This window comes from Dromiciops gliroides, chromosome 3, assembly GCF_019393635.1.
Source record: "Dromiciops gliroides isolate mDroGli1 chromosome 3, mDroGli1.pri, whole genome shotgun sequence".
NCBI classification, from domain to species: Eukaryota; Metazoa; Chordata; class Mammalia; order Microbiotheria; family Microbiotheriidae; genus Dromiciops; species Dromiciops gliroides.
Genome location: NC_057863.1, coordinates 591320712 through 591464890, shown reverse-complemented (window position 1 = coordinate 591464890; position 144179 = coordinate 591320712). Strand labels below are relative to the sequence as shown.

At 42.6% G+C, this 144179-nt stretch overlaps 1 long non-coding RNA gene and 1 other non-coding gene across 2 annotated transcripts; one reads left to right on the top strand and one right to left on the bottom strand.

Moving 5' to 3' along the window:
- The first annotated feature begins 27209 nt into the window (after window positions 1-27209).
- On the top strand, window positions 27210-91112 carry LOC122745449. Its single transcript, XR_006355463.1, has 3 exons — window positions 27210-27339; window positions 62862-63332; window positions 90940-91112. It is a non-coding gene; the product is annotated as an uncharacterized LOC122745449 (long non-coding RNA).
- On the bottom strand, window positions 89019-89164 carry LOC122752403. Its single transcript, XR_006356149.1, has one exon. It is a non-coding gene; the product is annotated as a small nucleolar RNA SNORA79 (small nucleolar RNA).
- Window positions 91113-144179: the final 53067 nt, after the last annotated feature.

Genomic DNA, 144179 nt, shown 5'->3' with positions numbered 1-144179 from the left:
TTCCTTCCTTCCTTCCTTCCTTCCTTCCTTCCTTCCTTCCTTCCTTCCTTCCTTCCTTCCTTCCTTCCTTCTTTCCTTCCTTCCTTCCTTCCTTCCTTCCTTCCTTCCTTCCTTCCTTCCTTCCTTCCTTCCTTCCTTCCTTCCTTCCTTCTTCTCTTTCTTCTGTCCTTCCTTCCTTCCTTTCTTTCCTTCTTCCTCCCTTTTTTCTTTCTTCTTTCTTCCTTCTTCCCTTCCACCTTTCCTCCCTCCCTTCCTCCTTCCCTCCCTCCCTTCCTTCCTTCCTTCCTTCCTTCCTTCCTTCCTTCCTTTCTCTCTCTCTTTCTTTTGTCCTTCCTTCCTTCCTTCCTTTCCTTCTTCCTTCCTTCCTTTTCTCTTTCTTCTTTCTTCCTTCCTCCCTTCCTTCCTTCCTTCCTTCCCCCTCCCTCCCTCCCTCCTTCCTCTGTTTCTGTTTCTCTACACATACATATGTATATATCTATACTTATCCTTCTACACATATGTCTCTCTCTACAAAACATGTAGATATGTGTATATATGCACACAGAGAATATATACAAAATCAAAACAAATTCATTTGGAAGGCACTAGGATCTGGGGTGGGGGTGGGGTAGAGTGCATGAGGAAAGGTTTCATGTAGGAGCTGCTGTTTGAACTGAGTTTTGAGAGACACCTAAGAGGTAGAAGTGAGAAGTGAAAGAATTCCAGGCATGGGGCACATCCTGGGCAAAGGGATGAGAGATAAAATGATATGTGTGAGGAACAGTTAGTAAGCCCATGTGGCTGTACATGGAAGGGAGTCAAATGTAAGAAAGCATGAAAAGAAAGAGCCAGGCTGTGAAGAGCTTTCAATGCCAAATTGGGGACTTTATGTTTGATCCTGAAGATAATCCATTCCTTTCTTTCTTCCTTCATTCAATCAATCACTCATTCACTCAATAAACTGTTATTAAGTAATAATGACAGATTTTTAAATGGTACATTAATGTTTGCAAAGCGCTTTAAAAATATGATCTCATTTGTTCCCATAACAACCACAGGGGGTAAGTGTTATTATTACACCCATTTTACAGGTGGGAAAACTAAGCAGACAGAGGTTAAGTGACTCATTCAGGATCACATAACTAATAAGTGTCTGAGGCTGTATTAGAACTCAGCCCTGTCTGACTCCAGGTCCAGCCTCCTAGTCATTGCAACTCCTAATTGCCTTTATTAAGTGACTGGGCTGAGCAAGGCACTGGCTGTGCTTGGTGACAGAGATAATGAAGATAAAAAATGAAGCAGGCCCTGTCCTTAAGGAGTTTACATTCTTCTTAGGGTGGGAGGTGGAGGAGAGAAGACAGTCAAGAATAATAGGAAGTGGGGCATGTTGGGGGTGGGGACTGGGGGATCCAGACTAATGGCTGTAGTACTTGGAGGAGGAAACACTTTCAGCCCTGGGGATGAAGGGAGGCTCCTTAGGAGAATGCTGAAAGGCAGAGATTAGGAGGGGGTGTACTGGGACAGAGGAGTAGGTAGGAAAGGGCATGGGGGAGTGTTTGGGGAAGCTAGCAAGCCAGTTTGGCTCACTATGTATAACCAATTTCTATTCTGATTTCTTTCAAGGCCAGTTCCGAAAATACCTGATCACAGCTGCTCAAGAAGCAACAAGAAATAATAGACTCAAAGCTCTTCTCCTCCTTATTCTTGTCCAAACCCACAGAGCTGCTGGGAGTTAAAGCCCTTGGCAAACATTGAAGCACTCTTGAGAAAGAGGAGGATGATAAAAGATGATGAAGGATATTGTTGGGATCTGCACAAAGGACAGTACAGTGAGAAGGATGCTGCACTTGGAGGAAGAAGACCTGGGTTTGAATCTTGGCTCCAATATTTACTAGCTATGTGACCTTGGGCAAATCACTCGACATTCTGAGTTTCATTTTCCTCATCTATAAAAAAAGTGTGTGTGTGTGTGTGTGTGTGTGTGTGTGTGTAGAATAATCCATGTATAGCCTACTTCACAGACCTGTAAACCTTGATGTGCTATAGAAATGACAATTATTTTTACTATGTTACTTAGGTCATAGAGCCCCAGAGCTAAAACACCATAAATATTCTTGAGTATGACCATCTTATCTTACAGGTGGAGAAATTGAGGCTCAGAGAGGAAAGAAGCAAGCATTTTTTTTTTGGCAGGGCAATGAGGGTTAAGTGACTTGCCCAGGGTCACACAGCTAGTTAAGTGTCAAGTGTCTGAGGCCAGATTTGAACTCAGGGAGTCCTGAATCCAGGGCCAGTGCTTTATCCACTGAGCCACCTATCTGCCCCCCTGAAGCAAGCATTTTTAAAAGGCTTAACTGTATGCCAGGCACTGTGCTAAGTACTTTATAAATATTATCTCACTGGATCCTTACAACATCTCTGGGAGGTACTATTATTATTCTGCTTAATAGAGGAGGAAACTGAGGCAGAAAGACATTAAGTGACTTACCAGGAAGTGACATAAATACTAAATGTCTGATGCTGGATTTGAACTCAGGTTTTTCTCATTCCAGGCCCAGTGCTATGCCCCCCTAGCTGCCTTTGTCCACTAGAGAGTAGAAATGACTTGCTTAAGGTCACACAATGAGATATTGACAGAACAGTGATTAGTTTCTTGACTCCTTGAACAGGTTTTTTCCACCTGTGTGCTTCACAGCTGTTTTCCCCTGGTTCTGTGTGGACTTCGTATGAGTCCCATCTAAATGATAACTTAATATTCCACAGCATATCTAGCTCTCCTCGCACTGGGTATTTGGGTAATTTCCAATGTTTGCCATTATATAGAGAAAGCAGAGCTGTCAATATCTATGTGCAAATTATTCAGTTTTTGCTTTTGAATTCTTTCTTTGGGATGTATCATCAGGAGTGGGATCACCAGGTCAGAGTGTGTGGTCAGTTTTATGATTCTTGTTTCCCACAGTCAACTTCTCTCCAGGAATATCATGTCAATGGGCACTGCTCTGGCCTGGGGTGAGCGTCCCTATTTCTCTGCAACTGAACCAGCATTGGTTCTGGTCATTTTCATGGTGTTTTGTTTTGATTTTGCTGATTTGGTGAGCATGTAGTGGTATCTCATAGTTGTGCTAATTTTCATTGCTTTGGTTATTAGTGAAGCTAATAACTCCACATACATAAAATGAAGAGATAAAATTAGATAATTTCTAAGGGCTCATACAGTTTTAAAATGATTTGTTCCACAGTCTAAAGTCCCTTCCAGCACTGATGCTTTATGTTAGGTCCTTATGACTTTAATAATATTCTATGTTTTAAAGTCCCTTCTAGCTCTGAGATTTTGTGTTCTAATGTCCTTCCCAGGCTTGGGTGTGTGAGTTAATGTTTAATAACCAGCTGGGGAGGGGGAGTTGTATGTAGGACACACTTTAAAGTTTAATCTACATTATAAACATTTTCTTCATCACTTTCTTAAATCTAGACCATCAACAAAACAATCAATCAAGCTCAGATTTGTAGCCTTTGCCAATATCTGAGGTTTAAGTGTTTACCCTGGAAATTTAACAACCAGCTTTCACTGGAGCTAAATCCAGCATACCTCAAGATAAGCTCTGACTTTCTTTGTTATACAGCTCCACCCCTAATGCTGACATTTTGGGTTCTTACACCACTCCCAGCTATTCAGATATTCAGTTCTCAGATATTCAGTCTTCTAGGCCCCTCCCATTTCAGCCATTCTATGTTTTTTTTGGGGGGGGGCAATGAGGGTTAAGTGACTTGCCCAAGGTCACACAGCTAGTATGTGTCAAGTGTCTGAGGTCAAATTTGAACTCAGGTCCTCCTGAATCCAGGGCCAGTGCTTTATCCACTGTGCCACCCAGTTGCCCCCATTCTATGTTTTTTCCAAAGTATTTCTTCATATTGCGTATTGCCTTTTAAAAAAAAAGCCAAATTATTAAGTGACAAGTGGACATTTATGATATCCCCAAACCTAGAGAAAGCCATGTTATTCAAAAAGAAAAAATTTCTTTCTCTTTTCTATCAAACTAGCCCAAAATGGATGGAATCCTTCAAGTATTTAGCTTCCAGGATATATTCTTTTTGAACCAGCCTATGCCTTCTGATTCTAGTTTCTGGGCTGATAGTTTATATTTAACAATACTCCTCCTGCAAATAGCTAGCCTGTATATAGCACTTTAAAGTTTGCAAAGCATTTTATAGGTGTTATCTCATTTGATCAGTTGAAGAGCTCTGGGGCAAACTTTGTTTAAAGTTCTGCTTTCCTTCCCTTCTCTTCTGCTCCCCCTTCTCATAGAAAGGTTTTCTTCCTCTGGTGACCATTTAACTACCTTAATAATTTTTCACAGTGTAGTGAATCCACAGTAAATAGGCTAACCCAATCTCTTGTGTGTGTTTCTCCCCTCTTTTAGCAGAATCAGCAAACAACTGATTAAAATCTATTTTAAAAATGGATTCCAGTCCCTCAGAAGGCTTGCATGGAGAGGGGACAGCATGTCTTTTCATGACCACAGGGGGAATCCCTTGGCAGTAAGGCAGGTTGTGTGTGTGTGTGTGTGTGTGTGTGTGTGTGTGCGCGCGTGTGCGTGTGCTTTTCAGGTATTAGACTTAGGGATTTTTGTAATGAAGGAGAAAAAAAAATTCTCATTAAAAATCTCTTGAGCATCCTCCCAAGTCTCTTCCTTTAGAGTGACTTCTGGGGAGATTCTCTGGTTTAGAAATTTGATAAACTTAAAAAAATAATTTTTTTGCATTAAAAATAATTTTATAAAGGCTTTCAAAAATGGGAACTGGACTCCTTCCTTCACCCCAGAAATGGAGGTCAGTCAAGCTTAGAAACATAGAAACTCCAAGCTGGAAAGGACCTAAGATCATAGAATGACAGAGTGGGAGGGGCCTTAGGGCATGGAGGTGTTGTTCATCCTTTGTTTTCAAAGAGGACCAATGACATAAGGAGTGATATCTTGACTTGCACACGAATTGGATTTAAGTGGAGGACCACTCCAGTATCTTTGCCATGAAAACCCCAAATGGGGTCATGAAGAGTCAGACATGACTAATTGACTAAACAACAACAGGAGTCGAGTAAAGTTGTCATCCTCCCTCTCTCTGAGAGTCATCAAAGTCCAATGGCATCACAAAAGTCAAGATGACTGGAGATGGCCCAGGATGCTGTGGATGACCTTGGAATATTCAATGCTTGACCCAACTCTAGGCGCTGCAAAGCATCTGTTTTAGCCTCCTTCATGGCCATGAGAACAAATTGTTCTCATCTGCTTATTCCACCAGAGGGAGGTCTTCCCATGCTTGGGGTAGACACCCCCCTGACTCACTGATGGGTTTGAGGCCTTCAACCTGGTTTAGCTCATCTGTTGAGATGGTTTTACAGGGTGTGGCTGCTGTGTATGTTTCAGCAGAGCATTCTGATACGTAGCTGGAAAGGGTCTTAAGACTTAGAACCTAAGCTAGTAACAAACATTTATATCGTACTTTAAGTTCTACAAAGTGATTTCTTTACAACCACCTATGAAGCTTTAAGTGATTAAGTCATTTGCAGGACCACACACTCTTTTTTTTTTTTTTAGTGAGGCAATTGGGGTTAAGCGACTTGCCCAGGGTCACACAGCTAGTACGTGTTAAGTGTCTGAGGCCGGATTTGAACTCAGGTCCTCCTGACTCCAGGGCCGGTGCTCTATCCACTGCACCACCTAGCTGCCCCAAGGACCACACACTCTTTTTTTTTTTTAATGTATAAGGTATTTTATTTTTTCCGTTACATGTAAAGATAGTTTTCAACTTTTGTTTATACAAGCTTTACAATTTCAGATTTTTCTCCCTCCCTCCCCTCCCTCCCCCCTCCCCTAGACAGCAGGTAATCTGATATAGGTTATATCTATATATCTCTATACATATAGATATAGATATAGATATATACACACACACATATATATATATATATATATACCCATAATAACATTAATCCTATTTCTGCATTAATCCTGTTACAAGAGAAAAAATCAGAGCAGTGATGCAAAACCTCAAAATAGAAAAAAAAACAACAGCACCCAAAACAAAAGAAATAATATGGTTCAATCAGCATCTATACTCCACAATTCTTTCTTTCTTTTTTTTCTTGGATTTGGAGATCCTCTTCTATCATGAGTTCCCTGGAACTCTTCTGTACCATTGCATTGGTGAGAAGAATATAGTCCATCCCAGTAGGTCAACACTCAATGTTGATGATACTGTGTACAATGTTCTTCTGGTTCTGCTCATCTCACTCATCATCAGCTCACGTAAGACCCTCCAGGTTTCTCTGAACTCCTCCTGCTCATCATTTCTTATAGCACAATAGTATTCCATTGTATTCATATACCACAACTTGTCCAGCCATTCCCCAATTGATGGGCATCCCCCCTCAACTTCCAATTCCTTGCTACCACGTAAAGAGCAGCTATAAATATTTTTGTACATGTGGGTCCCTTTCCCCCTTCCATGATTTCTTTGGGCAAAAGACCTAAAAGTGGACCACACACTCTTAATTATTTGAGGTAACATTTAACCCCAGGTCTCTTGGTCCCTCATCTATTACTCTATTTACCAGGGGGCAGTTAGGTGCTATAGTGGATAGAGCACTGGTCCTGAACTTGGGAAGATCTGAGATCAAATTTACCTCAGATACTTTCTAGCCATGTGACCCAGGGTAAGTCAGGGACATCTCCAGTCCTGAGATATATCTTGCCAGTGGACCCAGATGGCTTTGGAGGAGAGGGTGAGGTTGGTGACCTTGCACAGCCCTCTCTCACTTAAATCCAATTCACTGCAAGTCATGACACCACCCTGATATTATGGTCCTCTTTGAGATCAAAAGACAAATAATGACAACAACAACATTCTTTTAGCAAGGTACCAATCAGATGTCTATGGTAGGAAAATTCTAAGACTATGCAGTCTTAGGATTTGGAACTTGGAAGAGTCCTTAGGGATTATCATCAATCCTATAATTTCATAAATGAAGAAGCTGAGACTCCACGAGGTTAAGATACTTGCTCAAGGTCACACAGGCATAGTAGTGGTTAACAGTAGAGCCAGATCTATTTTTTTTTGTGGGACAATGAGGGTTAAGTGACTTGCCGAGGGTCACACAGCTAGTAAATGTCAAGTGTCTGAGACCGGATTTGAACTCAGGTCCTCCTGAATCCAGGGCTGGTGCCCTATCCATTGCACCACCTAGCTGCCCCAAGCCAGATCTATTTGTAATAATCACTGTGTCCATTGTAACATTGACTTAAGCCTTACAGTGTGCTTTCCTTTCCACAACCCTGTGACATAGGTAGTGCAAATATAATTTCCCCCAATTTCAAAGTCAATCAAGTCAACAAGCATTCATTAAGCACTTACCATGTGCCAAGAATTGTGCTAAGCTTTGGGATTACAAAGAAAGGCAAATGACAGTTCTTGCCTTCAAGGAGCTCACAGTCTAATGGCAGAGACAACAAGCAAACAAAATATACACTGGATAAATTGGGGATCATCAAAAGAGGGGAATCCCTGGCATGAAGGGAAAGGTCCAGGCAATCAACAAAATGATAAATCAAGCCCAGATTTGTAGTGTTTGCCATCTGTCTGAAGTGGAAATGCTTACATTGAATATTTAACAATTGGCTTTCCTTAGCCAGTTTGCACTGGTTGCAACACAGCCCTGAGCAGGAGGCTACTGAGAGTGTTAGGAGAGGGAGGGTTATGGGAAGGGGCATGTGAACTAGTCTGCTTCTCCCTTTCTTCTCCTACCTCTAGTTTTTCCTCTTACACTCTTCTTTATCTGTGCAAAGGTCTGTGCTCAAAGTTGGGGAAGGTACAAAGACAAAGAATGGGTCCCTGTCCTCTTGGAGTATGGGAGGTTGGTTATATATAGGCCCAGGTGAAAAATTCTAGAATATTACAAACACATAAGAACAATACAAATTCAGTTTCTATAAGGGAAAAAGGGCCACTTCCTTTTCTCTGGTCACCTCCTTCACAATTTCCTTAACAGATACTTTGGGGCTCTGTTCTCTTGTTTGTTTGTTTGTTTGTTTTTGGTGAGGCAACTGGGGTTAAGTGACTTGCTTAGAGTCACACAGCTAGTAAGTGTTAAGTGTCTGAGGCCGGATTTGAACTCAGGTCCTCCTGACTCCAGGGCCGGTGCTCTATCCACTGTGCCACCTAGCTGCCCCGGGCTCTGTTCTCTTGACTGATGAATATCTTTCATGCAATGTTATTTCTGGAAAGATCCAGCCATGCTTCACTTCACTACCTTCTCCATAGCCTCTTTGTCAACCCCCTCATGCTTACAAAGAGTGTACTCTTTCCCTTTCCCCCATATCTGGAACCCTGAACCATGCATGATCAAATACATTCTGCTATTGTTCCTGGATGGAGTATGTCATTTTACTCCCATGGGTCCTCTTCACTTATACCAAAAGTGTTCTTCCATGGCCATCTGTTCCCAATTATATGTTGTTTTCCTCATTACAATGTAAGCTCCTTGAGGGCAGGAATGGTTTTTGCTTTTGTGTTTCTATCTTTGAAGCACAACACTATGCTTGCCACATAGTAAATGCTTTTTCATTCACTCATTTGTTCATTCATTCATACAAAGCAAGTATACTCTAGTTTTCCTTACTCTCTCCTCAAGGTTCCGAAGAGAGAAACCCTGAGGAATTGGGGTAACTTGTCTAATGCCATCTGCTCAAAACCCAACTGATTATATTTCCCTTCATTGTTAGGTGCCAGTTGCTAACCCTTAGTTCCATTTAACCACTTACATTAATTAGTTTTTTCAAAGAGATATTTACTTCAAAGATACAGCAAGCATGAAAATACAAATGTTTTTCCATAATGCCTGAGAGGCATACTCTCCCCTATAGCACTTCCTTCTCTGTGAAGAGTAGGTTCAGCTCAGCTTAGTTCCTACATAGCCTTAGTCCCACCAAGCTCATGTCTACATGCATCATGAATGCTAGATGGGTCCTTGGTTCAGCTACTGCTACCTTGAAGGCACTGGTGCTGTGTTGACCACAGAGAGAAGTTGCGTTCTCTTCATACACTGATGCTGGGATGACCACAAATGTAAACTCTGGAACACCCAAATGCCATAATGCCCTCTGGATCTTTCCAACTCCCAGGATTGTAAGCCCCATTCCCTTACTTGTCACTATGACCAAAGGAATCACTAAGTTTTCCTAAGAGTACTGAGGTTAGTGGCTGAAGCTGATAGATGTTTTTGACTACTTCCCCAGCCAATAAGAGAGCCTCCTCTTTACCATGTGGCCAGTTCACCAGAGCCAGTTATAGAATGTCCATATGTACTTGCCAGTCTCTCCAGGGCATTTCCGTTCCCACAACTCTACTGGAAGTAGGAAGCAGGTTTTCCAGTAACTCCACATGGGGAGGTGCCATTGGAGGTATTCTGTGATGCACTAGATCTCCATTGCACACCCATTCATTCATATTGGTTTGGGACATCAAGGAAGATGGAGGAGATGACTTTCAGTCAGGCCTTGAGAGATGGTAGGATTTTAGCAGCAGAAATGACAGAAGCACATTTTTGAGTGAGAAAAGGCTTAGAGGTGATACATATTTGACAGTCTGTGAGTAGTCTAGTTTGGCTTTATATTTATGTGAAGGGCAATAGTGTGATATAAGGGTAGGTAGGCAGGTTGAAATCTCTCCCTCATGGTATTCTTGGTACTTGGCTAGAGCAGCGTGGTGCAGTGGAAAGAGTGCTGACTTTGGAGTCAGAGAACCTGTGTTCAAATCCTGAGTGCTAATTACTATGTATGTGACCTTGGGCAGGTCGCTTTAATCCCTCTAGGCCTCGGTTTCCTCAAATGTAAAATGAAGAAGTTTCTAGGAGCTCCCTACACACATTAAATCATAGGTTCAATGAAAAAACAAACAAAGCAACCACTGTGTATGGGTCTCTATTACTAGATTATATTCTTTGTGAGGGCAGGCTCTATATCTTCTTTGTCTTTGTATCTCCCTCAGCACTTTGTAGAGGATTCTATATGTTGTCGTTGTTCGGTTGTTTCAGTTGTGTCCAACTCTCTGTGACCCTGTTTGGGGTTTTCTTGGCAAAGATACTGGAGTCATTTCCTTTTCCAGCTCATTTTACAGATGAGGAAACTAAGGCAAACAGGATAAAGTGACTTGTCCAGGGTCACAGAGCTGGTAAATTTCTGAGACCAGATTTGAACTCAGATCTCCATTTCAGGCCTGGTGCTTTAGCCACTGTGCCACCTAGCCACCACAATCAGTCAGCTAGCATTTGTTAAATACCCACTCTGCGTCAGGCAGTGTGCTAAGTGCTTGGACTTACTAGATGTGTGACCCTGAGAAAATTGCTTAACCCCTCTGACCTTCAGTTTCTTCCTCAAAGAGTTGAGATGCAAGCATTGCACCATCTGCTTCTGAGTGTTGTGAGGGAAAAGCTTTGTAAATGGCGACATGCTGTAGGAGATGCAGGATTCTTGTTAGGTGAATGGCTGAGCCCACTTCTCGACTAGACTCTGCGGGCTTTCTGATATTCTGCGTCTTGCTGAAGGCAGGCTTTTGTCACATGCTGCTTCTTAGAGGGACTGTGCTTTCTTTTCTTCAGAGCATTTCAAAGAGCTATTGAACAGGATAGAATGATTGTCAAACTGATAGGGGAGGGGTTATCCTCACATCTTCCAGCCCATCTTCTTTGTGTCTCTCAAGATCCTGATGGTGAACTCAAGATAGGCCCCCACCAAAGGTGCTCCTCCACCTTTGTTTGCTGGTGATGATGGGTTGGTAATGATAATGTCATAGCTCTCATTTCCAAAGCGCTCTACAGCTCACAGAAGGTTTTCCTTACAGCAGCTCTGGGAAGTAGGGAGCGTGCACTGTGAGAAAAAATGAAAAATAATAACAATAAATATCAGCAGTCTCTGGAATGGTTTATAAAGGATTTTACATTTTTCATAAACAAGTGTGGAAAGCTTACTCTAATCACTATCTGGATGGGTACAACACTGGGCAAGCTGTTTTAATCATTCTGGTCCTCAGTTTCCTATTCTGTAAAATGAAAGGCTTCAATAAGTGATCTCTAGAGTTTCCTTCTGGCACTGATATTCTCTATTCTGATCACATGAGATGACACGTGCAAAATGCTTCGCAAACTTTAAAGCACTGTCTGAATGCTATTGTGATTGTTATTGTCATGATGATGATGTTAATGATGCTGTTCTAAGGTTCTTTATAGCTTTAAAATTCTACGTTCTCAGAGCCTAACATGTCCTTTCCAACCTTGCTTTTCCATGTTCCACTGTCACTGTCGAGTCATTTCAGGTATGCCTGACTTTTGGTAGCCCTATTTGGGATTTCCTTGGCAGAGATACTGGAGTGGTTTGCCATTTCCTTCTCCAACTCATTTTACAGATGAAGGAACTGAGGCAAACAGGGTGAAGTGACTTGCCCAGGGTCACACAGTGAGGTATATGAGGCCAGATTTGAACTCAGGAAGATGGATCTCCATGACATCACCTGAACCACCTAACTGCCCAAGGTCACTTAGTCAATAAACATTTATTAAGCATCTATTATGGGCCAGGCACTGTGCTAAACAGTGGGGTTACAAAGAAAAGCAAAAAACAGTCTTTGCTCTCAAGAACCCTACAGTCTAATGGGAGTGACATGAAAACAATTATGTACAAACAAGATAGACAGGATACCTTGGAGCTAATCAATAGAAAAAAGGCTCTAGAATAAAGGGAGACTGGGAAAAGTTTCTTGTAGAAGGTGGGAGTATAGCTGGCACTTGAAGGAAGCCAGGAAAGGCAGAAGGACATGAGGAGGGAGAGCATTCCTGGCATGGGGACAGGCAGAGAAAATGCCCAGAGACAAAAGACAGAGTGTCTTGTTTAAGGAAAATCCAGGAGGTCACTGTCACTGGATCAAAGCTTATGTGGGGTTGAGTAAAGTGCAAGGTGTAAGTGTAAGGTGTAAGAAGACTAGACTGACGTGGCAGAAGGAGAAGCAAGTCACCCCTTTCTACCGACTTTCATCGTCCTCTTCCCTCAAGGGACAGGTGCAGCAGTAGAAGGAAGGCTGATGGTCAAAGAGAAGGTTGCTCCTCTTTGCACTGGATTGTCTGCCCACCTCTGATGGGAGATCAGGAGGCAGCAGGAAGTAGAAGGAGACTTAGCCTGGGGAAGATGGAGGTCATGGCACCCAGTAGGCTTCCCTTAAGGGACATATGCAACAGGAGATGGAAGGAAAAGATTAGAGAATGGTTTCTCTCCTCTTCTCACCCAAGGCCAGAGATTAGATGGTCAAAGCAGAAAGTAGAAATTGAAAGCAGGGGAAAGTCAAGGTGAGCCTGGACCCTTGTTACCTTCCCCTTGAGGGACATGTACAGCAGTACAAAGTTAATCTCATTAAGAAGACTTCAAGGTCAGAGGAAGGCCTCAGTTCTCTTTGAGCTTTTGGAAGAAAGAAAACAAGTTCAGTTTTGGACAAATTGTATGTAAGATGTCTGTGAGACATCCATTTTGAGATGTCTAATGGGTAGTTAGAGATTCAAGACTGGAAATCAGGAAAGAAGTTTGGGCTGGGTAAACAGATTTGAGAATAATGGGTATAGGGATGAGAGCTGAAACAATGGGAGCTGATGAAATCACCAACTCAAATGGTGTAGTGGGAGAAAAGATGAGGGCCCAGGACAGACATTAAGAGGACACCTGCAGTTAGCTTGTGTATCCTGGAAGACGATCCAGGAAAGAAGCCTTTAAACTCTGTTTTCTGTTCTAAGTTTCCTTCCAGCCCTGTCTTTCCATACTCCAAGAGATTTATAAGCTTTAACATTCTATCTTCCAAGGTCTTTCTTGGCTTCAACATTTTGGATTCTAAGGCCCCTCCAATCTTTGAAATTCTGTATTTTAAGATCCTTCCCAGCTCTCATCTCTCTGTTTTAAAGTTTCTGTTAATCTCATCTTGCGAATCTAATGGTAATTTTGATCAAGAAACCAGAAAGCAATCTGCTCCCATTTCCTCCTTAAAGCAGAACAATTTAAGTGAAATCAATAGCAAGGAGAATATAAAACGGTTCACTCTCCTGTGGGAAGGATTAGAAGTATTTCTCCCAAAGGAATGAGCTTTCCAGCTCTAAATATATGGTCCTGTGAAATAACTTGTTTAGGGGGCAGTTAGGTAGTGCAGTGGATAAAGCAATGGCCCTGGATTCAGGAGGACCTGAGTTCAAATCCAGCTTCAGACACTTGACACTTACTAGCTGTGTGACCCTGGGCAAGTCACTTAACCCTCATTGCCCCACAAAAAAGAAAGAAATAACTTGTTTATGGTTACACAGTAAATGTCTGAGGTGGGATTTGAACCCAAGTATTGGGGATAGAAGACTGGCCTCTTCAACAGCAAAATGTGGGTTCATGTCCTATCTTTGATTCACAGTGGCTATATGACCCTGGACAAGTCACTTAATTTCTCAGTGCCTCGAGCAACTCTTTAAAATTCTATTTAGAGGATCAAAGAATTAAAGCTGAAAAGGACCTTAGAGGCCACTGAATCCAATCATTTTATTTTATTTTATTTTGGGTGGGACAATGGGGATTAAATGGCTTGCCCAGGGTCACACAGCTAGTAAGCAATCATTTTATTTTAAAGAGGAGTAAAATGAGACCCAGTGAGATTAGGAGACAGCTGATGGGCACAGTGGATAGAACGCTGGGTTTGAAATCAAGAAATTGCTGTTCAGCCATTTTTCAGTCATGTCCAGCCCTTTGTGATCCTTTGTGACCCATATGACCCTTTGTGAGAGGTTTTTGTTATTGTTTGTTTTGTCTTGGCAGATATTGGAGCATTTTGCCAGTGAATCCAGTGCATTCATTTTGTTAGGCAGTCAGAGGTAAGTGCCTTGCCCAGGGTCACACAGCTAGGAAGTATTTACAACTAGATTGGAACTCAGATTTTCCTGACTCCAGGCAAAGTACTTTATTCATTGAGCCACCAGTTGCCTCTGTAATCAAGAAGATATAAGGTTTTTTTTGTTGTTGTTGGTTTTTTTTTTTTTTTTGCAGGCAATGGGGGTTAAGTGTCTTGCCCAGGGTCACACAGCTAGTAAGTGTCAAGTGTCTGAGGTCGGATTTGAACTCAGGTACTCCTGAATCCAGGGCCGGTGCTTTAACCACTGTGCCATCTAGCTGCCCCAAGAAGATATAAGTTTTAAATCCTGTCTCAGGAACTTACTAGCTGCATGACCCTACCCTGTGCAAGTCACTTTAATTCTTTGTGCTTAGTCTTCTTATTTATAAAAGGAGGGGGTTTGGACTTGACAGCTTCTAAGGTCCTTTCTAGCTCTAAATCTATGATCCCATGCAGTGACTTGCCTAGGGACTCACAGTAAATGTCTGAGGTGGGATTTGAACCCAAGTACTTCAGTGGAAGCTCTATCTACTATCTATACCACACTATCTATCTACTATACTATGCTGCCTAGTTGCAAATGAATTTCCAGTTTGCATTAATGAATGGGATTTCCATGTTAGGAGGTCCCCATACACATAACAGCATGGGCATAGCACCTCCACCATCACCCTGCCCCCTAAAATGAGAAAGTCAAATGCCCTACATCAGAAAGCTATTCTATCTTTAACACTATGTGAGGTTGTGCATCTCTAAGTGAAGGCTGTGAAAACGAGCATAGAGCACAGAATATCAGAACTAGAAGGGATCGTAGGCTAGAGAATGTCAGAATAGAAGGGGCCTTAGAACAGAGAACATCAGAGAAGGAAGGAACTTTAGAATAGAAAATATCAGAGCTGGAGGGGAACTTGTATAGCACATTATCAGAGATAGACGGGGCCTTGAGACATCATATACAATCAGGTCATTTTGGTTTGGTTTTTTGGGGGGTTTGGGCAATGAGGGTTAAGTGACTTGCCCAGGGTCACACAGCTAGTAAGTGTCAAGTGTCTGAGGTCAGATTTGAACTCAGGTCCTCCTGAATCCAGAGCCAGTGCTTCATCCACTGCACCACCTAGCTGCCCCACAACCAGATCATTTTACAGAAGGGAAAACTGAGGGCTAGATTGGGGAAAGGATTTGCCTGGTTGAGGTCATGGAATCAGCTGCCACTAGAACCCAGATCTCCTGACTCCCAAGCCTGATGTGACCTCCTAGATACGCTGCATCCCTTTGGTACCTAGCACTTCCCAGTGAGAGAAGCCTGGAGCCTTTAAGGCCATTGCCTGATAAATCAAAGTCTCCATTGTGACCAAGCAAAGCTTGCATTAAAAAAAATAGCACATCACGAAGGCATCCAAAGAGTGAATAATTGTGTTTGTTGTACGGTTCTTGGTGACAGGCACCACATGCTTGTTTTGAAGTGAGCTGAGAAATGAAAGTGAGAGAAGTTAAAAGGGGACACAGCAAAGAACAGAATGTTCTCCAGCAAGAAATCCTTTCAAGGAGCTCTCTCTCCTCAGGATCTGACTAAATCCCTGAACCGGGACCTTGGAGCTTTGACAAGCTTTTAGGATGTCCTTCTCCACTCTGTTCTTCCACAGCTCGCATCCGAAAGGTTCCAGAGGTCTCGAGCACCTTCTCTCACCTCCTAAGTGAGGGCATGTACCAGAGAGGTCAGATCCCTGGCTGTGGAGGCAAGAGACTTGGCTTTGTTGCCTTCTAGCTCTGGGACTGTGCCCAAGACATGTGACATCTCTGAGCCTCACTTTTCCTCACTTGTAAAGTGGGGTTAATTTTCCCTGCCCCACCTGCCTCACGGCACTTTAAAGAACTGTAGAAAGGTGGCTGTTATTATTTGGAGGCAGAAGACATCCATCATTAAGCATTTATTTTTTAAACAATTTTGTTTTTTCCAGTGAATAAAAATCCATCTCTCTCCTTCCCACTACCTCCCTAATCAGCACCCTGAATCCATCCCCATTCTGTCAGGAGACAGACAGCAGGATCCCACCATCAGCCTTATGCAATCCAGGTTGGTCACTGTGTTGTTAAGACTTTCCAAATTGTTTATCCTTACAATGTTGTTGTTAATTGTATACATTTGTTCTCCTGATTCTCCTCACTTCACTTTCCATTAGTACATACAAGTCTTCCCAGATTCCTTTAAAAGTGCCTCTTTCATCATTTCTTACAGCACATTTTGTTGTTGAATCATTTCAGTCGTGTCCAACTCTTCCTGACCCCATTTGGGGTTTTCTTTGCAAAGATATCAGCGTGGTTTGCCATTTCCTTCTCTGGCTCATAATTTCTTTTGTTCTTCCCTAATTGTCTAGAACCCCCTTAATTTCTAGGTCTTTGATGCTACACAAAGAGCTGTTATAAATATTGTCATAGACCTGGATCTCTTTCTTCTTTCTTCAATCTCTTTGGGGTATAGGTCTAGTGGTGGTATTGCTGGGAAGGAGGGTGTGCAGTTTAGTAGATTTGTGGCATGGTTCCAAAATCATTAAACACTTTAAAAACACCTATTGTGTGCTAGGGACTGTGCTAGGAGTCAAGAACCAATGATAAAAATGACAAGAGTCCATCTGCATGAAACCCAGATTCTATTGAAGGAAGCAACATGTATACATGTAACTATATATAAGAGCTATAAAAATGGAATGATTTTGGTGGGGAGGCCCTAGCAGCTGCAGAAATCAGGAAAGTCTTCATGTTTTTGGAAACTAGAGATTCTATGAGGTAGAGGTGAGGAAGGGGGGAACACAGGAAGTCCAGGCATGGGAACATCCTCTGCAGAAACATGGAGCCTGGAGATGGAATGTTGTGGGTGGACTGAGGAATGTGTCAAGGAAAGTAGTACCTAATAAGCCCAGAAAGGTAGGCTTGAGCCAGGTGGGGAAGGGTTTTAAATAATAATTGGAGGGGTTTGTCTTTGATCCTAAGAGTAATAGAGAGCCACTGTAGTTTATTGAGTAGGGGAATGACATGGTCATATTTGTGCTTTAAAAATATCACTTCATCACTTGTGTGGAGGATGGATTGGAGAGGGAAGAGACTCTGATTCTCTGTATGACCTAAGGCAACTCATCCAGTTTCTCTGAGCCTCTGTGTCCTCATCTGTAAAATGGGGATAATAATTCCCAAGTCACCTACCTATTGTAAGGAAAATGCCCTGTTAGCTGTGAGGAACTGTCAGTTATTAGCATGATCATTTTTGCATTCATGTTTTCTTCAGGCCAGTGTTGCCATTGTATACTTGGGCAGGAGGTGTTGACGGAGAACCTGCCCTGAATGTCTGATTCAAGTAAAAAGACAACTGTTTGACCAGTTGTGTATAGGGGTAGAGTTAAGAGTCTTGGAGTAGTAGTAGTAGTAGTAGTAGTAGTAGTAGTAGTAGTAGTAGTAGTAGTAGTAATAGTAGAAGTAAGGTACTTTAAGGTCTACAAAGTGCTTTTATACATAACAGCTCATTTTATTTTCACAACAGTCCTTGGAGGTAAGGGACTATTATTAACCCCCATTTTACAGATGAGGAAACTGAGGCTGAGAAGAATTAAGGGACTTGCCCCAAATCATCCAGTGAATAAGTGTCTGAGGAAGGATAAATGTAGGTCTTCCTAATTCCAAGACCAAAGCTCTCTCCTAGCTGTCTCATTGTCTTCTTGACCCTGGCACGTCACTTACTTTTCCTATCTGGCTCTCCTCACTTCACATTATCCACAGGTTAGCTCAGCATGCCTTCCCTGCCTTCAACAACATTGCTGATAGAAATGTTGAGCAGGATGTTTTCATCAATGACTTGGATGAAGACAGGCTGGGCCAGCTCATTGACCTTAATTTGGTCACTTTTCTGCTTCTCCTTGTGACAATTGGAGGAGCAAGGCTCTTCTGCTGAGACATGCATATTTAACAGTATTATCAAATGTCAGAGAGCAAATATTTCCAAAGCGCTGGGAGGCAGCAGGCAAACACCTCCACCCCCTCTAGTCACTCCTTGCCTGAAGCAGATAATGAATTTCTCCTCTCCCAATCAATGTTCCAGGGATTTGAGGACATGTTACTTGGATCAAACAGAAATGGAGTAAGATCCATGCCAAAGGACTGCCAAGTAGAACTGGAGTACACAAAGGTGACAAGCCCTAATGTAAAGATGCCTGTATAATAGGTCAGAGAAGAAGTCCCAGGGTTCTTTGCAAAGAGCTTTTGCATTTCATTTTCAAATAAGTGAAGTGAGAGGCAGTTTGGCAGAGAGGAAAGAAAAATGGTTTTGAGTGAGACAACTGGGGTTCGAATCCTGAATTTGTCACTTATTTCCTATGTAACCTCAGACTTTGGCTCTTTGGGTCTTAGCTTCCTCATTTGTAAAACATTTGGGTTGGACTAGATGACCTGTCTCTAAGGTCCCTTCCAGCTCTAAATTATCCATATTTATTTTGTTACCAAAGAGGATGAAACTTGGCCTCAGCTTCTCTGCAGGTATCACAAAATAATCTTTCTCTGGATTAGATTCTGGTGCTAGTTATCTGCCAGCCCCCAGGTCAGTTTCCCCAAATCAATCAGTTGACTGATAAGCCTTTATTCGTGCCCACCAGGTGCTAGGCATAGTGGGTACAGAGAGAAATAGAAAGCAGTCATGGGCATAAAGGAATTTATTTTATTGAGGGAGATAACATTTACATTGGTGAGTTCCTCGGGGCTGTCATTTTGGGGAGTGGCCTGGGTTGGCCAACCTGGATTTGCTTCTGACTTTCAGGACTGCAATATTGTGCCCTTGCAAGGGTACCTTCCCTCTTCCTCCCATCATTCACACTTTTCAGCTACCTTTTGGGTGTTGTTTTCCCCCATTAGAAGATAAGCTTCATGAGGACAGGGACTGTCTCTCTTTTTGCTTATATTTGTATCTTCAGCACTTAGCACAGCATCTGGTACATAGTAAGCACTTGATGAATGCTTGTTGCTTTGCCTACAAGTTTATGCTAAATAAATACAAGACAATGTGGAGCTAGGGCTGGAGGAGGTAATTTTGTCAGGGAGGAAGATCACTGATTTTTTTCTCTACCTTATATCAAGGAACGTCAATGTATACTCTAGCTTGTTTCTTCAAAATTTCCCCTGCTCCCAATTCACCTGCACCTCTGACTCCCATGTCCTCATTTATAATCACTCCAGCCATGAATAGGGACAGTTCCACCTTCAATCTTACTGCCACCCACAAGTGTTCCAGTTCTATGACCAAGAATTCTGAAATTCTCCTATTTGACCATAACCTCTGTTAAGGGGTAAAATTCTAGCTAGTCTGTCTAAAATATCTAATGAGTGGTCGCCAATAAATTATAAACTTTAGCAAGAGTTAGACTTTTAAGCATTTATTAAGGAGAATAAGAATTTGATAAAGAGAGAGAGAAAGGCCTAGATTCCTATCTATTAAAGGGAGAGCACATTTTTAGCTCCCTTCTCCGCCAGAGTCCAGAGGAAAGAGCGCCAGACTGAGCGCCAGTCTCTTCCTTCCTCCTCCCACCAGCCCGCGTCACTTCCTGACTCCTGGTCTTGCCCTCAAAGACCTTCCCTTCATGGGCAGAACTCTTCTACAGTAAGTATCCAGCAGGTGGCGTCATTCCAATCGTTACACCTCCAATCATTCCATCTCTCCCTGTGCCTCAATCCTCCTAAACCAACTTTTCATTCTCAGTGACTTCCAGTCCCTCCATCTCTCAGCACTCTCCTAGACCATCACTGCTGTTCCATTTTTATGCTCTTCTCTTCTTGATCTTGACTCTCTAGCTTGTCAGTTCAAAGTTACAGGTTCCTCCATTCTTGAATCCTTTGCCCCTTTGGTCCGATTTTAGTTCATACCTTGTCAAAGGGTATTACTCCCGTCATCCACTTCCTTTATCCTTACATGATGCTGAATGGCACTGGAGAAAGTCATGCAACTCTGTCAAATTATATGTTATTCAATCTGAAATGGACTGTCATAAGACCACCCCTTTTCTCTTCCCCCATTGGCTCTATCAAATTCCACCAAAATCCCAAATCTCATTTCTCTTCAAACTTCCAGCATCATCCGTTCCTATTCTCCCTCAGGGGAGGACCTTGAGTCATGTTTTAGTGAGAAAATAGAGGCCATAGGCCACGAGCCTTTCCCCTCTCCTCTATGTCTCAAAACCTCTTGACCTCATCCCTCATTTTCTATATTTCAGCCTCTGATGCAGAGGTGACCTTTCTCCTCCTCAAGGCCAACTTATATAGTTGATTTTATCCTTCCCTGTCTCCTCCAGCCAGTTGCCACTGCAATCATTCCTCTTTCTCTAATCTTAAATCTCTTCCTATCTACTGGTTCCTTTCTTGTTTGATACAAACATGCCCAAGTCTCCCTATCCTTAGAGAAACCTTTACTCAGCCCTGCCATTCCCTCGAGCTATGGTCATATATCTCTTCCTCCCTTTCAAAGGCAAACTTTTAGAAAAAAACACTGCACTACTCTCTTCTTCCCCTCCTCTCTCTCCCTCCTTAACCTCTTGCAATCTGGCTTCCAGTGACATTGCTCAGCTAAAATTGCTCTCTCCAAAGTAACTAATCATCTTTTAATTGCTAAAAACCAGTGGCTGTTTTTTAGTCCTTATACTTCCTGAACTCTCTGCAGTATTTGATGTTGATAGCTCTCTCCTGGAAATTCTTGTCTCTGGATTTTCCTTATACTGTTCTTTCATTTGCCTTCTCCCTGTCTGGGGGCTTCTTTTCAATCTTGTAACGATTGGAATGATGCCACCTGCTGGAGAGGTACTATAGGAAAGCTCCGCCATGAGGAGAAGGAGTCTGAAGGCAAGCCATGCGGTCAGGTCCTTGGCGTCAGGAAGTGACATTTGCTCATGGGTACTGTCGATCAAAGCTATCAGCCAATTAGCTTGGAGCTGTGTGTGTGTGGGGGGACAGGACATTTCCAGTTTTCACAGGAGGCTTGTAAGAATTGAGCAAGGGGTGGTTCACGCTCATTCGTGAGGACTCTTGTGATGAGTGAAGCTAAAATGCACTCTCCCTTTGATAGATAGATGAATCTAGGCCTTTTTCTCTCTCTTCACCAAATTCTTATTCTCTTTAATAAATGCTTAACAGTCTAACTCTTGCTAAATCTTATAATTTATTGGCTGGCGACCACTCATTAGATATTTTAGACAGACTAGCTAGAATTTTAGTCCCTTACAATCTCCTTTGATGGATCACTGTCCATGTTCTGTCCATTAATTGTGAGTGGACCCCAAGTTTGTGTTAAGAACCTTATTTTCTTTCTTGGTAATTTCATCAACTCTTGTGCATTCAACTATCATCTCCATGTAGATGAATCCTAGATCTTGAATTTAGCATAGGTGTCTCTCCTAAGATCTAACTTTGTATCTGTTGTAGTTCAGTCATTTTTCAGTTGTGTCCAACTCTTCTGTGACCCCATTTGTGGTTTTCTTGTCAGAGATACTGGAATAGTGTGTCATTTCCTTCTCCAGCTCATTTTCCATATGAAGAAACTAATACAAATGAGGTTAAGTGACTTTCCCAGGGTCACCTAGCTAGTAAGTGTCTGAGTCTGAATTTGAACTTAGAAGGAGGAGTCTTTCTGACTCCAGGCCCAGTCTCTATATACTGCATCACTTACTTGCCTAAGTTTACATCACTAATTGCCTATTGGACATTTCCAAATGGAAATGTTCCATAAACACCTCAAACCTAAAATATCTAAAAGAGAATGTATTATTTTTGACTTGCCTCTCTTCAGAACTTTCCAATTATTGTTTAGGGCAGGTACTCACATTCACAATCTTGGAGTTGTGTTGGATTCCTCATTTCCCCCCTTCTTCCATATCTGATCAGTTACCAAGTCTTTTTGATTTGCTTCCACACTATCTCATCCATGCCTAATTGCTATTCACACAGTCACAGTGCTAGGTTAGTTGAGTAATCTTTCCTCTGAACTAATGTAATCACCTCCTAATTGATCTTCCTGCCTCTGGTCTCTCCCTACTCGAATTCAGACTCCACTCAGCTGCCAAAGTGACATACCAACAGCACAAATCTGAGTATTATCACTATTCTGCTCCCAATTCTAGTGCCTCTCTAGCATAAAATACATATTCCCCTAATGGGCATTTAAAGCCCTCTATAATTTGTCTCTGGTGTATTTGTCCAGACTTACTGCCTATTTGTGGGCAGCAGAGCCTGGAGTCAGGAAGACTCCTCTTTGTGAGTTCAAATCTGTCCTTGGACACTTACTAGCTGTGTGACCCTGGACAAGTCACTTAGTCCTATTTGCTTCACTTTTTTCAACTATAAAATGAGCTGGAGAAGGAAATGACAAACCATTCAAATATCTTTGCTGAGAAAACCTCAAATAGGGTCATGGAGATTTGGATGTGACTGAAAAATGACTGAACAACATTGCCTAACTCATCTTAATGCTATCCTACTTGTTTCTTACTCATGACATGTCACATTTCATCTTCAAGCATTTGCTGAAGGTGTGCCCCCTGCCTAGAATGTGCTCCTTGCTCATCAATGGCTCTTAGAATTCCTAGTTTCCTTCAAAACTTAGCTCAAGTGCTACTTCCCATGTGAGGTATTTTCTCTTTCTGTCTTTCTTTCTTTCTTTTCTTTTTGCAGGGCAATGAGGGTTAAGTGAATTGCCCAGGGTCATACAGCTAATAATTGCCAAATGTCTGAGGCTGGATTTGAACTCAGGTGCTCTGGAATTCAGGGCTGGTGCTTTATCCACTGTACCACCTAGCTGTCCCCTCCCATGTGAGGTATTTTCTTTATCTTTCTCCCCAGCTGTCATTGTCTCCCTCCTGAAATGACCTTTTATTTATTTTATACATATTTTATTTGCATACATGTAACTATATTTATACATGCATCATATCTATTCATATATACATATTGTTTCCACAAATAGAATGTAACCACCTTGATGGTAGGGACTGTTTTGTCTTTGTATCCTCACTGCCTAGCACAGCACCTGACATAGTATGCATTTAATTGATTGATTCAATAGATTTTGCTTATTTTACCCCATTGAGAAATCTCTGAACTAGAATGTTAAGTTTCAGTAGCTTAAAAACAGTTTCCATTATGTGTGAACTATTACATATAAAAGTACAGAATGAGAGGGTAATATAGCTAGACATGTTCATGTGAAGTAGCAGGGGATCCTAGTGGACCGCAAGCTCAATGAGTTGACAGTATATTTTGGCAGCCAAAGAGCCAACCTTTAATATTGTCACTGTGAGTACTGCCTTCCACTGACAGAAAATGAATCCTGGGACAAGTTGTCATCTGAGAAATACTTTGCCTCTCACACCAGCCTGGTGATGAGGCTTTAGGAATAGCAGTAGTAGAAGGAACCAAGTAGACAATAGCAGTAATTACTATTTATTAGTAGTAAGTAATTATTTTTTTGGGATGGGGCAATGAGGGTTAAGTGACTTGCCCAAGGTCACACAGCTAGTAAGTGTCAAGTGTCTGAGACTGGATTTGAACTCAGGTCCTCCTGAATCCAGGGCCATGCTTTATCCACTGTGCCACCTAGCTGCCCCTAGTAGTAGGAAATTAACACAGAGCTTGAAGGTATACAAAGTATTTTACAAAAATTATCTCATTTGCTGAATGATCAACCCTGAGATGGGCAGAGGGAGAGCAGAGAAGTGATCAGCCCAGGGTCACATGACTCATAAGTGTCAGAGGTGGGATAGAAATATGATGTCTAGAATCTTTGAGGTGAGGGCCCTGCTGGACTTGGTCATAGCTCGGTCTCATTTGGAAGATTTTGCTCAGTTCTGGATACCATGGTTTAGGAAGAACATTGACAAACTGGTGTAGGTCCAGAGGAAGAGAACCAGGGTGTGATAGGTCTGGAAACCATGCCATGATGAAGCTGAAGGAATTGGGAATATTCAGCCTGGAGGAGAGAAGGCTGGCTGGGTGGGTAGGGTATGTGGTCAGTAAAGGCTTTTATTAAAAAGAAGGAACTCCAGGGATAACAATGAGTGTAAAAGCCCTCTATTTGGATCCAGAAGACTGAGAGAAACATAAAGTGGAAAGAGCACTGGGCTGGGGTTTAGGAAACTTACCCTCGGACCAGTCATTCACTACCTTTTTCTGTTCAAGTTCGCCATTCTCTATCTCTGGGCCTCAGTTTCCCCAGACATAAACTGAGGGGATTTGGCTAGAATAGTTGCAAGGCCCCTCCCATCTGTGATGATAGTATAATTATTATCATATTATTTGTTCTAAGGCAGAGGTGTCTAATAGATACACAGAGGGCTGCAACCCTCCTGAGTGTGGCCTGAACCAGATTAAAATGTAATTCAGAAATATTTAACAAAATAAATAAAAATGCAATAAGACATAGATAATAATAAGATGTTACATTTGAAAATCAAGTCAATATGAGGCCCTGAGGGATCTTTTGATTTGAGTTTGACATGAGTGTTCTAAGGGACACATCAACACATACAATGACACACTGGCACATATAGATACACAATGACACACTAATGTTCACACAAGCAGACAAACACCAATACATTGTGACATGTAAGGACATACAGTGACACTGTAGGTGCTTTACAAAGGACTGTTAAATGTTTTGGGGCAGCTAGGTGAAGCAGTGTCTAGAACACAGGGCCTGGAGTCGGGGAGACCTCAGTACAAATCTGGCCTCAGACACTAGCTGTGTGGTTCTGGGCAAGTCATTTAACCCTGTTTGCCTCAGTTTCCTCATCTGTCAAATGAGCTGGGGAAGGAAATGGCAAACCACTTCAGTCTCTTTGCCAAGAAAATTCTAAATGGGGTCACAAAGAGTTGGACACAATTGAAAAATGACTGAACAACATTAATTTTTTTTTGCAGGGCAATGAGGACCAAGTAACTTGCCCAGGGTCACACAGCCAGTAAGTGCCAAGTGTTCAAGGCCAGATTTGAACTCAGGTACTCCTGAATCCAAGGCCAGTGCCTTATCCACTGCACCACCAAGCTGCCCCCGACATTAAATGTTTTACTCCAGAAGGGAAGGTATAGGAAAGATGAAAACTTATTTTTCTAGAAGTGCTGCCTCGTCCCAGGTAGTTTTTCTTTTGTCCCTCAAGCAGAGTATCCTAGGATCACGGTTTTAAAGCTAGAAGGGCCCTCAGAGATCCTCTGGTACAAGTCCCTCATTCTGGGACAGTGAGGTGACGCAGTGAATAGAATGATGGTCTTGGAGGCAAGAAGAGCTAAGAGAGAGGAGAAAGGAGAGAGGAGAGAGGAGAGACTCTTATTAGCTTTATGACCCCAGGTACATTTATCATTTATCAAATGGGCATCATAATAGTACCTACCTCAAGGATTATTGTAAAGATCAAATGAAATAATAGATGTAAAATGCTTTGCAAATTGTAAAGTGCTATATAAATGCTCGTTATTAATATGGAGGAAACTGAGACATAGAGTGTCTAAATTTCTTGCTCAGAGTCACACAGATAGAGAGTGGTGAGCCAGGATTTGAATCTATCTCTTCTTATGCCTCACTCCCTTCCCCCTTGAATACTCTGTTCTAGTGACACTGAACTTCTTGATGTCCCTTGTAAGAGACAACCCATTTCCCAAATCCATGCATTTTCCACTGGTTGTCTCCCAAGTCTAGAATACTCTCTCCCCTCATCGCTACCTACTGGCTTCTTTCAAGTCCCAGCTAAAATCCCACTTTCTGCAAAAAGCTTTTCTTGATTCCCCTCGATGCTAATGCCTTCCTTCTATTGATCATATCCAATTTATCCTGTGGATAGCTTGTCTATACATAGCTGTTTGCATGTTGTTTCCCCTATTAGATTGTGAGCTCCTTGAGGACAGGGCCTGCTTTTGTCTTTCTTTGTATCTCAGTGCTTAGCACAGTGCCTGCCTGCTGTTTCAGTGCTTGTTGAGTTGATTAGAAACCATAAAGAAACCCAAAGTTTGAGGTTCCTATGAGTGTGGAGTTAGTCTTGCTGCTCTTATCACCAGACTGAAGTCTGATCTGAAGGGAGAACAGGAAGACTGGGATATGGGGTGGCCAGCAGGGGCTTGAGCATGTTCAAACCCAGACTGTCTCCACCTCTGCTCCCAAGATTTGGTAGAGCTGAGAGTGAGAAGCTAGAAAGCTAGAAAGCTAGAAGCTAGAAAAGGTTTCCTGGAAAAGTTGTCTGGTTTGAAGTCAAAGGGATTTAAGTCAAACAGGGGTTGAATAAATATACACACAAGCACAGGCACATGTATACCTACTGATGCCTACACACACACACACACACACACACACACACACACACACACACAAGCACAGATACACGTGTACATACCGATACACACGGATATACATTCAGAGTTGCATATGTATACAGATAGGAAAACATGCACACATCCACTGATTTGTTGTTGTAGTATATCTTCACACATAAAACAGTCATATACACATACACACATATACATACATATATATATATATATATATACACACACACACACTCTTATACACAGCCACACATGGATACACACAAACATAATGACATACACATTGCTACACAGTGACACATGCAGGTATAGGGACATAGACTCATAACTAGAGACACAGTGACATGTTGACACGCAATCAATACCCGCTGATACACAAATACACATGGACACACAAACACATTGATCCTTAATGACACCAAGCAAACACAGCAGTGCACAGAGATGAATGATATACATTGACATATAAAGTCCACATATGTAACACATTGGCACATTGATAGACATCCTGATGCACACAGACACACCCAGGCATACACGGAGACACATGGATACATATGCAGCCCTATACACTGGCAGACTGGTTCACTGAGACACAAAGTGACATACACGATCACACTGCTCTCCACACAGACACCGATACACGTGCATACACACTGACACAAACAGTGAGAGGCTCTTGGATCCCCAGAGAGCCACACCAACACCCAGAGTCACCCTGATCCCCACACTGAGCCCCTCCCCCCACTCACACACAGGCACATGTATTTATATTGACAAAACCTCTCCCTCCCTCGCTGACAGACTGACAGAGCCTCTTTCTTCCCTTGAATGAATGTTTCCTTTAAAAGCCTCTTCGGTTGGTAACAGATTGGAGGCCAATAGGCATTTGTCAGAGAAAAGTGTACCCAGTCATGCTGGAAATGGGCTTTGGGATGAGTGTGGGAGCTTGAACCTGCCATAAAGGGGAGAGGCCTGGCACTGAGCAGGCTTTGTGATTGCTGCAGCGCTGCTGGCTGGCCTCGCGCTGTTATCGGAGGTGGCAGGCGTCTCTCGCCCGGAAAGGAGCACATTACTGTAAGTAATAGCTTAGTTGCAGCCAGTTTGTAACAGGGGTGACCTCCCCGAGTCCCCCGCTGGCCTACCCTCATGGATCGATGGCACCTCTCGGTGCCCTGACTAACAGTGCTCCATTCCTCTCTCTTCAAGAGCAATATACAGAATAGGGTAACTCAACAAGGAGGGGGAGATCTATTTGGGCTTTGAAGAGAAGGGCAGAGGAGGCTATCTTTACTATAGGATATTGGAGCATTTAGGAAGCTCAGAGCTCATTGTTAGAGTTGTTTCAACCCACTTCCTTGTTTTCTACGCTCTGCTTCCGGGCAGCACAATAGTCAAGTGTGTTGGCTGAGGAGGAGGTGAGAGATCTGCTCTGCTTCATGTGGCCCGTTTGTCGGAGGTGCTAGAGTGAGTGGGAATTCTTTTTTCAACTAGGGCTTGAGTGAGGTGGTCCCTGAGGTCTCTTACAGTTCTGAGATTCTGTGAATTTGGGACAGCCCATTGCTGACAGTGCAACATCAGGCAGCTGTGGGAAGAAGATCCCCAAATATTGAACCTTCAGTAGGACAAAAAGCCCGTTCTAGTGGGAGAAGTTGGGTGGGGGAGGATTTCTTCATTTAGCCTATAGTGTGTTCAACTCCAAGATCTTCTGATGCTGAGCCACAGTCCTGTTAAAACACCTCAGGACATGTATCTGACACCCAGAAGTATTGCTAAAAATGGAGTCAAATGAAACACTCCACCCTTTCCCTAGACAACCTGTCTTGGCAGTGATCAGCCTTCGATTCTTCTCTGTGAATTGCACTCTGGCTCTCTTTGGCTCCAGTTTCCCTTTGGCATATCCTCTTGGAATCAGGTTACTGCTGTCCTAGCTTGGACTCTCAGATCATCTGGCTACCCTTGGTGCTTATATCTGACTTTCTAATTTCAGTCAATGGAACCCTCTTACTTCCAGACTAAATCTCAATGCTGTATTTGACTTTTCCCTCCCCCTCTGCCCCTCACATTCAGTAAATCACTGAGTCCTGTCAATTCTATCTCCATAATATTGCTTCGATTTTTAGGATCTCTAGGTGATGCTCTATGCATAAGAAGCATGAAACACCATCTCAGGAGAACCACATATGCAAGCGATTCAAAGGGTGATGGAGAGATGCCCATGGCAGCATTTTGATGATGGTGGTGGTGGTGGTGATGATGATATGCTTGCAGAAAGTCCCCAGGATGCTGATTTTGGTGTTAGAGGACCCAGATTCAAATGCAGGTTCAATGGTGTGATCTTGGGCAAGTTACTCACCTTTTCTGAGCCTCACTTTCCTCATCTCTTTGATGAAAGAGGTTTGAAGAGGTGAGGACTCAATAATTTTTCGCTTTTTTGGGGGGTGCGTGTGAGGCAATTGGGGTTAAGTGACTTGCCCAGGGTCACACAACTAGTAAGTGTTAAGTGTCTGAGGTCAAATTTGAACTCAGGTCCTCCTGACTCCAGGGCCAGTGCTCAATCCACTGTGCCACCTAGCTGCCCCAGTACTCAATAATTTTTAAGGTTTCAAACAATTCTAAATCTGGGTTCACAAAATCATAAATTACAATAATGATGATATGAAGAATATGCTGTATGTATTATTAGAAAAGGAGGTACTCTGGTCATGACTGAGAGTGAGGCATAGAACAGATGGATAAACTGAATGCTGCAATGGTATTCATAGAATGGAACCAGAGGAGGGCCTCCTTTGTATTGGTCTGATATTTGATGGAAGATTCTTGGAAAAACTTGGACAAGAATTGAATAGGATGGGAAAGGATGGAGGGGTTATAGTCTTCATGGGTAGAGGCACCACCCACCTGGATGAGGGTATTGGAGAAAGTACCTTCTCTTTCATTTTTCCTGTCAGCCCCTTTGTTCAGAATCTCATTATATTTCATCAGAATAGTCTCCAAATTGGTCATCCTGCCTCTATCCCCTCTTCTTCCAGCCCATCTTTTACATAATGTCCCAGGACCCCTAATTCAGTGCTTTAGCTACATCTATCTCCCCACTCCCCATCGAAGACATTCAGGATGTTTCCTGTTGGAATGAAATCTGAACTCTTTAGCCTGATAGGCAAGGCCATCCACAAACTGCTCTGACCCACTCCTGCCCCCCAACCCTGTCTCCTAATATCTCCCTCACATGCTTTATGCTCCATCCAAACAGGTTGCTCATGACCTAACACTTTTCTTATTCTGCCACCTTTTGTTTGCTGCTTTCCTTGTGTCTGGAGTGTCTTCCCTAATTCCCATCTGCCAAAATGCTATGCATCCTTTAAGGCATAGCTCAAAGCTCACTTCCTGCAGAAAACCTTCATTGATTTACAATCTAACACAAATTGGAAGGGATATCTGCTTTCTCTGATCTCAGAGAACTTTTTTGCATAGTGGTTAGAGCATTTGTCTTGGAGTCAAAGGTCTAAGTTCAAATCCTAACTCAGGCACTAACTAGTTGTATGATCCTGGGTAGGTCATTGAATTTCTTTTAGCCTCAGTTTCCTTATCTATAAGATGATAATAGTGTTAATTTTACAGGGTTGTTATGGGGATCAAATGAGATGGAATATTTTAAAGTGCTCGGCAAACTTTAAAGCATAGAAATATTGCCTATTACTCTTATACTTTACACTAGAGTGTTATGTTCATTTCTGGGTACACATATTTTAGGAAGGTTGTGGATAAACCCCACCCAAGAGAGGTGGAAGTGACTTGAAGGCATATTCTACAAGGAATGGCTGAAGGACCTAGAGATGAACCTCAAACAGAGAAGGAGAGGGATGACATCTTTGTCGAAGTTTTTACTTATTTATTTATTTATTTATTTTTAGTGAGGCAATTGGGGTTAAGTGACTTGCCCAGGGTCACACAGCTAGTAAGTGTTAAGTGTCTGAGACCGGATTTGAACTCAGGTACTCCTGACTTCAGGGTCGGTGCTCTATCCACTGCACCACCTAGCTGCCCCTTTGTCAAAGTTTTTAAAGGGCTAACCTATGGAAGGATTCATTCAACAGATATTGGTATGGTACCTGTTACAGAGAAGGGGACTTAATAAATGGTTATTGATTGTTTAGGCCCCTTTTGTACTCAGAGCACTGTCCTAGGCTCTGAGGGGCATGTGATACAAAGTTTAGGCAAGATACAGTCTCTCCCCACATGGAATTTACAACCTACTTGAGGTGAGAGAGAAATGGAGCTAAATATAGTGCATGACATCATTACATGATAGGGACATTCAAAAATTCAAAATAAAGAGTAATGAACTAGGGCAAGGTCATTACTGACAAATGAGGTCATAGAAAGCTTATTATCATAGAGGTGGCATTTGATTTGGGCTATAAAGGATAGGTAGAGTTCAACAGGAAAGGAGAGGAGAGGAAGAGATTCCTGGTATAGCAAATAGCAAGCAAAAGTGCTAAGGCTGAAGAATTTAGGAGATTTTCAGGACCAGAGAGCTGCCCAGTTTGTCTGGGTTTCAGAGTATGTGGAGGGGAGTAGGATGAGGAGGGTGAAATAATAAATTGGTACCAGATTCTGGAGGGCCTTGAATGATGGGCCAAATGATTTGAACTTCACTTAGGGGCAATAGGGAGCCATGGAAGATTTTTAAATGAAGAGGCAACACAAGCAGATTCATGGTTAACAAAGACTTTTTTGTCATCAAAATGAAGAAGAGAATCAAGGGGGTGTTTGGGTGAGGAGACACTGGAGAATGGAAGGCCTAGTAGGAGGCTGTTTCAGTAGGTCAGGTGGATGGTAGTAAGGGCCATGAGCAATAGACTGGGATTAGCAGAGTAGGGAAAAGAGATGGAATACACAGGACTTAATAGCCAATTGAATGTAACTGTTAAAGGAGAAAAGGAAGAGGGAAGAACAAAAGATTATTCATTCGACATTTATTTATTTTAGGGTTGGCAGGGACTTTCTTTAGGTTGTACATATTCAATCATGCAAAACATATGACTGTAACAGTCATGTTGTGAAAGAAGACACAGACACAAAGGGAAAAACACACACAAAAAATACAGAAAATGAAAAATTATCCACTCTCACCAGTTCTTTCTTTGGAGGTGGAAAGCATTTTCTACCATAAGTCCTGTGGAATTCATTGTATTGATGGGAAGAGCTAAGTCATTCATAGTTGATCATCATACAATATTGCTATTACTGTGTACAAAGTTCTCCTGGACCTCCTCACTTCACTTTGCATCAGTTGATATAAGACTTTCCAGGTTTTTCTGAGAGCATCCTGCTCATGATTTCTTATAGCATTACAATCACATACTACAACTTGTTCAGTCATTCCTCAATTGAGGCATCCTCTCAATTTGCAATTCTTTGCCACTACAAAAAGAGGTTCTATAAATATTTTTATACAAATAGGTCCTTTTTCTCTCACTCCTTTAAAAAAATCTCTTTGGGAAACAGACTTAGTAGTGGTGTTGCTGGATCAAAGGGCAAGCAGTTTTATAGCCCTTTGGGTTTAGTTCCAAATTGCTCTCTAGAATAGTTAGATCAATTTACAACTCCACCAAGAATGCATTAGTGTCCCAGTTTTCCCCCATCCCCTCCAACATCCAACATTTTCCTTTTTTTTTTTTTTTTTTCGGGCAATGGGGGTTAAGTGACTTGCCTGGGATCACACAGTTAGTAAGTGTCAAGTGTCTGAGGCCAGATTTGAACTCAGGTACTCCTGAATTCAGGACTGGTGCTTTATCCACTGCACCACCTAGCCGCCCCCCCAATATTTTCATTTTGTTGTCATATTAGCCAATCTAATAGGTGTGAGGTGGTACCTCAGAATTATTTTAATTAGCCTTTTCCCTAATCAATAATGATTTAGAGCATGTTTTTCATGTGAGTATAGATAGCTTTGATTTTTTTCATGTGAAAAGTGCCTGTTCATATCCTTTGACCATTTATTAAATGGGGGCAACAAACATTTATTAAACACCTCCTATATGCCAGGCACTATGGCAGGGATAGGGGATAACAAGCCCAAAATAATATAGCCCTTGGGTAAAGAATTAATCATGATTTAGAAGCCCCAGCATGTGTTCTAGTTGGGGCTCAGGTGCCACACCTCTGAGCTGGCACAGTGGTCCACCCACCTCAAGCCAAAGCCTAGTGGGCCTGGCCAAATTATAATGATGGGAAGCCAGGTGAGGGCAGTCAGGTGACCTTTGGTGTTCGGAAGCTGGGAGGCTGGCCATTCTACAAGCATCTGTTAATTCTATCAGTCAGGGCTGCCAGCCAATTAGCTTCCGGCTGTGTGTCTATCCACCCTATTTCCTGGGAGCCTGGGGCTTGCTGGTAAGGAGAAGGGAGGAAATTTGCCATTCTGGCTTTGGAGCTGGAAAAAGACTGGATGCAGCTGGCAGTGGTGTGATTCAGGTCATATTATTCTCCTTCCCCCATTCATTTTTTTCTTTCCCTTAATTCTACTAATCTTGCTTGTGTTTTTAAGTTTATTCTTGTTAACAAACCCTGTTCCGTTTTTGAAAGAGGCTGTTAATCTCCTTCCTTGTCCCAATATTGTGGTGAGCCACCTAACTAACACTTCCCAATTAAAATTTGGCCCCTACACTTGCTTTAAAGGAACTTACATTCAGTTGCTGGGAAAACAATTTGAACACAGAAAAACAAATACATATATACAAAGCAGACACAAAGTAATTTGTGGGAGTGAGGGCACTGGCCATGAGCAGATGAGGATTGTTTTTTTTTTTTTTTTGTAGTAGATGAAAGTTAGATATTATAAGAGACATCAGTGTGGAAGAGTGAATTCTAGACATGGGGGCAGCCTGGACAAAAACAAAAGGATGGAATGTCTTGTCCAGGGAACAGTAATTAGGCCAGTTTGGGTGGACTGTAGAATGAGCGAAGTGATAGCCAGTAAGCTTAGCAAAGTAGGATGGAGTCAGACTCCGAAGGACTTTTAAAGCCAAGCAGAGCAGTTTGCATTTTATCCTGGAGGCAATGTGGGAAGCCACTGTGGCTTTTTGAGCAGCAGAGTGGCATACTTAGATGTGTATTTGACCTATGTTGAAGATATAAAAGGGAGGGGAAAGACTGGAAGCAGGAAGATGAATTAGGAGGCCATTACATAGTGCAGCTAGATAGGTGGCTGCATGAGTGGTGACAAAGGCATGGAGGTGATCCAGTGGGGAAGTAGAATTGACAAGATTGGGCATGAGGGCTTGAATTGGGGCAGTGACCCTGTGCGTGGAGAGAAGGGGATGGATTAGAAAGATACTGCAGAGCTAGAACAACAAGATTTAGCAAAGGAGTGATGAAGGATGCGGGAGAGAGAAGAGTCAAGTTCCCCCAGGGTTGCAAACACCTGGAGAGAGGGTGAATTGTGGTCCCATAGACAGAAACAAGTAAAGTCAGGAGAAACATGCTTAGAGGAAAAGACAGTGGTTTAGTTCTGGGCATCTGGAGAGACATTTGGATAGGGATGTCCTTTGTGCAGGCAGAGATGTATATGTGGATTTCTCTGTAGCTTAGAAGACAGGCCAAGACTGGACTTATAAACCTGGGAGTCATCTGCATAGAAGTGATAACTTTAAGTGCGAGAATCAAAGAAATTGCTCCTGGAGAGTGTACCTAGACAGAAGAGGACTGGAGGCACATCCTGTGGCAACATTTACAGTAAGGGGTGGGGAAGAGGGGGAGGAGCCAGTGAAGGAGACACTAAGATGGTACAATTAGAGAGGTGCAAGGGCTTGGACTTATTCTTCTGCCCTCCAGATGGCAAAACAATAGGGGAAAATTACAGGTAACATTATATGTAACAATATGCAATTGATTAAATGATATCCTCACAACTAACATTTAGATAATGTGTTGTGTTTTATTTTGGTGGGGGCGGGGCAATGAGGGTTAAGTGACTTGCCCAGAGTCACACAGCTAGTAAGTGTCAAGTGTCTTTGGCTGGATTTGAACTCAGGTCCTCCTGAATCCAGGGCCAGTGCTTTATCCACTGCACCACCTAGCTGCCCCTGGATAGTGTTTTAAAGTCTGAAAAAACACTTTCCCTATATGATCTCATTTGGGCTTCACAGTATCCTTGTGAGATATGTGCTATTGTGGGACCCCATTTTTTTTTGGGGGGGGCAATGAGAGGTAAGTGACTTGACTAGGGTCACACAGCTAGTAAGTGCCAAATGTCTGAGGCTGGATTTGAACTCAGGTCCTCCTGAATCCAGGTCCAGTGCTTTATCCACTGCACCACCTAGCTGCCCTTGAGACCCCATTTTACAAAGGAGGAAACTAAGGATTGGAAGGATTAAATGACTTTGTCCAACATCATACAACTATTAGAGATGTCAGAGGGTGGAATTCAAACCCAAGTCTTCTTGACCTTGAGTCCAGTCTGCTATTTACCATATCTCATTGACAGGAAAAATACCAGGGAAAAGTTCCTTATAACTCGTACTGTTAGAAATATAATGGGCAGGGGCAGCTAGGTGGCCCAGTGGATAGAACACCTGCCCTGGATTCAGGAGGACCTGAGTTCAAATCCAGCCTCAGACACTTGACACTTACTAGCTGTGTGACCCTGGACAAGTCACTTAACCCTCATTGCCCCCTCCCCCAATACAATGGGCTGCCTTTTGATGTAGTGGGTTCCCCATCAAAAGGAGTTTTTATCCAGTTGTTGGATTACCAGTTTTTAGGGAGATCATAAAGGGGAGTGCACTGAGGTATTTTTTTCCAGCAAAGAGTCTGTGAATTGATTTACTCTTTGTTGATGTCGATGCAATACATTCTGTTTTTCTAAATACATTCTGTTTTTGACAGAAGGGTCTCCATATATTTGACAGACAAACTATTCAGTGAGTATATTGTCCTTTAGATCTAGAAGCTTATCATATCAGATGTAGAAGTGGGAGGGACCTCAGAGAGCATATGGTCCAATCTCCTTATTTTACAGACTAGGAAGTGACAACAGAGAAGTGAAGAGACTTGCCCAAGGTTGCACAGGTAGGTTGTGGAGCTCAGATTCAAATCCATGTCTTTTGACTCCAAGCCCTGCACACTTGCCATTGTTCTGGCCTGCTCATGGGCATTTATGGCCAGTTGCTGTATTTGAATAAAAATGTTGGCTCACATTTCTAGATCATTATGGTTCCCACTAGAGAGGTGGCATGGTATACTGGATAGAGACCATTCATAAAGGCTTAGGTTTAAACCTTGCTTCTCCTGCATACTGGCTATGTGACACCAGGAGAGTCACTTAACCTCTCAGTGCCACAGGTAACTCTCTAAGATTCTGAGTAGCCCAAAAGGTGCCAACTTACAGTGGTAGAAGGTCCTTCTTCACTGAGAATGAAATCCCAGGTTCAATCTTTCTCTCTCTGGTTCTCTTCACTTACATTATATTTTTTGCTTCTTATTTTAATTTTTTTGCGGGGCAATGAGGGTTAAGTGACTTGCCCAGGGTCACACAGCTAGTAAGTGTCAAGTGTCTGAGGCTGAATTTGAACTCAGGTCGTCCTGAATCCAGGGCCGATGCTTTATCCAGTGTTTTCAATGCCTTGGCCTGGTGGATATCTGACTGTGTGTTCTTGAAGGGTATGGTAAAAGCACAACCTTTGGTAGACTTAAAGGCTTTTGAGAACAATATCAATGATGGAGGCACCAATCTCTAGATTAGCCACAACATAATGAACGAATCCATTATCAGGCAAATCTCAAAAGACTAAAACTTTAAGAAACTATTAAGTCATGGTGGAAAGGGAGTGGTCACTATTTGTCTCTGTGGATGGAGAACCCATGTCGAAGTCATAGGTAGTTTAAATAAATGTGAGGAACTAAGGGGAGTAGGAAGAATTGTAAGCATAGGAAAAACCTGGGGGACAGTCCTGAATGCCAGGATGTTAATGTGAAAACAGAACAGAGGGTGTGTGAGGGTGGAGGTGAGGGTGGGGATTCAGAGTGAAGGATGGGGGTGTGTGCAGCTAGGTGGTACAGTGGATAAAGCACTGGCCCTGGATTCAGGAGGACCTGAGTTCAAATCCAGCCTCAGACACTTGACACTTACTAGCTGTGTGACCCTGGGCAAATCACTTAACTCTCATTCCCTGCCCCCCTCAAAAAAAATCCCTTCACAGAGTGAAGGATGGGTCAGAGTTGGAGGTGGTGCCTTGGCAGACATGAGAATCTGGGGTGTATGGAGTAAGTCTTGTGGCTTTGCCTCCTAAAATGAGCTCTGTGATTCACCTTTGGTGAATGGAGTGGAAGGGTGGAGCATGTGGAGGCAGAATGAGTGTCTGAACATTTAAAGGATTGTTTTGGGGAAAAGGGACTAGACTTGTTGGACTTGACTCCAGAAAGCTGAACTAAGACCAGCAGTTGTAGGGGCAAAATTGAGCTTAGTATAAGGAAGAATTTTCTAATTAGCAAAGCTGTCCAAAGGTGCTGGGATGGGTTGTCTTGGGAGGTAATGAGCTCCTCATTACTGGAAATAATAGTGATGACATTTAGAGCTAGAAGGGACTTTAGAGATCACAGAGTCCAAAGATCTCATATTTTACATTTAAAAAAACTGAGTCCTAGTGAGGGGAACCTCAAGGCTACACAGATAGGAAGTAGCAAAGCTGGTGTCTGAACCGCAAACTAGGACTCTCCCTACTATGAGAAACTTCATGGTCTTCCCTGTCTATCTCCTGTTCCTCTTGCCCTGTCAGTGATGCTACTGAGAGAATTTCTGTACTGAATGAGTGGTTGGACTTGGTGACTTCTGAGGACTTTGTCAGATCAGACTCTCTCAGATTCTGAGACAGGACAAAGATTGTTGGGTTTGTTTGTTTGTTTGGGGTCAGTGAAAAAAATGGTGGTTTTCATATCAGAGGAATAGGATCTGATTCCCATCTTTGTCATTCACTACGTTGGGCAAGCCACTTTTGGGCTTTGGTGATTTCATCTGTAAAAGGGGTGGGGGTTGGATGAGGTGGCCTCTTAGTTCTAGATCTTTGCTCATATGTCCCCCAAATAGTAAGAAATTATTTCAATAGTTAGGGGAAAATTCAAGAGAAGAATCCTTCTCCCTGCATCTCATTATAGGATAATGGGGGCAGCTAGGTGCCACAGTGGATAAAGCAGTGGCCCTGGAGTCATGAGGACCTGAGTTCATCGCTTCACACACTTACTGGCTGTGTGACACTGGGCAAGTCAGTTAACCCCAATTGCCCTAAAACATCTGGGGCCATTTCCAGTTGTCCTGATGTATATCTTGCCACTGGACCCAGATGACTCTGAAGGAGAGTGAGGTTGGTGACTTGCACAGCCCTTCCTCATTTAAATCCAATTCAGTGCAAGTCATGACATGTATCATGATCCTCTTTGAGAACAAAGGTCAAACATCACCACCAACAGGACAATATAACAATGATAACAATAATGACAACTAGTATTTTAAAAATGCTTATGAAGGGAGCAGCTAGGTGGCACAGTGGATAAAGCACCAGCCCTGGATTCAGGAGGACCTGAGTTCAAATCTGGCTTCAGACACTTGACACTTAACACTTACTAGCTGTGTGACCCTAGGCAAGTCACTTAACCCTCACTGGTCCACATCCCAAAAATGTAACAAAAAAAAATGCTTAAGCAGCTAGTTGGTATAGGCAACAGAGGGTAAACCTGGAGTCTGGAAGACCTGAGCTTGAATGCTGCCTACCTGTTTGACCCATGGAAAATCACTTAGCCTCTCTCAGCCTTGTTTCTTCATCTGTAAAATGGGGATAATACTAGCACCTACCTCAATAGGGTTGTTGTGCAGATCAAATGAAATAACATATGGAAAGTGTTTTGCAAACCTTGAAGTGTTGTATAATTGCTAGCTATTTTTATAAGGTGCTTTTCATATGTTCTCTCTGCTTTGGTTGTGATTATGCAGCCAGATCAATGAGAAGTCACACTGTTATCACAGATTCCAGGCTGAGCACTTCAGGTTCGGCTCCATGGGGGAGAAGCTCCTTTCCAGAGTTCCCTCCAAGCCTAAGCTGTCTGCTGGGAGACAGAAACACAATTTCAGGCTTGCGATAGTCTGTGGTTACTTTTTATTCACCAGTCTGTGATATCATCTCTCATTGCTTCAGGTTCCTGAGCTGTTACCATTGAAAACAAAAATCCGAAATCTGGCACTCAGGCAGGTAGCTATTAAGTGCTGAATTGCAATGATAGAAAATAATTTGGTTCAGTCAAACCTTGGAAGGACTCCAAAATAAAGAGGCCTCTTTATCCTGTCCCCCTAGATGCTCACCTCTTCAAGCCCTCCCTGTGAAGGTCTCTTGCTTAGAAATGGAAATTCCTAGTTCTATATGTTTTCATCTTCTCTTCCCTAATTGAGTGGATGCTCCCTGAGGGAAAGGATAATGTCTTATTTCATCATTGTCCACTACTCCAGGCAGGTCTCATCTGGAGTAATGCTGTTCAGTTCTGTACATCCTGTAAAGATTTTTTGGGGGTGCAGGGCAAGGAAGGTTAAGTGACTTGCCCAGGGTCACACAGCTAGTAAGTGTCTGAGGTCAGATTTGAACTCAGGTCCTCCTGAATCCAGGGCTGGTGCTTTATGCACTGTGCCACCTAGCTGACCTATCCTGTAAAGATTTTAAGGAGGACATTTATGTCCAGAGGAAGGCAATCACTATCAAGGAGGGACTGAGAAGGCTGCCGTAGGAGCATCTGCAGTAGGTACCTTGGAGAAGTGAAGGCTGGGGGAGGAGAGGTAGGGGGACATTAGCACTGTTTTCTAATGTTTGCAAGTCTTCATGTAGGATAAGCTTAGACTTGATGTCATAGGGAAGACTTGGGAACAATGATTACAGGGAGGGAGGCAAGTAGTGAAGGAAGGAGCAGGTAGATCATACAGTGGATAGAGTGCTAGGCCTGGAGCCAGGAAGACCTTAGTTCAGATCTGGCCTCAGACACCAGGCCCATCATAACCTCTGTTTGCCTCAATTTCTTTACCTATAAAATGGGGTAATTAATAGCACCTACCTCGAAGGGTTATTTTTCAGATCAAATGAGATCATAATTATAAAGCACTGAACACATTACCTGGCACATAGTAAGCACTATATAAATGTTAACTGCTATTATTATTATTATTATTATTATTAACAAAGATGCATATTTCAGCTCAATATTAGAAAGAATCACAACTTAAATCGTTTAACAATTAAATGAGCAACCCATCATTGGAGTTTTTGTCATTATAGAATGAAAGGATGAAAATAAATGAAAACACATTTACTAAGTACCCACTATGTGCCAGGAACTACTTCAAGTGCTAGGGTTACAGATACAGGGATCAAATGAGGTAATATCTATAAAGTGCTTAGCATAGTGTTTGCCGTATAGTAGGCACTTAATAAATGATTGTTTTCTTCCCCCTTCCACTGCAATCAACCAAGGCAGTCTACCCCCAAACAGTAGCTTGCATTTTAATGGAGGAAGGCAACACACAATGGAGAGGTAGACAGAGTTGAGAGTAGGCGACAGCATGCTTTTTTGTTTTGGTGTGTTTTTTTTTTTTTGCGGGGCAATGAGGGTTAAGTGACTTGCCCAGGGTCACAAAGCTAGTAAGTGTCAAGTGTCTGAGGCTGGATTAGAACTCAGGTCCTCCTGAATCCAGGGCCAGTGCTTTATCCACTGTGCCACCTAGCTGCCCCCATTTTTTGTCTTCAGCATGATTAAGAAATGTCTGGGAAGTGCTGGGGTGACCTGGTTCCAGCCAAACTAAGGCAAAAGTTGACCTAACAGAACCCAGGATTGCAGGGGAAAGAGTCAGATTTAAGGAACAGAGAACATCTAGTCCTCTAATCATTATAAAGATGTTTAAACTAAGGCCCAAGATCATATATTTAGCAAGTAACAGTGCTAGAATTTGAACCCAGGTCTTTTCATTCCATATCTAGTGCTCTTTCCACAATATCACATTGCTTCTGTGGAAAATAGAAAGGTTGGAAACTGGAACACAGAGGACTGATGTCTACTTTGGGGATTCCATTGGCAGTAGTTAATTTAGAGCTTACTTATAGTATCACAGAAGGGATCTTAGACATTATGGTGTCCAATCCTCTCATTTGATAAATGAAGAAACTAAGTCCCTGAGTGGGGAGGGTCTTACCCAAGTGACTTAGTGGAAGAGCCAGAATTAGGACCCAGGCCTTTTGCCTTCCAGTCCAGGTCTCCTTCCACTGTACTAGACTGCATGCAAACTGATTAAAAGCTTTGCTAATTATTGCAAGGTTAGCAACCAATCAAATTAATTAGGAAGCTGTCATGGAAAATGAAAGTCTTACCAGCTTGGAAGGTGAGCAGAAGGGATCCTCTCTAGGATCTTGGGGGGTTTGTCCTTAGGATGTATATTATCTTGCCTCCAGGCACGGGGTTCCCTTCCCCCTCCTTCTGAAATGATTTAATTATTTATTTCAGAGTCTTCTTTTCCTTTTTTTTTTTTATACAGCAAGCACATTTTATAGCGGCCTCGCCTTCTTCATGCAATTGGGGGAAGTTTATTCTCATGCTAATTGCAAAAGCTAATTGTTCTTATTGCAAAATCCATTATATAGTATATTTATATTGCCGATAATGAGATGTTTGGATTAAATAGCTCACTAAAAGTCAATAAAAAGAAATTCGCTTTACTATTCCTCCTCTCATTTTTCTCTGGCAGCGGGAACACGTTGTTGTTTCTCCCCGAAGGCTTGAATTCATTAAACTGCCTCGAGGAGAGAAGAGGGAAATAAATTTTTTGTTTGAAAAGGCATTAGGAGGAGGGGGCAGGAACACAAGTGACAGGACATTTTCTCCAGGATTTGATGACACCCAGGTGACTAATTGATAAAATGCATCTTAATTTTAGCCTGAGGTAGGCTCTTCCAACTGGAAGGGCCCTTAGAGGTCATTTGCTTCAACCTATACTGTGGCTTGTGCATCGGAATGGAGAAAGCACTGACTCCAGATCTAGAAAACTTGGTTAGAATTAGGCTGTGCTCCTTACCATCTGGATGACCTTGAGCAGGTCATCATATATCATCCATCCATCCATCCATCCATCCATTCATCCATCCATCCATCCATCCATCCATCCATCCATCCATCCATCCATCCATCCATCCACCCATCCATCCATCCACCCATCCATCCACCCATCCATCCATCCACCCATCTATCCATCCACTCATCTATCCATCCACTCATCCATCCATCCATCCATCCATCCATCCATCCATCCATCCATCCATCCATCCATCCATCCATCCATCTATCAAGTGCCCATTTGTCAGGTACTCTGTATTAAGTACTGAAGATACAATGACAAAAAATGAAAACAGCCCCATCCTCAAGGAGTTTAGACAAACAGTACATCAGAAAGTTCTGGATTTGGAGTCAGAGGATTTGAGTTCCAATCCTTGTGCTACAACTGTTTCCTTATTTGTAAAATGGACTAGATGACTTCTAAATCTATGATTGAAGTAAATTCAAAATATATACAAAGCAAATACAAAGTGATTTTGACTGAGCGTGTTAAGGAGAGCTCTTATAGCAGGAGGATCAGGAAAGGACCCTTGTAGGAGGTAGCATTTGGGTCTGGCTTGGAAGGAAGCTTGGAACTCTGGGAATCAAAAGAGAGGAAGGAAAACATTACAGGAATGGAGGCCGGAAATGGAATATCATGTGTGACTAATGGTAAGCAGGCCAGTTTGGCCAGAATGTACTATGCATGAAGGGGAATAATGTGAAATCAACCTGGAAAAGTAGAATGGAGCCAGACAGGGAAGGACTTTAAATATCAGACAGAGGAGGTCGTTGTTGATCCTTCATTCTCAAAGAGGACCAATGATAGCATAAGGATGGTATCTTGACTTGTATGTGAATCATATTTAAATGAAGTAGAGGTGCATAAAGCCATCAGCCTCACTCTCTCCTCCAGAGTCCAGAGGACTTTCCATTGGAGGAAAGGAATAACATGGTCAAAGATTATGCTGCTTTAAGAAGCTGAGGGGAGAATGGATTGGAGAAGGGAGAAACTGAAGCCAGGGAGGCCAGTTAGGAGGGTATTTCATGTAAAAAGTGATAAGGAGTTGAGCTAGGGTCATGGGAGTGATGAGGAAGTAGCAGCATTGAGAGATGTGGAAGGCCTCAGTTGTAATAGGTTGCTACTGGTGTTTATTGAGTAGGAGAGTGACGAGGTTGTCTGCACCATCTGGATCAGATGATCTCAATAGAGCCTACTAGCTCTTCATCCTGTAATCACTCACACTACAGATAAGGAAACCGAGGCCCAGTGAATTGAAAGGACTTAGCCAAGGTCATACACTGAACTCCTGGGACTACAACTGGGATTCCCCATCTAGTTGCTATTTATAATGAGCTACCTCAGGTTCTTTGAGTTCCTCTGAGTAAAAGATTTCATTCTGATGGGATACATTTACCTGCATTTATGGGGGGAGGGGGGCAAAGGAGGGAAGGAAGAGAGGGCAGTTCTTCCTATTGGAGGGAAATGGTATGGAGGAAAATTCTGAGTTACTGACACCTCTCCTCTCATTCTCCATCTCGAGGCCAGAGGCCCCTGCAGGAGAATGACTCCATCTCTAAGGTGCCCATTAGAAAAACATTTCAGGAGTCCTCAACTGAAATAATTTGTACAGTTTGTTGTAGTGGAGTCATTTCAGTCTTCAGTCATGTAGGATTCTTCATGACCCCATTTGGGGCTTTTCTGGCAGACACACTGGAGTGGTTTGTCATTTCCTTCTCCGGCTCATTTGACAGATGAGAAAACCAAAGCAAACAAGGTGAAATAATTTGCCCAGGGTCACACAGCTAGTAAGTGTCTGAGACCAGATTTCAACTTATGAAGATGAGTCTTCCTGACTTTAGGCTTGGTGCACTATCCACTATGGTGCCACCTAGCTGCTCATGCTACCATTGAGAAAATAGATGATGACCCAAAACTACTATCCATTCAATAATGTTTTCAAATGAATTTGTACTTCTTTAATCACTAAGGCCTCTTCCTGCGATTGAATATGTGCAATATTCTATTGAGTCTTACTTTGCTTGGTAATGTGCTCAATATACATCATGACATTATTTATGCAGCCCGAATTTGTTCATTTATGGGTTCAGAGGCTATTGCAATTATATTGCAGTCCTATAGATGACTGAAGCACACAGGTGCCCATGAATAATAATAACATGCAGCTGCTATAGCACTTTGAAATCAACTAAATGTTTCACTTGTGGCTCTGCAAGATAGAGAGTGCAAATGTTGCTATCCCCATTTCACAGCTGAGCAAGCTGAGACTTGGAGAGCTTAAATAATGAGCCCAAGGTCACCCAGATATCAAGTAGTGGAGACTCGGCTAGAATCTGTGTTTTCTGTTTCCCATTCCAAGGCATTTTTCCAGTACACTAGGCTTTCTCACACCCTACCAGTGCCAGCACCCCGGCAGAACAGTTTAACTGCCTTTGCTGGAAGCTCAGTCTCTGATTACATTAATTGCTCCTAAATTCACTGAAGAGCTTTCTGGTGTAGTGGGAGGGAGACCTGCACTGGGAATGAAAGTCTAGTTGGGGTTCTGCTGATAACTTGCTTTGTGACCTTGGCTGAGTAATTTCTCCATCTTGGGTTGGTCTGAATGATTTCTAGTTCTAAGGGCTAACCAGGGGTATGTTAGAGCCAGTTTGTACTGACCTTTGAGAGCCAATTGTTAAATTTTTAATGTGAGCATTTATTTACAGATTGGAAATTGGCAAATGCTACAAATTGGGGCTTGGCTTGTTGTTTTGTTGGTCTTCTAGAATTAAGAAAGTGATGGAGGAAACACCAATAAAACAGATTAAACTTAAAAGTATGTCATCTGTATACCACTCCTCCCTCCTCCTCATTCCCTCCCAAGATCTGGTTGTTAAATATTTAACAGCATGCTTCTGGTTCCACTATTTCATGCTCTAAGGTCCCTCCCAGCTCTGACATTCTATGTTCTAAGAACCCTCTCATCCCTGACATTTTGTGTTCTAACTCCCAACTTCACCAGCTATGTGATTCTCTATTCTGAATTCCCTTTTAGATCTGTCTTTCTCCATTCTCAGGCCTCTCTTAGCTCTCTCAATTAATCAGCAAGCATTTATTAAGTGCCTTGCAGGAGCCAAGAACTGTGCTGGGCTCTGGGAATGCAAAGACAAAATCAGTGACTGAATCATAGTGTACATGAGGGAGAGAACTGCATAAAACATCTAGAAAAGTAAGTGGAAACTCAGTTGCAAAGGTCTTTAAATCCTAAACAGAGGAATTAATATTAGATCCTTGAAGTAATAGGTTGCTACTGATGTTTATTGAGTAGGAGAGTGACAAGGTCAGACTTGCACTTTACCTCTGAAATTCTATGCTCTAAGCTACCAATTCTGACATTCTATGTTCTATTTTTAAGTGCTTCCCAAATTTAATATTCCATAAGGGAGGGGGTCATTGTTGTTTTTTGTCCTTCATTCTCAAAGAGGACCATGACACTTGGGTGATGTCATGACTTGCAGTGAATTGAATTTGCGAGGGAGGGCTATGCAAGGTCACCAACCTCACTTTCTCCTCCAGAGCCATCTAGGTCCAGTGGCAAGATATGTATCAGGAAGACTGGAGATGGACCTGGACATTTAAGGCAAGTGGGGTTAAGTGATTTGGCCAGGGTTACACAGCTAGTAAGTGTCTGAGGTGAGATTTAAACTCATGTTCTCCCAACTTTAGGGCTATTGCTCCATCCACTGTGCCACCTCAATGGCCCTTGGGAGGGGGTTATTAGGAGAAATGGAGGGAATTCAAAAATATGAGAGATTGAGAAAGGGGGGAGGGAGGGAAGGAGAGAGAGAGAGAGAGAGAGAGAGAGAGAGAGAGAGAGAGAGAGAGAAGAAGGAGGAGGAGGAGGAGGAGGAGGAGGAGGAGGAGAAGAAGAAGAAGAAGAAGAAGAAGAAGAAGAAGAAGAAGCATAGTAATGAATGATAAAGTCTAATCCAGTCACCTCTGTCATCTGGCTAAAGGAAGAAGGAAACCTAATGTACCCATCATCCCCAATCCCAAATTATACAAATCTGATTTATGTTAGGATTTGGAAAGAAGAAATACTGGCATGTTTCTGAGTTTTTGTTGCAACAGCAGATTTTCCTCCCTAATTATGCTCAGCCTAGACTTCTGTTCAAATGTTTGTATTCCCTGAGCACACATACAGGGTGGGTGAGTGAGTAGGAGCATTAGTGGGAGTATGCCAACTGTGCATGACTTACAGGAACTCCAGGAAGGTTGTGCTCTCTGTGGGTAGAGGACATTAAGCTTCTGAAGCTGGTGGGGAGAAGATATTTTTGTTTATACAAAGGATTCCATGGCTATGGGCAAACAGATATTCTACTCTCTTACATTGCTGGTAGTATTGCAGAATGATTTCTTCAGAGCTATGTACTTATTTGGCTTTTGCCATAGAGATGACTCATAGTGACTTTGGTATCCACTGAGTGAGAAAATCCAATTATGGACTTTTTTTTTGGGGGGGGTCAATCTTGGATTTTAGCCTTAAGTTCTAGGTCTAGATCCTTTGCTGCCACCTTCATTTTCAAGCAGGAAGTTGAGTTCTTTCCTATGAATTTTTTTAGTATTCATTACCTTCTTGATGAATGAACAAAAATGACATCAGGGTTACTGACTTTCTAGAACTTACTGTTTCAAAAGAAGAATTCAAAAATATTAATATGGAATGCATTACAGATTCCTTAATTCCTAGACAGAACTACAAGACTCTATTGAAGAAACAGTACATTTAGTCTGAAGAGGAGAAGAATTGGGAAGGACAGAAAGTTGTCTTCAAGTATTGGAAGGTCTGTGGTGGGGAAGAGGGATTTATTTGATCTTGGTTCAGAGAACTGAAGTAGGAGTTGGGGGGTGGAAGTTGAAAGGCAGATTTAAGCTTGATAAAAGAAAACAATTAGAGCAGTCCCATAGTGGGAATGAGATGCTTCACTGGAGGTTTAGAACCAGGCTGAATAATGTGTCAGAAAAGTCACAAGGGAATTCATTCCTATTTAGGAGTGGGTCAGACTAGATGACCCCAAGATATCTTCCAACTCTGAGGTTTTGTGTTTCTGTGCTACAGACTTTTGAGAGCATGATCTGGCAATAAACAAGAAGAGGTTTTTAAAAAATCATTTATAAAAAGAAAGGGCCCATCTACATAAGAGCTATTTATAGCTGCATTATTTATAATATTTAAAAGACAGGGGGAATAACCTATGTGTCTACTGATCAGGAGATGACTGAATAAACGGTAGCATGGTAAGTAATGGAATACTATGGCATAATGCTGAATATGAAGATTATGAGACATTATAGAAGAGATTTCCAAAAATCATGGAGCACCTGGCACATAGTAGGTGTTTCATAAATGCTTGGTTTCGGATAGATTGATTCCCCTCCTGGAATCGGGTTTCTTATATGTAGAAAAGAAGGTTGGATTAGATGATCTCTAATGTTCCTTCTAGCTGTAAAATTCAATGATTCCTGAGTTACAGCCTTTGTTTGAGTCTCAGTTTCTTCATCTATAAAATGGCCATAATATTATGGGACTGTTTCCCTTACAGAGTTATTGTGAGGATGGAAGCACATGTATGTCATTTTTTAAAATTTGAAAATGCCATATAAATATTACCTAGTATTATGATAGTTATTTAACTGTTCTATGAGCCTCATTTCTCTAGACAGACAAGAGTTTGGGAGTATAGAAGCTTTGCTCATGATAATTATTTCTATGGTGCTTTAAACTTTCTAAAGTACTTTTTCTCACAATGACTAGATGAGGCAGGCAGTAAATTCCAATGGATGGAAGGTTCTGAGTTGGAAGACTAAAGGGATCATTTAGTCCAACCCTAATATTTTTACACATGTGGATATTGGAATCCAGTAAGTGACTTGCCCAAGGTCACCCAGGTGATGATAATTACTGCCATTATGGGCTCAGACATTTAGAATTGGAAACAACTCTCTCATGTGATAGGAGGAAAATGAAACCCATAGAGGTTTAAGTATTTATTATACAAGGTCACACAGTGATTCCATAGCAAAACACAGCCAGAATTAGGTGTCTTGACTCCCAGCTCCTGCTGAGGTGGCAGGGCTAGGATTTGAATACAGGTCTTCTGAGTTAAAATCTCTTATCAAGAGTCATAGAATGTCAGAGCTGGAAGGGGCCTTAGAGGTACCTCATCTTACACGTGGGGCAAACAAGATAAACATTTTTTTAAGTCCCTTTGCTGGATAAATGGCAGAACTAAGCCTAGAGCTTAGGCATCTTGACCTCCAGCCCAAGTATCCTCACACTTCTCTTCCTTTAATCAGGAAAGCATTAGAAAGAAGCTCCTGGGGCAGCTAGGTGGCGCAGTGGATAGAGAACTGGCCCTGGAGTCAGGAGGACCTGAGTTCAAATCCAGCCTCAGATACTTAACACTTACTAGCTGTGTGACCTTGGGCAAGTCACTTAACCCCAATTGCCTTACCAACCCCCCCCCCCCCTCCAAAAAAAAGAAAGAAGCTCCTGACTCAAGGATCTTCTCTGCTTGATGGTGGGAGCTCTGGAAGAAGATGAATCTTTGTATTCTTTTTTTTTTTTTTTTTTTTTTTTTTTTTTTTTTAGTGAGGCAATTGGGGTTAAGTGACTTGCCCAGGGTCACACAGCTAGTAAGTGTTAAGTGTATGAGGCCAGATTTGAACTCAGGTACTCCTGACTCCAGGGCCAGTGCTCTATCCACTGCGCCACCTAGCTGCCCCTGGAAGAAGATGAATCTTAACTGAAATTTGGCAATTGTGTGACTATTCTTGTGATTCCTTCCCCTATCTGTGTTCTGAATGTTCTATTGCCCTACCTGGCTCTGAGTGCCAGTATCTGAATATCTATGGTACTAGATGAGACAAAAGAGGATGAGTGTGTGTGTGTGTGTGTGTGTGTGTGTGTGTGTGTGTGTACACACAGGAAGTTACAACAGGGCTTCTGTATTGTGTGGAAGCAGACAAAATCCCCTTCCCTGTTTTAGAAATATTGAGAAAATATTTTGAAGTTCTCATAGTTTTAAGTCTTTGAATTGAAGGTGTGAAACATTGAACTTTGATCTGAAAGAAAAATCCTTATCAATCTTTCTTTAACCCTTAACTCCAAAAGAATGTCCTACTTCCTTTTCTCCTGATCAAGCCAGGAAGGGTTCTTCCCTGAAGTAGTTAGGGCAATCACCTGCCAAGGGAAAAGGGGCCCCTATTGATTTCCTGAACTCTAGCCTCTTTCTCCAGGAGCTGGAAGGATTAAGGTAATGATTCATCTAAGAGAAGGAAGAAACCTTTGATTACTTCAATTAGAGGAAGTACCTCATGGGTTCATCTTTGACCTGCTGGAAAGGGGAATCTTTGAAGGGAGTGGTCAAAGAGGAACCAGATGGCTTCTGGAACATGATTCTCCCAAAGCGTTCCAAAAGCTAAACAAGGAGTATTGAGTATGATTATTAACTAAACCGTGACTTCTATTCTGGGCTCCTGCTCAATCTCGACAATAGTCCTTTTTCAATAATCTTATAAATTGTGACCTGACTTCAAAACAACTTGCATTAGAGACAAGTCTGAGGACATGAGGAGACTGTTAGCTTGGACATTTCTCTCTATAAGCACAAAAATTCATGGATTTAGAATAATCACAAATTAATAAAAGTGGTTTCTGGCTGGTTTGTGCATAGTACGTCTTTCTTCCACAACTGTCTTGCTTGGTGTCTAAGAGAAGAAACCTACTTGATTTACCTTCATCAGACAACACAACTTAATCAATGGGAAAATTAGTAGATTTTTCACTTTGGAGAAGCTATTTTTTAACTCCATGAAAGAGAACAGGGTTCATGGGTGTGGTATTCCCTGGCTCCAGAAAACTTTTTCTCTCTTAGGATCATAAGGACATAAATTGAGATCTAGAAGGGACTTCAGAGACCATCTATTCCAACCCAATTATGAAGAAACTGAGCTTCAGAGAGTTTAAGATTATTGACCAGGATCATACAGCTAGTAAGTATCACATGTAGAATTTGAACCCAGGTCTTCCAGCACTCTTTTCACTATGCGTTTGGAGGAGAGGGTTTGTAAAAGCAATAAATAGCTATTTAGGCATTTGCCTCATTCATTGTACTTTGCAGTGTGTACCATAATTGGAGTCAAAGAACCTGAGTTATAGTTCCATCTCTGCCAATTACTACCCATATGACCTTGGAAAAGTCACTCTCTTTGGGCCTCAGTTGCCTCTTCCATAAAGTGGGGTTATTGATATTGTACATCACTGAGCTGTTGTAGGGACAAAATTATTTCTCCTCTCTCCTCTCCCCCTCTCTCTTCTGATAGTGTCAAAAGGTCCAGAGCATGTGTATACCTCAGTGCACATGTTTATTGACAACTCCTCAGTCTGGGGTGCCCAAGAGAATGTTATTTCCCCTAGACAAAGCCCCAATATGGGAATTGGGCCTCTATTGGGCCTTATTTTTTGCTGCAGTTGTATTTAAAGTGAGCCATTTCTAAATACTGGCAATACCTCTTTCTAATAATGTACAGGGAGAAATGGGCCATGTTCTTCAGGGAAGGAGGCACCACCTTGTATCTTGTAGGACCTTGTGTGATGGCCATTGTCCCTCATCTTCCTCTACCAAAGGGTTAGAGTGGATTCTCCAAATGTTATAACTGAAGCAGACAGGCATCTAAGGAACTGTTGGCCTAAAAACCAGGCCACCACCAATTCCATCAATAAGAAATTATCCCTGGTTTCGTATAACCTCCCTGCCCATATACACTCATATGCCCACGAATAAGCTTAGCCCTGTAAGGAAGCTCTGCTTTCTCAGGAATGAAAAGGCAAGGGATACCACCTCTGGGCCAGAAGCCACAGCCCTGGGAAGGAACAGAATATACACATACAACTCATAGTATCAGATATTTTGGACCTCCCCTCTCATATGCTTTATGGGCAGGAGAAAGAGCAGTGCTTGGCAGTATGATTTCTGTAAAGGTGTTCTTGTGATTACAGTCCCCAGAGCTCCCCTACTGAAAATACTGCTCAGCCTGTGGAAGGAGCCACAGTCATTGGTAATTATCTGAGGGAGGGTTGACTGCCTGGGTCTTATTGGCCTGTATTGTCACTGTAGGTGGAACTCTGGACCTGCCCACACAATGTCTGCTGTATGGAGGTGGAACACAGCTCTCAAAATATTGGGTGCAGGGTGGGCAGGGAGAGAAAAAGGCGAAATGAATTGTTTTAGTATCAAGAACAACAGTTCATTGCTTGTACTAGATGCCTAATTATTGAATGGAATCACAGCACTGGGATAATTCAGTACCACGGTCAGCAGCCCAAGTCATCATTCCTGAAATGTTTTGCATTTACAGTCAACACCAAAAACAGTGTACATTATTCCCAACCATGGACTGCAAGTAGTATTCATTCAGCGCCGTGACCACCAACTTTCCCCCTCCAACTGTGGGCTTGTGTAATTCGGTAATATGACCAATAGCTACAAAGGACATGCAGAATCTTGACCAGCAGTCCCAAGCCACGTTGCTGATGGTTATTCAGGCTGTGACTAGCGTGGTCTGTTCTCTGCCTCTGACAACTGGAGTCTGGTACAGACTTCCAAACATTTTAGATTCAGCAGTAAAATAAGAATGGAAAAATACAAAGCACAAAACGGGAAGTTAAAAGAAGTCTACATGAAATGCAAGTTCACAATTAAAGGCAGCTGAGTCAGGAGCTGCCCCAGCCCCCAGGAGCTACTGAAACCCTTGAAAGCAAACCTAAAATTGTTGTAAACTCATTTTATCAGGGGTTGGTGATGATTTGTTAACACAAGGCCATTCTCCAAGTGTCAGTAGAAAAAATAAAGTTGTGCTAGTTTATTTTGCACTTTGATGCCCTGAGACCCTTGGGCATCTCTTCTCTGGCTCTTGGACCTGCTGTCCAGCTTCACCTGATGATGGGAGCTGTGGATGTCAGGGACCCATGCACCTCCCCCTATGCAGAAAGCAGTCTAAATGACAAGAGGAAAGAGCAATCGGAGAGTCTTGGATCTCCTGGTGTGACTGAAATGGGTGTAATTTGCAACCATCTTTGCTTAACGACTTCAAAGAAAGATGGAAAGAAAGCAGGAGGAGGCAGGCAGGGAATGGCTCTCATCAAGAACCCAGGAGTATTACCAAGATCAAAGGGAAATGGGCCGAGAGATAGGGGACATGAACACATCTTCCTCCTATCCCAAGATCTGAGCTCTGGCTTCCAAGTGGAAGGTGTGAAGCTTGGCTGAGGTGCATGCATATATGTGTGTGTGTGTGTGTGTTCAACACAGAAAAGGAAAAAACCTCTCTAGGAAATAGATGAAGAGTAATAATAATACTATTATTAATATCAGTAGTAAGAAAAAAACCTTAACAAGCACATTAGAGTTACAAAGGCCTTTGATACATCACCTCACTCAGGATAGATATGTAGTATAATAACAGTGGAAAGAATGCTGGATTTGGAGTTAGAGGATCTGGGTTCAAATTGCCATTCTACTACTTACTAATTGTCTAACCCTGAGCAAATCATTTAACTAATAAAATTAAAGAATTCGACTAAATGACCTTGAAAGTACCTTTCACCTCTAAATCTATGGTCCTCATAACCAATAAATAAATAAATAGTACAAATATCAGCAGTTCCATTTTCTTTTTTTTTTTAAAGTTTTTAATTTTTTTTTTAAATTTTGTGGGGCAATGGGGGTTAAGTGACTTGCCCAAGGTCACACAGCTAGTGTCAAGTGTCTGAGGCCGGATTTGAACTCAGGTACTCCTGAATCCAGGGCCGGTGCTTTATCCACTGCGCCATCTAGCTGCCCCCAGTTCCATTTTCTTGATGAGTAAACCAAGCCTCAGATCTGTTGCCTAAGGTAAGAGAGGTAGTGAGTGTCAGATAAGGAGTTTGAACCCAGTTCTCGCTTCAAGGCCAATGCTTGTCTGACTTTGCTTGGCTGAGAGAACCAGAAATTTATGAATTGAGGCCAAGACAGTAATGCTGGGGGTTGAAGCACAATCTTCTGGGAACAGGAAAGAACTAATTTGTCAGGGGCTGTGCTAGATTGTTAAATTAGAAGGCTTCAGACCCTCTTCTCTGAACATGTACCCTCTGGCCTTGTGAGTCCAAAGTTAGTTTTTCAAGTTGGGGGAATTACCTTTGAATATATACCCCCTTGTGTCTAATTGTTAAATCTGCCTAGAAAGAGAAGCTGGGCATCTGGATGGAATCCAGGCAGAAAGACATCCAACTGTGCCAGTCAGTCAGGGTTCTGGTGATGAAGAATGAGGAGGGAGGAGGTATAGGATGTCCCTTCCCAGTCTCAATTTGGATTTAGTTTCATTGATTAACATAAAAGGAGGATGAAAGTGACAAACTATTCCTCTCCTCCCACCCACCAGCATAGGAATTCCCTCAAGAGCATCTCTGACAAGTGTCTGGCTTCTTCTCCACCAATTCCAATGCTGTTTGAGTTTTCTGAATGTGAATTTGTTTATTTAATGAGGTAGTGATCTCCCCATTACTAGAAGTGTTCAAGTAGTAGCTACCAAAGTGTCATCAAAGGGATTCCTGAGTTAGGAAGGGAACTGGACTAGGTAACCTCTTAGATCCTTTCTAGCTCTGAGATTCCCTGGGCCTATTTTGTCTTCAGGGAGTTAGTCATTGGAGCTCAGGAACCATTTTTAAGAAAGTGGCATTGAGCCTCCCAAGGACACAGAAATAGGACTAGGACACACATGACTTCAGTGCCAGCTTGGGAGGGATTGCAACAAAAAGAGATGATGCTGTGCAGTAGCTGCCTTCTGGCCCTGCCTTGCTGGGGGTCTCTGGGTATTTGAGAAAATAAGATTCTGGATGCCTATTCCTAGGTTTATCAAAGAGTATGGGAGGAGGCAAAACTGGGGAGGGGGGGAAGCAAACTGGTAGGAATACAGGGAAATAAACTTTGTGTGTCTATATGTGTTCAAACATGTATGAATGTATGCATGTGTCTATTTGAATGAGCACTTATCTACATGAGAGTATTTATGCTTGTGTCAGTTTGTATGTGAAAGAACATGTGTGCATAAGCGCTCATAAATGCCTGTGTTCACATGTGCATGTGTGTGCACATGTACCTAAGTTGTTGATGGAAGGCCAATGGGGTTGGGCCCCTTTGGGGGTGGGTATTATGTAGGAAAGAGTGTGTGCGTGCACTTGTGGCAGAAATGACAAATGATTAATCTATAGAAATCTATATTCTATTCTTCCATGCGTCCAGTCCGCTCCACTCACATTCCCATGCATCACCTCTGAAAATCCATCGCCTCCAACTTCTAGCCAAGGACAGGCTTAGAGTAATGAGCTGCATTCTTTATTGATGAACTTGCCTGGCGTTTTTTATATATTTGTATATACGTCGCATATATATTTTTCTTTAGGGGCATCCAAGGAAAATTGCTTGGCTCTCCTTCCCTGGCTGCCAATCATTCAGAGGGCTGGCCAGGTTCCCTCCTGCTGAACTTTACATTTCCCAAGGTTCTCTTTCTTCCATGCCTACTTATCTCACCCTGTCTAACCTCAATTTAATTCAGTTCTTCTCCATGAAGTGCAACCTCCTATAACCAAGGCACTGTGTTAGGCACTGGGGATATGATGACAAAGTGAGACATACACCCTGCCCTCAAAGAATGTAGAATGGTACAATCATATATTTAGAGGTAGAAGCTACCATGAAGGACACAGATTCCAATCTCCTCATTTTACAGATGAGAAAAGGTTAAATAGAGGTTAAATGACTTGCCCAGGGTCACTCAGCTGGTAAGTGGCTGAGTCATGATTTGAGCTGAGATATTCCTGATTTCCACCACACCAAGTTGCCTTAACATTTTATTAGACTGATAGAACATTTGCACAGATAAGTGAATACAAGATAGTTTGAAGATGACCAACTAACAACTAAGGGAATCAGGAAAAGCTCCCCATAGGAGTTGGCATCTGAGTTGACCCTGAATGGAAGCTAAGGATTTTAAAAGACAGAGGTAAAGGATTGATTCTGGGCATCCTCCTCTTCCCTTAGACAACTGGGACTGGCTGGCACCAGCAGTCTCCTGTGCCTGCATGATGAATACTATGTCTGCCCACCTCCTCTTTTCTTACAGACATCAGGCCAGCAAGCAGGGTTCAGGACCTACTGGGGAATCCTAAGAATGTTAATACCCATTTGTAGAGTGCTTTATATAAAGGTGCACTGCAATATCATTACCTCCATTTTGTCGATGAAGAAACTGAGGTCCAGAGAGGAGCAGACTTGTCTGTGATCACACAATGAGTCATTTACAGAGCTATTACTGGCACCCTGGTTTTTTTGTTTCCAGTTCAATGATTTCCCCACCTAACTTCACATTACATTCCCCAGGAAGGATAGACACCAAGAGGTCATGATGCCCAACCTCCTGCATTCACACAGGCTCCATAGAAATCAGAGGGTTTTTTAAAAAAACATTTAAAAAAACACATTTTTTGAGTGTGTGTCATGGACGCCTTTGGCAATCTGGAGAAGCTATGAATTCCTTTTCAGAATCATGTTTTTAAATGTATAAAACAAAATGGATGACAAAAGAAACCAATTATGTATATATATTCTTCATCCGAGTTCATAGGGCCCCTGAAATCTATTCACGGACCCCTCCGTAGACTCCAGGTTAAGAAGGCCTGATGTAAATAATTTCAGAGCCCCGGGGGACTTCCCAGGTCTTTAAGCCAACAATAATAACTAGCATTTACAACCTGCTGCTTTAAGGTTTACCCAGAACTTCCCATATTCTCTCGCTTTGATCCTCGCAATGATCATCTGAGGTAGGTGCTTTTTACAGATGGGAAAGATGAGGCTGAGAGAGGTTAAAGGCCTTTAGGGCGTAGAAAGCAGAGGAGGCAGCAGCTTCCTTCCAAAGCCAGCTCGGTCCTGACTCTGAGACCACTCCCTATCCACTCCAGCCAGCTGCCTCCTCGAACAAGAGGGCTGCGATTGCTCAGCTGAGGCGGACAGCTCCCGCTTCTCTCCAGGTGCAGCTGGGAGAGAGGGCGTTGGGCTCCGCTCAACCCCGTCAAAGCCCTCTAATTATTTAACTGCCATAGTGCTGGGGATGACTAAGCTTTCCAAAAGGGAGTGTTTACTTATTTCTTCCCGGGTCGGCCAAACAACTTCTAATCTTGAAAGCTGTCGTTCCTCCCATTTGCTGCTACCGTACGTACGCTTGGACAAAGGCCCGTTTGGCAAAACATCCTTTTAAGATTCAGGCAGAGTTGACACTTACTTATCACTGGGAGAACGCGATATTCTCCCCCACTCGCCCTCCCGACGGTGGCGTTAGGATCTTTATTTTTATTTTTTTTGAGTCTGCGATAAAGAGGCCTCTCCTCTGGGGACAATAGGAAGGGAGAAGCTGAGGGGCGCACTGCATACTGGGGATCCTATTATGAAAAGGGAAGGGAGGGGGAAAAAGAGGATAGGGGAAAGGGGAGGAGAGAAGGGGGAGTAGAGAGAAGAGAGGGAAAGATGGAAGTGTAGAAGAGGGAGGGAAGGGAGAGAGGAAGTGGAAAGGGAAGGGGAAAGAGGAGAGGAAAGGAGAAAAAGGGGGAAGGAAAGAGGAAGAGGAATTGAGAGAGAGAAAAAGCAAGGGAAAGAGGAAAGGGAAAGGAAGGAGAAGAGCGGAAGAAGGAAAGGGAAACGGGGAGAAAGAGGGGAGAGGAATTGGGAGGGGAAAGAGGGAAAAGGGACTTGGGAGGGGAAGGGGGAAGGGAGGAGCAGAGAAGGAAAGGTAGGGAGAAGATGGGGAGGACAACAGCGGTCTTGGCTGGCGCCAAGGCCCAAGAGAAGAGCCCTGATTAGGTGTGCTGTGGCCAAGCGGGGCTCACGAAAAGCAGAGGGGCGCCACGGAGAAGACTGCGAACTTAGAACGTCAGTGGCTCGGAACCCATTGGTCTGCGGAGGGGGAACTGCGGCGGCGCCCAGTTTCTCCTCCGCGTTTCGCTCGCAATTTATCATTATCCAATTTTTTTTTCTTTCCCCTGGGTCTTCTCTCTCAGACATTTCTTATCCCAAGTTGACAGCTAAATGAGGAATCACCCAGCCTACGTTCTCTATTTTGTTCTGAAATTAATTCTGTCGTGAAACACTGCCAAGTGGTTAGAGCCAGCAGAGACTGGCAGGCGGCGGGGCGCAGGCAGGGGGTAGGGAGAGTGGGGTGAGGGGTGCCCTGCTGGTCCCGGGTGATTTCAGTCGCCTCCTCAGTGAGGACGAAAGCCCCTGACACCCCCTTTCCATCTTCCAGAACGGAATGGAATCTGCGGAAGCTGCTCACTAGCTTTCCTTCCCCTCCCTCCCTTCTTTAAGAGACAAAACGTGATGTGGGAAGAATTGAATTTCTACATCATTCTCTCAAGCGCTGCAGAGCTACTATTCATCAGCTTCAGCCTCACAGGCCAGAGGTCATTCCGCCCCTCCCTCTGCCTTTCAGCAAGAAATTGGTCCTTGATAGGTATCACTCCCGGGGAACAGAACCCATTCAGCCAGTGTCTATGAACACGAACTACTCCAAGCGGAAAGAGGCTTCTCTTGTGGATGGGTTGGAATCCAGACATGCCACATAATGGCCGGGTGTGCCTCTGGACAAGTCGTCACTTTCCTCTGGAACTCAGTTTCCTCATCTCTCAACATGGGAATGATAATCGAGACTTTGCATATCAGGATGTTGTAAAAGTCAAATAAAGTGATGGATGTAAATGGGCTCATAAAGATCTCTAGTTGTAATCTATTAATAAGAATAGTGACGAATTCCTTCCAAATGCTGTTTGTCTATTTCTATGACAGCTAGCATTTATATATTGTTTTAAGGTTTGCAAAGAACTTTACAGATATTATCTAATTTTATCTTCACAACAACCCTGGGAGATAGATGCCTTATTTTACAGAGGATAAAACTGAAGCAGAAGGGAAATGACTTGCCTAGGGTGACAGGTTTAGGGTCTGAGGTCAAATTTGAATGAAAGTCTTTCTGATTCCAGGTCCAGTGCTCTATCTACTTCACCAGACAAGGGCTCTGGAAAGCAGGGATAAAAACTGAATGCTTAGTGTGAGGCCCAGGTAGCTTTGAATCTCTCTATGAGAATTTTCCCCAAGTGCTATCCCTTCAAGACTCAGCTTGCTGAGAGGCCGTGAAAAGAGACTGAAGCTTCCCAGGGACAGTGACCTCAGCACCCACTCTGTGATTCTTGTTGGGTCATTACTTTGACCCAATTTTTGTGGGGTAAGAGACAAGGTGTGTATGTGTGTGTGTGTGTGTGTGTGTGTGTGTGTGTGTGTGTGTGTGTGTGTGTGTGTGTGTGTGAAGGAATAACTGACCCATTTCAGAAAAGGAAAATTGAGGCAAAGTATGGTTCTGAAGCTCATGTCATTGAAAGAAGTGGGAAGTGAATACAGGTCTGTTTTCTTTTTGCTCCAGGGCCCTAACCATCACTCTTTCCCTTTTCTTGTCCTCATCCTCTTCTCTGTCCTTGATGGTTAGCTGAGACTGATGTGGCCACGTGAGCTTCTCTGTGAGGAAGCAGACAGCAGCTGGGCCACCAGCAAGGGCTGAGCAGGATGGTTGTCATGCTGGGGAAGGGTGATAATTTATTCTGATTGGCATTGGATCTGAGTATGAAAACAAAATATGTGGCTGTTGCAGAAACCTCATGAAAGTAAGTCATTGGGTGCCATCACTACTTCTGTCCTTCTGCCTGGCCCCTCAATGAGTTATGAGGTTTGGGAATTATTAGTTGGTGACATTGAGCACCTTCAGTCATCTCTTCGAACTTTACCTTTCCTCATCTGTAAAATGGGTATGATGATACTTTGAATATGTAAAATCATAGACAAATTATAGGATGTAAGTGCTGGAAAGATCCTTAGAACATGGAAAGTCCAAACTAAAAGGGAATGTAGAATTCCAGATCTGGAAAGGATCTTAGAACATAGGATGTTTGAACTGGAAAAGACTTTGTAACAAAGATCAGAGAAGGAAAAATTAGTAAGGCACCTTAGGACATGAGAACATAACATCCCAGAGCTACTTCAAGCTCCTCATTTTACCAAGGAGAAATCTGGGGCCCAAAGAGAGAGGAAGAGACTCCCTCAAGGTCCCCTTGCCAGCGGGCTACGGGTTTGGTAGGCTTGCATATGAGTATTTAACATCAAGGATATCAGACATGTATTGGCTGGTAAGTAAGTGACAGACTGCATTCAAAGGGCCTCCAAAGGGCTCCACTGTCACCATAAGGGCTATCTCAGCACTGAGCCTCTCTCCCTGTTTCTGTTCAGCTTTCACTGTGATTCTGACTGTGCCCACCTTGAACTTTGGTTTCCTTTGGTCTTTTTTTTTTTTGCGGGGCAATGGGGGTTAAGTGACTTGCCCAGGGTCACACAGCTAGTAAGTGTCAAGTATCTGAGGCCAGATTTGAACTCAGGTACTCTTGAATCCAGGGCTGGTGCTTTATCCACTGCACCACCTAGCTGCCCCTTCCTTTGGTCTTCATACTTGCCTCAATGTCTTCTCTAGGACCACACTGAATTGAATAGGCTCATGGTCTGTCTCCTCAGAGATGATGCTTCTGTTTCTCTTTGTCTTCTCTGGATTTGGTCACCTCCATATCAATGTATGCTACTTAACTTTAATTCATTTAAATAATGCAACTAGCATTTATTAAATTGCTACAATGTGTAGGAAAATAGGCTCTGGGGTGACCTACTTGAAATCCAGACAGCGATTCATGGAAAGTGAATGGAACTTGTGGCTGTCCATGATTGGTAATTGCTTTTCCAGGTTATATAAGAGATAATGTTGGTGATTGTTGCTTTAAGTTGCCACGGAAGACCTTAATTTTGGATGTGTCATATAGATTTTGGAGAATGGAGCCATGAATAGAGAGGCAGTATTGTGGTGGAAACTATGGAGCCAACTGGAACTGGTTTAGCAGAGCTGATTGTTAAATATTCAGTGTTGCATTTACATATTGGAAATCATCAAGCATTACAAATAAGGGCTTTATTTGTTGCCTTTGTAGTTTGTCTACACTTAATAAAGCATGGAGAAAATGTTAATAATGCATATCAAACTTTAAAAAGTATGTCATACATACATTCCCTGTCTCCTTCAAAGAGCTGGTTGGGGTTTTTTTGTTTGTTTATTTGTTTGTTTTGGTTGTTGTTGCTGTTGTGGCGCAATGAGGTTTAAGTGACTTGCCCAGGGTTACACAGCTGGTGTCAAGTGTTTGAGGCCAGATTTGAACTCAGGTCCTCCTGGATCCAGGACTGATACTTTATCTTCCAGGGCCAGTGCTTTAATCAGAGCTGGTTGTTAAACATTTAACAGCATACCCTTAGATGTGGGTCAGAGGGAGAGAGAATAGTAGCCATGAGTTAGTGAGGGAATGAATGGGAGAGAGTGATGATATGTCTGGGTACAGAATTCTGAGGTTCAGGTGGTGGAGCCTTCGTAGCTTGTGAGTGAGCCTTGATTGGTGAAGAGTCTGCTACCTACTACTTGGATGACCTTGTGAATCATTTAACCTGCTCTGATTTCAGATCCTTATCTAGAAAACAGTAGGTTTGGCCCAGACGACCTCTAAAGTTGGGATTTGCACCTCTGGTTTGTGATCCCATGATCCTGGGGCAACACATTGCACCTTTGGATGGCTCTAATTACTAGGCAGCTTTGTTCATGTTATCAAGCTTGAATTTGCCTTTTTGCAATCTCTGTCAATTTCTCCTGGTTCTGTCCTCCAAGACCAAACAGAACAAATTCAAACCCTCTTCCTATACTTGATGACAGCTTCATGTCTATTCTTCTCTTCCCCTTCTCCTCCATCTTCTCTTCTCTAGGTTAATTTTTGCTTTCTTCACTTGATGCTCACATGGAATGGAGTCAAGGCCCATTTCCATTCTGGTTATCCTTACATTCCTGAGCTTCAGTGTGTCTGTGAAGGGGAGGATTGTGTAGGCTCTGCTTTGGAGAGAGAGGTGGGAGGCAGCTGGGACTCTCGTCATGTCTACCAAGCAATGGGAACAGCTGGGGGGGGCAGCTTGTGCCACCTGTCATGGAGGAAAGGACTCTGAGAGTCTGGGGCTGTGGACTTGAGCCTGTCCCCCTCCTCAATCACTCTGCTTGTCTTCTTTGTGAATGGCTAATACATTCCAAGCAGTGGGAGAGAGATGTAAAACTAATCCACGCTCTAATAAAAACAGCCTCCCGATTAAATATGTATGAACACATATTGATTTGGGGATTAAACAGAAAAGAAAATTGAGCCTGTAATTGAGCCTGGGAACATGTACAGGGCAAGATTCTCAGCGTACTTTCCCAAACACACCTGCCCGATCCTGACTGGTTGGGGGAGGGTCTGGGCAGGTGCAAAGGCCACCCCATCCAGGCGGCTGATTGAAGGTGGGCCTGGAGACTTCTGCTGCTCACACCCTTGGTGAGCAAGCAGATCAAGAGAACAGAAAACAGCAGGCAGTGGTCCATTGGTGGGAAGCTTGTGTTGTTACCTCCCTAAGCCAACCTGTAGAAGAAGGTGACTAGAAATAGGCTTATTTCCCAAATTGGTCCCATGGTACTCATCTACATGATGGAGCCTGGTCATCAGCTTTTAAGGGGTCAAGTCACTTACCCTTCTTGCCAAAAAGGGTATTGAGCTATTTGTTCTGTGTAGTTAACACCAAGCAAAGCAAAACTCTTAGAGGCTTCATTTTTTGGATCTGTAAAATAATGCCATTAGACTAGGAATTTTACAAAATTTCTTTTGAAGCTCATAGTGTAACTTTGGGGATTCTCACTTCTGAAATTCTATGTCCTATGTTTTGAAAATTTTCCCTTCACTCTGGTGTTCTAGGTTCTAAGGCCCTTTCCAACTCTGACATTCTGTGTTCCAAGGACCCTCCTAGCTCTGACATTCTGTGTTCTAAGGGCCCTCTCAGCTCTGACATTCCATGTTCTTAGGCCCCTCTCAGCCCTGACTCTGTGTTTTAAGGGCCCTCCCAGAGAAGGAGTTCTTAACCTTTTTCATGTATCATGGAACCCTTTGGTAGCATGGTGAAGCCTATGGACCCTTTCTTGACATGATGTTTGTAAATATATAAAATGAAATCCATCAGATTATAAAGGAAACCCAATGATACTGAAGCACAATTACCAAAATATATTTATAAAGTTCATGGAGCCAAGGTTAAGAACCCCTGAGATAGAGTGATAGATGGACATAACGTTTATTAGTCACTTAGTATATGCCACTTGGACTGTGCTCAGTGCTGGGGTCACAAACATAAGAAGACAGGCCCCACTCTCAAAGAACTTCCATTTTAATGGGGGGAGAAAATGCACAAAGGGAAGCTGGAAATGAGAGGGGGCAGTATAAGGAGGCTGGGATGAGATGGCTGCTGACGATATGGAGAAGAACAGAGAGTGAGTAGAGATAGGAATACATCAAGAATGGTTGGGGATGGGGCGGCTTAGGTGGCGCAGTGGATGGAGTACCAGCCCTGGAGTCAGGAGTACCTGAGTTCAAATCCGACCTTAGACACTTAACACTTACTAGCTGTGTGACCCTGGGCAAGTCACTTAACCCCAATTGCCTCACTTAAAAAAAAAAAAAAGAATGGTTGGGGAGGGGCAGCTAGGTGGCACAGTGGATAAAGCACCGGCCCTGGATTCAGGAGGACCTGAGTTCAAATCTGGATTCAGACACTTGACACTTACTAGCTGTGTGACCCCAGGCAAGTCACTTAACCCTCATTGTCCCACAAAAAAAGAATGTTTGGGGGTCCTCAAAAAGTGGTGGTCAGGGCCAGGGAGTGGAGATTTCTCCAGGGTGGGAAGGTTGCTGAGAGGCAGTGGAGAAACCATCTAAGGAAAATAAGTGATGATGTTCACCTAGACCAACACATATCCTTGAGGAAGAACTGAGTCCAGAGGCAGGGAGCAGGAACTGCCCAGTGAAAGCAGAGCTTTGCAGCTAGCATAGAGAGGGCTCATGGGAGCCTTGGATTAGAGCTGGAAGGGACCCTGGTGTGCATCAAGTCTACCTTCTTCATTTCATATCTGAAGAAACACACCTAGAGAGGTTGGTGCTTTGCCCAGGGTCACACAATTAGTGTCTGAGGCTGGATTTGAATTTAGGTTTTTCCTGACTCCAAGTCTAGTACTCCACCACATCCAAATGGGGAGGAGAAAAGAACCCTACTCGGGCCATTGGACTGTGCAAAGAGTCTTAGAATCATCAAATGTTTGAGCTACAACAAGGGAACTGCAAATCACTTCCTTTCTTTGAGCTTCAGTCTCCTCATCTGAAAAATGGAGCCAAATAATGCCTGTGTTATCTCCTGTGCAGGGCTGGCAGGGGAATCAAACGAGATGGCAGATGGGAACGGCAGATAAATACGAACACGGCAGAGAGGAGGAGAGAGTCCTGGAGTTGGATCTGGAGAAATGGAATCAATTACTTGCTCTGAATCTTGGACAAGTCACTTAATCTTTTCTGAGCTTCACTTTCTTCATCTGTAAAATAACGATGATGTGCCTGCGCTGCCCAGCTCACTGGGGAGGAAGATGCTGTAAACTGTAAATCTTCCGAGAAACATCTTCTTCTTGTTGTTGTTTTGTTAAAGGTTGCCCTTTAACCTTTAACCTCTGAGGGACACTTGCCCCTGATCTGTGTTGAATTGGACCTACCCATTGCAGACCACTGGGTAGACTGCTCAGGTCCTGCCTTGCTCCTTTGAATTCTGCTGCCTATGTGTATCATGTCATTCCCTGTGAGCTCCTTGGTGGACAGCCACTCTTAGAAAAGTCTGATAGGCTGGTAAGGGTCTGATATCGTTTTCTGGGGGATGTTGGTGATTATGTGCAAACTTATACCCATCTCCTGCTCTATGGTATCTGGAAAAGGAATGCAAGAGAAAGGCGAGAGACAAAGAGAATGCTTTCTTTTAGCTTTTATCTCCTGCCTCCCTGCCCTTGTCTAAACCATGCCCTGGTGCCTGCCTTCTCATCTTTATCCCTCAGAATATTCTTCCTTTGAGGCTTAGCTTGGGGTTCACCTCCTCCAGGAAACCTTACTTGATCCCTCCCTCCTCTCCCCAGTTGTTATTAGCATTATTTCCCTCCTCAAATTATCTTGTGTTTGCCTACCTAGATACCTGATGAGGCATCAGAAGAGGATGTCATTGGGGGAGCTAATTGATAAAGATGAAAATAAACCCTTGTCTTTCTATAGCACTTTTTAGTTTTCAAAGTATTTTCCCATAAGCTCATAGATGTAAAATGGGAAGGGAGTTTAGAGGTCACCTTGTCTAATCCCTCATTATACAGAGAAGGACAGGTGATAGACTTCCCAAGGGAGGGAACAGCAGGGCTGGGATCTGAATCCAGGTGCTTAGATTCCAAGTCCACCTCCCTTTCCACTGCACTAGGCTTCTTCCAATAATAATAATAATAATAATAATAATAATAATAATAATAATAATAATAATAATTTTGCAGAGCACTGAGGGTTAAATGACTTGCCCAGAGTCACATAGCTAGTAAGTGTTGAGTGTCTGAGGCCGGATTTGAACTTAGGTCCTCCTGAATACAGGGCTGGTGTTTTATCCACTGTGCTGCCTAGCCCCTAATTAATTTTAATTATGATTAAACAGTCTCATGAAATGAGTAGTGTAGGGATTATTACCTCTACAGGTAAAGAAATGGTAAGTAGCAGAGAGTTACTTGGTCTCAGATCTTCTGGTTCCCAGATAGGGCTTTTTTCCATCACCCCTCCAGAGAGACCACAACGGGAAGCTCTGAGCCTTCATGGGTAACCCCTTTGATGGTTCCCAGTTTGGGGCAGATAGATACATGCTCTGAGATGAGCTTACTCTTGACCTGTTGTTCCGCTGTTTTCAGTTGTGTCCGACTCTTTGTAACCCCATTGGGGGTTTTCTTGGCAAAGATACTGGAGCGGTTTGCCATTTCCTTTTCCAGCTCATTTGATGGATGAGGAAACTGAGGCAAAGAGATTTGCCTAAGGTCACACAGCTAGCAAGTGTCTGAGGTAGGATCTGAACTCAGGTCTTCATGACTCCAGGTCTGGCACTCTATCCACTGTGCTACCTAGCCACACTTTGATAGTAGGTAACAAAAAATTATTGAAGCATCCATAGGTTTCATCAGACTGTCAAAGGGGTCTGAATGAAGGAATAAAAAAATTAATTAAGCACTGATTATATGCCAGACACTGTACTAAGCATTGAGGATACAAATAGAAAAAATAAGAAAGTTCCTGCTTCCAAGGATTTGATTTGTTCTATAATTTGAGTCATGTCTGACTCTATGACATTATTTGGGGTTTTCTTGGCAAGGATACTGGAGTGCTTTGCCATTTCCTTTTCCAGCTCATTTTATAGATGAGAAAACTGAGGCAAACAGGGTTAAATGACTTGCTTTTGGTCACCATAGCTAGCAAGTGTCTGAGATGAGATTTGAACTCAGATCTTTCTAACTCCAGGCCCAGTGCTCTATCCATTGTATCACCCTAGCTGCCCTCTGCTCTCAAGGAATTCTTATTATAATGTGGGAGAAAACCCCTGTAGTACATGATTCATAAGGTCCCCTTTGAAACTGAAATGGTCTGTCTGCATGTTTACCACCCTCCTTTCTCCCCAAACCATCTGCCTGGGCCACAGTAACCAGGCTTGCCGTGGCCTCTGCATCGTACTAGGACAGCCAAGAGGAGGGGATACTGGCAAAGAGGCTAATCCTGAGACCCCAAGAGGACAGAGGAAAGTCCCCAGAATTCCACTGCAGTGTCTAACTCATCTTCCATTTCATTAAGAAATAGTTGGCAAATATTGAAGCCCCAGAGCCTCCCAGCCGACACTGGCCTCTCCCTGTGCTTATTAAAGCAATGAGTTAATTTCAACAAGGGCACATTCATTCTCCAGAAACTGCTTCTATTTTGGCCATGATTAAAAGAATGAATCAGAGCAAGGACAGATACTTCTCTCCAATGAGGGCTGGGGGTCTATCCAAGCAAGGCAAGGGAATGGCGAAAGATTGGCAAGCCAAGAAAACCCGAGGACTCCACCATGTTGGAGTCTGGATGTGGCATAGATGTGCCCTTTGCTTGGACTGACCTGTCCCTGGGGTAATGGCCCTGGTGCTATAGGGATGGGAGAATGCAATGGTGGTAATGTTCTTTATGTATTCAACAATGGTGGCTTTGCTTAAACATCCAACCATAGGCTCATATCCCTAGAGATAGAAGGGGCCTAAGACAGATGAGGAGACTGAAGTCCAGAGAAGTTGGCACTAGAGTCAAGTCAACAAACATTTATTAAGTACTTACTATGAGCTAGGAATCAGCTATGATCAGCCCCGGAGATGGAAAGAAAGACAAAGCCCCTGCCTTCAGGTTGCTTACAGCCTAGTGGGGGAAATAACTTGTAAGCCATTTTGTATAAACACATTGTAGGCAGGATAAATTGGAGATCATCTCAGAGGGAAGGCACCAAATTGAGGGAGATCAGGACAGGCTCCTTAGAGAAGGAGGGATTTTATCTGGGATTTGAAGAACTTCTCAGAGCCTGAATTTGAAACCAGGTTCAAATCCAGCACTCTCCCTGCTGCACCATGCGGCCTCAATCACGGCCCCCCTTAGGCCTTTAGACATGATGGTGCATTCCAGCCTTCATTATTGAGAATATCACTTTGCTGGCAAAAGACTATTGGGACAACAAACAAACAGACAGACAGACAAAAAGACTATTGGGATAAGAAGTGATCTGTCAGCTCTGGGTAAGCAATGAGTGGGGAGCTAGGTGTTGCAATGGATAGAGTGCTGGTCCTGAAGTCAGGAAGACCTGAATTCAAATCCAGACTTAGATACTTACTAGCTATATGACCCTGGGCAAGTCATTTCATCCTGCTTGCCTCAATTTCCTCAGCTGTAAAATGAGCTGAAGAAGGAAATGGCAAACCATTCCAGTATCTATGCCAAGAAAACCCCAAATGGGGTCATGAAGAGTAAGATATGACTGAAATGACTGAACAGCAACAAAAGCCCTGATCCCTTCATCTAAGAATGAATATGAGAAACAGTAGAGATGCCGAGCATTTCCTGTACTTCTAGTCGACAAGGCAAGGTCACATGAAGGTGACCTTGGCAGTGGAACATAAGATCTGGTAGCTTGTGCCAAGGTAGGGAGGCTTTGAGGGTGGGTTCATATCCCAGATGCCCAAGGACTGGCCTAGCTCAGTTCAGATACCATCATTCCCCAGGCAGAGTGCATTCATGCAGACTGATGAGAAGATAATGTCAGCAACTGAGAAACCCTCCTCTGGGCTGTAGAGCGGCTGTGATCAGTGTGACAGGAGGAAGCAGCAGTGTCACTGGAATCACAGATTCTTGAATATACACACTATACTCTAAAGGCCCCTTCTGGAAGGAGATATAAGGGCTGATCTCTTAGGAAGCTGACAATCTCCTATCCACTTCATTTCAGAAGATTGTTATTAAGAACCTAATATGTATGTGTGCTTGCTGCTGTGGATTCCAAGTTGCCCATAGTTGTTATAGTTGTTAGGCTATAAGTAGACACATGTATATGTGTGTATATATGTACTGTGTGTGTGTGTGTGTGTGTGTGTTTTCCCAGCAAGGTAGTACAGTTGATAGAGTGCTGGGCCTAGAGTCAGGAAAATTAATCTTTCTGAATTCAATGCAGTTTCATACACTTACTAGCTGTGTGACCGCAGGCAAGTCATTTAACCCTGTTTACCTCAGTTTCCTCATCTGTCAGATAAGCTCGAAAAGGATGTGACAAACCGCTCCAGTATCTTTGCCAAGAAAACCCCAAATGGGGTCATAAAGAGTTGGACATGACTGAAAAATGACTGGACAACATATACTGTATATTACAGTAAGTCTGTGTGTGTGTGTGTGTGTGTGTGTGTGTCTGTATGAATTTGTCAAATTGCTTAACTTTGTGTATGTGTGTGTGTGTGTGTGTACCCTTGTCTAAATTCTATATAATGTGAACTTTCCAAGATCCTGGATGAGAGGGAGTCATACCCCCTTTCTGACTAGTTCTTCTCTAACAACAAATGAGGTAATAATTTCTTTCTAAAACTATTTCATATTTGGGGGTTTGTTTTCTGATATCTTTTCCAACCCTTAGTTTCTGGGTTCTCCTTGTAGAGCAGGGGTCCTTGACCATTTTTGTGTCATGGTATGCTGATGAAGCCTATGGATCCCTTGTCACAATCATGCTTACATTACTGAAGAAACCCAATAAAACAAAAATGTAAACCTCAAAATATTAAATAAGCAAGTTCATAGACTTAGGTTAAGAATTTCTGATTTAGAGCTCTATGAAGAAATGATGAAGATGAATAAGAATCACACATAATGATAAGAAATAGTAATAATAATAATCAGGATAATAAGCATAATTAATAATACTAGCTAACATTTAAATGGTGCTTTGAGGTTTGCAAAGCACTTTATATTCTATTTAATTTGATCCTCAAAATAAGCTAGTGGAGTGGATGTTGGTGGTATTATTATCTCCATTTTACAGTTGAGGAAACTGAGGCTGACAGAAGGGAAGTGACTTGTTCAGGATCACACAGCTTGTAAGTGTCAGGGGCTGGATTTGAACTCAGGTCTTTCTGAATCCCGATCCAGTGCTCTATCCATTGTGCCATCTAGCTGCTAATATGAGTTGCAGTCTTCACTGGTGGACACAGTAGCCATATAGCCAAGATAATGGAACCATCACAACACAGATGATATAAGGTACACTGACTGTGATCAGAACTGGGTAAAGATGAAAAGCACAGTTCCTACCCTTAAGGAGCTTATCTCAAAGTTTGGGTAGGAATACAAATAAGTACAATATAAGGTAAAGTGTGATGACGGTAAAAGAGTGACTCAGGGAAAGTGTTCTAAGAGGGAGAGGCCACTTGGAGCTGAGGGAGGGGTGGGGAGAATTGGGAAGGCTTCATGAAGGAGATGGCACTGCAGCTAGATGGGGAAGGATGAAGGAAGGATTTTAGTAGGTGGAGATGAGGAGGGAAGGCCTTCTGGGCATGGACAATTTCATAGCGAGTGCAGACAGGATTGGGGAATGGTTAGTTGTCCAATTGGTTGGATCATAGACTTTGTGAAGGGAAACAATGGAAAATTTGTCTTAAAAGTAAGGATGCTTCAATTATGTTGTTCAGAAAATTCATTTATTATTATTATTATTATTATTATTATTATTATTATTATTATTTATTTTGTGAGGCAACTGGGGTTAAGTGACTTGCCCAGGGTCAAACAGCTAGTCAGTGTCAATTATCTGAGGCCGGATTTGAACTCAGGTACTCCTGAATCCAGGGCTGGTGCTCTATCCACTGCACCACCTACCTGCCCCCCAAAACTCATTAATTATTATACTGTTTAAATCTAACTAGAGGTCATTTGAACCCAGAATGTTGCCCTGACCTCAGTAACTCTCCAGGAATGTTGGAGACGACTACAAGGAATTTTGGGTTCTACCAGGTCCTGGATCCACACCCACATCTTGTTTTGGGTCCTTCCAAGCTTTCATTTTGACTTTGCCCAAATTTAATGGACTCCTGTACAAAGAAGGAAAGACTGGAGTGAGTTGACTTCACTGCTTGTTGAGTATGCTGGAGAGTGGGTTATTTTAGGGATATAGATGGGATTAGATGGCAGGTGAGCTTCCTTTCAATGTTGAGATTCTGAGATTAGGAAATCACCCTCACCGGAGCTGGAGCCCGGAAGGGTCAGCATTAGGAAAGGCTTTATGGAGGATGGGTCCCTGAACTGAAGCTTCAAGGTCTTAAGATCATAGGATTGAGAACTGGGAGGGATGTAGCTTGTACCTAGACTAACTCCCTCAATAATAATAATAATAATAATAATAATAATAATTATCATTATTGGTGAGGCAATTGGGGTTAAGTGACTTGACCAGGGTCACATAGCTGGTAAATGTCAAGTGTCTGAGGCCAGATTTGAACTCAGGTCCTCCTGACTCCAGGGCCAGTGCTTTATCCACTGCCCCACCTAGCTGTCCCACCTCTTCAATTATTGCCTGTGATTTACTCCTGGACACATGGCAGCAGGGGTGAGATTTGAACTTGGGGCTTCTCACTTCAGGTTCAGGGTTCTTTCCTTCACTGCATGGTGGAACAGATAGATGGAACATTGGATTTAGAGTCTAGAACAACTGGATTTGAATCATGCAACTGATTTTTTTTTTTTTAGTGAGGCAATTGGGGATAAGTGACTTGCCCAGGGTCACACAGCTAGTAAGTGTGTGTTAAATGGCTGAGGCTGGATTTGAACTCAGGTACTCCTGACTCCAGGGCCGCTGCTCTATCCACTGCACCACCTAGCTGCCCCCACAACTGATTTTTTAAAAAGGTGAATCATTGTAGGCCAGTCTCTTTGAGCCTCAGTTTCTTTATTTGTAAAATAAGATAAAAATACCTCTGGTATATACCTCAATGAGGCATTGTGAAGATCAAATGAGACAATAAATGACAAGTGCTTTGCCAAGTTTAAAGCACTAGGTTTTATATATATATATACATATATATATATAATGTAAAATTGTTATTGTTGTTATTATATTAGGCTGCCTCTCACTATGGAGATGAATCAGGGCAGTGTATTCTCAGCATTGGGGCTGTCTGGGCCAAGATACCATATTATCAGTAGAATCTTAGAATGATCAAGTCTAATGGTCAGAGGGGGCCCCTGGAGAGGTCATGCTCTCCATCTCTCTGCATCTAGGAAGCTTGGCCCTAACCAGAAGGGGATGAGGGAAGGAGAGAAGACAGCTCCTGTTATACAACAGTGAACTCTGGCTCTCTCCCTCCAGCATCCCCTTCCCTCCCCCAGCACACACAGCTGAGAGAACAAAATAAGATCTTTGGAGAGCAGGTGGGCAGGCCTTCCCAAGCCAAAGCTACCATTTTTCCTCTTGGCAAGGCCACTGTGAGTGAGTCCAGGGGGAGGATCCCTGATTTCCTCAACCTTCCTCAGCCCCGGCTTCTCTGCAGAAGCTGGCCAGTCTCCATCCTTTCCCAGTGGTTTTGAAAGCTCTTGGCATTTTCCAATTTCCCAGGACCACCCACCTGGCAAAGAGAAATAACATTCCATCATTTCTACACCCCTGGGTAATGAGGCCCCACAAAGGCAATGAATGGGCCATGTGTGGCTCCTTGATACTGGGGAATGTCAGGATTCAGTTCAACAGATCATTCCCTAATGGGAATGCAAAGATATTCTTGCAATGGGGTGGGGGGTGGGATGGGGAGAAATCCCCTCCTCCACACCCCCACCCTCCACCCCTCCACTGTCACACACTGTTCCAAAGGGCGGTTTGCTAATTGCTGCCTTGTGATTTGGTCCAGAAAATAATTAGCAGGGCTCTTCCTTTGATTTTCTGCAGCTGCAGATAAAGTAGCTGAAATGGTCTATACAGAAAAGGGGGAGTGTTCATCCTTTCCCTAGTTTTACAAGGAAATCAGGGGTGGAATTTCCTGAAGGTAGTGTGGTTCAGTGGGAAGGACCCTGGAGGGAGAGTCAGGAGAACTGACCTCTAGTACTGGCTCTGCTATGGCACCAGCCTCACTTGGCTCATCTGTAAAATGAGGGAATAGTTTGACTCTATGATCTCAACGGTCTCTTAACACTAACATTTTGTGTCCTGAGGCTCCTCCCATGTCTGACACTCTATGTTCCAAAGCTCCTTCCGGCTCGGGAATTCTGTGTTTTAGGGGGTTCTTCAGTATCTGACGTTCTGTGGCTCCTGGACGCAACTGGACTCAGTTTCCTTGTCCTGGGCAGAGATGCAAAGTGGGGAGGGGCTGGAGGAAGTGGGGGCTAGGGGAGAAGAGAGGACAGTCCTGGTTGGTTCCTCAGGGGGTTGAGGTCCCTAGAGTGAGGGAGGCCAGGGCTGGGTCAGAAGAGAATCAGGAGTGGATGTTCATTTCCCCAGACTCAGACACAGCATCCTAACATCCGCTTCTAAGCCTTCTATTCTGTACTGCAAGGACACCCTCCTACCTGAATGAAGAGTTAGTAAAGGAGGGGCTGAAGCACTGGTTTTCTCTAGAATCCTACCATGGCAAAGTCAGGGGGGGACCTCAAAAGACATCTCCTCCAATGGAGCATAAACCCCTTCTATTAAATCTTGGAGAATTCTTGTTGTTGTTGGTCAGTCATTTTCAGCTGTATCCAACTCTTTCATTTTTTGGTGAGGCAATTGGGGTTCAGTGACTTGCCCAGGGTCACACAGCTAGTAAGTGTCAAGTATCTGAGGTTGGATTTGAACTCAGGTCCTCCTGAATCCAGGACTGATGCTTTATCCACTGTGCCACCTAGCTGCCTTTTGGGGGGTTTTCTTGGTAAAAATACTGGAGTGGTTTGCTATTTCCTTCTCCAACTCTTTTTAAAGATGAGGAAACTGAGGCAAACAGGGGTAAATGACTTGCCCAGGGTCACACAGCTAGTGAGTGTCTGATGTCAGATTTGAACTCATGTCTTCCTGACTCCTGGGCCAGAGCTCTATCCATTGGGCAAAAAATATTATGCAATGTAAGAGTAAAGTAGAGCAGACCCTAACTGTGTTGGAGATTGCTTCTGCTTGGCTTCAGAGGACAGTATGAGAAAGAGCAGTATAAGAAAGAATTTCCTGATGATCAGAGCTGTCCAAATATATAAGGGTTTGCCTCACAAGATAGTGAGCTCCCTGTCACTGGAAGCATCCAATTTTTTTTGATAACTCTTTAACTTGGGTGATGGATAAGCTATATTTTGAAGGAAGAGAGGGATCCTATGAAATGGAGGTGGAATATGAATGCATTACAGGTTTGGAGATGGAGGGAGAGAGTTGGGGAAGGAGGAGGGGTGGCCTGTGCAGGAGATGCTGTAAGGAATAAAGAGAAAGTCAGTTTGGCTTGACTAAATAATATAGGAGGAATGATGTACCATGAAGTTGGAAAGACAGGTTAGGGTTGGAGCCAGGGGACGAGGTTGAGTCAAGAGTGTCCCACCTCCTCCTGATCAGTCTTAAACCACAAAGCCAAAGAGGCCACGTGCCTCAAGAGGGAGGAGAGGAAAGGAGGGAGAAGAGAATAAGAGAAAGATAAAAGAAAAGAGGAAAAGCAAAAGAGAGAGACACACATAGAGAAAGGAAGGAGAGAGAGAGGGAGAGAGAGAGAGAGAGAGAGGGAGGCAGGGAGGGAAGGAGAGAGAGAAAGAGGGAGGGAGGGAAGGAGAGAGAGAGAAAGAGTGAGGAAGGGAAGGAGAGAGAGAAGGAGGGAGGGAGGGAAGGAGAGAGAGAGAGAGAGAGAGAGAGAGAGAGAGAGAGAGAGAGAGAGAGAGAGAGAGAGAGAGAGAGAGAGAACGAACACAAGAAGGCTGGCATTTTGTAATGTCTGGTATTTCTTCCTTCTCCTTGTATTTGACTTCTCTGAGGCAATAACAGGGGTACTATGAGTAACAAGGTCTAGGACTCAGGTGGGAGAGAGGGAAGAGATACCCACTTTAGAGTTCTATCCTGTGAGACCTGAGTCAGAGATACAAGGGCAGTGTCTTGGTGCAATATTTTGACTGAGTGTGCCTTGAAGTGAGAGTTACTCACGATATACTTAGCATGTCCAAATACAGAGACTCCTTAAGAGGAAGAGTGGCACAGTGCAAAGTGTGTTGGATTTGGAGTCAAAGGACCTGGGTTCAAATCCAGATTCTGCTATTTACTATCTATATGGTCTTGGACAGATAGCTTCCCCTCTCTGGGCATCAGTTTTCTCATCTGTAAAATGAGGAAATTGGACTTGATGCCCTTGAAGTGCTGTAAATCTATGATCTTATGATGTTATTCAGAGTATGCTGTGTACCCTAACATAGCTGTTACTCTCACTGTTCCATGTGCTGACAGATGCTAATTGTAGTTACCCATGCACCCTAACATTATTTATTCTGATGTGTCCTAATAAGCATGTGTGATTCTCTCTCGTGACATCATGTACCATAACTCTTATTTTATTCAAGGTACACAGATGCACATAGGATTCACATTCCCCTCTATTCCTCAACCAGGATGTTCTAAACAGGCAAAGAAAATGTACATACAACTGAATTTGCAAGCATGAGTGTGCTGTGTTTGTTGGTGGAGGGGGATTGAGGTCGGTGGGCTTGAGGGGCAGGAAGGGAAAGAGAGGGAATGGGAAAACCAAAGAGGAAAACTCAGCTAAGCAATCAGTTAATCAAGAAACATTCATAGAGCACGTACTGTGCGCCAGGAACCTACTGTGTGCCAAGCGCTGTGGTAGGTGCTGGGGATGGGGATGGAAAAGGACCAATATGAGCAGATCTCTGCCCTCATGAACCTTCTATTCTATCACTTAGGTTCATTAATGACTTTGTGAAACAAATTATAAATGATGGATAGAATCTGTGTCCTGTCCTCCATGAGGCATGGGTAAAGGGTTGGCTGAGTTGGGCTGGACTTGACTAGGTTCTGGATTGACCTTTAGATTCCGAATTTGGCTCCAGGGTCTTGGGTAGATTTTGGGTTGATTGGGTTGGACTAGGCTACGAACACTGAGCTGGACTCTGGGCTCTGGGATGGGCAGAGGCCCTCACTGCAATACAATTGGCTACAGTACTGAGCTTCCAATTCCTCTGCACAAGAATTAGCAAGTGCCGCAGTCAGGGAGAAAGCAAATTTATAAATCGTCTTGATTCTCTTGTTCTGTCTTCCTTCTCATTTTTTCTTAAAGGGCTTTCTGAGGACAGGCTCCTTATACCCTTTAATCTTGATCAGCTCTTATATTTCATCATCAGCAAACATTTATTACAAATAACAATTTACCACAGGCATAGAACTTCATGGTTTACAAAGTCCTTTCCTATCTATTATACTCTTTGATCCTAATGACCTCCCTGTGAAGCAGGCAGGGCAGGAGTTATCTGCAGTGGAAAAATGTTGGATTTGGAGTTTCAGAACCTGAATTTGAATTCCCTCAAAGTCTCTTATAACTTATAGAGCAAGTTACTTCATTTCTTTGTGCTTCAGTTTCTCCATCTGAAAAAAAGAGGTTGGGGGCAGCTAGGTAGTGGAGTGGATAAAACGCCGGCCCTGGATTCAGGAGTACTTGAGTTCAAATCTGGCCTCAGACACTTGATACTTAGTAGCTGTGTGACCCTGGGCAAGTCACTTAACCCCCATTGCCCTGCAAAAAATCCAAAAAAACAAACAAAAAGGAGGTTGGAATAGATAACCTTTAATGTCTTTGACTGCTCTAAACATATGATCTTATGATTCCCATTCTGCAGAGGAAGAAACAATCCCAGAGAAGGGAAGTGACCTGAGGTTGGTAAGCATAGGTTAACAGATAAACTGACCTCTCTGGTTCTTTGATGCCTATCTTCCAGGACTTGGGAAGCTTTTGGCTTGTTCTTGTTTTCTCAGGAGAGTTTTGAACAAGTTAGCATCCTGGTCTTGGGCAAGCTTTCTGCCTTCCTGGGAAGCTGTATGGCTGAAAGCTAAATGAGATGCGTGAAGCCGACCCCAATGGATGGTGAAGGATGGCAGTGACAGGCCCCCAGCCATAGGTCATGTTGATATTTTCACAGCAGCTTTCCATTCTTATTACATTTTGATGGATGGAGAGAGCAGGGATTTTTATCGTAATCTTACCCCTGCCTTAAACTGCTAATTCATGCCCTGCTTCCTTCTTCCATTTTGTTTCTACATATTCAGTCAAGTGTTGATGAAATGAAGATTTAATATCTAGCAGGAAGAGGAGACGCATTGATGTGAAAACATTAGCTGCAGCAAGGTTTTTTTCCCCCCCACTATTCATATCAAGTCAGTCTAATGATTAAAATGCCTTGTTTTTTGGTTTTTGGTTTGTGTGTGTGTGTGTGTGTGTGTGTGTGTGTGTGTGTGTCCAGACTCTCTTCTCTAATAAGAGTAGGGGTATAGTGGGATTGTTAGCCTTGTTGACCTCTCTCCAGCATTTCACACTGCTGACTGTCCTTGCCTCCTAGATACTCCCCTCCCAGGGTTTTCATGACCCCATTCACATGCCTCCTACCTCTCCAACCACTACTTCTCCATCTCTTTGGATGGATCATCACCCTTGCTTCCTCCCTCTCCCTATACCTACTCATGTATAAATATACATCAGGACTCTGTCCTGGCTTCTAATTCTCTTCTCCTTCTCTGCACATACAATCTCTCAGGGATCTCCAGTGCTCCCCATTCTATGTAGATGGCTACCAGATCTGTATATATCCAGCCCAATATCTGTTCTTTGAACTGTTCCTGAAGACTCAACTGATGAATGGATATACCCAACTGGATGTCATGTAAGCATCTAAAACAGAAAGCATCATCTTTCCCACAAACTCTTCCCTCTTCTTAACTTCTTATTTCTGTAGAGGGTGCCACCATTCTTCTGATCACCCAGAGTCACCACCTTGTTCACAATTTCCACCCTTTCTTCTCCATTACTCCTCTCATTCAATCAATTACCACATCCATATATCTAATATATTTTGTAGCCAACTCATTCTTTTCTCTCATGCCATAACTACGCTCATTCAGATCCTCACTGAGACTATTACAATACCTTTCTAATTAGGTTCCCTGTCTCATCTGCCCTCTTTCCAATCCATCATTGGCATAGCTGATATTCCTAAAACACGTCAAGTTATTCTAGTGATTTCCTCTTGCCTCTAGACCCAAATGTAAACTTCTCTGTTTGGCTTGTGAAGCCCTTTACTGTCTTGCTCCCAACTTCCTTCCCAGGGTTATCACACATGATGCTCCTTCATGGCTCATGTTCATTCTACCCCACATCACTTTGCTATTAAAGAGGTTCTCCACACCACACCTGGAATACTCCCCCTCCTCTCTTTACATGGAATCCCTGGCTTCCTTCAAAGATCACTAAAGTACCAGCTCCTGCAAGAAGCCTGTAGAGATCCCCTAGCCCCTGTTGCTAGCAATAGCACAGAGTAGTGCACTTGGAGTCAGGAAGACCTGAGTTTGAATCCTGCCTAACACACTTATTAGCAGGTCATTCAATGTCTTTTTTTAAAAAAAATAAGCATTTTATTTAAAGTTTTGAATTCCAAATTTTATCCCTCCTTCCCTCCCTCCCTTCCCCCCTCACTGAGGCAGTAAGCAATCAGATATAGGTTATACATGTGCAATCATGTAAAACATTTTCATATTAGTCATTTTGTATAAGAAAACTTGAATAAAAGAAAAAAATGAAAGAAAGTGAAATACAGCATGCTTAAGTCTGTGTTCCATCAATATCAGTTCTTTCTTTGGAGGTGGATAGTATGCTTCATCATTAGTCCTTTGGGATTGTTTTGGATCATTGTATTGCTAAGAATAGTTGTCTTTCCTTCATCAAACAATATTGCTGTCTCTGTGCACAATGTTCTCCTGGTTCTGCTCACTTCACTATACATCAGTTCATACAAGTCTTCCCAGGCCTTTCTGAAGTCATTCTGCTTGTCATTTCTTATAGCACAATAATATTCCATCACAATCATATACCACAGCTTGTTTAACCTTCCCCTAATTGATAGGTATTCCCTTGATTTCCCATTCTTAGCCACCGCAAAAAAGAGCTACTAGAAATATTTTTGTACAAATAGTTCTTTTGTTCTTTTTTGGGATGTCTTTGGGATATAAATCTAGCAGTGGTATTGCTGAATCAAAGGGCATGCACAGTTCTATAGCCCTTTGGACATAGTTCCAAATTGCTCTCCAGAATAGTCGGATCAGTTTATAACTCCACCAACAGTAGATCAGCATTCCAATTTTTCCACATCGCCATCAACATCCAATATTTTCTTTTTTTGGTTATATTTGCCACTCTGATAGGTGTGAGGTGATACTTCAGAGTTGTTTTAATTTTCATTTCTCTGATTAATAGTGATATAGAACATTTTTTCATATGCTTATAGATAGCTTTGATTTCTTTGTCTCAAAACTTCCTATTTATATCCTTTGACCATTTATTAATTAGGGAATGATTTGTATTTTTATAAATTTGACTCAGTTCTTTATATAATTGAGAAATGAGGCCTTTATCAGACATTCAATGTCTTTTAACCTCAATTTCTTTATCAGCAAAATGGGGATAATATTAGCACCTCCCTCTCCAAGTTGTTGTGAGGATCAAATAAGATAATATATTTAATGTGCTTACAAACCTTAAAGATAAAAGATAAATAAAATATAAAACAAAACATAAAAATATAAAATATTGGCCAGTATTATTGTTGAATTTTCAACTGAGGCAAACAGGGTGAAGTGACTTGCCCAAGGTCACATAGCCAGTAAGTGTCTGAGGTGGGATCTGAACTCAGGTTTTCCTGACTCCAGGCCCATCGCTCTATCTACTGGGCCACTGAGCTGCCTCCTGTACAACTCTAGGCCCTTTGAGTCTCAGTTTCCTGATCTATAAAATGGGGACAATACTTCTAGTATCTACACCACAGGTTGTTGCCAGACTCAAATATGATACTGTATGTAAAACACTTTGCAAACTTTAAAGTGCTATATTTCTATTTATGTTAATTAGTATTAGGATTGCAGGAGAGGCAATGTTTTGGAGTGGAAAATGCCCTGAATTTCCAGTTAAAGGCCCTGAGTTTCAGTCCCAGCTCTGCCACTTTATAGTTGTGTGACCTTGGACAAGTCACCACTTTTCTCTGGGCTTCAGTGTCCTCGTCTGTAAAATGGGGTTCCTGACATCTACACTTTTCCCTGAACAGGGTTATGGTGAGGAATGTGCTTTGAAAATCATAAAATATGATGGAAAAATGAATCATTCATTAGATATATTCATTCAGTGCCAATCATTTCTCAAATCCATTTCTAGTCCTGTGATCCAGGCAGAGAAGCCATTATTCTCATTTTACAGATGAGAAAACTGAGATCTAGAACAGGGAAGTACCTGAGATGCTGTTTAAAGAGGAAGGGGGAGGTGCTCCTTGGGGCTCTTTGGTGCTATAAAGGTCCTCAGAAAGACCAGCTAATCCATACAAGGGGAAGCTAGGTGGTGCAGTGGATAAAGCACTGGCCCAGGAGTCAGGAGGACCTGAGTTCAAATCTGGCCTCAGACGCTTACTAACTGTGTGACCCTGGGCAAGTCACTTAACCCCAATTGATTTAAACATTATGGTCCAGCTCCAGTCATCCTGATGTATATCTTGTCACTGACTCAGCTCTGGAGGATAGACTGAGGTTGGTGACCTTGCACAGCCCTCCCTCACTGAAATCCAATTCAGTGCAAGTCATGACATCACCTTGATGTCATGGTCCTCTTGAAGAACGAAGGACAAACAACAACAATCATCCATACAGATGAGAAAGCACAGAGAGGGACTTTACCAAAGTCACAGGGTGGGTCAGTGGCAGGGTCAGGAGGGAAAAAATGACCTCCCATTTAAGTTGGCAGTGTTGATTTGCCCCTTTGGACCCCATAAACTCTCCTCATAGCCAGACTTTACCCCCTGGTTTTAATTCAGTTCAATACATATTTATTTAACAAATCTATGGGTCAGGAATTGTGGTAGGGGCCATCTTGGTGCAGAATAGTTTAGATAAAAGTGACCACCCCTCATAGCTGTTAACAAACTTAATTGCTTCTCATAATGGGAGAACAACTGTTAGGAGGCACCTTCTCACTGGGCAGCCTCTGTGCCCTTAGTATGCAGTGAACAAGGGCATGTGGGTATCTAAGGTCCAGAGCCCCTTGGGGCTCAAACTTATATATCATTTGAGTCAGAGTCAGTATGATGCCAATGGAAACCCCTTCCTTGTTGTCTACAGGACCAGTAGAGTGAGGACAATTTCTAAATTAGCTCATAAGGAGTGAGCCATGAGAATGGGAGAAGTAGGGAGATTAACCCTATGTGTGCCACTCTTGTAAGAGGCTGAAAAGGGTTAATGCCTAGTCTTTGGGTTATTGGCATAATTGCATCTTAGGAGGTTGGGACTATACCAGTCAAACTGTATTTCATTGGTGGACTGACTGGAGATACAAAGACAATAATGAAACGATCTTTGTCCTTGAAGAGCTGGCACTTTACCGGGTGGGAGTCGGGGGAGAGCAAAGTGCACACAAATAAGAAAAGAATTAAAAATGATTAACAACAACAATAATAATAACAATAATAACAACAACTAGCACTTATATAAGACCTCAAGTATCTGAGGCTGAATTTGAACTGAAGTCTTTCTGACTCCAGATTTAGTGTTCTCTCCCCATTTCATCACCTAGGGAGAGTTAAGAAGAAAGAGCATTTGCTCAAGGCTGGGGGAAAGAATTTTGTAAAGCTATGAGGTGGCTAGCTAATATAATAGATAGAGAGCTGGGCTTAGAGTCAGGAAGACCTGAGTTCAAATCTGACCTCAGACACTTATTGGACTGTTTGACCCTGGGCAAGTCATTTCACCTTTGCCTGCCTCAGTTTCCTCATATATAAAATGGGGATAATCATATCACCTACCTTCCAGGGTTGTTGTGAAGGTCAAATGAAATAATAATTATAAAGCACTTAGCACAGTGCCTGACAAATAGTAGGGGCTATATAAATGCTATTATTATCATTGTTATTGTTGTTGTTACTAGCTGTAAGACCATGGGTAAATCACTTAATTGTCACTTGCCTCAGTTTCCTCAACTGTAAAATGGGAATAATAGTAGCACCTGTCTCCCAGGGTTTTGCTGGGAAGGTCAAATGAAATAATATTTGTAAAGTGCCTGGCACACAGTAGGCACTTTATAAATGCAAGCTATTCTTCTTCTTAAAGGTACAGAGATGAGAAGTGGAATAATTGAGGAGCAGTTTGGGGAGCAGTGAGACAGCCATTTTGACGGGAGTGCATTCTGTGGAAGGGGATGTAATGTATGATCAGCCTGGAAAGTTATATTGGCACCAAACTGTTTAGTGCTTTAAATTCCAAACAAAGTGACTTTTTTTTTAAAGGGACAAGAGCTAGTTACTGAGCAGGGCAGTGACATGGGCAGAGCTGTTTTGGAGATCTTCATTTGGCAGCTGCATAGAGGAGAGGTAAAGAGACTGGAGACTGGGAAGCCAATGAAGGGGTAATTGCAATAATCCAGACAAGAGGGGATGAATACCTGAACTAGGGTGAGTATGCCTTAAGAAGAGAAAAGCTGATAGATTCCAGAGCTATTGTGCAAGTAGAATTGACAAGATTTAGCCACCAGTTGGCTATGGAGGAAGAGTGAAGACTTAGGGAGACTTAGGGGAAAAGATGGCTCCCTGTTTCTGTCCTTGACCTCTAACTGCCTTTGGTGTGATTACATTCCTCTGTTTGAGGTTATTGGCCCAAATACTCAGTTATTAGACTGGGCCAATTCCCCTCCTGAGTCTTCCTGTGCCCTCTTACCAGTTTGAAGATACCTTGGAATTGTGTCTTACACCCTGACCCCTTCCATCACCCCGAGTTGCCTAAAGAGTTCCTCACATAATGATATGTCTTCTAGACCCCCCCCTCTACTTTTTGGTCTCCCCTCTTTGGAGAGGATCAAGCTTACCAATGTCATTTAGTGACATAGCATCTGAAAGCTTGGTGACATTTTAGATGCAAGGTGGCATGCATTTATTAAGTGCTCACTATATGCCAGACACTGTGTTAAATGCTGGAGATACAAACCAAACAAAGGGAAAGAGTCCTTGCCCTCAAGGAGCTTACATTCTAAAGGGGGGAACAATGTACAAAAAGGACCTGAAAAGGGAGGCAATGGAGGGTGGAGAAGGAATGTAACTGCCTGGGGTGGGGGGAGATGATGGTGAAGTTTAGAAAATTAGGTGCAGAGTCAGAATGGGAAGGAAGGTTGGTCAGACTGGGCACCTTACCCAAGTCGAGGTTCCCATAGTAATTTCCCTATGGGAAAAGGGATGCTATCATGGTGGAGGGATTTTCTGGAGTGAGAAGGTTGCAGAGACAGGTGGATATTCTAGATGAAGAGGCCGCAGGTTCTGAGAGAAGTTCCAGGGTAACAAAGAAACGAACATTTATCATGAACCTACTATGTGCCAGGTTCTGTGCTAATAAGCATTTATTTTGATCCTCACAACAACCTGAAGAGGTTGGTGCTGTGATTATCCCAGTTTTACAATAGAAGCAACTTAGGCAAAGAGTGATGAAGTGACTTGCCCAGGGGCACACAGCTAGTAGGTGTCTGAGGCTGTGAGGAGGCAACTGAGGCCTGGGGTTGACATCTGGAAAGTTTGAAGAAGAGCCAGAAGGTAAATGAAAAACTTTAGAACCTTAGAGGTCATTAAGTTCATCCCTTACCCCCTTGAAGCCTGGAATCCAGATTCGAGAAGTGGTGTGTCATAATGGACAGAGCCCTTGGCTTAAAGCTTTGAGGCTCTAGGTTCAATCCTTCCTCAGACATGTTCTTGGAGTCAGACCTTCATCCCCTTGTGTTTCTCTGATGAGAACTCAGCTGGCTGCTCTGATACTGAGTCTCTATCACAGAATCTAGACTTGATAGACTCATGGGGGTCGATGGCCATCTTCATGGGTTCTGGTGAAAAGGATGCTTTGTGCCCAGCAGAAAGGAGGAGAGAGTAGGACCAGTGAGGCACATTCCAGGGTGATTTCTGGTCAAGAGCAGCAGCCTTCCAAGTTTTCATTGATAATTACTACCAGCTATTGAAGGTACAAGGGGCAGCATGGGCAGAGGGGCTAGAGGGCTGGCCTCAGCCTTAGGAAGACAAAGGGTTTAATCTTGCCTCGGGCCCTCTTGGGCTTCATGGTCCTGGATGAGCCTTTAATTCTCTCAGTGTCCCAGGTATCTCTCTAGGATCATATATTGCAGACACTGTGCTGTATTGTGGAGGGAGTTTCTACACTGAGAGGGATAAAAATGTAGATTTGTTGCCCTCCAACCCCTTCAAAAAATTAAGACTCATGCTTCTGGTCTGTCTCTGGGTGGCAGGGCAGGGTTAATTTGGGGGAATCAGGCATCTATTGCGTGTTCACTAGCCTACAAGTCAGTAGGTCTGGGTTCTAGTTCCAGACCCAGGACAACCACGTGATCTTAGGAAATAATAATAGATCTCACTTCCAATTCCCTTCTTTATAATATGTCTATAAGATAGGTAGTACAGAGATCATAGTTCATAGATTTAGAGCTGGGAGGGGCATTAGAGTCCATTAAGTCCAATCCCTTGATTTTAGAGGTGAGGAAACTGAGGCACAGAGTTTTTTTTTTTTTTAAGTGACTTGCCCACAGAAACACACAACTAGTAAATGTCTGAGGTAGAACAGGGCTTCCAAACTCCATGTCCAGTTCTCTAACCACTATTCTAGAGGTCAAGTGACTTACTTGTGTTCACATAGTAAATGGCAAGTCTCTAAGATTCCCTGGGCCTCAGTTTCTCTTTCTGTGAAATGAAGCATGTAGACCTTACAGTTGATGCCCCAGCCCTCTTCCAGCTTTGCTATTCTGTGGTTCTGCATGGTCCTTATAGTTCACCCTGATTTCTCTTCCTGTCTCTTTGTGTACTTAGTTTTTCCTTTCTGACTTATCCCCAATGTCTCTGGCTGTCCCCCCTTTTTCCATATCTCTGTCTCTGTCTCTTTGTCTCTCTCTTTTCAGAGAATAAAAATGACCAGACTTGGCATTATCTTTCTGTTTCCATGGAAATGAAATATGTTTCCGATAATGACCCTTCTCCGATTGTGGTGAATTTTGGTAATTTTAGAAACCCGGTTGCACATGCCACCTGCATTTCAATTCAGATCCAGACGGGATTCGGCCGACGCTTTCAGGTTGAATAGAAATAAGGGAAAGTGCTAGGTCTGGAATTTCTGGGCTGGATAAATGCCTGAGAAGGAATGGTGGGGATTGGAGAGGGAGTGCAGGACAATGTATCAACTGTATGAGCTAGCATGAGTTTTTAGCCTAAGGGAACCCAGGTGACAGAGGACTAACCTCTTCTATGATAGTGCCCCTTGCCAGGGAAAGGAGAAAACACCCCAAAAAGGTTTCTTTAGGCATCTAGAAATGTTAAAGACCCTAAAGATGATTTAGTCCAACCTAGTTATTATTTTACCTTCTCATCAGAGATTTTCTGAATACTTAACTCATTAATTTCTACAGCATCTCGCCACCCCCCCCATCCCTGACCCCAGATAGATAAAACCATCAAAACTTTCTGGTTTCAGACCCTGGCTTTTTGACTGAGGTTATAAACCCCAGAGAGTCATAGGAACTTGAACAGTGACAAGCACCTAGGAATCCCAACACACAGTAAGCTGAATGTTTGCACAGTGGGGTAGAGATTGCCCCCAGTGCTTGCTACCACCTGGTAGGACCACATGACCCCAGTATCTTACTGCTGTAGACCTCAGTGCCCCCTCCCCAAACATCAGTGGTTTCCTGTTGCTGGAATTAGAGAGATATTCAATGCCTGGGGAGACAGGGTGACAGGAGGAAGAGGAATGAAGGATAGAGAGAAAAAAGAAGGAAGAGGAGAGAAAGGGAAGAGGATAAGGGGAATAGAGAGGGTGGCTTCATAGATTTTATAGAATGCTAAATCTGGAAGGGACCTTAGGCATTAGTGCAAACCCTTCATTTGAGAGTGGAAGAGAAATTGCAGTAGGTTTGGAGATGGAAGACCTGCATTTCCATTTCAGCTCTGAGACTTACGTCCTTGAGTAATCGATTCTCCCTCTTTGGGCCTCATTTTCCTCATCTGCAAAATGAAGGGTTTGGGTTAGATGGTGTCCCACATCCCTTCCAGTTTCCAATCCTATGATTTGAAGACTCAGAGAATTGAAATCAGTCGCTTATGGTCATAAAAATGAGTTTGTAGCAGAGCTAGATCTTGAACTGAAGTCTCCTGGGGCTTAGTTTATTATTCTCTCTACCCCCTGAAAGAAGAGGTGGGGGAAAAGCCTGGGATCATAGATTTTTTTTGAACAGGAAGGCTCACACAAATTGGAAGTGGCAGAGCTGGGCTTTTCTGATCCCAAATCCTACAGGATGCTTAGCGTTTTGGAGTCATGTCACTGTTTGGGGGTCCTGTCTGATAGGCCAAAGACCTTCTAAATGCTGGGGAGAAAAGTGCTCAGATGTACCCAGCCTCAGCTGCCTGTGTTGCTCTTCATAGACACCACTGGCTGGTTGTCATTCACCCTTGCCCCTGCTTCCTTCTCAGGAGACAATTTGCAGAAGTTCTGATCTTAGGGAGAAAATTTTCAGGCTCTCCCTGGGACAATGAGGAATTTATTAAAAGTCAGGGAATCTCAAAGCTGTACTTGAAAGGAGCAGAGAAGAAAAGGGCAGAGGGGAGAAGAAAGCACCTTTTCTTTTTTTTCCCTTGGATGAGGAGGAGATGGGTCTGGCCTCTGGTTACCGAAGACCTCTAGCCCTCCCTCCCTCAGGACTTAGCCCAGGCTGTGACTGAGGTTTTTGTTTAAGCAGGTTTTAAAATGTCACTGAGCCAGGATGAACGCTTGCCCACAGAAAGGCAAGATCTAAGAGTTAGAGAATGTCAGGGTTGGAAGAAGCCTCAGACACCATCAAGCTTTCATGTGAAGAAGAATAAACTGAGGCCCAGAGAGGTCAAGAGACTTAACCAAGATCGCACAGCAAGTTAGTGGTAGATGTGGAACTAAGGCTCAGGCTTAGGAAGTAGGGTATGACGGCTGTTCTTTGAATCAGAGGACCTCAGTCTTAGTTCCATTGAGTGTTTAGTTCTACCTCAGATCCTTATTAGCTGTGTGTTCTTGGACCAGTCATATGACTTCTCTATATCTCATTTATCCCATATGCAGAAGAGGGACAATTATACTTGATTATTATGCTAGAGGGAGCTAGGTGGCACAGTGGATAAAGTTCTGGGCCCAGATAACCCTTTCCTTGGTCAGTCAATAAGCATTTATTTATTAAGTACCCGCCATGCACTCTGGGAATTCAAGGAAGGGTAAAAGGCAGTCCTTGCTGTCAAGGAGCTCACAGTTTAATGAGAGAGACATGTTGTTGTTGTTGTTGTTGCTGAGTCATTTCAGATTCTTTGTAACTCCATTTGGGCAAAGAGACTGGAGTGGTTTGCCATTTCCTTCTCTAGTTCATTTTCAGATGAGGAAACTGAGGCAAACAGGGTGAAGTGACTTGCCCAGGGTCACACAGTTAATGAGTGTCTGAGGCAAGATTTGAACTCAGGAAGATGAGACTTTCTGACTCTAAGCCCAGAACTCTATCCCCTGCACCACCTAGTTGCCAAACAACTAGCTACAAATAAGATAAAGACAGGATAAATGAAAGGTAATCAATAGAGGGAGGGCACTAATAATAATAATGATAATAGCTAACATTTATTATGTGTCAGACACTGTGCAGAGCACTTTTGAAAATATCTCATTTGATCCTCAAGACAACCTTGGGAGGTGGGTGCTATTATCATCCCTACTGTCCAGATGAAGACACTAAGACAAACAGAAGTTAAGTGATTTGCCTTGGGTCACACAGTTAGCAAGTGTCCAAGGCTAGATTTGAACTCAGATCTTCCTGACTCCAGGCCCAGTGCTCTATCCTCTATGTACTAGCATTTTAAGGGAGATCAAGAAAGGCTTCTTATAGAAGGCGGGATTATATCTGAGACTTGAGGGAAGCCAAGGAAGTCAAGAGGCAAGGATGAGGAGAAAGAGTGTTAGAGGCATGGGAGAGAACCAGAGAAGATGCTCAGAATAGGGATATGGAATATCTTGAGTGAGGCATGATAAGGAGGCCATGTCACTGGATCTCAGAATACCTGGGGGCTGTGGAATAAGAAGAAAGGGAAAGCATGAGGGGGCTGGTTATGAAGGGCTTTGAATGGGATATCTTTATTTTTGATCCTGGTGGTGACTGGGAACCACCAGAAAAAAAATCTAGTGACTTTAAAGGACTATAAGCCTGATACGAGTGAATAGTGTGACACAGAAAGCCCCAAACACATCCAATCCCATGTTGTATAACATAGAAAAAATGCCCAGAACAAGGGAGGTGATGATCTTGCTGTCCTCTGCCTGAATCAGACCAGGGCTGGAGTGTTGTGTTCATTCCATTTGACATTGGCAAGCCACAGGGCACAGAGGAGGGTGTTTGTGAAAGCAAAGGCACTGGATATTGTCACATGAAGACCAGTTAAAGGAACTGGATATTTTTATCCTGGAGAAGAGAAGACTTTTAGAAGCTCCAAGTTGGAAGGGACCCCAGCTTGCCTTTTGTCCAATTGGCACCAAACTGAGAAGACCATTCCTTTGGATATTCCAAGCAGATGGCTGCCCAGCTTTTGCTTGAACACCTCTCATGAAGGAGAAACCTCCTGCCCCTGACATCACCCATTCTGCCTAATGTTTGGTAACATTTTTCCCTGCACCAAACCAAAATTTGCCTCTCTGGAACACAAGTGATGAAATGAGATCATATTTATAAAGCCCTCTGCGGACCTTAGAATACCACACAAATGTTATTATTATTGTTGGCATTATTGTTATATCCATTTCTCTTCTACTCTCTGTAGAATAAATCCATTTTGCCCCTGTATGACAGCTCTTCCTATACATTAAGAAAGCTATTCTTTTTTTTTTTTTGTGAGGCAATTGGGGTTAAGTGACTTGCCCAGGGTCACACAGATAGTAAGTGTTAAGTGTCTGAGGCCAAATTTGAACCCAGGTACTCCTGACTCCAGGGCCTGTGCTCTATCCACTGCGCCACCTAGCTGCCCCGAAAGCTATTCTTTTTAAAAATTTATTTTTATTAAGAACTTAACAAACACCAAATAAAACAAGCATTTCTATAGACATAAAAAGAGGATCATCCATGAAACTGCAGGTCTCTGTTGGGCACAGATTACCTTTCTTTTTTTTTTTTTTTTTTTTGGTGAGGCAATTGGGGTTGTGACTTGCCTAGGATCACACAGCTAGTAAGTGTCAAGGGTCTGAGGCCAGATTTGAATTCAGGTCCTCCTGACTCCAGGGCTAGTGCTCTATCCACTGTGCCACCTAGCTGCCCCCAGATTGCCTTTCTTGTAAAGTGATTAGTTTAACCTATGGGTTTCAAAGCTGTTCTACTGATATGTGACTCTTTTTGGTCTTCTGTTCTCTTTGATGAATTAAGAAAAAAAAGATGCCTTGATGGTCCTCTTTTCTATATTTTGGCACTCTATTTGTATCCCCTTCCCGTTTCCTTCTCCTTCAATGGAAAAAGAATAAAGAAAAACAATGCCCTTTGTGATAGACATGCATGGTCAAGAAAACAAATTCCCATACTGACTGTATCTGAAAGTGTGTGGAAGACAACGTGACATTTAAAATCTAATGTGTGGTCACCTTGTTTCTACCCCCTGTGTGTGTGTGTGTGTGGGGGGGAGAACTAGCTGAGGTTTACTTATAAGCTAGAAACGTCAGCACCAGTTTTTGGCATTAAGCATTTATTAAAATTTATTATAGGTTAGTAAAGATAGAACAAGTGGAGTTCAGAAAAAGAAGCCTATCTTCCCTAGCATTCAGACTGGACTCCTTCTCTTCAGCTACCAACTGGAGGTTCCTGGAACGAAAAGGCCAGAGCTAGGGAGCCAGCCTCCCTTCCTACTTCCTGTCTACCTCCCCAGAAGGGGCCATCCTTCAGGCTGATTGGTTGAGGGTGGTCTCATGCTGATGTCCTAGTCCACAGCCTCTGAGAACAACACCCCATTCAGGGCTGGCCAGGTGTGGTCTTGATTCAATCAACTTTAAGTAGGTTGTCAGTCAGTCTCTCAGTCCATCTCACCCAATTCAATCAATTCCAAATTAATTGTCAGGTGGGGCCCCTAGGCGTCTGCCATTATTTCTCACAACAATGATCATGACCTAAAGACTTCTCTTCTCCAGGCTAAAAATGCCTTGTCCCTTCAACTGAGCTTGTTTAAAATCTTGAAACCTTTCATCATCTTGACTGTTCTTCTTTGGATGGTCACCAGCTTACCAATGCCATTCCTAAAATGGGACAAGCAGCTGTAAACACAATACTCTAGGTGTGCTCCATCCTGGGCGCTATGCTTTCTTTAATGGCTCCAATATCACACCTCCTTCCTTCCTTCCTTCCTTCCTTCCTTCCTTCCTTCCTTCCTTCCTTCCTTCCTTCCTTCCTCCCTCCCTCCCTCCCACTCTTCCTTCCTTCTTTCCTTCTTTCTTTCTTTGTTGTTATGATGCACTATTAATGACTTTTTCAAATAATTAGATTCACATAAGAGCATAGTTTAGTTGACATAAATATAATACAAAGCTATATCATAATTAAGTTTTAACTGCTAGAATCAATTCAATCTAGTTCCTTGCCCTTCCCTCAGAATTTAGATCTGACTTACCTTTTATTTAAAGATCAATTGCCTCATTTATACGGAGTATCCCATGTTATTAGATCAGGTTAGCTCTATAAATGTCTGGCCCCACAAATTTCAGAAAGCACTAACAGATGGCCAATCCATCCAATGGTTCCCTGAGTGAAGAAAGACCAGATTTGATCCGTGATAGCCTAAAATCCCACTGGCAAAACTCGAAGCAATGAGAGGAACAACCATCTGGAAAAATAGGAGCTTCTTGAGGTCAGGGACTAAGTCTCCAGCATTGGACTAGGAGCTTCTAGAAGGAAGGGATGTCTTTCTCACAAGGAAAGGAGCTGGCTAGGCAAACGGCTATCTATTTCCTTTCCCTGTGAATCTAACTCCTAGCTTCTTAAACTGTGGGTTGTGAATAATTTGATAACAGTAAAAGGTTATGTATGCCTATTTTATATACTTATATATCTGGGCTAACATAAAAATTTCTTGGGTGAAAAGGGGTCATGGATAGAAAAAGTTTAAGAAGTCCTGCTCTACCCAACCCCCAGTGCTAGGAATTCTCCGGCTAAGTTCAGGAGCTTGAGCTGCTAGGGATGAATTCATTGTCCTTGTCTCCCACCAACTTTACCAACTAATCTCTGAGAAGGAGTAGAGCTTTCTAATTTAGTGTCCCATCAAGCAATAACTGTCTTGTTTAAACTGTCTCTAGGATTAGTCAAACAATCAGAGATCACAGCCAACAGCTTCCGCTGTCTCTCATTACTAGGTGCCTGTAATTAATATTTATAAACCAAGAATGCTCTTTTCTCTCTCTATCTCAGTGTCTTTTTATTTTTTTCTTCTATTCTTTCTCGGAGGAGGAGAAGGAACAGTAGAAAAAAGAGCAACAAAGGATTACAGGGTTCCCTTTTCTTTCTCCTTTCTTTCCCTTTCCTCCTCTTCTCCCTCCATTCCTCCATTCCTCCCTCCCTCCCTTTCTCCTTCATTTAAAAAAAAAGTAAGTTTTTTTTCTCCCTCTTCTCCTCATGACTTTTGAACATGACCAATGTGGGAATTTGTTTTGCTTGACTACATATATTTCTTACAAGGGTTTTTTTTTTTTTTTGCTTTTCTTCCTCTCTTTCTTTCAAAAGAGAGCTCAAGTTGGTTTCATGGTGTCCAGGCATAAGCTCCCAATACAATTCCTTGTGAACCCAACCTTGGAAAGGGCTTTAGTTGCTGGGTCAGATGCATTTGTCATTTTAGCTGGATTTAGAGAAGAAAGACTTCATAAAGAAAAGTGGGCAGTGAGGCAGGAGAGAGAGAGAGAGAGAGAGAGAGAGAGAGAGAGAGAGAGAGAGAGAGAGAGACAGAGACAGAGAGAGAGACAGAGACAGAGACAGAGAGAGAGAGAGACAGAGAGAGAGAGCGAGAGAGAGCGAGTGAGCGCAAAGTGACAGGGAGTTGGGAATGAAAATGATTAGAAGGAAGAGGAGGAGAAAGAAAGGAGGAGGGGAGAGCCAGTACTTATTCTAGATTAACAGACTCCCTTCCCCTCTACCTCAGTTCCTCTAGACTATTTCACTGACATATGTTCGTTGTAAAAATACATATGTGCTTACAAACATAATTAGCCACACCCAGTCACATATTCTGTCATGTAGGCGCAGTGGAACCCTGTCTTAAGAGCTCTCAGAGGGTTACTCTGCCCACACTTCTTGTCCAAGTATAGAAACCTTGTCTAGCTATTTGAACTGTATCTTGTAAGGCTGGTGTAGTGGATAAAACACTGTGCCTCAAGTCAGGAAGACCCAAGTTCAAATCCAGCTTCAGACATACACCAGCTGTATGACTCTGGTCAAGCCACCTAGCCTCTTTCTGCCTCAGTTTCCTCAACTCTGAAATGGGAATAATAATCAAATGAGGAAATATTTGCACTTAGCACATTGCCTGGTATACAGTAAGTATTTATTAAATGATTATTTTCTTTCCCTGTTGCCTCTGCCAATCCACATCCCTTCCCTGGCTCTCTTTCTAGAGTTGACCTCAGGATGCTGTGTAAGACCTGCTACCCTGCTATCACTACCCTGACTCTCCTCATCTGGACTCGCTCCCAGAATTCCAGAAACCACATTCCCAGTCCTTGGGGAAGTTTATTACTTTAGTTTTGTAACTCCCGCCCTGGGGCTCAGCTGCCATGATTTGGTGAATGAATTTGGTGAGTAAATCCCCCTTTTCCTAACCCAGTCAGAGGGATCTAGCAAGTTCATGCTACCCTACCAGGCCTTACAACCTGTGGTGCTCTTAGGAAAGAGGCTCTGCAGGAAGAGAGAAGAACAAATGTCATGCTGGGATTTAAAAAGGGAAGAGAAAGGGGGTATTCCAATCACTGGGCTTGTTGTTTATTCTTGGCAAAATTCTAGAACTAAGGGAGGGTTCGTGAACATCTGGAAAAGAAAATGGTTATCAGAAATGGCTGCACAGAGCAGGTCATTCTGTGCAAAACTCATTTCTTTCTTGATTGAGTTACTGAACTAGTAGATTAGGAGTATGTTACAGGTGTGGGTTACCTAGGTTTTCACAAAGTATTTGATGTAATATTTCAGGTTGTTCTTTGGGAAGAAGTGAAGGCATGCACATTAGATGATAGAACAAGTAGGTGGATTCACCTAACTGTTCACCCAACCCTAAGTTATTGAATGACCTGACCCAAAGATTAGTTGTCAACTTGGATTTGGGTTTCTTGTGGAGTGCCACAGGAATCTGTGCTTAGCCTTATGCTGTTTAACATATTTATAAGTGACTTGGATAAAGGCCTAAATAGTATAATTGTCGGGGGTGGCTAGGTGGCGCAGTGGATAAAGCACTGGCCCTGGATTCAGGAGGACCTGAGTTCAAATCCGACCTCAGATACTTGACACTTACTAGCTGTGTGACCCTGGGCAAGTCACTTAACCCCCATTGCCCCGCCAAAAAAAAAATAGTATAGTTGTCAAATTTGCATTGCAGAGGATGCAAAGAAGGAAAGGGGAGAGCTAATATGTTGGATAACAGAGCCAGGATTCAAGCAAAACCCCGTTGAGCTAGATGACATCTAGTGAGACCACACAGGGTACCCCCAAAGTCTTAGTGCACTTTAAAACTATTAATGCTTTTTGAGATGTCTTCTACTTCCTGACTCAGCCCACATCATGCCACCTCCACTCAGACCAAAACCATTACCCCCTCCTCATGGGTAACATGGGTGGGTCCCTCACCACTGGTAGCTCAGCTCTTTTGCCTTATTTTGAGAAGGTTTAGCCAACCTTAGAATTCCATGCAATTCCACCTCCTGTCTTTTCTCTTTTCCCCCTCCAAGTGCCCCTTTACATGTTGTCTTTCCCTATTAGAATAAACTCCTTGAAGGCAGGGATTCTCTTGCCTATTTGTATTTGTATCTCTAGTAGTTAAAATGCACGGTATCTGCCACATAGGAAGCACAAAACAAATGCTTTCTCTATCTCTCTATCTCTCTATCTCTCTCTCTATCTAATCTGTCATCTATATCATCTCTTTCATGTATTGACTTATTTATCTATTTATCTCTGTCCATATTTTTCTTTCTACCTATTATTTATCTCTATCTCTCAACTTATTATTTCTTTATATCTGTTCATCTATTTCTCTCTGTCCATCATCTATCTCAATCATCTATCCATTTATTTATCTGTTCATTTATTTCTTTGTTTCTCCTCTCTATGATCTATCCATTTATCTCTATATCTTTCTATTATCTATTTGCTATCTTTTATCTTCTTTCATCTATCCATTTATTTATATCTTTTTCTCTGTCCATCTATTTCTCTCTGTTTCTGTCTACTATCTCTCTCCAAGCCTCCCTCTATCTAAGATCTTACACTTAGTTTAAAAAACAAACAACTGCACAGTATAAGATGGGGAAAGCATGGCCAGGTAACGGTTTTTCTGAAAAGGCTCTGGGGGGCTTTGGTGAGTGGCAATCTCAATTTAAGTCAAGAGTGGGATATAGCAGTTGAGCAAGCTAATGTCATCTCAGACCACAGGAAGGACAGCACCATGCCAGTATCCAGGAAGGGGATAGTCCTTCTGCATTCTACCAGGGTCAGCATTGAATATCTTCAAGTGAAAGATTGTCAGGTATGTTGGCAGAGTCAATTCTTGTTCACATATGGTTGGATAAGATGTCCATAAAGGGTCCCTTTCAATTTTGGGGGAAAATCTATGAAACCCTATCTCATTCCACAACTGTGATCATCATGCCATCTATACCTTAATGAAACTTAGTAATAAAAATGTGGAAGATCCCACCAAGGCCAATGCACACTCTTCTAAAGACCTTTCTCCCAGGTTAAAATGGAGCCATTACTTGGATTTTTCCCCTCAACCAGTTACAAATCCAAGCAAGTAGCCCTTCACCTAGCCTATTATCTCTTTTTTTGCTCATAAGGGTATCATGCCCAAGTTTAACCTCCCTGGGTCTCAATTTTCCATCCTGTGAAATGCAAATTATGGTCATCCCTACTTGGTTCTCTCACAGGGCTGTTATGAGGATCAAATGAAGGAATGTGTATGTGAAAGCATAAGGTCATGGAATCAAAAGCCAGAAAGGACCCCAGAAGCTATCTGGTCTGAGCCCCCTCATTTTTCAGATGAGGAAACTGAGGCAAAAGGAAGTTAAAGGACTTGCCTAAGGTCACATATCTAGTAAGTATCATAGACAGAATTCAAGCTCTTTGACCCTCAAAGCAGTGCTCTTTCCACCATACTGATTATCAGTCTATAAACAGTAGGTCTCTCTGTACATTTGTCAGTTATTGCTTTTCCTCTGGGGTGTCTGACTTCTTTGAGGAGGCCAGGTCTCTTATCCTTTTGAAATTCCAGAACCTACTGGAGATGACAGGAGGTTCTGTCTCCATCTTCCTCCCTAGTTCTGCTTTGGTTTGGTTCCACTAAAGCCTGCTGGGCCGATTTGAATGGAGCTAGATTAAATGCAAATATTGTTATTATTTTAACATTACACATGAAGCCCCAAATCTGCTGTGTCATTCAAAACACCTCCCAGCTGGTAGCTGACAGGCAGCCTTCCCCATCTTGTCTAGCCATCCCTCAACCAGGCAGAGCCTGAAGTTGTGGTACTGTCTGTGGCTGCTGTCTGAAGTCCTGATGCTTGTAAGAGGGTAATGAGTGTGACTGGCATGCCCCTTCATGTTTCAGAGATGTTGAACTGTCAGAATACAGCCTATTAGAGATGGGAAGGGCCTAGAACACAGTACCACAACATCAGAGCTGAGAGGGGACTTAGAATACAGAACAAAGAATGCTAGAGTTGGCAGTGACCTCAGAGCACTGTACATAGAATGTCAGAGCTGGGAGGGAACACAGAAAGAAGACTATAAATTTGGGAAGGGTCTTAGATTAATGTTCAAAGGAACCTTGGGATATAAAACACAGAATTTTAGATTTGGGAGGGGTCTTAGAGTATAGAACATAGACTATCAGAGCTGGGTAGGACTTCAGAACATAAAAAAATGAACTATTCAGGTTGAAAGGAACCTTAGAACACACAATATCAGTGCTATGTAGGAGTCTTAGAACACAGAACATAGAGTATTACAGATAGAAAGGACTTTAAATACCATATAGTCCAATTCCATTATTTTTACAGAGAGAAAAGTTGAGGCCCAAAGAGGCAAAGATCACAAAGCACATTAGTGACAAGATTGGACCTAGTGCTTCATTGGGAGGGGTTCAGCTGGCCCAGCCTAGGAGTCTGTCTCTGCCTCCTGTCAGAACTTCCGTCTGGTGGGATAGGGCTATCTTGAGGAAAAGAGCTTTCTTGGTCAAGGGCACATGTTTCATGATTCAGTGTCCCTCTATGGGACTGGGACAACTGGCAACCCACTGTTCTGACTCTGCTGATGACCCTTTTTAGTAGCCAGTCCTCATGTCTGCCCATTTCTCAACCTCCCCTTCCTTTTTCCATTTATCCCCATGTACAGAATAGCTCACTCTATTTCCAGATAACACCTTTACCTAATCTTTATTGGCTCTTTTTCACTCCTTTTAAGCCTTTAATGTCTTCCTGAAAGGCTCTGACCTCTCTTGTCCTCTCTCTCTCTCTGTGTCTCTCTCTGTCTATCTCTCCTTTCTCTCTGTGTCTTTATCTGTCTCTCTCTTTTCTTCTTCAGTAAGTTTATTTACTCCCAAGACTTAAACTCTTAGATGACCTCCTAATTTATATATCCAACCTCACTCTCCCTTCTGAGCTCTAGTCTTGCATGTTCTACTGGCTGCTGAATATCTCCACTTTGATGTCCCACCAGCATTTGCAGAGGACCCAGGCTCAGAGCCCAACTCTTCCAATTGTGTGACCATGTGCATATTACTTAAATCCCCTTGAGTCTGTTTCCTTATCTGTAAAAGAGGGGCTTGGGTCAAATGATCTCTAAGATTCCTTCAAGCATTAAATCTGTGAATCTATGAAACTTTGTCCAAAATTAAACTCATCTTCCCACTCCCTGCTTCTGGCTTCTTTATTTTTGTTGACGGGGCTATCATCCCTGGAATCACCTAGGCTCAAAGCTCAGTTACTTTTGACTCTCCACTCATCATCAACCTAGTACTAAGAGTTGGCGTTAGAAAATGTTTTAAGATTTACAAAGAACTTTACATACCTTCCTGTTTTTGAGCTTTGTGTCCACCTTGGAGGCAGGGTATTGACAATTCTGAGTTAGGTGGGGAGGTGAAGTCCAGAGAGTGAGGAGAGTGTAGCAGAAGAAGGCTGGGCTTGGAGTCACAGGGCTCCAGAGAGGGAATTGTCAAATTTCTCCTTGTCTACTTACAAGCTGTGTGACTTTTGGCAAATCACTTAATTTCTCTGTGCCTTGATTTCCCCATCTGTAAAGGGGAAAGGTTAAACTGGAGGAGCCCAAGATCCCTTCCACCTCTAATATAGGATCCTAAATCTAATCCCTCTTCCATATGACAGACCTTCAAATACCAGACCCTTACCATAGCCTGACCAGTGTTTTCACTTCCAACAACCCATCCGAAGGAAAACTGCTCTGATGATCTCCCCTGAACCTCTGACTTGCTGCATTCCCAGCCCCCCAGCCCTCATCTCCATTCAAATCCACCCCCATGCAGAATAAAGTCAGAATTCCTTAGTCTGACCTTCTGTCATCTGAACAGAGCCTACCTTTCTGGATTCATCTTTCATTTGACCCACTCTAAGCTCTACCCAAATTAGCCCAATGACCATTTTGTTCTCTGGCTTTCTTGTATTTACTAACATTGTCCTTCCTTTGCCTAGAATATTTTCCCTAGTCCAGATTGGATGATTTCCATCTGTTCTTTCAGACCTGGTCAAATGTCACTCCTTCCGGAAGCCTCCCCTGATCCCCATCCTGCCCCCAATCAGAGTGCTTTCCCCCTTTGCAGAACCCCACTCTGCCCCCCAGTAAATTTGTCCTTTTCTTACCGAGATTCCTACTTCTCTTCCTTTGTGTCTTATCCCCTCCTCCCTCCCTTATTAAGCTGCTGTGGGGGCCTGGACTTTCTCTTATCTAATTCTGTCCCCAGGTTTCAGCACTGAGACCTGCGGAGTAGTCCCTCCATGAATATTTATTAGAAGGAATGAATGATCGAATCAACAATGGAGTCAAAGGTTCTTTCTGGGCCTGATTGGCCTATGCTCTGCATATTAGAACTTGGCAAGATTTTTTTCTCCCCCTATTTTCTGCCCCTGGGCCTCAGTTTAGCTTTAAGAGAAGAAACAGAAAGTTGGCTTTAAAGTTTGATTCTCTCTCAGGGGCCCTGAACCTGGCCCCATTGAAGGCTAGTTCAAAGCACATTAGTATTTCATGAACCTGGCAGGCTGATGGTGTTGATGCTTGAGAAGGGAGGGACCACTTCAGGGAGAGATGGCAAGACGGAGGAGGAAGAGGCTTTGAAGGGTTAGGCAGACATTTTGCACACCTTCCAGGGACCTTGAGGATTATAGGAAGGCAAGTAAGCTTAGGCAGGGGTCAGGGAAAGGAGAGCCTTTCCCTGCAAGAGAGAGGAGGGTTGGAGCCACTGGAGTATGGAGAAAATGCTGGAATAAATAGTAGTGAGGTCTGAGAGAAGGTAGGGTAATGTACACATGTATGTGCAATATAAGGCAGGCCATGATAAGTACACAAAATGGATGTAAGCAAAATACTTGGGGAATTAAGGGAAGGGACTTGGTCAAATCAGAGAAGACGTCATGAAGGAGGTGATGTAAGGTGGGCCTTGAAGGAGATAAAAGAAATCAGTAGACCTGAGTAAAGAAAGCCTTGGGTTTGGAGCCAGATAAGTCAACAAACATTTATTTAGTGCTCTCTGGGTGTCAGGTACCATGGATCTGGGAATGCACATAAACAAACAAAAAAACAAAAACAAAGACCGGCTCCTGTCCTCAAGAAGCTTCCATTCTGTCCATCTGGGCTTGAGTGGTAGTTCCATTGCTTCCTATTGATCTATGTTTCTGTGGGCAAGTTCTGGACCTTTTTTGAGCCTCAGCTCCCTATGTGGTACCAGAAAGAGCACAGCAATTAGAGGCAGAAGACCTGGATTCAGATTTTAACTGGGAGGCAAATTAGTTGTTTGATTAGAAGGCAAATCACTTCTCTGTGCCTTAAAATGGGCAACAATACTTGTGCTACCTGCCTCAGAGAGATGCTGCAAGGAAAATGCTTTGTAAGCCTTAAAGCACTATGCATCTGTAAGCTATTTTTATAACAAAATACGGAGGAACTGCTTTGAGCAGAGGCACAGAGACAGGTGGCCCAGTCAGCTTGGCTTTCTCTTCCTTCAAGGCTTTAAGATTGGAAACAATAGTTGATTCCACTTCCTTTCCTTTCACTCTCTTCTTAACTCTCTGAAGTCTGGCTTTCCAACCTCATTATTCAGCTGAAACCATTCTCTCCAAAGTGATCTCTTAATGGCCAATCTAATGGCCCTTTCTCAGTCCTCATCTTTTTTTTTTCTTGCAGCCTTTGACACTGATGATCACCCTCTTCTCTTTGATATTCTCTTCTCTAAAGGTTTTTGTGACACTGCCCTCTCCTGCTCTTCCTTAATCTCCTTTGCTGAATCTTAAGGTCACATCCACTAACCACCAGTGTCCTACAGGGCTCTGTCCTGGTCTCTTTCATTCTCTGTATTATTTCACTTGGTGACCTCATCAGATCCTATGGATTCAATTCTGTGCTGATGATTCTCAAATCTATTTACATAGTCCTAACTCCTCTTCTTCCTCTATTCAAGGGCTTCTTAAACTTTTTCCACTCTTGATCCCTTTTCACCTGAGAAATTTTTTCATGACCCCCGGTATATAGTTATATAAAATAGATATACATAACCTTTTATTGTTGCCAGATTTTTTGCAACCCCCACATTCAGTTACATGGCCAGATATGGGATTGTGACCCACAGTTTAAGAAGCTTTGCTCTTGCCTCACATCTCTAACTACCTATTGGACATCTTGAACCTGATATCTTGTAGACATCTTAAACTTCAGTGTATAAAAATGAATTCATTATTTCCCCTCCTCACCCAAATCTTCCCTCTTCTTTACTCCCTTATTACAAGTGAGGGCTCTACCATCTTCCTGGCCACCCAGGCTCACAACCTAAGTGTCACCCTCAATTCCTTACTCCTTTTCACCTCATCTTATATTCAGTTTGTTGCCAAGTTGTGTCAACTGCATCTTTGTACCCCTTCCCCTTCTCTCCTCTAACACAGCCACCATGCTGGTGCAGGCATTATTGCAGTAGCCTGCTGGTGGGTCTGCCTGCCACAAGTCTCTCCCAATTCCACTTAGCTGCCAAAGTGATATTCCTAAATTGAGGGTCTGACCATGTCACACTCCTGCCCAATAAACTCCAGTGGCTCCCTATCACTTCCAGAATCAAATAAAAAACCCTCTGTTCTGATGTTCAAAATCCCTTATAACTCCTTCCCTTACATTTCTAGTCTTCTTATGCCTTTCACATCGCTATTCATTCTGCTATCCAGTGGCAATGACTCTTTGCTGTCTCTCAAACAAAGTACTCCCTCTCCCAACTCTGGGCATTTTCAGTGCCTGTTCCCCATGCCTGGAATGTCCTTTCTCCTTGTACTTGCCTCCTGGTTTCCTTAGCTTCCTTCAAATCCAAAGCTCAAAGTCTGCTTCTACAAGAAGCCTTTCCTATCCCCCTTAATTTTAATACTTTCTCTTTGTTTACTATCTTTGATTTATCTTTTCTATAGCTTGTTTTATACAATTGTTTTCATGTTGCTTCCCTTATTAGACCCTGAGTTTCTTGAGAGAAGGAATCATTTGCCTTTCTTTTATCCCCAACACCTAGCACAGTGTTTGGCATATAGAAGATTATATATATACACGTACCCACTGAATGACTGAAGTATAGGTTGGAATCAGATTCTGAGATGCTGAGAATTCTCTGCTCTTCAATGGGGAGCTACTGGAAGTTTTTGAGCAAGAGAGTAACATTAGGGTGTCCTCCCACTACCCCTAGCACAATTAACCTAATTAACCTAGGGAAGGGGGTTCCTTACTTCCCATTTCAACTAACCTAATAAATGTAAGGGCATGATGAAGTTTTAAATAGGGAAACAAAATGGTCTACCCCTTGTGATTACTTTATGAGGTTTACGATTCTTTCAAGAAGGGAACAGCAAATTGACTAATCAAGCAAGGTAACCAACATTTTGTCTTCTCTCCTCTTCCTTCTTTCTTGACCACGTCATCAGAGAGACTGGATCAGTAGCAGCCAGTAAGTACATCTAGATGGGACCAGAGAGGCTTGACCAGCAGGAGATGACACCTAAGCAAAGGTGACCCCTTGTGGAGGAGACAAGTGACAGTTATGTGGACTTAGCAAGGGCATTGACCCTGGAACCCAGGGCCCCATTTTGGGCCCAGGGTCTTCCTTTAACATTCATTACCATTGTACTTTAAGTTAAGTCCCCCCCCCCCCACCCCCAGGACCATGCATGTATTTGTGGGGGAGTTAATCTCAAACTTTTGGCAGGAATATATATATATATATATTTAGTGAGGCAGTTGGGGTTAAGTGACTTGCCCAGGGTCACACAGCTAGTAAGTGTTAAGTGTCTGAGGCCAGATTTGAACTCAGGTACTCCTAACTCCAGGGCCAGTGCTCTATCCACTGCGCCATCTAGCTGCCCCTAGGAATATATATTTTTAAAAGCTGGAAGAGATTTTATTTTATTTTTAATCATAAAATTATTTTCTTATTTTTCAGTTGCATGTAAAGATAGTTTTCAACATTTGTTTTCATACAATTTTTAGTTCCAAAGTTTTCTCCCTCCCTCCCTCCCCTTTCCCCTCCCCAGAACAGAAAGAAATCTGATATAGATTATATATGTACAATCACACGAAACATATTTCTGTATTAGTCACATTGTGAAAGAAGAATCAGAGCACAAGGGAAAAACCTCAAAATAGGAAAAAACCCAGCCCCAAAATAGAAACAGTATGGTTCAATCTGCATTCATAATCCACAGTTCTTTTTTTCTGGATGTTGAGAACATTTTCTATCATGAGTTCTTTGAAACTGTTTTGGATCATTGCACTGATGAGAAGAGCCAAGTCTATCACTATTGTTCATCAAACAATGTTGCTGTCACTGGGTACAATGTTCTCCTGGTTCTGCTCCTCTCAGTCAGCATCAATTGATGTAAGTCCTTCCAGATTTCTCTGAACTCCTCCTGCTCATCGTTTCTTACAGCACAATAATATTCCATTACATTCATATACCACAACTTGTTCAGCCATTCCCCAATTGATGGGCATTCCCTAGATTTCCAATTCTTTGCCACCACAAAGAGAGCCGCTAGAAATATTTTTGTATATGTAGGTTCTTTCCCCTTTTTATGATCCCTTCAGGATAGAGACCTAGTAGTGGTATTGATGGGTCAAAGGGTAAGCACAGTTTTATAGCCCTTTGGGCATAGTTCCAAATTGCTCTCTAGAATGGTTGGATCAGTTCACAACTCCACCAACAATGCATTAGTGTTCCAATAGTAGCCAATCTGATAGGTATGAGGTGGTACCTCAGAGTTGTTTTAATTTGCAATTCTCCAATCAATAGTGATTTAGAGCATTTTTTCATATGGCAATAAATAGCTTTGATTTCTTCATCAGAAAACTGCCTGTTCATATTCTTTGACAATTTCTTAATTGGGGAATGACTTGCATTCTCATAAATTTGATTTAGTTCCCTATATATATTTGAAATGAGGCCTTTATCAGAAACACTGGCTGTAAAAATTGTTTCCCAGCTTCTCTTTCCCTTCTAATTTTGGCTTCATTGCTTCCATTTTCACAAAACCTTTTTAATTTAATATAATCAAAATCATCCATTTTGCATTTCATAATATTCTCTATCTCTTGTTTGGTCAAGGAATATTTTTATAACTACTATTCTTGACTGGCAGTTAATGAGAAACACATTGGTGGGGGCCTGTGAATGACAGTACTAGGAATTATTGACTTGAAGGATGAAGATTTGCCTACACAGAGGGGATCCAAAGAAATGTGCTAAGGGTCTTCAAGGCTTCCCTCTGTAACGATTGGAATAACGCCACCTGCTGGATACTAACTGTAGAAGAGTTCTGCCCATGAAGCGAAGGTCTTTGAGGGCAAGACCAGGAGTCTTTTCTTCAGGAGTCAGGAAGTGACGCGGACTAGTGGGAGGAGGAAGGAAGAGACTGGCGCTCAGTCTCGCGCTTTTTCTTTTGGACTCTGGTGGAGAGCGGAGCTAGAAATGTGCTCTCCCTTTAATAGATAGGAATCTAGGCCTTTTTCTCTCTCTTTACCAAATTCTTATTCTCCTTAATAAATGCTTAAAAGTTTAACTCTTGCTAAAGCTTATAATTTATTGGCGACCACTCATTAGATATTTTAGACAGTTTAGCTAGAATTTTAGCCTTAACAGATGGCTGACCACGAAGAGGAAAGCTAAACCTGTCTTCTGATCTTCTGGTTGGGTAAGGCATTTTCTCTACCCTCTCCCTTTAACTGCCAAGTACTGGCGTACTGGCTGTGTTTTCCCTTTAAATTTTTTCGAATGGACCTTTTAAACTCCCTAATTACCCTATTTTTGATTTTAGTCTGTTTAACCAGACAAATGGGAGATAAGATCATGTTAATGCTTTGTTTTTGTGGATTTTCTATTTTTCTTTTTATTTTTGTTAAAAGAGCCAGCAACTTACTCACACAAGGAAATATCTCTCCCTCTCCCAACCATGCTTTTTCAGAGAAACCTGAAGAGATTCCCGCAGCTTTTCCCAGTTCTAACAGTAATTGTTGCTTTAATTTTGCATGCCTGGAGGCAATGACCCACCCTCTAGAAGCTTTTAATCCCCTAGCTCCTGGAGGCAAAGTGGGGGAAGAGGAATCCAGGCCTGAGTTCAAAATCAAGTCTGATTCAAATTGCTCTGGTCCCTCCCCTCCTCTCCAGACTCCACCCTCTACTCCTCCCATGGCCAAGCCCATAGCTTCCCCTGCCTGGGAAGTCCAGAGATCTGATGCGCATGCTCAACTTTTTCTACCTGCATTTGCAGCTTCAGGCTCAGCCCTTCCCCGGCCTGGCTGTGCTTTTGAGACAATCTTAGAAAACTCTTTAAATTCCAGATATGCTCGTTTTGTTCATAATTTTGCTAACCTGCTTTTGTCTTTAATTAGTAATCTTATAAAGCATTTGTATGGTGAAAAGCCCGACAGACAATATAGAGGGGTTAAAGAAGAAAAACTTAAGCTGAATAAGAATGACAATCAACATAGTTCAAGACTCTGCTTCTTTTGCCATGGAAGGGTATATATTTTACAGAAATGTAGAAGTAAGCAGCAAGGTATTGATATGAGTATTGGGGATTTTAGATATCGGAATCAAAAGTGTTCTGAATTCACTCAGAGTAATAGTATCAGTTCAGAGGTTACATAGGATTTCTGTGCTATTATATATACATTTTGAAATTAATGGTATGGGTTTATTTTCATAGAGATTTTCATGCTTTTGAGATTGTGTCTTATACTTAGTTTCTAAAACAAGGAGAATATCTGTAAAAGCTTTTTATAGTCATGTGATCAAGTTTATATTTTATAATACTCTTATTGATATTAAGTTCATATTCATTTAGACTTCCTTAGTTTGAATTTCATTGTCTTTTATTGTTCCATGTGTATTTTCTTCTATTCATTTGTCTATCTAATTTTGAAACATTGCAAGATGGCTTTGATTTTATTATACAATGTTAATTCTAGGAGTATTGTGCTCCCATATTCTGAGTTGTTTGTTTTTGTTATTTTTTCTCAACTGATTATTTGATCAAACTCTTTAAAGCATTTCCGTGGCAAATTGGTTGCCATGGCAAGTGTAAATTGATTCTAGAAGTATTATTTTTGATAAGCATATTCCCAAAAAAAAAAAAAAGAGGGGAACATTTGTAAAAGTTTTCTATTTTCAAAAAAAAAAAAGTTCTTTGAGATTCTGTTGTGCTTTAACTTGTATTTAAGTATGTTCTGATTTTTCACAAAAGTAATTGTATACTAAGTAAAAAAAAGGGTATTATTTGAAATTGTTGCATAATTATATATTATATTTTGAGTCAAGATGTATTCACATTTTTTGCAATCATTTATTATCCTCAATTTTAAATCCATATGAGACTTGGATTATGGGAACTTATCATTTAAGACATTAATTGCCTTTATTCTGAGTTATCAGATGCCAGTTGGCCAAGATGCCATCCAATCACAAGAGGAATACATGCAAGAGCAGACACTGAACTGTCACATGAGGGGAGACATGCATGAAGTCAAGGTATGGCCGAGGGAACAGCTTTTGACAAATGTTGAGGTTGGATTCTCTTGGTTTAATATTTTATTCTCTTTTTCCCCACAATATTGTACAGATGGCTGGAAGTATTCATCCCACCCATCTCGCTTCTACACCTGGCTTCTATGCCCCCTCCTATATGCCTGATGCCATGGACATCTCAATCCCATGCATCTGATTAAGTCTGACTCAGTTTCCTCCAATATGTTTGGTGGCATGGACATATATTCCATCCACCTATTTTAAGCCTGGCATACTGTATGGGCAGTATATATTGCTCAAGTGTGGGAATGCTCATATCCCATCATTTCTCTGTTCTTTTATGGTAACCCCCATAATTATCTCAGGTGTCATGATAAATAACAGTGTTGAATTTGGCCTTGACACCTGTTACCAATTATATTAGATTTTCTAATTTCTCATAATGGCATGAGGATAATTAGGCAGATGATGCAAAAAGTGATGAAACAAAGATAAAAATTATTTTTAAAAATTAATATCGCAGCAATTGTCTTCTCAAATACCCTCCATAAGGGGGGACTATAGTAATATTATAATTTTAAAGAATGGTTCAATTTTTGTTTTATTATATGTTTCATGTGTAACAACCAAGATTCTGAATTCCCTTAGACATGTTTTTGAGAACTTTCATTGTTTGATTTGATTATTGACAAAGCTATTTTAAAGTTGTGTTAAGCTCAATTTTGTAGGAAATTTTCCTGGCTGATTACCAGCATCCACACATCAACCCCTGAAAAGACTTCCATTCCACGACTACACCTAGAGGACATCTGAGAAAAGACTTTCAGAGACTTTAAATGAACAGTTTTGATTTGTTGTTTTTGTTGTTTTTTTCTCTTTCTGTTATAATATACACCATCTGTAACATGTACTCTCTGCAGAGGCCCTCCCTTTGCAAGACTAATGTCAAAGCGTCGGTTCATGAGGACAAAAAAAAAAATCGCCCCTCTGGACAAAACTTTCCTCTCTTCCTTTTCTATATTGTTGTTCACATATTATTAGTTAGCAATAGTTATTATATTCTTTTTACTGTTCCATCAAGGAAACATTTTGTTTCTTGAGGAACAACAGGGGGGACTGTAACGATTGGAATAACGCCACCTGCTGGATACTAACTGTAGAAGAGTTCTGCCCATGAAGCGAAGGTCTTTGAGGGCAAGACCAGGAGTCTTTTCTTCAGGAGTCAGGAAGTGACGCGGACTAGTGGGAGGAGGAAGGAAGAGACTGGCGCTCAGTCTCGCGCTTTTTCTTTTGGACTCTGGTGGAGAGCGGAGCTAGAAATGTGCTCTCCCTTTAATAGATAGGAATCTAGGCCTTTTTCTCTCTCTTTACCAAATTCTTATTCTCCTTAATAAATGCTTAAAAGTTTAACTCTTGCTAAAGCTTATAATTTATTGGCGACCACTCATTAGATATTTTAGACAGTTTAGCTAGAATTTTAGCCCTTAACACCTCTGATGACCCTTCCTGCAGAAGAATGCAAAAGGAATCAGCATGTCTTCTGAAGGGGACAGCTTTGAATGAAGACAACAGTTATTTGGATGTATAAATGCTACTTTGCGATTAAGCATGCAATAACTGATTGTTGAATTGAATTGGATTTTTTAAAAAGTAGAGTACTTGGTAATCATATATGTTTTGCTGGATGTATTAACACACTTTGAAAAAAGGTCAGAAGGAGTGTAAATGCCAAGTTACCTCTGAAACAGCGATTTAGGCTTTGAGAACTTTATTCGATGTAGATATTCTTATCTTGGGCAAGGGTCTGTTTATAAAGCTTAATTCATGTCAGCACTAATAGTCCTAATGGTTTTGAATGGATCCAAGGGGCTTTATCAGGTAATGGCCAGTCTGACCATCTGCAGTATGGCAGGCCCAACAGCATACAGGATAATTTCCACACACGGACTATAGGCCACAACATGGGTGTATTTTTTTGTGCTTGGTGATAGTGCCTTGCATTTAGGTCCATGAGTATTTTCCTGGGAAGCTGTGTCAGCCCTGCAATTAGCTCCCTCAATCAGGAAAACTGCTCACTGTGAGATTAGATACATCTCTGAGGCTGATTGCTGGAAAATTTGGGATAGAGCTGTTGGGTGATAATCTTTCTTTCTTTCTCTCTTGCTCTCTTTCCATTTTAAATAACTGCTTGATTGTAAAGAGGGATGATTCACAGCTCAAGATTTCTTCTGTAACTTTGTGGGGAGATTAGGAGAAAAGAAATGCACTCCCTCCCCCCTCCTCCAAATCTCGTGAATATTCCAACTCCCCATCTGTGGTACATTTCATGCTGAACTGATGTATACTGGTTGCAATCAGCATGTGGGGAAAAAAAAGGATGCAGAGGTGATATTCAGGTGTCCAAGATCTCAGGCTCTGGGGGAAAATGCAGGCTTCCCACCCCCTTCTGCTCCTGGCTTCTGTGGCCCTGACTTGTGGATGAAAAATATGTTTTCTTATTCTAAAGCACCCTTTCCACCCCAAAAAAAGGGTGGCTCCCAAAGCCTGACTTCTTCCTCCACTCTAGTGGCTATGTCGCTGGCAGAAAGTGCTCCCTTGGGTCTATCTCCATTCCTGCTTGTTGCATTTTAAGCACATTTTGTCTCCGCAGGAGGTGATAAAGGACAACTAGTTACATCCTTGATATAACATCTCTTCAATTAAAAGAATCACACAGGTCTTGCTTCAGGCCTCTCTTCTCTAAGATAAGCAATCCCCATTATTTTAGGTCATGGCAGTGGGGAAAATTTTGGTGACGAGAATACAAGCATAGCTGCAGCTACTCCAAAGGATAGAACAGAGAAACCCACCCCGGAGCCATCCACCTTTTACCAAATGAGAAGTTAGAAGGACAAATTAGAAAATTCAACCAATGATTGCTTTTTAAGTATCTAAGGTCTTTTTTTTTCTTTTTAAATTTAAAATGTTTCATTTCCCAAATTATTTCCTTGACACTTGGAGACCTTCTACATTTTCCTAAATGCCACCTAATGATGCAACTGTGCAATTAAGACTAATTTGTTGGCAGAAATAATGGTAAGTTGCTTGTGTTACAGCTGAAAAAACACCCCAGTACTCTTATTGTTATTATCGCTATTATTATTGCCATTATTATTACTGGGAGCTGAAAAAAATCAGGAACAAAAGGGGCAAATATTTGCCTTTTACAAGACTGAAAAACAGGGATGTGGCTGTGGAACTCAAGAAATGGGACAGATTCAGTTTTGGTAGGGGGAAAGGAAAGAAACAATTGACAGAAGAGGCCATAATGGAACAAAGGTATTAGCCTCTTGAAAACAGAGACCATTTTGTCATTGTTTCTCTAGCACCTTGTGCAGCACCTTGCACTTGGTACTGCTGCATCTAATTAAATTGTATCATATACTATATTGTGCTTCAAATACCATTTGATCTACTCTCTCAGAGCGAGGCCAGCCATATCTCTCCTTAGAGCTCTAGGGATATGCTAAGGGTTCTGCAGTGTCTCTTCTCTCTTGCCATCAGCTTGAACCCCCACCAGTTGTGTTTCCCTCACTGTTTAGTGCCAGCAACTAGCTCCTCACTTCCATTTAACCACTTATCAGTTTTTTACAAAGGCATATTTACAGGGGCAGCTAGGTGGCGTAGTGGATAGAGCACCGGCCCTGGAGTCAGGAGTACCTGAGTTCAAATCCGGCCTCAGACACTTAACACTTACTAGCTGTGTGACCCTGGGCAAGTCACTTAACCCCAATTGCCTCACTAAAAAAACAAAAACAAAACCCAGAACCCAACAAAGGCATATTTACAAATAGCAAGAACAAAAGCATAAACACAAAACCTTAGGAGCATATTCTCCCCTGTTCCACTTAGTTTTCTCAGGAGAGAAAGTACTCAATGAGTACTTGTCTCAGCTACTGCTGGACTGGATCCTCTCTCCTTGGAGCATTGATGCTGAACTGATTGCAAAATCTGAACCCAGGGGCACTATGCAGAGACTCTCTTCTGGAACTCACAAAGTCAGATTCTCTAATCTGGTCTCTTCCCTTATCACCATGTTTCTTGTCAGATGCTATCACCAGAATCAAACCATCCTATGAGGGTGAGAACTTTGCTCAGAGTCACATGACTGCTGAATGGCAGAGCTGATATTTGATGCTAGGTTCTAGGACTCCAAACCCAGCACTCTTTCCCACTGGACTACGCTACTTCTCCTTGGGGGAAAGAAAGGGTCTCCTTGACAGGCTGGGACAGCCTGAAAGGAGATACTGGAAGTGTCATGAGGAAGACTTTTCAGTAGCTGTTGAAACTTCTAGAGTAATCTCTGTCCTTGACAAGGAAGGAATATTTCACATAGTCCCTGGAAACAAATCTTTCTTGTCTGAGTGATGGGTAAGATGTTTAGAGAGATTCAGGTTGGATACTAGGGAGAACTTTCTGATTGCTGTGAATGAGACACTGGGACTCTGACCAAGGAAGGTGAGTGTGATTGCTTCCTTCCAGGATCCAGAATTACAGAATGTCTGAGTTGGAAATTGACCTCAGAGATCATTGTTCAACACAAATCTGAATAATAATTTCCATTTAAAAGTCTTAATAAGTGTTTGTTCAGTGTTAGCTTAATGATCTCGTTTAAAGGGGAGTCCACTCTCTCCTGAGGATGCCTGTCCCACGTTTGCCTCACATTAGCCTCTTATTGTTAAGAGATTTTTTCTTTTATCAAACCTGTTTGCCTCGCTCATTTCACTTTTGATTCCTCTCTTAGAACCAAGGAAAAAAGTTTAAACCCTTTTCAAAGATCTAAAACTTGAAAGATATCTACTGCGTTCCTTCCTAAGTCTTCCTTTCTCGAGGGTAACCATCTCCTCTTCCTGGACTTGTCCTGAGCTTCCCATTGCTTATACAGGGCCTCTGTGGTGTGTTTGTTTCTTTTTCCCAGAAACCCAGTCAAGTTGAAGGTCAAGAACAAAACCCTAAAAACTTGGGGAATGCTGACAAACTGCCTGCCCAGCAGGTAGTTGCCCTTTCCCAATGTTTCTGAGACAGTGACTCTATGGGAAGGTCAAAAAGATGGGTTTGATCAACCAATCAATATTTATTAAGCACCTATGATGTGCCAAGTACAGCACCAAGAACTGAGGATACAAAGAGGCAAAATACAGTTCCTGTCTTCAAGGAGCTTACAATCTAATAAAGGAGACAACAGATATATACAAAGCAAGCTCTATACAGGATAAAGAGGAGAGAATTTACAGAGGAAAGGTACTGGAATTCAGAGGGGTTGGGGAAGGCTTCCTGTAGAAAGTGAGATTTTGGTTGGGACTTAAAGGAAGCTGGGGAGGTCAGTAGTCAGGTAAGAGAGATTGTTCCAGGCATGGGGGACAGTTAGAGAAAATGCCTAGAGCTGAGAGATGAAGTGCTTTGTTCGTGTGCAATATGTTCCGTGTGTGATATTTGGCAAGTCCCTCCCCACCCTGTTTTTGCATCATAAGTTGAGATAGTTGAACTAGATGATCTCTTAGATTCCCCTCCAAGTTTAGAGCCCTTCCTGTTACATTGTGACTGCCTGAAAATGTGACTAAATGTGGAGTCCAATTTAAATGAGGTCAGACTGGGATATGGGACACACACCTATTTTTATAAAAAAAACTTTCTCATTGATGGAGGCTGCTTTGGGTAGGCATCTTGCCACATTGGCCCAGGAGCAGCAAGTTGTTGTGGGTGCAAAGGGGTCAAGTGAGGTCAGGGAAGTTCAGTGTGTGTGTGTGTGTGTGTGAGATTAGGTACCAAGAGTCAGAGTCAGCATGGAGGGGGAAGGTGTCTGCAGCACACAAATCAATCAGAACCAGAGCAGATATTGAAGTCAGGGCAAACCCTTGGATGGAGCCAGGTTGGCAAACCAGAAGTTAGTAAGCATAGAAGAAGGAAAGGGAATGAGCATTTATTAAGTGCCTACTGTATACTAAGCACTTTACAAATATGATCTCATTTGATCCTCATAACAACGTTGGGAGGTAAGATGTTATTATCATCCCCATTTTACAGTTGAGGAAACTGAGGCAAGCAGAGGTTAAGTCACACAGTGTTTGAAGCCAGATTTGAACTCAGCTCTTCCCGACTACAGGTGTCCATTTCACCACCTAGCTGACAAGAAAGCTGGAGACGCAGAGAAGGGAGAGATGAGGTATGTCTGAGTCATCACTGTAATAACTAAAAAACCTAATATGATGTGAAGCTGTATGAAGAGAGGCATGATGCCTAGTACTAGGGAGATGAGAATTCTAGTGTACTCAGTCCTGATCATGTCACACTTGGAGTGCTCTGTAATGGCTGCCACATTCTAGGAAGGCCATCAAGAAGCTGGACAGCATCCACCTGAAGTGGGCTGGGGAGGATGAAAGGCAGCAAGTTCATATGATGTAAGATTCAATTGAAGAGAGTGTGGGACCAAAGAAAACTTGCTAATTCTGGACCTGGGTTCAAATGTTGCCTCTGACACCATCACTATGTGACCTTAAACAAATGATTTAACTTCCCTGGATCTCAGTTTCCTTATCTATAAAATGAAGGGGTTAGAATAGATGGCTTCTGAAGTTCCTTATGGTTCTAAATCTATGATCCTATTGTCTCGGTTTCAGGCATCTAAGTGGTGCAATAGATAGAACTCATCTTCTTGAGTTCAAATCTGGTTTCAGAAACTTACTAGCTATGTGACCCTGGGCAAGTCACTTTACCCTGTTTGCCTCAGTTTCCTCATCTGTAAAATGAGAAGGAAATAGCAAACCATGCCAGTATCTTTGTGTTTTTTTTTTAAATTTTTTTCATGAGGTTAAGTGACTTGTCCAGGGTCATACAGCTAGTAAGTGTTAAGTGTCTGAGGTCAGATTTGAACTCAGGCCCTCCTGACTCCAGGGTCGGTGCTCTATCCACTACGCCACCTAGCTGCCCCATTTTTTTTTTTTTTGCCAGTATCTTTGTAAAGAAAACCTCAGATGGGATCACAAAGAACTGGACTTGAATGAAAAACAGTTCAACAACAACATGACCTGGGTTCATTTTTATCTGTGTGACTTCAGGTCTCAGTTTCTCCATCTTTAAAATGTGAGAGCATTGTCCTAGATCAAAGGTTTTAAACTTCTTTTCTTCCTTCCTTCCTTCCTTCCTTCCTTCCTTCCTTCCTTCCTTCCTTCCTTCCTTCCTTCCTTCCTTCCTTCCTTCCTCTTTCTTTTCTTCTTCTTCTTCTTCTTCTTCTTCTTCTTCTTCTTCTTCCTTCTTCCCTAAGAGCCCCTTTCTCCATGGTTTGGTAAAATCTATGGATGCTTTCTCAGAATCATGTGTTTAAATACTTAAAGGAATTGCTAAATTTAGTTTAGAGGTTAGAGAAAATAAAGGTGTGTGTGTGTGTGTGTGTGTGTGTGTGTGTGTGTGTGTGTGTGTGTGTGTGTACACCTCGGGTTAAAAACCTCTGGACTAGCTGGAAATTTCTTTGAGCACTAAATGCATGGCCCTCTCAGGGGTGGATGCTCAGCCAGGAGAAAAGAAGACTCGGGGACCCTGGGCAAGTCACTTAACCCCAATTGCCTCACTAAAAAAAAAAAATAATAATAATAATAAAAAAAGAAGACTCGGGGTGGGGGATAAGGGGAATGTGATAGCCTGTCTCCAGGTATCCGTAGAACTATCATGTGAAGGAGCGATTCACACCTGTTCTATCATGGCCCCAGAGGACCGAACCAGGAGCAGTGGGCTCGAGTTGTAAAGAGATAGATTTAAGCCTGGTGACAGAAAAAAAACCAAGCCTCCCTAATTCTGAGGGTTGGGATAGGCTGGTTGCCCTGGGAGGCAGTGCGTTCCTTAGCAGAGGCTGGATGACCTCTCCTCAGGTAGCTACAGAGGGGAAATCTAGTTCATGAGTGGGCTGGAATGGGCGGCCTCTGAGGTCTCTACCAACACTGAGATTCCATGTGACAAATTGGGTGCATCTCACTCCAGCTAAAGCAGAGGAGAGACTTCCCTCAGCTCTTTTGATGAGAGGCAGTTGTTTTTGTGGGGGGTGGGGAGGAGGAGGTGGGCCCAGCTGGAGGGTGCCCTGACCCCTTCCTGGCCCTTGTGACATAGGCAAGCAGGCTGGTTCAAGTTTCCCGACAACCCCCACCCCCCACCCCCCTCCCCATCTTCCTGATGAAGAGAAGTTCTTTCTGATTGAGCTAATTATGCTGATTGAATTTCCTCCCTCTCCCTTCTGCGGCTCCTCCCCACCCCCCACCCCTTCCCTCCCCTCCCCTAGTTGCTGCCAGGACTCCCTTTGGAGAAAGGAAAAGGTTTCCTTAATCTGATGGGGGTAATTGTTATGCACACAGTGTCAGATGTTAATGTGGGCCTGACTGACAGGTAATCAGCCCCTCAGCTGCACAAAAGGAGCGAATAACTTGGTAATTTTATTTCCCCTGATTCCACCGTGTGGGATGTCAGGAAAATCTAAATTAGCAATCAGGGGAGCCAACGCAGCAGCAGCAGCTCCGCTAGGGTGGGAGTGAGCACAGCCATACCTCCACAGCTGCATCGATGCAATGCCCTTGTCCCATGGTGGAGCCTGGGGGTCTGGGGCTGGGCTTCAGGCTGCTTCCTGGAGAACAGGAGATCCTTGAAGGGGAAGTCTAGCCTCTGTAGAGGCAGAAAGAGTCCAGGTACTAGAGTCAGGGGCAACATCTGTTCTACTCTCAGCTTTTGTGAGTTTAACCTCCCTGGGCCTCAGTTTACCCATCTGTAACATAAGATGAAGGGGCTGGGAGAGATGACTTCTCAAGTCCCTTACAGGACCCTGTGATCCTGCCTAGCTGATGTAGGGACCTGTTCTCACCCCAGGGAAGCTATGTCTAGTTGTCACCTGGGCCATCCATGGTGAGGTCAGATGGCTACCTGTTAGGGAGGCTAGAGAAGGGATTCTTTTTCAGGGATGAGTTGGACTAGATGCCCCCTTGAGGAACCTTCAATATCCAAGATTCTGAGATTCTGTGATTTTCTGAACTGAAGGGGGAGGTGGTGGGGGGAGGGGGAGGGAACCTTCTGTCAGACAGTGAGTGACAGGTTTCTCCCTCCCTGAGCAGTTTGCCAAGATTCTTCCCCTAGAATGCTCAGGCCATGTGACCCTGGTAGTCACGTTTCAGCTGAACTAAAGCCAGGTGCCTCTATTCAGCTCCATAGAATTTAGCCTAGGTATCACCTCAAATCTAAATGAGAGTCATCTTGTCCTGGATTTAAATCAGGAATACTGGGGTTCAAATTTTGCTTCAGACACTTAAGAGGTGGGACCCTCAGCAAGTCACATGAAAGTCAAGTCAATGAACATTTTATCTGCCGTGTGCCAGGCATTAGCCTAAGCCTAGCTCCCTGCCTCAGTTTCCCCATCTGTAAAATGGGATTAATAATAGCACTTCTCCTAGTAGGGTTGTTGTGAGGATCAGAGGAAATAATGCATGCAGAGTGCTTTCCAAATCTTAAAATACCATAAAAATGGGAGCTTTCATTATTATCTTACTAGGGAAAAATAAAGGCTGATCATCCTGGGGTTGTAGAAATATCAATTAATGTTGGCCCCTAAGAATAATAGAATGCCTGCCAGAACTGGCAGAACTCTTAGGAAGGGAGGAAATGATCATTTATTAAGTGCTTACCGTATGTCAGACATTGTGTTAAACACTTCATATAGATTATCTTTTTTGATCTTCAAACAATCCTGTTGGAATGGGTGCTATTATTACATCCATTTGACAGAGGAAACTAAGGCAGGGAGCTATTAAGTGACTTGCCCAGGGCCACACAGCTATCAAGTGTCTGAGGGTGTATTTGAATGAAGATTTTCCTGACTCCAGGCCCAGGGATCTACCTACCGCACTACCTAGCAATAAAATGTTAGAATACAGAATGCCAGAGCTGGAATGCCCTTATAGACTACCCCCCTCCTTTATACATATGGAGAAAGCTGAGGCACCCCTGAGCAACTTGGGAGGTGGTGGTGCACAATAGCTAATTGTGGGAGAAACAGCTGTTGTTGGAGGAAGGACCTAGGTCTCTTAATTTTCAATGCTGGGAATTTTCCACTCACTAGAACACTGATGGAAAGAGAGGAGATGGTGATGAGTGGGTGAAGCATTTGCTAGCCTTAGCCTGGCAGGGCTCCTCTCCATCAGAACCCCCCGCCCCCATCACTAAGCATCTTCTAACCTGCCGAGAGCCATAGCTTAGGATCAGTTAGGATGAAAAGGAATTGGGAGTCTTAGTGGAAATCAACAGTTTGAAGAGACAATCAAATGATCTAATGCAATTAGAGGCTGCATTGAAAGAGGCAGGGTATCCAGAATAAGAGAGGGAATAGGGGATGGCCCCTCTAGCCTCCTTCCTGATCAGATCCCATCTGGAGTAACAGGTCTAATTCTGGGCACCAAGGAAGGACCTTGGCAAGCAGGGGAATATCCGGAAGAGGGTGACCTGGCTGGGGAGAGGGGCTGGAAGCCATATCGTAAGTGGACTAAGCAGGATGAACTGGAAGATGTTCAGCTAATAAGAGACTTGAGGCAGGGCAGGGGTGGTGTTTGGAGAGGATAATCACTATCTTCAAGTATCTGAAGGTTGATGATGTGGAAAGGGGGCTAAAATAATCAGACTTGGTGGCAGAGGATAGAACTAGGGGCCCCAGGGAGAAGTTGCAGAGGGGTTGATTTCAGCTCAACAATGAGGACCATCCCCAAATGAAATGAAATGATCTGCCTTAGGAGGTAGTGAGTTCCTTATCATTTGAAGTATTCAAGCATCTTCAGGAAGGCTGGTAGAGGAAATGGGTGGCTGCATCCTTCAGGGTTGGTGGGGGGGGGGATGTATACCAAGGTCTCTTTTGGCTCTGAAATTTTGTCAGGCTCTGCTGGAGAAGGTTATCTTGGGCTCTGTAAATCCAGTGCTACTGGGCTCACACTGGGTAGAGGGTCAGGGGTGGGGGAGAGGTGGAAGGAAAAGGCAGTTCAGGAAATGGTTATTTCCTTCAAAGGCACCAGAGTGATAATTTGAGGTTCTTGAGTTTTTCTTTTTTTTCTAAAGTGCACTGAATTTCCAGGCAGCATCAGTTTTATTTAAGACAAGATATAGGAGAAAAGAAAAAAAAAAAGGAAAATAATTCTGTACCTTGACTTGCTGCGGTGAGCCTGCTTTGGAATAAATTTAGACCAGGGAACCGCCTGGGGTCCTGTCCCCCATAATACTGACTCTCAGGCCCCCTACTCCTTAGGCATGCATCTCTCCCCATAAAGAGGTGGAGGAGGGGTTATCTTTTCTCTGGAAGAGCTTATTAACACTAAATGGAAAGAGGAGAATAACTCTGGAGTGGAGCTGAGTGGGCGGGCTTCATTTTCCTGCTCCCTGGAATCACAACAGGACTGCTTTACCTTTAGGCAGAGTGGGGAGCTGCCTACACTGGAATGATGACAGGATGGGTCTGAAATCCTGAGTACTACAATGGATGGAGCACTGGAATAGCTAGGGCTTGGGAAGCTTGGCTTCTAATCCTCCCTCTGACACTGATTCTCTTGTGACTTTGGGCAAGCAGCTTCCAGTGATTTGTCCAGTCCTTGGTTTCTCCATCTGTAAAATGGGGATAATCATCTCTGCCCTGCTTCTCTTGGAAACACCTTGAAAACACTGAAGAACAGCAACAAATGGCATTGTCATTGTGATGATCATGACAATTTCAGATCCTTGAAATGAACGGTAGAGCTTATGGATCACATACAAGGAGAACATTGTGTCTAACAAATGCTGCTCAGTCATTCCCATATGGGGCCCAGAGCCCCTGCTTGGGGGTACCCCTGCCCACAGGAGCCTCTCTCTCATTTCCTCCTTATCCGAATTTCTCTGAGTCTCTCCCACCACCCTCCCCTAGAGCCCTTCTCCATCCTCCCAACTCGAGGGGAGGCTGCCAAAGGGAGGAGGTGGAGGGGAGGGGACCTCACTCAGGACATGCCTCTAGGGGGCAATAGCATCTTTTCTAGCAGAAAGCACAGGCCATTGGAAGCTTATTTCCCTATGAGAGAGGCTGAAGTTTCCCATTTAGAGGGAGATGGGGATGACCTGTGGTTTGATTTTATTTTATTTTATTTTTTAAAAGAAATCCTCCTGGGGGTGAGGAGGAGCAGATGAGACTTGTTTTTTAAGGCTCCCTTCATCCCCTCCTAGAAACCCTTTATATAGAGATTCCTTTGTTTTCTTTTTAATGAAAAACTCATTCATTCATTTGTTCATTCAATAATCACTAATAGCTAGGCTTCAAGGTTTGCAAAGGGCTTCACATTTATCAATTCATTTGATCTTCTTAAGAACCCTAGGCAGATGATATTATTATTTATACTTTACAGATGAGGAAACTGAGGCCCAGAGGAATTAAGTGAGGCAGCTATTCAGTTTCTGAGGTAGGATTTGAATTCAGGTCTTGCTGATTCCAAGTCCCAGGTTCTATCGTTGCCCCATCTAGCTGCCTCAACACACATTTGTTTGACTCCTATTATATCACAAAGATCAATAAAACAGAGTCCCTGCCTTCAAAGGACATACAGATAGACTTATGATTTCAGAATAGTAGGGACATCACAGACTATCTCTGTCTTATGTATGGCTACACGTGGGAACCTCATGTAACAACATATCCTTCCTAGAATGCAGTCATCCAGCTTTTGTTAAATAACATCAGAGATAAGGAACTGACTGCCTTTTGATTGACTTTTTTTGTGTGTGGGGGGGCTGGGCATTGAGGGTTAAGTGACTTGTCCAGGGTCACACAGCTAGTAAATGTCAAATGTCTGAGGCTGAATTTGAACTCAGGTCCTCCTGAATCCAGGGCGGGTGCTTTATCCACTGTGCCATCTAGCTGCCTGGAACTGACTGCCTTTGGAGGCAGCCCATGTAGTCTTTTTTTTTTTTTTTAGCCCATGTAGTCTTAATGACTTCAGACTCTATGATGGTTTATGAATTGCTTCTCCTCAGATCTCCTTCATGTGGTTATTTCCCCAAATTCTTTCCTTGTCACCCTTCTTCTGTGCTTTATCTTGGTGATTTCATTCATTCCCTGGGCTTTAATGACCATGTCTAAGTAAAGATTCCTAAATCTCTTTATGAAGTCCTGAGCTCTAGTTCTCTGTCTGTGCCTGTCTCTCTCTCTCTCTCTCTGTCTTTTTCTCTCTCTCCCTCCCCCCTCTGTCTCTGTCTCTGTCTCTCTCTCCTTTGGCATTTGGGTGAAACCTAGGGGCCCCTTCTCAGAATAACATTTTCAAATGTATAATATTAAATACTTAGAATTATGAAGAGGGGAGCTAATTATAATGAAATATCATTATTAAAATAGTTTTGAGAAAGTGCATGGACCCCAACCCAAGAACCCCACCTCCAGTTCCATGTCTCTGATTGACTGCTCAATTTTTCCACTTGTATCTCAACCACCCATCTAAAACTCATCACCTTTCTTCTGATACTAGCCTGTGCCCTTACTTTCTTTATTTCTTTTGATGGGACCAACATTTTTCCAGTCTCCCAGTCACTCAGTTATGTCTCTTCTCCCTCCTTCCCCCATTATCTTTAGATTTTTCTTTTCTCTCACTACTCTAGTCCTTATTCCTCTCCCCCTCCACATTCAATATTAACATGTTTTGTGTGTTCCATTAGGACAAAAGAATAGTTACACAGAGTGGTTCAATATGAGAAAAAACTTCCTCATGAGCAGTCCCCCCACATATTTCCCTAGCACTTGTTATGGTGTCAAAAATTCCAGCATTAGAAATTTATTTCTTTGTTATTAAAAATGTTTTCTGCTAGAATAGCACTTCCAGATCTCAAATTATATTATAAAGCAGTAATCATAAAAATGATCTGATGTTGTTTGAAAATAGAAAAGTAGATCAGTGGAACAGACTAGATAAAGGAGAATCAGAAACAATTGAACCAAATAACCCAGTCTTTGATAAACTGGAGAACATAAATTACTTAGGTAAGAACTCCCTATTTGTCAAAAATTGCTGGGAATACTGGATAGCAGTTTGGCAGAAATCAGGTTTAGGCCAACATGGACTGCAATAAGCTCAAAATGGATATGTGACCAGAATATTAAAGGTTAAACCATAAAAAAATTAGATGAGAACGAGATAAGCTTTCTTTCACAGCTCTGGCTTGGGGGTGAAAGATGTGATGACAAGAGATAAAACAGATAATTTGGTTTACATGAAATGGGAAGAGCTTCTGCATGAACAAAATTTATTCAGCTATAATAAGAAGGGAGGCAGTTGATTGGGAAAAGATCTTTGCATCAAATATATCTGATAAGGGTATACTATCCCAAACATATGGGACTCTAACACTAGCATAGTGGACCAGCCATTCTGGAAAGCAATTTGAAACTATGATCTTAAAGGTAATAAATTGTTTATATTCTTTAATACAGTGATACTACTACAAGGTCTATGCTCCAAAGATGCTAAAGAAAGAGCAAAAGGACCCAGAGGTACAAAACTATTTCTAGCAGCTATTTTTGTTGTAGCAAAGAAATGGAAATTAAGGTGATCCCATAAATTGGGAAATGGATGAAAAATTATGGTATATGAATTTAATGGAGTATTATTGTTACGAATGACATTTTCATTTATTTATTTTTGTGGGGCAATGAGGGTTAAGTGACTTGCCCAGTGTCACCCAGCTAGTAAGTGTCAACTGTCTGAGGGCAGATTTGAACTCAGGTCCTCCTGAATTCACAGCCAGTGCTTTATCCACTGTGCCACCTAAGTGCCCCCATAAATGACATTATTAAAGGGATAGTTTCAGGGAAACCTGGAAAAGGAAGATTTATATGAACTGATGCAGAGTGAAGAAAGCAGAACCAGGAGAATAATTTATATAATAACAATAGTTCTATAAAGGAAAAAAAAAACAACAATTTTGAAAGACTTGGGAACTCTGATCAACAGAGTGACCAATCATGATTCCAGAAGGCCATTAATAAAACTTATCACCAATCTCCTGAAAGGGGGGTGATATACTAGAATAAGACATACATTTTCAGATATGGCCAATATGTGAATTTATTTTACTTGGTTATTTATATTTACTGCAAGGCTTTTCCCCTCCTATTTAATTATGGGGGGAGGGGAAAGGAGTTGGTAGGAAGAGAGGAGATAGTGATAGGATTGCCCAAAAAAGAGAAAAAAGGGGAAAACCCAAAAGGATGACACTAAACAATTTCTTTTAGAATGAATTGAAGAGAACAGAAAAAAAAATCAAGGAGGAACTCAATCAATCAACTAGGACTTATTAGTGCCATCTATGTGCCTGGCATTATGCTAAGTGCTGGGGATAGAAAGAAACACAAAAAAATAATCTCTGGCTTCAAGGATCTCAGGAATTTTAATGGAGGAGACAACATGCAAAGTGTACAAACAATATATAGACAGGATAAATAAGAGGTAATTTAACAGAGGGAAGGCACTAGCATTAAGGGGATTGGACAAAAATGTCCCTGACTTCAAGGAGCTCACAGTCTAATGGGAAACAGACAAGCAAGATAACTTTGAAAATTAGATGTTGAATTTTTTTATATGCATAAAAGGAAAAGCAAGCTGCGTGTAATAGAAATTCAATTTCATGTATAATCCAATTTTTCTGTTCTACTTTTATATGGAAATGTTCATTTTATTTGTTGCTAATTTCAGAAAAAAGAAAAGAGGAAAAAAAAGAAAGTAGGGAAAAAAGCCTTCACAAATATAAAGGACCAAAAAAGCATTCCCTAGAAGATAAGTAGTTAAAAGAAATGAATAAATAGTTCTCAAAAGAAGAACTGGAAACTATTAACAGAATGCTCCAAATCACTAAGACGAATGCAAACCAAAACCACTTTGAGGTTTTAGCCCATGTATAGCAAACTGGCAAACATGAGACAAAATGGAAATGGTCAATGTTGGAGGGCTTGTGGAGAGATAGACATTTTAGTGATTTGATTGATCTGTCAATTGTTGCAACCATTCTGCAAGGCAATTTGGAATTATGTTAGGAAGATGATTAAAATGTCTATACCCTGCAATCCATGATTCAGTGCATACCCCAAGAAGATCAATGATGATAAAAAAGGTCCCATGTCTACCAAAATATTTGTGTGTGTATGTGTATGTGTATGTGTATGTGTATGTGTATGTGTATGTGTATGTGTATGTGTATGTGTATGTGTATGTGTATGTAGTGCCATATTCAGATTTCTAGAACCTATTTATCTATTGAGCCACCTCCTGAGAACTCCCATTGACCTCTGAATCTCCCTTGACCATCCAGAATTAATAATGTAGCATTACACCAATGCAAACTTTTTAAAAATAGAAAGCAAGGCATATAACAAGAAATAAGAATCAAGCTCATCACTGATTACTCAAACTATAACCTTCTAAAATTCCAAGGAATGTAGGTCTTGAGTCCTCTGTGTTCCACTCTGGGATAAGCTTATTAGGCCAGCATTGTTGTTTCTTCTTGTTGTTGTTTTTTTTTCAGTCATGCCCAGCTCTTCACGATCACATTTGGGATTTTCTTGGCAAAGATACTGAGGTGGTTTGTCATTTCCATCTCATTTAACAAATGAGGAAACTGAGGCAAACAGGGTTAAGGGATTTGCTCAGGGTCACATAGCTAGTAAGTGACTGAGGCCAGATTTGAACTTTTTGACTTCTTTTTTTTAGTTTTCAACATTTGTTTTTAGAAGATTTCTAGTTTCAAAATTTTCTCTGATATGGGTTGTATAGGTACAATCACATTAAACATATTTCTGTATTTTGACTTCTGGACTCCAGGCTCTGTACTCTACCCACTTCACTCATCAAGGAGGAAAAAAAGACTTTTGAGCCCCTTCCAGAAATTGAACTCAGTAGTCTTTGGGTCTGAAAGATGCTATGTTTTAGCACCAGATCTACAAAGTCTTATAAATTGAGCTTCCTGGGATAGAATAGCAGCTGGGAAGATATCCTTAGCCATTGCTGTCCATGGGGTTTACTTGGCAAAGATACTGGAGTGATTTGCCATTTCCTTCTTCAGTGTGCCCCATTTTACAGATGAGGAACTGAGGGAAATGGGGATTAAGTGACTTGCCCAGAGTCACACTGCTAGTAAGTATCTGAGGCTGGATTTGAACTCAGGTCTTCTTGACTCCAGGCCCAGTGCTCTATCTCCTGAATCATCTAGTTGCCTCATGTATAATCATATACATGGTGATTTGAGAAAGGAGGGAATACTGTTGCTGAGAGAGATCAGAAAAGACTTTCTGAAGGAGATGGTATATAGGCTGAGTTTTGAATGAAATTAGGAATTTTAAGAGGTGGAGGTGAAGAGGGTGTGAATTCCTTGGAGTATAGCCTGTGTAAACTATGGGCCAGTTTGATGGAAAGGGTAAGTGTTATGTGTAATAAACTTGGAAAGTTAAGGTCATGGTAAATTGTGAAGGACTTTAAATGTCAAATTGGGGGTTTTGCAGTTTATGCTAGAGACTGTAGGGAACCATGGAAGGTTATTTAGCAGAGGGCTTGAATGGTCAGACTTGGACTTTGGGAAGATTATTAGTGTGTGGAGGATGGATTGGAGAGGGGAGAACTCAGAGGCTGGGAGTGTGCATGTTTTCCTCCTCTGTTTCCCTGCTTTGCTCACTTTGTGTCTTGACTCTTTTGTGAGAATTTGCATCTAGTATCCTAGTAGGTATGCTGCATATACTCCCATATATCCACCACAATCCATATAGGGATATAGTTCATAGGGAGAAAGACACACACACACACACACACAGACACACACACACACACAGATAGAGACAGAGAAAGAGACAGAGACAGAGACACACAGAGAGACAGAGAAAGAGAGACACAGACAGAGGCAGAGAGACACAGACTTAGAGACACACAGAGAAAGAGAGACAGAAAGAGACAGATACAGAGAGAGACAGAGAGGAGAAAGAGAGGGAGAAGAGAGGAGAGAAGAGAGGGAGGAGAAAAGAGAGAGAAGAAGAGAGAAGAAAAGAAAGACAAAAAAGAGGGGGAGAGAGAAGAAAAGAGAGGAAGGAAAAGAAAGAGGAGAGTCAGGAGAAAGAGAGGGAGAGGAAAGAGTGAGAAAGGGAGAGAGAGGAGAAAAAGAGAGATGAGAAAGAGGAGAAAGAGAAAAGGGGAGAAGGGAGAGAAGAGGAGAGAGAGAAAAGAGAAGAAAGAGAGGAAAAAAGAAAGGGAGAGAAAAGAGTGAGAAAGGGAGAAAAAGGAGAAAAAGAGATGAGAAAGAGAAAAAGAGAGAAGAAGGAGGAGGAGGAAGAGGAAGAAGAAGAAGAGGAGGAAGAGAGAGAGAGAGTATGTGTCAATGTTTCAGTGTGAATGTGAGTGAAAGGGTGAGAGTGTGAATCACCCCTAATACTACCAAGGCTTTCCATAAATAGGAGGATAAAGCTGGTGTTTGCAGCCCTTCCTTACCAACCTTTGTCCTTCCTCCTGTTCATGTCTACCTCCATTTTGCCTTCTCTTCCCACTTGGGCCCAGGTACTTCTCAACAGGTTAAAAACCTGGCCTCTGGAAGGAGCTGTAGCAGGGACTTGCACAGGAAGAAGTTGGCTTGGAAAAATACCTGGCACAGAGTGATAGGCAGGGAGAGACCACGGCCTTAGTAATGAGTCAAGAGCTCCAGAGGGCCTAGGAGAAGGGCTGCTCTTTCCATAGCCTTTGAACTGTGATGAAGCCAAGTCCCACCTCTTGGGAAGAGCTGGCCAGAGGCCCACGGGCAGGAGGGAGGGAAGGAGGGAAGGAGGCCGAGTGGCTCGGCCAAGGCTTGGGTAGCACTTGGCTGCCCACGGAGCATATTTTCTGCTCAGACACAGTAGTAATTTGGCCAATTGCTGAGTCCATTAGCGTGAGTAGTATTGAGTTGTTGGCACTACAGGAAGACAGCCCAGGGCCCCACAAAAGGCAGCCTATATTTCTTCCTCTCCCCCATAGGGAGGAAAGGGAAAGGTACTTCATCGAGTGTCAGAGGAGCTGGATTCCAATTCTGGCTCTCATACTTATCTCTATCATCTTGGGAAAGTGATTGAATCAATCAGCAAATATTTATAAAGCACCATATTTTGGGTAAGATAGTGCAAGAACTGCTGGGGAAACTACCTCTCTGGGCTTCAGTTTCCTTGTCTAGTAAGTGAAGGTATCAAGCCAAGTGATTGCTGAGATTCTTACCAGTTCTAAATCCTTTGATTTCGTAGAATATAAGCTCTTTGAGGGTAGGCACTCTCCTCATCTTTGTTTTAGTCTTCCCAGTTGTGCCTAGAACAGTGCCAGCCACACAGTAGCCACTTAATGAATGTTTATTGATTGATTGATCCTAGGACTCAGAGGCTGTTAGGGGTTTATATTTGCTCAAGGATCTCCTAGATTCACCGGGCATTTCTAAAATGCCTGCTCCTCCACTGTCCTGCTGAGGCTTCCTTAAAATGACTTCAGCTCATGACTTACCCTCTGTTCCTAGCTCTTTGCCTCCTCCATCGAGGGCTGACCCCATCCCATCACATCAGTGAGGGTGAGGCCCAAGAGTAGGGATCATAGGATAATAGATTAAGAGCTGGAAGGAGCTTTACAGGTCTTTGAGACCAACTCCCACCTTTAACAGATGAGAAACTGAGAATCAGAGAGTTTAAGGAACTTTCTGAGGGTCACATAGCTAGACAGCTGGGTTAGAATGGTTAGAGTGCTGAGCCTGGAATCGGGAAGATTTGAGTTCAAATCTAGCCTTAGATACTTATTAGCTGTGTGACCCATGGCAAGTCACTCAACTTCTGCCTCATTTTCCTTCAACCAAAAACTGGGGATAATAAAACCCAGTGGGGTTGTGGTGATGATCAAATTGTAAAGTACTTAGCATACTATCTGGCATACAGTAAACACCACATAAGTGCTTATTCCCACCCTTTCTGTAGCTGGTATCTGTGATAGGATTGATGCCCCTGCCTATCTGGCACTGTCCAGCACTCTATCTGCTACCTATTATTTTTTCTCTTCATCTCAAAAATAAACAAGTCCATTGAAAAAGCCCATGAAAGGAAGATCATCCATCCCTGCTCCTGTACATTTTGGTGTCTCTGGGGCATATCCTTCCCTTTCTTCCTGCTTTGAGAGAAAGGATTCTTCAGTTGAAAGTTCCATTCTGGAACCTAGGGAGAAACTGCCCCTCAGCCATGGTCTGACTACCTGTAGGGGACTGCCCTATTAGTGCTGGGGGAGGGGAGGGGCAGAGCCCTCAGTGGATTGACCTCTTGAAGACAAACCTAGCTGGCTTGTGGGAAACTCTAGGGCCCTGGGGAAGATAGAACCAAGGCAGTTTAGACAGTTCAGGATAGTCAAACTTTGGGAAAATCTATTCTGATTATAGCAACATAGGCTTTAGAGGTATGGACCTAGAACTAAGGGAAGGACCTTAAAAGATCACCTAGTCCAATCCCCTCTTTTTACAGATGGTAAAACTGAGGCAGGGGATGAAATGATTTATCTGTGATCATACATGTGAGTATTGAAGCTGGATATCTATCATCTATCTATCATCTATCATCTATCTATCTATCTATCTATCTATCTATCTATCTATCTATCTATCTATCTATCTGTCTGTCTGTCTATCTATCATCTATCTATCACATCCCGCTGCTGATTAGCATGGAAGCTTTGCTGATTCACTCTTCCTAAAGCACCCTGGTGCCCCTCACACTTGAGGACTTCCCATATTGGTACTGAACATAGTTTGGGCACCAGATTAGCTTGAGCCCTTCTGCCTCTCAGAACCACAGAGTTTAAGTGATCTATCATCTGCCTTGGCATCCCCAGGAACCAGAATTATGGGAGTACACCATCATTATCTATGCAACATTCTTAAGGAACCAGTTTTAGTCCTTTCAAATACCTAACCTATCTCCAATTACTTGGTAGCCAAGTGTTTGTAATTATCATATTGATTGTTGGTGTGCAGATGGGGTTGTCAGAAGTACTTGAAAACAGATTATCATAAAATCTTGGGATGTTAGATGGAGAAGGGAGTTTAGAAATCATCTATGCTAACCAACTCATTTGACAGATAAGGAAACTGAAATCTAAAGAGAAGTGATTTACCCAAGGTTACACAGCAAATTGAAACCCGGGGTCTTGTTTATTAGTCCAGGGTCCTTTCCACTTCTCCACAATATCTCTCAGTTGTAGAAAGAAAAAAAATGTTTAGTTGGGAAGGCATTGGAAAGGTTTGAATTCCTTGGAGGTCCAAGATACGTGACTGATATAACAACTATTTTAGGGAGCAAAGGAAATAATTTCAGTTAGGACGAAAAGGAATGGGATCTGTGCATCTTGAGAGAGAGGCTAAAGGACAGAAATCAATCCAATAAAGAAAACTTTTATTAATTATCTCAGAGACACCTAATCCAATCCATGCCCAAACAAAATCTCTGCAATCTACCTGACAAGTGGCAGTCAGCCTTGGCTTGTAATTAGGAATTTGCTATGTTTGATGGCAGGCCATTTCATCATTCAGCCACTTTTTTAGTGGTGCCTGACTCTCCGTGATCCCATTTGGGGTTTTCTTGGCAAAGATACTGGAGTGGTTTGCCATTTCCTTCTCCACCTCATTTGACAGATGAGGAAACTGAGGCAAACAGGGTTAAGGGGCCCAGGGTCACACAGCTAGTAGGTTTGTGATGCTGGATATGAACTCAGGTTTTCCTGACTCCAGGTCTGGTGTTCTATTTTCTAGGCAACCTAGCTGCCCCTATATCTATTTGCATTTGCCCTGTATCAGAAATTAAAACTAATAAAATTTTAAACTATTGATTAATTTTAAAATAACAACAATAAACCATTACATGTTAATGCAAATAACATTTAAATGAAAAATAACTATGTTTTTAGAAACAAAAAATGAAAAGAATGGCTTTTTTCTTTTTTTTGCAGGGCAATGAGGGTTAAGTGACTTGCCCAGGGTCATATAGCTAGTAAGTATCAAGTGTTTTTGAGGCTGGATTTGAACTCAGGTCCTGAATCCTGAATCCAGGGCTGGTGCTTTATCCACTGCACCACCTAGCTGCCCCCAAGAATGGCATTATTTTACATAAATGTCTGCCTTAATAGAAAACAGTTGGATCCCCTCCTATCTAAATTCAACATGTCATAGGTTGTTTTGGTTGAAATATCTGAAGAAAACCTGGCCTCACCCAGATATGTAGATATAAAAGGGAGGAATATTTTATCAGGCAAATAATGTTTTAGTATTACTGTATTATGAAAATAGTTTTGACATGTTGGACTCTCTGAAAGTGTCTCAAGAACCCATGAAAAAGTCTCAGAGTCCCTCAGGGGTCCTCAGACCACACTTAGAGCCACATTGGATTAAATATCAATAGATTCTTCAACCAATATGATCTTGAAGCCCTTTTGAATGCTCTCAAGTATATGATTGTAGTTCATAAAATGTGGGGCCCAGAACTGAACATTGTGTGCAATTGCAGATATGTTATGTCCAGAGCAAAGTATAGAGGGAAATGTTACATCTCTCAGTTCCTAGGTGCTATACCTTTCAGTGTGGTCTAAAGAGCAAATTACCTTTTTTTTGGATTACTTAATCATACTGTGGTTGAGGGCAGTTTAGGTGGTGCAATGGATAGAGTGCCATGCCTGGAATCAGGAAAACTCATCTTCTGAGTTCAAATCCAGCCTCAGATACTTACTAGATGAGTGACCCTGGGCAAGTCACTTCATCCTATTTGCCTGCATTTTCTCATCTGTTAAATGAGCTGGAGAAGGAAATGGCAAACCATTTCAGCATCTCTGCCAAGAAAACCCTAAATGGAGTCACGAAGAGTGTAACGATTGGAATAACGCCACCTGCTGGATACTTACTGTAGAAGAGTTCTGCCCATGAAGGGAAGGTCTTTGAGGGCAAGACCAGGAGTCTTTTCTTTGGCAGGGAGGAAGTGACGCAGACTAGTGGGAGGAGGAAGGAAGAGACTGGCGCTGACTCTGGGGCTCTTTCCTGAGGACGCTGGCGGAGAAGGGAGCTAGAAATGTGCTCTCCCTTTAATAGATAGGAATCTAGGCCTTTCTCTCTTTACCAAATTCTTATTCTCCTTAATAAATGCTTAAAAGTCTAACTCTTGCTAAAGCTTGTAATTGATTGGCGACCACTCATTAGATATTTTAGACAGACTAGCAAGAATTTTAGCCCTTAACAGATGGCTGACCACGAAGAGGAAAGCTAACCCTCAGTCTTCTTCTGATCTTCTGGTTGGGTAAGAAATTTCCCCTCCCTCTCCCTTTAACTGCTAAGTACTGGTGTACTGGCTGTGTTTTCCTTCAAATTTTTTCGAATGGACCTTTTAGACTCCCTAATTATCCTATTTTTGATTTTAGTCTGTTTAACCAGACAAATGGGAGATAAGATCATGTTAATGCTTTGTTTTTGTGGATTTTCTATTTTTCTTTTTATTTTTGTTAAAAGAGCCAGCAACTTACTCACACAAGGAAATATCTCTCCCTCTCCCAACCATGCTTTTTCAGAGAAACCTGAAGAGATTCCCGCAGCTTTTCCCAGTTCTAACAGTAATTGTTGCTTTAATTTTGCATGCCTGGAGGCAATGACCCACCCTCTAGAAGCTTTTAATCCCCTAGCACCTGGAGGCAAAGTGGGGGAAGAGGAATCCAGACCAGAGTCCAGAATCCAGTTTTCCAGACCAGAATCCAGTTTCCTCCTGATGACATCTTACCACTTCAAGAAGACAAGAGAACTCAGAGACTTTATATGAACTGTTTTGCTTTATTAGCTTTTACTATCTCCTTTCTGTTATATACTATCTGTAACATGTACTCTCTGCAGAGGCTCTCCCTTTGCAAGACTAATGTCAAAGCGTCGGTTCATGAGGAAAGAAAAAAAATCGCCCCTCTGGACAAAACTTTCCTCTCTTCCTTTTCTATATTGTTGTTCACATATTATTAGTTAGCAATAGTTATTATATTCTTTTTACTGTTCCGTCAAGGAAACATTTTGTTTCTTGAGGAACAACAGGGGGGACTGTAACGATTGGAATAACGCCACCTGCTGGATACTTACTGTAGAAGAGTTCTGCCCATGAAGGGAAGGTCTTTGAGGGCAAGACCAGGAGTCTTTTCTTTGGTGGGGAGGAAGTGACGCAGACTAGTGGGAGGAGGAAGGAAGAGACTGGCGCTGACTCTGGGGCTCTTTCCTGAGGACGCTGGCGGAGAAGGGAGCTAGAAATGTGCTCTCCCTTTAATAGATAGGAATCTAGGCCTTTCTCTCTTTACCAAATTCTTATTCTCCTTAATAAATGCTTAAAAGTCTAACTCTTGCTAAAGCTTGTAATTGATTGGCGACCACTCATTAGATATTTTAGACAGACTAGCAAGAATTTTAGCCCTTAACAAGAGCCAGACACAATTGAAAAATGACCGAATAACAATAAAATCATACTGTTGACTCACATTGTTCTAGTTCTATAAAGCACAGGGTTGTTTTCAGATGAACCAATCACAATCTAGCTATGTATACCTCCCCTGTCTTATACTTAGAAAATTTGTTCATTCATTCACCAACTCACTCACTCACTCTCTCACTCCATTCATTCATTCATCCATCCATCCATCCATCCATCCATCTATCCATCCATTCATTCTCATTCATTCATTCATTCATTTACTCACTCATTCATTCATCCCAAGTGACCTGAGACAGAGTCCTGGGCACAGGCTGTTATCCAGATTGAGGCATCTTCTTTGGAACTGGCTAAACCTGTGGTTGTCAAGTTTCTAAACAATTTGTGCCCTTGTACCATGTTTGACTATATGGTTTAATTTCCCATGTCACAGAACCCCAGAGCTGGTGGGGACCTCACCTCAGAAGTTACACAGTGCAACCTGTCCCTGAGTAGGAATTTCTTTGGTAGCATCCAGGCACTGTTTGAGGATCTCCAGCTAAGAGGAATCCACTCCTGCCCAAGGTAGGACTGTCCCCAGGCCAGAAAGGTTACACCTACTTGGCCCAATCATCTTGTATGTGTGTGTGTGTGGCGGGGGGGGGGGGGTGTAGGGCAGGTGGGTAGGATCTGTTTTTCTTAAACATCTCCAGGGAAGAAGACCTCCAGTCTTTCTCCATTCCCATCTACCACACTCCTCCCTTTGTGAAGTCCTTTCCAATGTCTTTCCTGCAATGGGAACTGTGGACACCAAGTCAGGGGGTCATACCGCGAGGCTAATGAAGGCAGCAGCATCTGAGTGTGGGTGATGAGCCCCCCCCCCTTAGGGGTCCTTCTCCCTCCATAGTCTGAAGGTGTGGGGGAGGAGCAGAGGACCAGATGACAAATATCAGGCAGCCTACACTTTCTGGCTTCACTTGGGTCCCTTAGGCAGAACAGGCCTCAGAAAAGCTTGACAATTTGTCCAATTTAAAAAATATGAGTGCAGGCATCTGTGTAACGACATCTCTCCATGAACCTGTAGATATATGATGTATATATGTGTGTGTGTCTATGCATATTGAAGTATGCCCAAATAGGGGCTTGGCTTCTGATGACCCATCTCTGGGTTTATTCCTGTTCTGGATGGCTGGTGCAGAAGGTTCCCAGAGGACCGCCCCCCCAACCCCCCAGGCCCTTCACCTTCTCACTGAGAGACTGAGACCACAGCAGAGGGGCTGAACATGCCCCTCTAGGACCACCTTCTCTCACCCCAACAGCTTTCCTTTCACCTTAGATTCTACCCACCCACATCCCAGTAATCCCCTCTGCCTCTCAGAATCTGCCTGGGTGTCTCTCTCTCTCTCTCTCTCTCTCTCTCTCTCTCTCTCTCTCTCCCCACTTCTAATTTCTGATGAGCTACTTTTCTTTGCAAATGAGGAGTGCACCATGGTGATCCTGGCCCACTCCTCAGCTTACAGCTTCTGGTTTTAAATGAAAGGCATGAATCTGAGTCACAAGGGAAAAAACTCAGCTCCCCTCCTCAACCAGCTCTCCTCTGATCTCAGGGGAACAAGATGGAAGCTTTCTGTATTTTCACCTTGTCTTGGTTACCCAGTAACTAATGTCCCCCGCCCCCAACTAACCATCTCCTTCCTGTACTTGTCCACAGCTGGGAAGCTCAAGAAAGAGACTGAAGAATCCTTGTGATTCCATGAAATCCCATGGAGCCAGCTTCTCCCAGGATCAAAGGATTGAGGGCTGGTGGGGACCTTAGACATGATCGAATATACCCCTCCTTCCTCATTACATAAAAATCCTCAATCTAGAGCTGGAAGGGACCTCAGAAGCCATCTACTCCAACCCACTCATTTTTAGAGATGAGAAAACTGAGGCACAAGAAGGATAATGACTTGGCCAAGGTCACACAGGTAACGGGCATCAGGGATGGACCTGGAACCTAGGTCTTCTGTTTCCAGAATCAGTGTTCTTTCTACTGTCTCATGCCTCAGGAGCCAGAATTGGAATGCATGTCCTAGGATTCCAAATGCAGTCTTTTTTCCCCACCACAGCGCCTCTGCTGCTGATTCCCATTGCTGAATGCCTCCCTCCTCTCAAGGCCAGGCTGGAAGAAAGGCTAAGAGTACAGAGATTTTATGGGGAGGTTGGTAGGGAGAATGAAATCTGTCTCCGTGGTAGGCCCGACTTCAATCCAGGAGCTGCTGAGCTCCAGGAAGCCAGAAGGCTTTATTGCATCAGTCTGTTCTTCATCTTTTTATTTTTAGTGAGGCAATTGGGGTTAAGTGACTTGCCCAGGGTCACACAGCTAGTAAGTGTCAAGTGTCTGAGGCTGGATTCGAACACAGGTACTCCTGACTCCAGGGCCGGTGCTCTATCCACTGTGCCACCTAGCTGCCCTGTTCTTCATCTTTTAAACCTACACAATTCACAAAACATTCAATCCCAGATTTGCAGTGCTTGCTGATTTCCAAGGCATAAATGCTCACATTGAAAATTTAACAATTGGCTCAGGGGGCTCCCTATTTTGTACATTGTCTTGTAGCTCCTTTACTAACTCAGGTAATAGTCATACACACAGACACGTGCATACTGATACTCATGGTTATTCACTGGAAAAACTTCCCCATAGCACCTTTTAGATGGTGAGGCTGATGTTGGAGGAGAATATACTCTGGTCAGTTTACTGTCTACAAGGGGTATCCCTGTAGCCACATACACAGCTGAGAGCCCAAGACAAATTACATAATCTCCCTAGGAGGTTTACCTAATGTACATTAGTTTAGAGTAGCTATTCTCAAAGTATGGTCCTTGTATGCTTGGGAGGGTCTTTGACACCCTTTCAGGCTATCCTCAAGGTCAAAATGTTTTTCAAGATAATATATAAATAGTATTTACCTATTAAAATGCTCTACCCCTCTCCAGCTATATATTTGTGTGAGACTGGATTTTCTCCATTTACTTCAACCAAAACAACACATCACAAGAGATTGAGTGCAGAAGCAGAGAGGAGAATCTAGCTGTCTTCTGTTAAGCCAGACATTAAAGAGACTTGTAAAAATATGTAAAATAATGCTATTCCACACTGAACTTTATTTTGAAAAATAGAGTTATAGTTCATAAAAATGTGTTATTTATGTTAACATGTAACTAGTTTATTATTGTTATTTTGAAATGAATTGATAAATATTTTAAAATGTATCAGTTTTCATTTCTACAGGGATCTAACCCCCACACACACAAGAGCTCCTTGGGGACATCAAATATTAATTTTCAAACGCAACATGGTAATGAGACCAAAAAGTTTGAGAACTATTAGTTTAGAGTGTACAGAGCTCATTTGTGGCTGGGGAGAAATCAGTGAAATCTTCATGAGGCAGTATGGTATATATAATTTAGGAATTCTTAAACTGGGGTCCAGGAACTTGTTTTTTTTTTTTAATTATTTTGACAACTGTTTCAATATAATTGATTTCATTGGTAATTCTGTGTATTTTATACATTAAAATATAGTATGTGTAACTATATAGACACAAACTATAGGAATTTATTAATATATTTCTATGGAAATTATATAAAATAAAATTGCTATAGTAAATTATATGAAACATTCTATTAAGTAATATTATATTATATGTGTGGGTACATCACATACACACACCTATGGGTCCCTTCTCAGAATTTTATATACATACATACACATATCCATCCATCCATAAATACAGATATATCTCCCCTTCTCAGAATTACATATGTATATTATATGTAATCCTAAGAACAGGTCCATAGGCTTCACCAGACTGCCAAAGGGGTCCAGGGCACAAAAAAAGGGTAAGAACTTCTGGAAAGAGCACTGAACTTGTAGTCAGGAAGACTTGGAGTTAAAGCCTGTGTTTTATCCATGTGATCATGGGCAAGTCACTTGCCCTCTCTGAATCTTGGTTTCCTCATCTGTAAATAGGGATAATAATAGCTACCAGAGAGAAGATCACATGAAATCGTGTATGTAAAGTGTTTTGCAGACATTAAAGTGCTATAAAATTGTCAGTTATCATTATCAGAAGAAGTGCTTACTTTGGAATCATAAAGACATAGGATTTTGAACTTGAAGGAGTCTCAAGTGTTACCTGCCTCCTCATTTTACAGATGAGGAAACTGAGGCCCAGAGAGGTCACAGAGGTAGAAAGAGTCAGGATTTGAACCTCTGACCTCAGAACTAGTATATTCTCTATTATACCAGCAAATATTTGAATCCTGGCTCTCTCTGACCAAGATACATCTGATAGAGCACTGGATTTGGAATCAGGAAGACCTAGATTCAAATCTTTTTTCTTTTTTCTTTTTTGTTTTGGTGGGGTAATGAGAGTTAAGTGACTTGCCCAGGGTCACACAACTAGTAAGTGTCAAGTGTTTGAGGTCAGATTTGAACTCAAGTCCTCCTGAATCCAGGATGGGTGCTTTATCCAGTGGGCCACCTTGCTGCCCCCAGATTCAAATATTGCCTCAGGTACCTCCCATCTGTGTGACCCTAGGGAAGCCACTTCACCGCTCAGTTCCCTCATCTGTAAAATGAAGAGGGTGGATTGAATGGGTTCCAGGCCCTTTTCTAGTTCTGAAATCACTGATAGCATGACATCATTACTACCTTCAGAAAACTCCCCAGAAAAATGGCAGAGGCTGGATTAGAAAATGAGGTCTAAGATTCCTTTTAGCTTTTGTTCTATCTGTGCTAATGGATTCATGGAGGCCTGGGAGGATGGAGGGGAATTAGACTCAAAGAGGGGGAAGAGGTGGGCAAAGGTACCAGGATGCTCACACGGTTCTCTGGGATTTGGAAGGGGAGGTTTGTTTTTCTGTTTGACATTTAAAGGGATGGAGAATGGGAGCATGAGGATAAATTGCAAAGTATCACCAAAAGGAAAGCCAATTTGCAGATAACTAAAGTTGTGGATGGACAGAGGTCTGGGGAAGAGGAGCAGGACACAGGCCCTTGATCTAGCCATCAGTCATGGCAGAAGGAAGTTGGCCATGACCTCAGTACACCTTGAGTAAATGGGAGGAAGCCAGAAACACTGTTCAAACCCTCGTGGTTTAGAACTCCTATTTACAAACTGGCACCTGCTTCTGCCTTCCCGTCTGTGAGCACCATTTACCTCTGTGCAGATACTGGAATTTCAAATGCAGCAGAAATAAATATTTAAATCTGCCTGGCCTGAGTCAAGGGGAGTTTTGAGAATGCTAATGCACCGCAGCTGGAGGGAGCCCACGGGGCCTGATTAGCATACAATTAGGGCCTGATTAGCATACAATTAGGATGCGGAAATAACAAACCCCAACAAGTCTCCCTGGAAGGGAGGCCCAGAGTGATAAAGTATGCTCTCCTGGAAACAAGATGTGGACAGGAGAAACAAGATGTGGACAGCTTAGAATCCCGGGAGCTGCTGCTAGTGATTCTGGATGATAATTGACATTCTTTCCTCTCCCCTCCCCTGCAACACGCCCCCCCCCAACACCACATTACAGGTTGCTGTCCAGCTTAGAATTGGTTCATGTTATCAGGTGAGGCAAGGAAGGAGCAAACTAGATGACTAGAGTTTCTCCCTTCTCCAAATATATTTCCCTTCTTAGTGTAGCACCTCATCTAGGGAAATTTCCCACACTCCTTCTATTGGTGGTCTAGGGACCCAGAAGGTCAATTGAAAACCACCTTCAAGGTTCTAGAAGTAATCTTGAGATGTTGGATTTGTTGTTCAGGAGCCCCCATTAGCATGCTTCCCATTGATTATCAGCTAGCAGTCTCAGTTAACTTTTAGAAAAGGGCTTTTACTGAGAATTTATAGCCAGAGTAGTAGTTACAAAAATAATCCCCACAAACCAGAGGCATATTCTTCCCTTACACAAAGACCCTGGGGAGAGCAGGTACAAACTTAGACTACAATGGTTGTGTGACATATAAGTAGAGAAAATATATGGCAACAGGGCAAACTCACAATTTCTAGTCACTGCAAGTATTTTTCTTCCTTCAGAGAGTCCTCATGAAATTTTCTTTAGGTATAGTTCTCTGCTGGTTTTTGAGGGATGGTTCCTTTTCATGGTCCATGGCTGGCATTTTTTTCTTCAATGGTCATATTCTCTGAAGCTTTTGCCATCTTTAATGCCTGTCTTTCTATATCTGTGTGCAGGCACTTCCTCTGTCATTTGCTACTACCATTCCAGAAACCACTTCTACTGCCTCTACTAATGTAGGAACTCTAAATCTCCTAAACTTACACAATATCTGAAGATGGGGGTGGGGAGGAGAGACAGGGAGACAGAGACAGAGAGTGGCAGTGATAGGGAGACAGAGACAGAGAGGCACACAGAGACAGAGAGAGATTGAGGGAGGTCATCTAGATCAACTATTTCAGTGTCTTTGCCAATAAAACCTCAAACAGGGTCCCAAGATTTGTACACAACTGAACAACAACAGGGTTGATGTTTACTTTTTCATTATCCATGAAGAAAGGGTTTGTTGAGGTATGGATGGGGAAGCAGAGAGGTGGGAACAAGGAGGAGTAGTGGTTAGCTTGGGCTAGGGAAATGAGCCCAGCCTTGGGCTTCAAAGTCAGAAGATCTTAGGATCATAGATATAGAGATGAGAGAGACTCCAGAGGTCTCATTGAACTCTAAGTCTAAGATCCAGTTATTTGAGGAAATGAAAGAGGAATGAGTTTGGAGTTTGAAGATGAAGGTTCAAATCCTGCCTGAGATATTTACTACCTGTGTTGCTTTGGTCAAATCACTTTACCCTTTCTGTGCCTCAAATTAATCAACTATATGATGAAGGGAATGGTGGAACTCAAGAGTCCTGATAATGCAGACTGCTTACTTACCTCCTGGCAGAAGGGTGATGGACCCAAGGTGCAAAATGAGACATACAATTTTATATACAGGAAATGTATGGATTTAATTTAATTATGATTATTTGTTAAAAAGGTTATGTTTTTTCCTTTTACAACTTTTTTTGGTGGGACTTGTGGGGTAAGGAGGAGCTCATGATAGCATTTTTAAAAAAGAAAGAAAAGGAAAAGAAATAAAAGGTCATTAAAGCATCTTAAGAATGCATAGAAGGGAACAGAAGGAAGTTCAGAGCAAAACAGATAAGTGGGACAGCTTTGAAAGTAACATGTTTAATTTATCATGTACTTTTTTAAAGGAAGGCTATATGTAATAGAGATTCATAGTTTCACATATAATTCTTTTTCTGTTCTACTTTGCTAGTAAAAATGGACTCTCTGTGTATTTCTGTTTCTCTGGTATTTAGTAGGGGCTTGGACTAGATGATTTCTAAGGTTTCCCCCCCAGAACTACATTTCTGATCCTTTATCTCATCTAACCCATCTGACAGACAGAGAAACTGAGGCCTAGAGTGGACAAATGACACACCAGAATAAGCAGCTGAGAAAGTCTTCTCTTACTAGTGTGGTATGGTTGAAAAAGTATAGCTTTGGAGAGAGAAGACTTGAATCTGCTACTTACTGTCTATGTGCTTTTGAGCAAGTCAAATTATTTTCACTGGGTCTTGGTTACCTCATCTGTAAAATGAAGGAACTAGTTCAGAGTAGTCTCTGAGGTACTTCCCAGATCTAAATCTATGATACTTGGGCTAAGATAATTCTCCCTACTCACTATGTGGCCTTGAGCTAACTCTTTTCTCTCTCCAAGATTAAATTTCTACATCTGTAAAGTAAGAATGATATGTTTGTACTGTCTAGCTCACAGGATGGTTGTATAGAAAGTGAGTGAAAGAATCTATAGAAACAGGAGCCATTATCACCTTCATCCAGACCCTCTTCACTTCTAACATGTCTTATCAACTGAAGGCAGCTGGGGACATAGTAGAGAAAGAACTCTGGGAATAGAGTTGGGAAGATCTTAGTTCAAATCCAGTCTCAGACACTTGTTCTGTGATCCTGGCAAGTTGTTTAACAGCCTCAGTTTCATTATCTGTAAAACGTGGACAACAATTGTACCTACCTTACAGGGTTGTTGTGAGGATTAAATGAGATAATTTGTAAAGTGCCTTCTTATCGTTGTTTTTGTTCATCCTTTGTTCTTCAGGACACCAGGAGGGGAAATGTCTTGACTTACAAGCAAATTGGATTTAAGTGAGGCAAAGCCATGCCATGCAGTGGTACAGTAGGTAGAGTGCCAGCCTCAGAGACAGGAGTTGGGGACCTGAGTTCAAATATAGCCTCAGGCACTTACTAGCCTCCTGGGTAAGTCACTTAATGCTATTTGCCTCAGTTTCCTCATCCGTAAAATGAGCTGGAGAAGGAAATGGCAAACCACTCCAGTATCTCTGACAAAAAAACTCTTAAATGGGGTCACAAAAAGTTGGACATGACTAATCAACTAAACAATGACAAAGTGCCTTGCAAAGCTTCAAGTAATATATAAAAATGGCTTTCGTTGTTATTACTATTAGATATTATAAGTATCAGGAGCTCTCTAATTCATTTCCCTGCTCCTGGTCTCTTCAATCCACCTTTGATCCAGCTGCCAAAATAATCTTCCAAATGCATATATCCTGACCATGTCACTGTCATGCTTGACATATTTCAATAGCACCTTATTTCCTCTAAGATTAAATACTCATTCTGTATTTCAAGACTCTTCAGTCTGGCTTCAACTGACCTTCCTGGCCTTATTTCATGAGATCAAAGATTTGATACTGGAAATGACCATAAAGTTCCTTGAATCCAACCCACTTATTTTAATAATGATGATGATAAATGATGATGATTAATTAGCATTTATATAGTGCTTTAAGGTTTACAAAGTACTTTACCTGTGTTAACTCATTTGATTTTACAGATGATGAAGCTGATCCTCATATAGATTAAATGATTTGCTCAAAGTCACACATGTAGTAAGTAGTCAAGACCTTGGGCTTCATGGTGCAGACAAACTGGAGGACCACATAGTCAATCTCCAGCTTCCATCTCCAGGTCTGAAATGAACTCACTCTTCATCTCTGTCTTTGATCTTTTTTTTCTGTTTAGAATTTTATTTTCTAAATTACGTGTAAAACACATTTTGACATCAATTTTTTAAAACTTTGTGTTCCAACTTCTCTTCTTTCTTCCCTTCCTACCCCCGCCACCCCCAAGAACTCAAGCAATTCAATATAAGTTATATATGAGTAGTCATGGAAAACATCTCCACATTATCTAGGTTGTGAGAGAAAACAGATAAAAACAAAACTTCAGATTAAGGAACTGTCAAAAAAGATTATGCTTCAATCTTTTTTCAGATACCATCTATTCTTTCTCTGTAGATGGATTGCAATTTTCATAAGTCCTCCAGAGTTACATTGGATCATTGCATTGATGAAAATAACCACATGCTTCCCCTCAGATCATCTTACACTGTGCTGTTATTTTGCATACAGTACATTTCACTCTGCTTCAGTTCATGTAGGTCTTTCCGGGTTTTTCTGATAGCATCCTGTTCTTCATAACTTATATAGTACCTTAAACTTGACAAAGAATTTTCTTCACAATAGCCCAGCAAAGTAGGTGCTTTATGTTTTGCCATCATAATCAATCATCATAATTATTCCCCTCCATCCTATTCCCTTCCCATGACATTTACTCTATTTTCTATCTTCTTTTACCCTATTCCTCCTCAAAAGTGTTTTTCTTCCGACCACCCCCTCCCCTGCTCTGCCCTCTCTTCTTTCACCTTTCCCTCCTTATCCTCTTCCCCTCTTACTTTCCTGTAGGGTTAGATAGATTACTCCTTGCAATTAGGTGTGTGTGTGTGTGTGTGTGTGTGTGTGTGTGTGTGTGTGTGTGTGTGTGTGTGTGTTATTCCCTCCTTGAGCCCACTCTGATGAGATTAATGTCTTTGAGCTAATTCTGTGTTCTAAATTTTCTTCCTTCCTCCCTCCTCAACCCTCCCTATGAAATCAAGAAATTTGATATGTCATACTTGTGCAATTATGCAGGATATCTTCACCTTCCTTGAAAGTCTTTTGCTTTTTATTGCTCCCTCCCCCAGTATGCCCTTCCTTCCTTCCCCTCTTCTCTCTCCCCCACTTATCTCCTTCTCCTCACACTTTCCCTCAGGGCAAAATATATTACTACACCCACTTGAATATGTATGTTATTCCCTCTTTGAGTCAGTTCTGATGATAATAAGGTTCGCTCATTCCCCCACTCCTTCCTCCTCTTCCCCTCCCTCCATAAGCCTTTTCTTGTTTTCTTCATGTGAACTACCTATCGTCAGGCCACCTCTCCCTTTCCCCCTCCCCCAGTGCATTCCTCCTACCCCTCAACCCTATTTTAAAGATGTCATCATGGGTTAGCTAGGTGGTACAAAGTACCAGCCCTGGACCCAAGAGGCCCTGAGCCCAAATCCAGCCCCAGACATAAGCCACCCCACCCTGCCTGCCCCACAAAACAAGGATAAACAAAAAATAAATGTTTTACAGATATCATCCCTTCATATTCAGTTCAGATCTGTGTCCTCTGTCTAAGTGTATTCCTTTCAGCTACCATAATACTGAGAAAGTTCTTATGAATTAGAAGTATTATCTTCCCATGTAGGAATGTAAACAGTTTATTCTTTTAATATCCCTTATTATTTCTTTTTCCTGTTTACCTTTTTATGCTTCTCTAGGGTCTTGTATTTGAAAGTCAAATTTTCTATTCAGTTCAGGTCTTTCATTACAAATGCCTGAAAGTCCTCTTTTTATTGAATTCCCTTTTTTCCCTCTGAAAGATTATACTCAGTTTTTGCTGGGTAGGTGATTCTTGGCTGTAGTCCCAGTTCCTTTGCCTTCTGGAATATCATATTCCATGCCCTCTGGTACTTTAATGTAGATACTACTAGATCTTGTTTTATCCTTATTGTAGCTCCACAGTATTTGAATTCCTTTTTTTCCCCTAGCTGCTTGCAATATTTTCTCCTTGACCTGGGAGCTCTGGAATTTGGCTGTAATATTCCTGGAGGTTTTCCTTTTGGGATCTTTTTCAGGAGGTGATCAGTGGATTCTTCCAATTTCTATTTTACCTTCTGTTTCTAGAATATCAGGGCAATTATCCCTTACAATTTCTTGGAAGATGATGTCTAGGCTCTTATTTTGGTCATGGTTTTCAGGTAGTCCAATAATTTCCAAATTATCTCTCCTGGATCTATTTTCCAGGTCAGATGTTTTTCTAAGGAGACATTTCATATTGCCCTCTATTTTTTTTTTATTCAATTGGATGTGTTTTACTGTGTCTTGGTTTCTCATAAAGTCACTAGCTTTCATTTGTTCAATCCTAATTCTTAGGCAATTATTGTCTTCTGAGAGCTTTTGTATCTCCTTTTCCATTTGGCTTTTCAAGCTGTTGACCTTTTTCTCGTGACTCTCCTGAATCACTTTCATTTCTCTTTCCATTCTTTCCTCCACCTCTCTAAATCTTCCTTCTATCTCTCCTACTTTCTCTTCAGAGTCCTGTTGCACTTTCATGGCCTGAGACCAATTCATGTTTTTCTTGGAAGCTTTGAATGTAGGGGCCCTAAGGTTGTTATCTTCTTCTGAGGGTGCACCTCAATCTTCCTTGTCACTAAAGAAGCTTTCAATAGTTCTCAACTTTCTTTGCCTGCTCATCTTGTCTTCTTTTACTTGACTTTTAACTCCCTCTTATAGTGGAGCCCTACTTCCAAGCTACACTGTCCCAAGCTTCAGAGGGTCCTAGGTGTTTCAGTTTGAGGGAGGGTAGGATTTTCTCTCACCTGGCCTGTTCTATGGTCTGAAGATAACCTCAAACCAACTTGCTAATTAACCAACCAGTAGAACTTTGTGTGCTGTGGTGGTTCCGAGCTTTCGATGAACCTGCCCCCCTCCCCCACCTGGGCCTCCCGCTGCTCAAGATTTCTTCCTGGTTCCCTGCTGGAGTGGAATAGCCAAATTCCTCCTTAGGTCACAGATACCCCTGTATCCCCCCTGCCCCAAGCCAGCCATTCAGCCCTCTCACCCAACCATATGTTTAGTTCCAGAAGATGTCAGTGCTGCTGCTGATTCAGAGGCTCAGGAGTAAGTTCCTCTGGTACAGAGTGTGTGCCTGGGGTCTGTGTTGGTGCAATCACAGGGTTGGACTCTTGCAGCCCAGCATGGCTCCCTCTGATCTGTCTTTGGATGGAAAATAATCTCAGCCCATCTTTTTGGGTTTTGCTGCTCCAGGGGTTGTTTTATTGCTGTTTTGGGAGTAATTGTGTCAGGAGCTCTGTGCATTTAATGTCTTTCTCCACCATCTTGGCTCTGCCTCCTCTGCCTTTGATCTTACTTCAAAGCAGAGCTCAGTGGATGACCACCTTGGTGAAGCCTCCCCTAGGCACCCAAAGGGTTAGATTTCTCTCAGTCCTCAAATTACCTTGTCTTTCCCTCTCTCTGGATGAGTCATATCTCTTCTACTGATCCACCCCCTCCCCCATTTACTCCTAGGAGAAAGTAAACTCCATGAGAGTAAAGACTACTTCTTTTTCTTTTCTTTTGTGTCCCAACACCTAGCACATAATGGACACAATAAATATTGTTGTTGTTCAGTTGTGCCTGGCATTCAATGGAAGAGACAATTTTACATGGATAGCAACTCTAGGAACCCCAAAGGCTTCATATAGAAAAGTGATCGATCTGAGCTTAGAAGGATGCTAGAAATTCTAAAAGGGAGGGGTGAGAAGGAAGTGCATTATGGGCATTATGGCAAAGTGCATAAAGTGCTAGGTTTAGACAGTATGTGCTCATTGATAGGAACTTATTAATACTATCAATGTGCTAATTACACACTTGGTTACCAATGTTTGATCTTCTTGGATTTCTCCATCACTCTGTGGAGAAACAAGGGTACCCCCTTAGGAATGATGGTAGAAGGGGATATAATTTGGGGAATGATTTCCAAAGCAAAATAAGAAAGAAAAAAGAGCAGAATCTTTTCTATAGAAGGAGCCCTAACAGGGCTATAAACTAGCACTTGAAAGCTGAGTATGAGGAGTGGGGGGAGGGAGCTTGGTACTGAGTGGGACTGGAGAAAATAAACCCACTTGAGCTTCTCAGGAAGCAGTGAGTGCTATAAAAACCTGAGGTGGCTCAGCTCGGATTCATTGATTAAGCGACCGAAGCTTAAAAATCCAATAAAACAAAATCTGTGAAAATATAGTAAGAGGGTAGGAGCCAGAGGCGAAGATGCTGCAGAGGCCAGTCAAGGGGAGATTCAATAAAGGGGAAGCCATTGGCTTCCCCAAGTGCCAGACAGTGGGAAGAGAGAATAAGATATGTGTGCAAGACTTGTGGGAGGTGGGGATCTGAGCCACCCAGGTTAGCTTAGTTTGATGTACTGGATCAGGAACACTGAGGGCTAGTTTTGGAGTCATGAGTAGGCTGTCATCCATTCTCCAACACTTAACTAGCTGTTTGACCTTGGGTATGTGACTGTGACTCCCCAGGTTTTCCGCTTTCTTATTATATATTATAGAATGAGTATAATACTTGCAATGCCTACCTCACAGGGCTGATGTGAGGCAAGAACTTTGCAAATATGAAATATACTAAAATGTTCCAATGGATATGTGATTCCCTTCAGTGACATGGATTGAAGCCTTTCCATGCCTCCCCATCCTGTAAGACTTTCATCCATAGGGGCAGTTAGGTGGTGCAGTGGATAGAGCACCAGCCCTGGATTCAGGAAGACCTGAGTTCAAATCCGGCCTCAGACACTTAACACTTACTAGCTGTGTGACCCTGGGCAAGTCACTTAACCCCACACAAAAAAAGACTTTCATCCATGACTTCCCATGAGGTCACCACAGGGATTGGAGGCCTCCTTCCCTTTCTCCTGACATCGCCAATGGAAGTCTACAGTGACATATGTCTTAGAAGCCTCAGCATATGATCAAATTATCTTCTTTTCCTCATCATCCCATTTCTGTAAAGACCTGAAAGCCTTGGAGAGATGGGAGTTTTCTTTATTTGGGGTCATAGGGCATAGGTTTCAGACCTAGCCCTGGGACCAGCACTTGGGTGACCTTGAAGAATTGACAGCCTTCCTGGATCTCAAATTCTTTCTCTGTAAAATGAGGTGGAGGGTCAAGGTGGACCTGAAAATACCTTCCATATTTAAGTCCTAAGATCTTATAAGGGTAACCGAACATCCAGTGCTTCTTGACCTGGGGTATCTTCTATTTTGCAAGGCCTGATCTTGATGGTCTCCTTGACTTACTGGCCAAACAGCCTGTGGTTTGACAGTTGGATCCTAGTGGCCTCAGGGAGAAGGTTTGAATGAGGGGTGCTATTGGTTCCTGTTAATCAGTCAAGCCAATAACCTACTCTGTGCCATGCACTATGCTAAGTGTTGGGAATACGGAGAAAGGCAAAAGACAGACCCTGCCCTCAAGGAGCTCATAATTCATAGGGGGAGACAACATATAAATAGCTCTGTACAAACATGATAATGACAGGATAAATTGGAAATAATTTCAGAGGGAAGGCATTAAGGAGTTCTGTCAGAGGAGTAAGAACTCTCTTTGGGGGAGCCCCAGCCTAAGGACTTTGACTGTCCTATGGGTGAGGAGTCTGGTGTGATGGTTGGGAATTGAGAGTATCCAAGAAGGTGGATAGGAGGAGAATGGAACTGGATGGACTCTGGTAGGTATCTTCTCTTGGAAAGAGGGTCTGTTTTAATTCAAAGTGAAGGGGCTGCTGGCCAAAAAGGTTCTGTTGGAAGAAGCCAAGTTTGTGGGGAAAAAGTAGCTGGATACGTAGTCATTGATGTACCCTATATTCCTTGTTACTTCTGGGGAACTCTCTCCCTCCTCCCCAGACTCCCCTTCCCTGGGACTTCTCTGTCAACCATGCCAGCCCCAGTTCTAGCATCTCTGTTGCCCCAGATTTTCTCTGTTCACTAGGCTTCCCTCTCTCTCAATCCTCCTAGTTTCATACCCATTCTTCTTGATGCCAGGGTTTGATTTTTCACCTCCATCACTTAAACTTTTCTTGTCCCTAGAATTGTTTTTCCTTCTTCCATATGACCATTTCTGCCTCTTTGTTCTCTTCCCTCCCCTCTTCCTTTCCCTCTCCTTTTCCCTGTCCATTCTTCCCCTTTCTCCCTTTCCCTGTACCATTTTCCTTACTCCCTGTCACTTCTTTATTCTCCTCATGCTCCTTCCCCTACTCTCCTTTCTTTCTTCCTATTTCCTTTCCCTCCTCCCCATTCCCTCTTTTCCTCTTCTCTTTTCTTTCTTCCCATTTTCCCTTCTCCTTGCCTCCTTTCCCCTCTCCTCCTCCTGCCCTTTCCCCTTCTTCATCTCTGTCTTCCCTCTTTTATCTGCCCTGTCTCTTCTTACCTTCTCCCTGTTCCCTGTTCCTTCTCCTCCTCTTGTCACTTTCTACCTTCCATCTTCTCTGCTCTATCTCCTCTTCCCTCCTCTCTATCTCCTCTTCTCTCTTCCCTCCTCTCTGTTTCTCCCTCCCTCCCCTTCTCCTTCTTCCTTCCCTCTAGATCTTCTCTTCTCTCCTTCTCTCTCTCTCCCTCTCCATCTCTCTCTCTCTCTCTCTCTCTCTCTCTCTCTCTCTCTCTCTCTCTCTCCCTCCCTCTCTCTCTCTCTGTCTCTCTCCCCCTCCCTCTCCCTCCCTCCCTCCCTCTCTCTCTCTCTCTCTCTCTCTCCCCCTCCCTCTCCCTCCCTCCCCCCCCTCTCTCTCTCTTTCTCTCTCTCTCTCTCTCTCTCTCTCTCTCTCTCTCTCTCTCTCTCTCTCTCTCTCTCTCTCTCCCTTTTATCCTACCTCCCAAATGCACTAGGTTCCCCTG